The sequence below is a fragment of the Populus nigra genome, chromosome 1 (genome assembly GCF_951802175.1).
Source record: "Populus nigra chromosome 1, ddPopNigr1.1, whole genome shotgun sequence".
Lineage (NCBI taxonomy): Eukaryota > Viridiplantae > Streptophyta > Magnoliopsida > Malpighiales > Salicaceae > Populus > Populus nigra.
Genome location: NC_084852.1, coordinates 46,231,423 through 46,332,819, shown reverse-complemented (window position 1 = coordinate 46,332,819; position 101,397 = coordinate 46,231,423). Strand labels below are relative to the sequence as shown.

At 36.8% G+C, this 101,397-nt stretch overlaps 9 protein-coding genes and 1 pseudogene across 31 annotated transcripts; 2 read left to right on the top strand and 8 right to left on the bottom strand.

The window, feature by feature from the left end:
- Window positions 1-33,483: 33,483 nt before the first annotated feature.
- Window positions 33,484-35,845, bottom strand: LOC133682572 (cinnamoyl-CoA reductase 1-like; annotated as a pseudogene).
- Window positions 35,846-38,323: 2,478 nt separating this feature from the next.
- Window positions 38,324-41,515, bottom strand: LOC133699332 (cinnamoyl-CoA reductase 1-like). The gene is made up of 5 exons (XM_062122559.1): window positions 41,245-41,515; window positions 40,989-41,143; window positions 40,521-40,706; window positions 39,776-40,128; window positions 38,324-38,779 (listed from the first exon to the last, which is right to left on the bottom strand). Exons 1-5 carry the CDS (start codon window positions 41,381-41,383, stop codon window positions 38,584-38,586), a joined length of 1,029 nt encoding a protein of 342 aa, XP_061978543.1. The 5' UTR covers window positions 41,384-41,515; the 3' UTR covers window positions 38,324-38,583.
- Window positions 41,516-47,044: 5,529 nt separating this feature from the next.
- LOC133680920 (sister chromatid cohesion protein PDS5 homolog D-like) lies at window positions 47,045-57,718 on the bottom strand. Of its 4 annotated transcripts, none has more exons than XM_062103967.1 (13): window positions 57,102-57,718; window positions 55,360-55,563; window positions 55,059-55,240; window positions 53,122-53,248; window positions 52,833-53,051; window positions 50,999-51,940; window positions 50,824-50,910; window positions 49,799-49,872; window positions 48,764-48,815; window positions 48,329-48,415; window positions 48,174-48,217; window positions 47,960-48,031; window positions 47,045-47,882 (listed from the first exon to the last, which is right to left on the bottom strand). In XM_062103967.1, exons 1-13 carry the CDS (start codon window positions 57,201-57,203, stop codon window positions 47,390-47,392), a joined length of 2,685 nt encoding a protein of 894 aa, XP_061959951.1. In that variant the 5' UTR covers window positions 57,204-57,718; the 3' UTR covers window positions 47,045-47,389. The 4 variants fall into 4 exon arrangements, with proteins under 4 accessions (XP_061959951.1, XP_061959953.1, XP_061959950.1 ...); XM_062103969.1 differs by having other exon boundaries at window positions 50,824-50,913; window positions 50,999-51,913; XM_062103966.1 differs by having other exon boundaries at window positions 50,824-50,913; window positions 57,102-57,717.
- Window positions 57,719-63,187: 5,469 nt separating this feature from the next.
- Window positions 63,188-65,094, bottom strand: LOC133693665 (small ribosomal subunit protein eS12-like). The gene is made up of 5 exons (XM_062114931.1): window positions 64,950-65,094; window positions 64,801-64,844; window positions 63,963-64,260; window positions 63,565-63,630; window positions 63,188-63,480 (listed from the first exon to the last, which is right to left on the bottom strand). Exons 2-5 carry the CDS (start codon window positions 64,806-64,808, stop codon window positions 63,421-63,423), a joined length of 432 nt encoding a protein of 143 aa, XP_061970915.1. The 5' UTR covers window positions 64,809-64,844; window positions 64,950-65,094; the 3' UTR covers window positions 63,188-63,420.
- A 1,765-nt stretch (window positions 65,095-66,859) lies between these two features.
- Window positions 66,860-68,264, bottom strand: LOC133694823 (probable CCR4-associated factor 1 homolog 6). Its single transcript, XM_062116528.1, has 2 exons — window positions 68,115-68,264; window positions 66,860-67,942 (listed from the first exon to the last, which is right to left on the bottom strand). Exon 2 carries the CDS (start codon window positions 67,822-67,824, stop codon window positions 67,000-67,002), a length of 825 nt encoding a protein of 274 aa, XP_061972512.1. The 5' UTR covers window positions 67,825-67,942; window positions 68,115-68,264; the 3' UTR covers window positions 66,860-66,999.
- A 5,969-nt stretch (window positions 68,265-74,233) lies between these two features.
- LOC133680915 (aquaporin NIP6-1-like) lies at window positions 74,234-77,764 on the top strand. Its single transcript, XM_062103960.1, has 6 exons — window positions 74,234-74,587; window positions 74,667-74,899; window positions 75,020-75,244; window positions 75,334-75,528; window positions 76,694-76,755; window positions 77,315-77,764. Exons 1-6 carry the CDS (start codon window positions 74,563-74,565, stop codon window positions 77,517-77,519), a joined length of 945 nt encoding a protein of 314 aa, XP_061959944.1. The 5' UTR covers window positions 74,234-74,562; the 3' UTR covers window positions 77,520-77,764.
- LOC133680917 (uncharacterized) lies at window positions 76,449-79,938 on the bottom strand. 2 transcript variants are annotated; one of them, XM_062103963.1, is made up of 2 exons: window positions 79,255-79,938; window positions 76,449-78,333 (listed from the first exon to the last, which is right to left on the bottom strand). In XM_062103963.1, exon 1 carries the CDS (start codon window positions 79,858-79,860, stop codon window positions 79,441-79,443), a length of 420 nt encoding a protein of 139 aa, XP_061959947.1. In that variant the 5' UTR covers window positions 79,861-79,938; the 3' UTR covers window positions 76,449-78,333; window positions 79,255-79,440. The 2 variants fall into 2 exon arrangements, with proteins under 2 accessions (XP_061959947.1, XP_061959946.1); XM_062103962.1 differs by having other exon boundaries at window positions 76,449-77,541.
- A 787-nt stretch (window positions 79,939-80,725) lies between these two features.
- Window positions 80,726-85,179, bottom strand: LOC133680916 (Golgi SNAP receptor complex member 1-1-like). The gene is made up of 5 exons (XM_062103961.1): window positions 84,873-85,179; window positions 83,315-83,554; window positions 82,505-82,672; window positions 81,989-82,102; window positions 80,726-81,045 (listed from the first exon to the last, which is right to left on the bottom strand). Exons 1-5 carry the CDS (start codon window positions 84,915-84,917, stop codon window positions 80,932-80,934), a joined length of 681 nt encoding a protein of 226 aa, XP_061959945.1. The 5' UTR covers window positions 84,918-85,179; the 3' UTR covers window positions 80,726-80,931.
- A 2,868-nt stretch (window positions 85,180-88,047) lies between these two features.
- LOC133680913 (pentatricopeptide repeat-containing protein At1g76280) lies at window positions 88,048-97,018 on the bottom strand. 19 transcript variants are annotated; one of them, XM_062103957.1, is made up of 17 exons: window positions 96,851-97,018; window positions 96,555-96,741; window positions 95,785-96,147; window positions 95,453-95,542; window positions 95,304-95,355; window positions 95,143-95,200; window positions 94,869-95,062; window positions 94,283-94,390; window positions 93,761-93,943; window positions 92,895-93,524; window positions 92,300-92,392; window positions 92,016-92,204; window positions 91,377-91,604; window positions 90,316-90,459; window positions 90,022-90,210; window positions 88,953-89,060; window positions 88,048-88,793 (listed from the first exon to the last, which is right to left on the bottom strand). In XM_062103957.1, the coding sequence occupies exons 4-17, from the start codon at window positions 95,482-95,484 to the stop codon at window positions 88,389-88,391; spliced, it is 2,613 nt and encodes an 870-aa protein (XP_061959941.1). In that variant the 5' UTR covers window positions 95,485-95,542; window positions 95,785-96,147; window positions 96,555-96,741; window positions 96,851-97,018; the 3' UTR covers window positions 88,048-88,388. The 19 variants fall into 19 exon arrangements, with proteins under 19 accessions (XP_061959941.1, XP_061959924.1, XP_061959942.1 ...); XM_062103940.1 differs by having other exon boundaries at window positions 88,953-89,072; window positions 96,851-97,016; XM_062103958.1 differs by having other exon boundaries at window positions 88,953-89,072; window positions 92,016-92,189; window positions 96,851-97,016.
- A 126-nt stretch (window positions 97,019-97,144) lies between these two features.
- On the top strand, window positions 97,145-100,658 carry LOC133680914 (large ribosomal subunit protein uL30z-like). Its single transcript, XM_062103959.1, has 6 exons — window positions 97,145-97,304; window positions 97,670-97,917; window positions 98,847-98,944; window positions 99,029-99,166; window positions 100,101-100,203; window positions 100,282-100,658. The coding sequence occupies exons 2-6, from the start codon at window positions 97,729-97,731 to the stop codon at window positions 100,495-100,497; spliced, it is 744 nt and encodes a 247-aa protein (XP_061959943.1). The 5' UTR covers window positions 97,145-97,304; window positions 97,670-97,728; the 3' UTR covers window positions 100,498-100,658.
- Window positions 100,659-101,397: the final 739 nt, after the last annotated feature.

Below are 101,397 nucleotides of genomic sequence, written 5' to 3'. Positions count from 1 at the left end.
GAACAAAAAAAGAAAAGAGAAGAGAAGAGAAGAAAAAAGAAATAATAATAGAAAAAGAGTAGTGTGTGTTTGTATTTTTTTTTTTTGTTATGTATGTTATTGAATAAAAAGAAAAAAAATGAATTTAATTTATATGCACAAATATCTAAAGGACAGATAAAAATCATGTTGTATTTCCCATGAAAATGTAGAACATGTATCTACATACATATTGGGAACTAATAACTGAATTATTGAAGCCTTGGAATTGGGCTAAAAATTTTATTTTTAAAAAACACATCAAGTCCACGAAGCAGCTTACCTCAGGTAGGGTGCGTTAGGGGTGCTAATACCTTCCCTAACCACAACCAGTCCCTTACTTGTGAATCTCTGACAAGACCAGTACATCAGGTTTCCTAGTAGCCCTCAATAAATTACTAGGTGGCGACTCCAACGAACCAATCAAACGAACAACGATAAAATCGCCAGCCGATGCCGCGCGGACGGATTTCTGACGTGCGACAGAATGGCGACTCCACTGGGGAAGGTATTGTTTTCAACATTATTGGACTAAGCTTCGTGTATTTGACGTGTTTATGTTTTTGCATTTTTGTTTTGTTTTATTTTTGTTTTATTCATGTATTTTGTAGAATTGTCTCATCCATCACATATTTTGATTTTTTAAAGCACACACAAGCTTCAGGTTAGGAGGGGGACTAGCAGCTTACCTTACGACTTTTAGTCAAGGTTTAAGTTTGTGTAAACCCCAACTCTTCGTTGAGTGCTTAGACTGGTAACAGTTGGTACATGTGCCATCTCATTACCTACTGAGCCCCTATATTGCCTTCAAGAGGGTGATCACTGGGACAACAAGAGACCCTTATTAGAGACCAAGTAGTAAACCTACCTTTTGTCTCACTTGAAAAGATTAGAACCTGCCGTTAGGATGTGTGCTTCGTAAATAGTTGTTTTGCATCTGAGCAAGCCCTTCTTGAAGCATCTTGAACTCAAGACTTTTGGGTGACCCAATGGCCGTCACTCAAAAAATTTTCATTGTAGAGTTTGGGGCAAGAATCAAGATTCTTGTTTCATCATACAAGAGTTACGACCATATGTCACCCCTCGAAGGGCGAGTTCATCATATAGTTTACATGTTCATACATTTATCATGCATGTACCGGGTTGAAAGATAGGTTTCCCCCACACAAGTTGTGCTACACGTGAATGAAGAAAGATGATAGAAGCAAAGAAAGTTGTCGGAGAGAGGCTCATTGTCAAAATAAAGTTGAGAGCATCAGAGGTGAAGTAGCTAGAATCAGATCTGCTTGAACAAGTGTAGAGTATCAAAGGAAAAGGGAATGTCTACACAGTCTTCTGTGGGAACACTGCTTGTCCATGTCCCATTGAAGTTACACCTCCTCTTTTCAGTCATGAATAATTGCAGCAATGCCTTTAGTCATCAGCTAATGACAACCTTTGTTCTTGTTCAGTTGCACTGATAATTATTCATCGCCTCCATATCTGCTAATGGAACCAAATAACTGCTAGCCTTCTGTGCATGTGGTGTTAGCCTTCTTTGACGTTGCCCCAACTGTTAGCTCAATTCCAGTTCAGCGGCACAAGATGTAAAAAAAAAGAAAAGAAAAAAAACCCCGAAAAAAAAAACCGAAAAAAACCATGATTCGACACTGAACTTCTACGTTGCAGAGCTCTCTCTGTAGAGATTTGTTTGGGGATCTGCTAGTGGGGCATGCAAGAGGGGATGCAGTATTTTCATATGCTATAAAACTTTGTCTCATTAGTTTCAGCACTGAAACACTGGAGTAGGCCGAAGAGTCAGACCTAGTCTGAAAACATGAGCAGTCATCGAACTTTGACGTGGTAGAGCTCTCTAAAAAACCCGTTTATGGCTCTGCAAGTGGGGAATGCAAGAGGGGATGTAGTAGCTTCAGACAATGTGAAAATTTACACCACCAGTTTCAGTACCGAAGCACTGTAGTAGGCAGAAAAGGCCAGACCTGAGCTAGAAAACAGGGGCAAACATCAAACTTCAACATAGCAGAGCTCTCTCGACAAGAATCTGTTTGTGGATCTGCAAGTGGGAAATTCAAGAAGAAATACAGTAGTTTCAGATCACCTATAAGTTTCTCCCACCACTGTCGGCATTAAAACACAAAAGTTGAGAGAATAGACAGACCTGGGCTGAAAAACAGGAAAAGACTGAAACTTCAACAGAGCAGAACTCCCTCTATAGGTGTTTGTTTGTTGCACTGTCTATGAGCTATCGAAGATGAGGCCAAGGAATTTTTTATTCATTAGTTTCTCCTCCAATTAAAACAATGCATCACTTCACACATTGACAGTGATAGCGCTACATGATTCTATGCGCTGCCAAGATTACCTAGCGGTTGAAAGGTTTCCAACAATCCTCAACCAACCACAACAACATTGGAAAATTGACATGATGTTGTGAGGATTTGCCTAAAGAATTGAGCAAGCTATGAAGATGGAAAAGATTGAAGGATCTGCCATGGATTCCAGAACTGTGAAGGGAGTTGAATCCGAAGATGACTCTCAAATTGAGAAACCGTAGTTATTTTGCCTAGTCAGGTCTTGCCATAACATCAACTGCTCAAATATCTTTGCCAAGATTGACATCCCTCTGCCACTCAAGTTTGTTTACCAGCATCTGCCAGATTCCAGACTTAGTGCCCCGGACTTCGACAAATTACATGCAACCACCGTGGTATAATTCAAACCAGATGTGAATATCATGGAGAGTTCCTGGACCATTTCAGTTGAACAGACACAAGAGTTTTAATAATCGAGCTGAGTTTGTGAAAGATGATGTCATCAACCATATTGTCACCAAAACATCCTCAGAATGACGAGTGATCGGAATTGCTAGGCAAAACACAGAGATCGCAAGAAAAGCTGATTCAAGAATGGCGATGAATTGTCAATCATATTGTTATGGAATTTTGCATTTTTGTTTTGGGATCACATTTCATCCTTTAACGCAACATGTCTTTTCTTTGTCTTTTTGTTGTTTTGAAATCAAGAGATGCTTCTTTCAAAGGGTATTTTGACAAAAATATTTTTTTGATCAAACTCCAACATACAAAATTAAAGCTAGTCAATCCTGAAGATTAAAAGTGTTTTGATTGCGGAAATGACTTGATGCTTGAAAATGACATGAGGTGACCAAACAATTTTGAACTCATACCTCCTGAAACTGAACCACACATCATATAGCTAGTTTTAGCAGTATGCATAATGACATGTAGTGGATTCAATAGTTATGGACTCGTGAATCATGATTCTTACAAGTCCAAATCATTACACTGGACGAGGTCAAAATTTATCGGTTCTAACCGACCTTGCTTGAAATGAGAAAAGGCCATCTTTGTTATCCTTTCACATTTCTTGAAATATTATCCCTTGTGGTCCCCATTTGAGCCTGGTAAAATATTTTCTTTCAAGAAACCCTGACTAGGATCACACCCCGCACTGGGGGCAAATAAGAAAAGACAAAAGTGAAAGAGAAGGCTTAGAACAAAAGTCCAACGTTTGAGAGTTAAAAGAAAGAAGACCTAGACTGGGGGCGTGTTAGAAAACTATGAGAAATGATATGTGAAAGCCATGACCTTTGGCGTCCATGATAAAGCCCTGAAGTTATCAGATGATTGAGATTGGTTATTCATCAAAGGAAAGTTGGATTTGCATTATGACCTATGTTAAGAGAATTCTGATATTTGAGATTAACAAGGTTATATATCACTTTCTCTACTATGACAACAAGAGAAAGAGAGTTGATGAATAGTTGATGTTGATCCTAGGTCTTTGAAACCCTCAAACACCTTTTGAGCTTGTGAAATCCCTTTCTTTCATAGCCATGAACCATAGCCTGCATTACGTGCTCTTAAAAGCCCTTTTTAATCAAGTAAGCAATCTGAACCGATAAATGGCGATCTCAAAACTTGAAGAGTTTTCCATATGAGTCGTGACTTCATGAATTAAGCTACTGATTATTATGCATGTTGATAAAATTGGTGCTCAAAAGAAAAGCAACCATTTCTTGATAAATCCTCAAGTTTTGACTTGAGCCTTTTGTTTCTTGAAATTCACAGCAGGTCACCTCATCGCAGACCATCAAAAGATATACCCAAGATCAAAGATTAAAACTAACACAAATAACCATGAAAAAAAGTCATTTTAATCTTACAACGGGTCATTTTTGAAATACAAGACAATCAAAGGACTGCATTGAATAGTGTGTGTTGGATCTTTGACTGAAGAAACTTGATTTTCAAAAAAAATACTTTCAAAAACTGACATCTCTCTGATTTCATTTCAACAATTAGACTTGAATAGATATGACCGTTGAAATATGAGATTTGATTCCAGAACAAGAAAGATTGTGAAATAAGAACATCAGGCGAATTTGCAAAATCCTTGACAAGAATGACATCAACATTTCTCGACATTCCTTGAAAGTTGACCACCTGGGGGCAATACAGTGGACCTTGAGAAGGAAAACAAACAGTATTCAGATCAGCTGGGGGCAAAGAAAGAATCGAACGATGAGTTGGCGAAGTCCATCAAAGTCATTCCTGGCGATCACAAAAACCATTTGGTTATAGACAGAAGAATGAGCATGTTCAGATCATATTGGGGGCAATGTTGTTCAAAGACAATCCCTGATTTAGTGAACTTCAGCAGCAATTGATGGGCAACGCTGCACTTGAAAGATATTTTCATATCTTCATCTTGGTTTATCATCCCCAACATCGCTATGACTTTTGAACGATGTTATCACATAGTCGCATTTGAATGAATGTTTGAAGGACGCACCCACTAAGGCTGACTGTGGGGCCATTTGTTTTGAAACCTAAAGATGCATTTCACCGCATGAATATGGGTGATGAACATCATTGATGATGCCAAATCATTTCTTTTTATAAGCTGATTTGACAAGCCAAGAGGAATCCATTGAGAAGAGCATCGGGAATGCAGCAAAGGGCCTTTTACGGCAAGTTATGAGAGGCATGTCTAGACGACTTGGCAGTTTCCAAGAAGGTTGATGATAACATATACTTGAAAAGTATTGTTTCAACTGGAGGAAAGTTCATGACTGATTGACAATCTTGATGGGTGTTGGCATGATGCACACAATCAATCAGAGGGTAATTCTCAGAAGAATCCAAAAGAGAAAATTCTTCATGATGAATCAATCAACACCACACTTGGGGGCATGGTCAAGCTTGATAAACAGCGAGAGCAGTAATCGTCGTGGACAGCCCAGGATGGGTACTGCACTTACAGCTGAGTGGATGGCTAGCACATGAATGAGCCAATGCATCGAAAGAACAAATAAAGCTTTGGAATGCAAACAAAGGCACCCTATGACGATGGATCATCAAAGGGGGGGACCTATATTTCACATCAGGTAAGGATGCATGCATGTCATCTAACCTCAAAGCATTGCACATACTTGTGATTTGTTACAGAAAGATCCTCAATGAAGTCCAGCAAGATTATGGACAAAGAAAGAATCATTGAGTTGATGATAACAAAGAATCGGTTTAGATCCTGGAACGAGAAGAGAATGAGATGAACCCTGCTAGTAGGAAAATCTCAAAGAAACGAGGAGATTAACCCCGTCATCAAGAGGAGTCTTCAAGTCAACCTGCAACTAGAAAGTGCCAAGTTTGTCAGCCTTATCCTGTCAGGACTTCGCCTGCCAAGTCTTTTTCCTAGGTAAGTCACATTTTTCCATCTGGGTAGGTCACCCATCATAATGAGACCATCATCTTCCATTCGGGTAGGTCACCCATAACAATGAGACCACTTCATATTTTTTCTATCTTCCATCTGGGTAGGTCACCCATTATAATGAGACCGCACCTCATATTCTTTCCATTTGGGTAGGTCACCCATCATAATGAGACCGTTTTTCATATTCTTTCCACCTGGGTAGGTCACCCATTACAATGAGACCATTTGCCACACATTTTTTAGTTCCAGTTTAATGAGGTCGCCAGATAGGATCTCATGTAGCTTTGGTTAAAGGAAATCGCCAGATGGGATTTCAGGTTGACCGAGTTACGCAACATTTTTTGGTTTTGGTTTAATGAGGTCGCCAGATGGGATCTCATGTAGCTTTGGTTAAAGGAAATCACCAGATGGGATTTCAGGTTGACCGAGTTACGCAACATTTTTTGGTTTTGGTTTAAGAGGTCGCCAGATGGGATCTCACGTAGCTTTGGTTAAAGGAAATCGCCAGATGGGATTTCAGGTTGACCGAGTTACGCACTTTTTTTGGTTTTGATTTAAAGGAGGTCGCCAGATGGGATCTCACGTAGCTTTGGTTAAAGGGAATCGCCAGTTGGGATTTCAGGTTGACCGAGCTACACACACAGGAGTTTTGGTTCTGGTTGAAGGGGATCGGCGAAGGGATCTCAGTTCAGCCTAACCACAAAGGATTTTGGTTCTGGTTAGAGGGGATCGGCGAAAGGAATCTCAGTCTATCCTAACCACAGAGGCTCTGGTTAGAGGGGATCGGCGAAGGGATCTCAGTCTAGCCTAGCCACGAAGAGACTTTGGTTATGGTTAAAGGGGATCGGCGAAGGGATCTTACTTTAACCTAACTGCAAAGGATTTTGGTTCTGGTTAGAGGGGATTGGCGAAAGGAATCTCAGTCTATCCTAACCACACAGGAGTTTTGGTTCTGGTTGAAGGGGATCGGCGAAGGGATCTCAGTTCAGCCTAACTACAAAGGATTTTGGTTCTGGTTAGAGGGGATTGGCGAAAGGAATCTCAGTCTATCCTAACCACAGAGGATTTTGGCTCTGGTTAGAGGGGATCGGCGAAGGGATCTCAGTCTAGCCTAGCCACGAAGAGACTTTGGTTATGGTTAAAGGGGATCGGCGAAGGGATCTTACTTTAACCTAACTGCAAAGGATTTTGGTTCTGGTTAGAGGGGATTGGCAAAAGGAATCTCAGTCTATCCTAACCACACAGGAGTTTTGGTTCTGGTTGAAGGGGATCGGCGAAGGGATCTCAGTTCAGCCTAACTACAAAGGATTTTGGTTCTGGTTAGAGGGGATTGGCGAAAGGAATCTCAGTCTATCCTAACCACAGAGGATTTTGGCTCTGGTTAGAGGGGATCGGCGAAGGGATCTCAGTCTAGCCTAGCCACGAAGAGACTTTGGTTATGGTTAAAGGGGATCGGCGAAGGGATCTTACTTTAACCTAACTGCAAAGGATTTTGGTTCTGGTTAGAGGGGATTGGCAAAAGGAATCTCAGTCTATCCTAACCACACAGGAGTTTTGGTTCTGGTTGAAGGGGATCGGCGAAGGGATCCCAGTTCAGCCTAACTACAAAGGATTTTGGTTCTGGTTAGAGGGGATTGGCGAAAGGAATCTCAGTCTATCCTAACCACAGAGGATTTTGGCTCTGGTTAGAGGGGATCGGCGAAGGGATCTCAGTCTAGCCTAGCCACGAAGAGACTTTGGTTATGGTTAAAGGGGATCGGCGAAGGGATCTTACTTTAACCTAACTGCAAAGGATTTTGGTTCTGGTTAGAGGGGATTGGCAAAAGGAATCTCAGTCTATCCTAACCACACAGGAGTTTTGGTTCTGGTTGAAGGGGATCGGCGAAGGGATCCCAGTTCAGCCTAACCACAAAGGATTTTGGTTCTGGTTAGAGGGGATTGGCGAAAGGAATCTCAGTCTATCCTAACCACAGAGGATTTTGGCTCTGGTTAGAGGGGATCGGCGAAGGGATCTCAGTCTAGCCTAGCCACGAAGAGATTTTAGTTATGGTTAAAGGGGATCGGCGAAGGGATCTTAGTTTAACCTAACTGCAAAGGATTTTGGTTCTGGTTAGAGGGGATTGGCGAAAGGAATCTCAGTCTATCCTAACCACACAGGAGTTTTGGTTCTGGTTGAAGGGGATCGGCGAAGGGATCTCAGTTCAGCCTAACCACAGAGGATTTTGGTTCTGGTTAGAGGGGATTGGCGAAAGGAATCTCAGTCTATCCTAACCACAGAGGATTTTGGCTCTGGGTAGAGGGGATCGGCGAAGGGATCTCAGTCTAGCCTAGCCACGAAGAGACTTTAGTTATGGTTAAAGGGGATCGGCGAAGGGATCTTAGTTTAACCTAACTGCAAAGGATTTTGGTTCTGGTTAGAGGGGATTGGCGAAAGGAATCTCAGTTTATCCTAACCGCACACAGGAGTTTTGGGTTCTGGTTGAAGGGGATCAGCGAAGGGGTCTCAGTTCAGCCCAACCACACAGAGTTTCGGTTCTGGTTAGAGGGGATTGGCGAAAGGAATCTCAGTCTATCCTAACCGCACACAAGAGTTTTGGTTCTAGTTGAAGGGGATCGGCGAAGGGGTCTCAGTTCAGCCCAACCACACAGAGTTTCGGTTCTGGTTAGAGGGGATTGGCGAAAGGAATCTCAGTCTATCCTAACCGCACACAAGAGTTTTGGTTCTAGTTGAAGGGGATCGGCGAAGGGGTCTCAGTTCAGCCCAACCACACAGATTTCGGTTCTGGTTAGAGGGGATTGGCGAAAGGAATCTCAGTCTATCCTAACCGCACACAGGAGTTTTGGTTCTGGTTAAAGGGGATCGGCAAAGGGATCTCAGTTTAGCCTAACCACGCAGAATTTAGCTTTGGTTAAAGGGAATCGCTAGATGGGATTTCAGGTTGACCGAGCTAGACACCAATTTTTGTTCTTGTTAGATCGCCAGATGGGATCCCAGATAAACCCAATCAAAAGGGCAGGTCGCCCGTGAAAATAGACCCGTGTGAGTGTGTGGGCAGGTCGCCCCTGAAAATAGACCAAAGTGAGTATGTGTGGGGAGGTCGCCCGTGAAAATAGACCAGTGTGAGTTTGAGGGCAGGTTTGCCCTTGAAAATAGACCACTTTGAGTATGTGTGGGCAGGTCGCCCGTGAAAATAGACCAGTGTGAGTGAGTAGGCTGGTCGCCCCTGAAAAGAGACCACTTTGAGTATGTGTGGGCAGGTCGCCCGTGAAAATAGACCAGTGTGAGTGTGTGGGCCGGTCGCCCCTGAAAATAGACCACTTTGAATATGTGTGGGCAGGTCGCCCCTGAAAATAGACCATTTTTCTTCAAAAGGGGCAGGTCGCCCAAGATAATGAGATCATTTTCCTTTTGTTTTCTTTACAAAGCTTACTATGCGAAACATCGAGGAGTTTTGCTTCGTAAGCATTGTAAAGAGGGGGCATCTGTTGTTACTCAATTTTTGACTCACTTTTTGATAAAATTTTCGGAAAATCCAAAAATAGCGAAAAACAACGAAAATCCAAAAAAATACGTTTTTAATATATTTGCATCGTTTTTAGCATTTTCAACGTCGTCTAAAAAAGAATTTAAGTTTTCAAAGGTTTTTTGAACGCGTTCGACTTTTCACGCGTCATTTTTAAAATCATTGATTTTCCTCATTTAAGTCGACGTTGATATTGCTCGTTTTCAAAAAATACAAAAAAATAAGAAAAATCAAAATTTACAAAAAAGAGAAAGTTGAGGGACCAATTTTGAGGCCCAAACATTATTTTGCCTATATATAGCAGCCTTCAACAAACATATATGGGGGGGTAATTTTACAATTAAGGGGAGGCAACACAAAAAATGAAAAAACCCTAAAAAAGGCTGAACTTTTCTTCTCCCTCACCCGGGAGCAGCCGCCGCTCACAGCCCCTAATCCAAACAGAAACCAGACCAGACCATCTCCTTCCCTGGTCGTCCCTATCCTCTTCACTTGGCCAAACGAGTCGCCTCCCCCTCATTTTCTTCTCCAAGCAGCCGCCGGACCCCCCAGCTTGGACCCGTTGTTTTTTTCTCTTCACCCATCTCCACCAGCCGCTGCCCACAAACCAGCCACCCGAAGACTCCACACAGCCCCTTTCCTCTGCACACAACCTCTCGGCCAGCACCATATTTTTGCCAAAGACAAACCAAACAGATCCCCCTCTTACAGTCACTTCCCCTCATCCCAAAACAAGCCAGAACCGCCGCTGGAACCTTGCCCCCTCTCGGCCGCTCACTCCCCTGCTCCCAGCACCTTCCTTCTTCTTCCGGCTCTCTCGACCGACCACCGTTTTTCCCTCTCTCGGCCGACCCAGCTCCAGCAGCGAGACCCACGAACAACAGCAGCGAAGGAAGACCATCAACGCCGGCCTCCAGCGAGCACCACAACAGCAGCAGCTCCTCCCCAAAACAGCCGGCCACGATAGCTTCTCCTCCGATCTCCATGCCCGGCCACAGATCCACTATCAGCCAGCAGCGCCGCCCGAAGCAGAGGAGAAGGAGATGAAATCCATAGCAGCAGACCCGAACGGGACAGATCCGGGAGAAGAACCCGAGAACAGATCTAAAAAAACAACAAAGAAAAACAACTAAAATCAACTGCCTATGTTGCGTTTTTGGTTGATTTTGCAGGTCACCATCGGCAGAGAAGAGAGAAGGAGAAAGCAGGGCAGATCCGCCCATTTCCGGGCACTGTCAGCGGCGGCGCGTGAAGCCACGCGCCGCCACTGTTCCAGAACTGTTCAGGCAGTTCCAGAAGTGTCTCCCTGCAATTTCTGAAGTTTAGGGACTATTTTGTAATTTTTAAATTATGTAATGTAATTTTTACGGAGTGTCTAAATTTTTTTATAATTTTGTAATGTGATGTACAAAAAGAACAAAAAAAGAAAAGAGAAGAGAAGAGAAGAAAAAAGAAATAATAATAGAAAAAGAGTAGTGTGTGTTTGTATTTTTTTTTTTGTTATGTATGTTATTGAATAAAAAGAAAAAAAATGAATTTAATTTATATGCACAAATATCTAAAGGACAGATAAAAATCATGTTGTATTTCCCATGAAAATGTAGAACATGTATCTACATACATATTGGGAACTAATAACTGAATTATTGAAGCCTTGGAATTGGGCTAAAAATTTTATTTTTAAAAAACACATCAAGTCCACGAAGCAGCTTACCTCAGGTAGGGTGCGTTAGGGGTGCTAATACCTTCCCTAACCACAACCAGTCCCTTACTTGTGAATCTCTGACAAGACCAGTACATCAGGTTTCCTAGTAGCCCTCAATAAATTACTAGGTGGCAACTCCAACGAACCAATCAAACGAACAACGATAAAATCGCCAGCCGATGCCGCGCGGACGGATTTCTGACGTGCGACAGAATGGCGACTCCACTGGGGAAGGTATTGTTTTCAACATTATTGGACTAAGCTTCGTGTATTTGACGTGTTTATGTTTTTGCATTTTTGTTTTGTTTTATTTTTGTTTTATTCATGTATTTTGTAGAATTGTCTCATCCATCACATATTTTGATTTTTTAAAGCACACACAAGCTTCAGGTTAGGAGGGGGACTAGCAGCTTACCTTACGACTTTTAGTCAAGGTTTAAGTTTGTGTAAACCCCAACTCTTCGTTGAGTGCTTAGACTGGTAACAGTTGGTACATGTGCCATCTCATTACCTACTGAGCCCCTATATTGCCTTCAAGAGGGTGATCACTGGGACAACAAGAGACCCTTATTAGAGACCAAGTAGTAAACCTACCTTTTGTCTCACTTGAAAAGATTAGAACCTGCCGTTAGGATGTGTGCTTCGTAAATAGTTGTTTTGCATCTGAGCAAGCCCTTCTTGAAGCATCTTGAACTCAAGACTTTTGGGTGACCCAATGGCCGTCACTCAAAAAATTTTCATTGTAGAGTTTGGGGCAAGAATCAAGATTCTTGTTTCATCATACAAGAGTTACGACCATATGTCACCCCTCGAAGGGCGAGTTCATCATATAGTTTACATGTTCATACATTTATCATGCATGTACCGGGTTGAAAGATAGGTTTCCCCCACACAAGTTGTGCTACACGTGAATGAAGAAAGATGATAGAAGCAAAGAAAGTTGTCGGAGAGAGGCTCATTGTCAAAATAAAGTTGAGAGCATCAGAGGTGAAGTAGCTAGAATCAGATCTGCTTGAACAAGTGTAGAGTATCAAAGGAAAAGGGAATGTCTACACAGTCTTCTGTGGGAACACTGCTTGTCCATGTCCCATTGAAGTTACACCTCCTCTTTTCAGTCATGAATAATTGCAGCAATGCCTTTAGTCATCAGCTAATGACAACCTTTGTTCTTGTTCAGTTGCACTGATAATTATTCATCGCCTCCATATCTGCTAATGGAACCAAATAACTGCTAGCCTTCTGTGCATGTGGTGTTAGCCTTCTTTGACGTTGCCCCAACTGTTAGCTCAATTCCAGTTCAGCGGCACAAGATGTAAAAAAAAAGAAAAGAAAAAAAACCCCGAAAAAAAAAAACCGAAAAAAACCATGATTCGACACTGAACTTCTACGTTGCAGAGCTCTCTCTGTAGAGATTTGTTTGGGGATCTGCTAGTGGGGCATGCAAGAGGGGATGCAGTATTTTCATATGCTATAAAACTTTGTCTCATTAGTTTCAGCACTGAAACACTGGAGTAGGCCGAAGAGTCAGACCTAGTCTGAAAACATGAGCAGTCATCGAACTTTGACGTGGTAGAGCTCTCTAAAAAACCCGTTTATGGCTCTGCAAGTGGGGAATGCAAGAGGGGATGTAGTAGCTTCAGACAATGTGAAAATTTACACCACCAGTTTCAGTACCGAAGCACTGTAGTAGGCAGAAAAGGCCAGACCTGAGCTAGAAAACAGGGGCAAACATCAAACTTCAACATAGCAGAGCTCTCTCGACAAGAATCTGTTTGTGGATCTGCAAGTGGGAAATTCAAGAAGAAATACAGTAGTTTCAGATCACCTATAAGTTTCTCCCACCACTGTCGGCATTAAAACACAAAAGTTGAGAGAATAGACAGACCTGGGCTGAAAAACAGGAAAAGACTGAAACTTCAACAGAGCAGAACTCCCTCTATAGGTGTTTGTTTGTTGCACTGTCTATGAGCTATCGAAGATGAGGCCAAGGAATTTTTTATTCATTAGTTTCTCCTCCAATTAAAACAATGCATCACTTCACACATTGACAGTGATAGCGCTACATGATTCTATGCGCTGCCAAGATTACCTAGCGGTTGAAAGGTTTCCAACAATCCTCAACCAACCACAACAACATTGGAAAATTGACATGATGTTGTGAGGATTTGCCTAAAGAATTGAGCAAGCTATGAAGATGGAAAAGATTGAAGGATCTGCCATGGATTCCAGAACTGTGAAGGGAGTTGAATCCGAAGATGACTCTCAAATTGAGAAACCGTAGTTATTTTGCCTAGTCAGGTCTTGCCATAACATCAACTGCTCAAATATCTTTGCCAAGATTGACATCCCTCTGCCACTCAAGTTTGTTTACCAGCATCTGCCAGATTCCAGACTTAGTGCCCCGGACTTCGACAAATTACATGCAACCACCGTGGTATAATTCAAACCAGATGTGAATATCATGGAGAGTTCCTGGACCATTTCAGTTGAACAGACACAAGAGTTTTAATAATCGAGCTGAGTTTGTGAAAGATGATGTCATCAACCATATTGTCACCAAAACATCCTCAGAATGACGAGTGATCGGAATTGCTAGGCAAAACACAGAGATCGCAAGAAAAGCTGATTCAAGAATGGCGATGAATTGTCAATCATATTGTTATGGAATTTTGCATTTTTGTTTTGGGATCACATTTCATCCTTTAACGCAACATGTCTTTTCTTTGTCTTTTTGTTGTTTTGAAATCAAGAGATGCTTCTTTCAAAGGGTATTTTGACAAAAATATTTTTTTGATCAAACTCCAACATACAAAATTAAAGCTAGTCAATCCTGAAGATTAAAAGTGTTTTGATTGCGGAAATGACTTGATGCTTGAAAATGACATGAGGTGACCAAACAATTTTGAACTCATACCTCCTGAAACTGAACCACACATCATATAGCTAGTTTTAGCAGTATGCATAATGACATGTAGTGGATTCAATAGTTATGGACTCGTGAATCATGATTCTTACAAGTCCAAATCATTACACTGGACGAGGTCAAAATTTATCGGTTCTAACCGACCTTGCTTGAAATGAGAAAAGGCCATCTTTGTTATCCTTTCACATTTCTTGAAATATTATCCCTTGTGGTCCCCATTTGAGCCTGGTAAAATATTTTCTTTCAAGAAACCCTGACTAGGATCACACCCCGCACTGGGGGCAAATAAGAAAAGACAAAAGTGAAAGAGAAGGCTTAGAACAAAAGTCCAACGTTTGAGAGTTAAAAGAAAGAAGACCTAGACTGGGGGCGTGTTAGAAAACTATGAGAAATGATATGTGAAAGCCATGACCTTTGGCGTCCATGATAAAGCCCTGAAGTTATCAGATGATTGAGATTGGTTATTCATCAAAGGAAAGTTGGATTTGCATTATGACCTATGTTAAGAGAATTCTGATATTTGAGATTAACAAGGTTATATATCACTTTCTCTACTATGACAACAAGAGAAAGAGAGTTGATGAATAGTTGATGTTGATCCTAGGTCTTTGAAACCCTCAAACACCTTTTGAGCTTGTGAAATCCCTTTCTTTCATAGCCATGAACCATAGCCTGCATTACGTGCTCTTAAAAGCCCTTTTTAATCAAGTAAGCAATCTGAACCGATAAATGGCGATCTCAAAACTTGAAGAGTTTTCCATATGAGTCGTGACTTCATGAATTAAGCTACTGATTATTATGCATGTTGATAAAATTGGTGCTCAAAAGAAAAGCAACCATTTCTTGATAAATCCTCAAGTTTTGACTTGAGCCTTTTGTTTCTTGAAATTCACAGCAGGTCACCTCATCGCAGACCATCAAAAGATATACCCAAGATCAAAGATTAAAACTAACACAAATAACCATGAAAAAAAGTCATTTTAATCTTACAACGGGTCATTTTTTAAATACAAGACAATCAAAGGACTGCATTGAATAGTGTGTGTTGGATCTTTGACTGAAGAAACTTGATTTTCAAAAAAAATACTTTCAAAAACTGACATCTCTCTGATTTCATTTCAACAATTAGACTTGAATAGATATGACCGTTGAAATATGAGATTTGATTCCAGAACAAGAAAGATTGTGAAATAAGAACATCAGGCGAATTTGCAAAATCCTTGACAAGAATGACATCAACATTTCTCGACATTCCTTGAAAGTTGACCACCTGGGGGCAATACAGTGGACCTTGAGAAGGAAAACAAACAGTATTCAGATCAGCTGGGGGCAAAGAAAGAATCGAACGATGAGTTGGCGAAGTCCATCAAAGTCATTCCTGGCGATCACAAAAACCATTTGGTTATAGACAGAAGAATGAGCATGTTCAGATCATATTGGGGGCAATGTTGTTCAAAGACAATCCCTGATTTAGTGAACTTCAGCAGCAATTGATGGGCAACGCTGCACTTGAAAGATATTTTCATATCTTCATCTTGGTTTATCATCCCCAACATCGCTATGACTTTTGAACGATGTTATCACATAGTCGCATTTGAATGAATGTTTGAAGGACGCACCCACTAAGGCTGACTGTGGGGCCATTTGTTTTGAAACCTAAAGATGCATTTCACCGCATGAATATGGGTGATGAACATCATTGATGATGCCAAATCATTTCTTTTTATAAGCTGATTTGACAAGCCAAGAGGAATCCATTGAGAAGAGCATCGGGAATGCAGCAAAGGGCCTTTTACGGCAAGTTATGAGAGGCATGTCTAGACGACTTGGCAGTTTCCAAGAAGGTTGATGATAACATATACTTGAAAAGTATTGTTTCAACTGGAGGAAAGTTCATGACTGATTGACAATCTTGATGGGTGTTGGCATGATGCACACAATCAATCAGAGGGTAATTCTCAGAAGAATCCAAAAGAGAAAATTCTTCATGATGAATCAATCAACACCACACTTGGGGGCATGGTCAAGCTTGATAAACAGCCAGAGCAGTAATCGTCGTGGACAGCCCAGGATGGGTACTGCACTTACAGCTGAGTGGATGGCTAGCACATGAATGAGCCAATGCATCGAAAGAACAAATAAAGCTTTGGAATGCAAACAAAGGCACCCTATGACGATGGATCATCAAAGGGGGGGACCTATATTTCACATCAGGTAAGGATGCATGCATGTCATCTAACCTCAAAGCATTGCACATACTTGTGATTTGTTACAGAAAGATCCTCAATGAAGTCCAGCAAGATTATGGACAAAGAAAGAATCATTGAGTTGATGATAACAAAGAATCGGTTTAGATCCTGGAACGAGAAGAGAATGAGATGAACCCTGCTAGTAGGAAAATCTCAAAGAAACGAGGAGATTAACCCCGTCATCAAGAGGAGTCTTCAAGTCAACCTGCAACTAGAAAGTGCCAAGTTTGTCAGCCTTATCCTGTCAGGACTTCGCCTGCCAAGTCTTTTTCCTAGGTAAGTCACATTTTTCCATCTGGGTAGGTCACCCATCATAATGAGACCATCATCTTCCATTCGGGTAGGTCACCCATAACAATGAGACCACTTCATATTTTTTCTATCTTCCATCTGGGTAGGTCACCCATTATAATGAGACCGCACCTCATATTCTTTCCATTTGGGTAGGTCACCCATCATAATGAGACCGTTTTTCATATTCTTTCCACCTGGGTAGGTCACCCATTACAATGAGACCATTTGCCACACATTTTTTAGTTCCAGTTTAATGAGGTCGCCAGATAGGATCTCATGTAGCTTTGGTTAAAGGAAATCGCCAGATGGGATTTCAGGTTGACCGAGTTACGCAACATTTTTTGGTTTTGGTTTAATGAGGTCGCCAGATGGGATCTCATGTAGCTTTGGTTAAAGGAAATCACCAGATGGGATTTCAGGTTGACCGAGTTACGCAACATTTTTTGGTTTTGGTTTAAGAGGTCGCCAGATGGGATCTCACGTAGCTTTGGTTAAAGGAAATCGCCAGATGGGATTTCAGGTTGACCGAGTTACGCACTTTTTTTGGTTTTGATTTAAAGGAGGTCGCCAGATGGGATCTCACGTAGCTTTGGTTAAAGGGAATCGCCAGTTGGGATTTCAGGTTGACCGAGCTACACACACAGGAGTTTTGGTTCTGGTTGAAGGGGATCGGCGAAGGGATCTCAGTTCAGCCTAACCACAAAGGATTTTGGTTCTGGTTAGAGGGGATCGGCGAAAGGAATCTCAGTCTATCCTAACCACAGAGGCTCTGGTTAGAGGGGATCGGCGAAGGGATCTCAGTCTAGCCTAGCCACGAAGAGACTTTGGTTATGGTTAAAGGGGATCGGCGAAGGGATCTTACTTTAACCTAACTGCAAAGGATTTTGGTTCTGGTTAGAGGGGATTGGCGAAAGGAATCTCAGTCTATCCTAACCACACAGGAGTTTTGGTTCTGGTTGAAGGGGATCGGCGAAGGGATCTCAGTTCAGCCTAACTACAAAGGATTTTGGTTCTGGTTAGAGGGGATTGGCGAAAGGAATCTCAGTCTATCCTAACCACAGAGGATTTTGGCTCTGGTTAGAGGGGATCGGCGAAGGGATCTCAGTCTAGCCTAGCCACGAAGAGACTTTGGTTATGGTTAAAGGGGATCGGCGAAGGGATCTTACTTTAACCTAACTGCAAAGGATTTTGGTTCTGGTTAGAGGGGATTGGCAAAAGGAATCTCAGTCTATCCTAACCACACAGGAGTTTTGGTTCTGGTTGAAGGGGATCGGCGAAGGGATCTCAGTTCAGCCTAACTACAAAGGATTTTGGTTCTGGTTAGAGGGGATTGGCGAAAGGAATCTCAGTCTATCCTAACCACAGAGGATTTTGGCTCTGGTTAGAGGGGATCGGCGAAGGGATCTCAGTCTAGCCTAGCCACGAAGAGACTTTGGTTATGGTTAAAGGGGATCGGCGAAGGGATCTTACTTTAACCTAACTGCAAAGGATTTTGGTTCTGGTTAGAGGGGATTGGCAAAAGGAATCTCAGTCTATCCTAACCACACAGGAGTTTTGGTTCTGGTTGAAGGGGATCGGCGAAGGGATCCCAGTTCAGCCTAACTACAAAGGATTTTGGTTCTGGTTAGAGGGGATTGGCGAAAGGAATCTCAGTCTATCCTAACCACAGAGGATTTTGGCTCTGGTTAGAGGGGATCGGCGAAGGGATCTCAGTCTAGCCTAGCCACGAAGAGACTTTGGTTATGGTTAAAGGGGATCGGCGAAGGGATCTTACTTTAACCTAACTGCAAAGGATTTTGGTTCTGGTTAGAGGGGATTGGCAAAAGGAATCTCAGTCTATCCTAACCACACAGGAGTTTTGGTTCTAGTTGAAGGGGATCGGCGAAGGGATCCCAGTTCAGCCTAACCACAAAGGATTTTGGTTCTGGTTAGAGGGGATTGGCGAAAGGAATCTCAGTCTATCCTAACCACAGAGGATTTTGGCTCTGGTTAGAGGGGATCGGCGAAGGGATCTCAGTCTAGCCTAGCCACGAAGAGATTTTAGTTATGGTTAAAGGGGATCGGCGAAGGGATCTTAGTTTAACCTAACTGCAAAGGATTTTGGTTCTGGTTAGAGGGGATTGGCGAAAGGAATCTCAGTCTATCCTAACCACACAGGAGTTTTGGTTCTGGTTGAAGGGGATCGGCGAAGGGATCTCAGTTCAGCCTAACCACAGAGGATTTTGGTTCTGGTTAGAGGGGATTGGCGAAAGGAATCTCAGTCTATCCTAACCACAGAGGATTTTGGCTCTGGGTAGAGGGGATCGGCGAAGGGATCTCAGTCTAGCCTAGCCACGAAGAGACTTTAGTTATGGTTAAAGGGGATCGGCGAAGGGATCTTAGTTTAACCTAACTGCAAAGGATTTTGGTTCTGGTTAGAGGGGATTGGCGAAAGGAATCTCAGTTTATCCTAACCGCACACAGGAGTTTTGGGTTCTGGTTGAAGGGGATCAGCGAAGGGGTCTCAGTTCAGCCCAACCACACAGAGTTTCGGTTCTGGTTAGAGGGGATTGGCGAAAGGAATCTCAGTCTATCCTAACCGCACACAAGAGTTTTGGTTCTAGTTGAAGGGGATCGGCGAAGGGGTCTCAGTTCAGCCCAACCACACAGAGTTTCGGTTCTGGTTAGAGGGGATTGGCGAAAGGAATCTCAGTCTATCCTAACCGCACACAAGAGTTTTGGTTCTAGTTGAAGGGGATCGGCGAAGGGGTCTCAGTTCAGCCCAACCACACAGATTTCGGTTCTGGTTAGAGGGGATTGGCGAAAGGAATCTCAGTCTATCCTAACCGCACACAGGAGTTTTGGTTCTGGTTAAAGGGGATCGGCAAAGGGATCTCAGTTTAGCCTAACCACGCAGAATTTAGCTTTGGTTAAAGGGAATCGCTAGATGGGATTTCAGGTTGACCGAGCTAGACACCAATTTTTGTTCTTGTTAGATCGCCAGATGGGATCCCAGATAAACCCAATCAAAAGGGCAGGTCGCCCGTGAAAATAGACCCGTGTGAGTGTGTGGGCAGGTCGCCCCTGAAAATAGACCAAAGTGAGTATGTGTGGGGAGGTCGCCCGTGAAAATAGACCAGTGTGAGTTTGAGGGCAGGTTTGCCCTTGAAAATAGACCACTTTGAGTATGTGTGGGCAGGTCGCCCGTGAAAATAGACCAGTGTGAGTGAGTAGGCTGGTCGCCCCTGAAAAGAGACCACTTTGAGTATGTGTGGGCAGGTCGCCCGTGAAAATAGACCAGTGTGAGTGTGTGGGCCGGTCGCCCCTGAAAATAGACCACTTTGAATATGTGTGGGCAGGTCGCCCCTGAAAATAGACCATTTTTCTTCAAAAGGGGCAGGTCGCCCAAGATAATGAGATCATTTTCCTTTTGTTTTCTTTACAAAGCTTACTATGCGAAACATCGAGGAGTTTTGCTTCGTAAGCATTGTAAAGAGGGGGCATCTGTTGTTACTCAATTTTTGACTCACTTTTTGATAAAATTTTCGGAAAATCCAAAAATAGCGAAAAACAACGAAAATCCAAAAAAATACGTTTTTAATATATTTGCATCGTTTTTAGCATTTTCAACGTCGTCTAAAAAAGAATTTAAGTTTTCAAAGGTTTTTTGAACGCGTTCGACTTTTCACGCGTCATTTTTAAAATCATTGATTTTCCTCATTTAAGTCGACGTTGATATTGCTCGTTTTCAAAAAATACAAAAAAATAAGAAAAATCAAAATTTACAAAAAAGAGAAAGTTGAGGGACCAATTTTGAGGCCCAAACATTATTTTGCCTATATATAGCAGCCTTCAACAAACATATATGGGGGGGTAATTTTACAATTAAGGGGAGGCAACACAAAAAATGAAAAAACCCTAAAAAAGGCTGAACTTTTCTTCTCCCTCACCCGGGAGCAGCCGCCGCTCACAGCCCCTAATCCAAACAGAAACCAGACCAGACCATCTCCTTCCCTGGTCGTCCCTATCCTCTTCACTTGGCCAAACGAGTCGCCTCCCCCTCATTTTCTTCTCCAAGCAGCCGCCGGACCCCCCAGCTTGGACCCGTTGTTTTTTTCTCTTCACCCATCTCCACCAGCCGCTGCCCACAAACCAGCCACCCGAAGACTCCACACAGCCCCTTTCCTCTGCACACAACCTCTCGGCCAGCACCATATTTTTGCCAAAGACAAACCAAACAGATCCCCCTCTTACAGTCACTTCCCCTCATCCCAAAACAAGCCAGAACCGCCGCTGGAACCTTGCCCCCTCTCGGCCGCTCACTCCCCTGCTCCCAGCACCTTCCTTCTTCTTCCGGCTCTCTCGACCGACCACCGTTTTTCCCTCTCTCGGCCGACCCAGCTCCAGCAGCGAGACCCACGAACAACAGCAGCGAAGGAAGACCATCAACGCCGGCCTCCAGCGAGCACCACAACAGCAGCAGCTCCTCCCCAAAACAGCCGGCCACGATAGCTTCTCCTCCGATCTCCATGCCCGGCCACAGATCCACTATCAGCCAGCAGCGCCGCCCGAAGCAGAGGAGAAGGAGATGAAATCCATAGCAGCAGACCCGAACGGGACAGATCCGGGAGAAGAACCCGAGAACAGATCTAAAAAAACAACAAAGAAAAACAACTAAAATCAACTGCCTATGTTGCGTTTTTGGTTGATTTTGCAGGTCACCATCGGCAGAGAAGAGAGAAGGAGAAAGCAGGGCAGATCCGCCCATTTCCGGGCACTGTCAGCGGCGGCGCGTGAAGCCACGCGCCGCCACTGTTCCAGAACTGTTCAGGCAGTTCCAGAAGTGTCTCCCTGCAATTTCTGAAGTTTAGGGACTATTTTGTAATTTTTAAATTATGTAATGTAATTTTTACGGAGTGTCTAAATTTTTTTATAATTTTGTAATGTGATGTACAAAAAGAACAAAAAAAGAAAAGAGAAGAGAAGAGAAGAAAAAAGAAATAATAATAGAAAAAGAGTAGTGTGTGTTTGTATTTTTTTTTTTTGTTATGTATGTTATTGAATAAAAAGAAAAAAAATGAATTTAATTTATATGCACAAATATCTAAAGGACAGATAAAAATCATGTTGTATTTCCCATGAAAATGTAGAACATGTATCTACATACATATTGGGAACTAATAACTGAATTATTGAAGCCTTGGAATTGGGCTAAAAATTTTATTTTTAAAAAACACATCAAGTCCACGAAGCAGCTTACCTCAGGTAGGGTGCGTTAGGGGTGCTAATACCTTCCCTAACCACAACCAGTCCCTTACTTGTGAATCTCTGACAAGACCAGTACATCAGGTTTCCTAGTAGCCCTCAATAAATTACTAGGTGGCAACTCCAACGAACCAATCAAACGAACAACGATAAAATCGCCAGCCGATGCCGCGCGGACGGATTTCTGACGTGCGACAGAATGGCGACTCCACTGGGGAAGGTATTGTTTTCAACATTATTGGACTAAGCTTCGTGTATTTGACGTGTTTATGTTTTTGCATTTTTGTTTTGTTTTATTTTTGTTTTATTCATGTATTTTGTAGAATTGTCTCATCCATCACATATTTTGATTTTTTAAAGCACACACAAGCTTCAGGTTAGGAGGGGGACTAGCAGCTTACCTTACGACTTTTAGTCAAGGTTTAAGTTTGTGTAAACCCCAACTCTTCGTTGAGTGCTTAGACTGGTAACAGTTGGTACATGTGCCATCTCATTACCTACTGAGCCCCTATATTGCCTTCAAGAGGGTGATCACTGGGACAACAAGAGACCCTTATTAGAGACCAAGTAGTAAACCTACCTTTTGTCTCACTTGAAAAGATTAGAACCTGCCGTTAGGATGTGTGCTTCGTAAATAGTTGTTTTGCATCTGAGCAAGCCCTTCTTGAAGCATCTTGAACTCAAGACTTTTGGGTGACCCAATGGCCGTCACTCAAAAAATTTTCATTGTAGAGTTTGGGGCAAGAATCAAGATTCTTGTTTCATCATACAAGAGTTACGACCATATGTCACCCCTCGAAGGGCGAGTTCATCATATAGTTTACATGTTCATACATTTATCATGCATGTACCGGGTTGAAAGATAGGTTTCCCCCACACAAGTTGTGCTACACGTGAATGAAGAAAGATGATAGAAGCAAAGAAAGTTGTCGGAGAGAGGCTCATTGTCAAAATAAAGTTGAGAGCATCAGAGGTGAAGTAGCTAGAATCAGATCTGCTTGAACAAGTGTAGAGTATCAAAGGAAAAGGGAATGTCTACACAGTCTTCTGTGGGAACACTGCTTGTCCATGTCCCATTGAAGTTACACCTCCTCTTTTCAGTCATGAATAATTGCAGCAATGCCTTTAGTCATCAGCTAATGACAACCTTTGTTCTTGTTCAGTTGCACTGATAATTATTCATCGCCTCCATATCTGCTAATGGAACCAAATAACTGCTAGCCTTCTGTGCATGTGGTGTTAGCCTTCTTTGACGTTGCCCCAACTGTTAGCTCAATTCCAGTTCAGCGGCACAAGATGTAAAAAAAAAGAAAAGAAAAAAAACCCCGAAAAAAAAAAACCGAAAAAAACCATGATTCGACACTGAACTTCTACGTTGCAGAGCTCTCTCTGTAGAGATTTGTTTGGGGATCTGCTAGTGGGGCATGCAAGAGGGGATGCAGTATTTTCATATGCTATAAAACTTTGTCTCATTAGTTTCAGCACTGAAACACTGGAGTAGGCCGAAGAGTCAGACCTAGTCTGAAAACATGAGCAGTCATCGAACTTTGACGTGGTAGAGCTCTCTAAAAAACCCGTTTATGGCTCTGCAAGTGGGGAATGCAAGAGGGGATGTAGTAGCTTCAGACAATGTGAAAATTTACACCACCAGTTTCAGTACCGAAGCACTGTAGTAGGCAGAAAAGGCCAGACCTGAGCTAGAAAACAGGGGCAAACATCAAACTTCAACATAGCAGAGCTCTCTCGACAAGAATCTGTTTGTGGATCTGCAAGTGGGAAATTCAAGAAGAAATACAGTAGTTTCAGATCACCTATAAGTTTCTCCCACCACTGTCGGCATTAAAACACAAAAGTTGAGAGAATAGACAGACCTGGGCTGAAAAACAGGAAAAGACTGAAACTTCAACAGAGCAGAACTCCCTCTATAGGTGTTTGTTTGTTGCACTGTCTATGAGCTATCGAAGATGAGGCCAAGGAATTTTTTATTCATTAGTTTCTCCTCCAATTAAAACAATGCATCACTTCACACATTGACAGTGATAGCGCTACATGATTCTATGCGCTGCCAAGATTACCTAGCGGTTGAAAGGTTTCCAACAATCCTCAACCAACCACAACAACATTGGAAAATTGACATGATGTTGTGAGGATTTGCCTAAAGAATTGAGCAAGCTATGAAGATGGAAAAGATTGAAGGATCTGCCATGGATTCCAGAACTGTGAAGGGAGTTGAATCCGAAGATGACTCTCAAATTGAGAAACCGTAGTTATTTTGCCTAGTCAGGTCTTGCCATAACATCAACTGCTCAAATATCTTTGCCAAGATTGACATCCCTCTGCCACTCAAGTTTGTTTACCAGCATCTGCCAGATTCCAGACTTAGTGCCCCGGACTTCGACAAATTACATGCAACCACCGTGGTATAATTCAAACCAGATGTGAATATCATGGAGAGTTCCTGGACCATTTCAGTTGAACAGACACAAGAGTTTTAATAATCGAGCTGAGTTTGTGAAAGATGATGTCATCAACCATATTGTCACCAAAACATCCTCAGAATGACGAGTGATCGGAATTGCTAGGCAAAACACAGAGATCGCAAGAAAAGCTGATTCAAGAATGGCGATGAATTGTCAATCATATTGTTATGGAATTTTGCATTTTTGTTTTGGGATCACATTTCATCCTTTAACGCAACATGTCTTTTCTTTGTCTTTTTGTTGTTTTGAAATCAAGAGATGCTTCTTTCAAAGGGTATTTTGACAAAAATATTTTTTTGATCAAACTCCAACATACAAAATTAAAGCTAGTCAATCCTGAAGATTAAAAGTGTTTTGATTGCGGAAATGACTTGATGCTTGAAAATGACATGAGGTGACCAAACAATTTTGAACTCATACCTCCTGAAACTGAACCACACATCATATAGCTAGTTTTAGCAGTATGCATAATGACATGTAGTGGATTCAATAGTTATGGACTCGTGAATCATGATTCTTACAAGTCCAAATCATTACACTGGACGAGGTCAAAATTTATCGGTTCTAACCGACCTTGCTTGAAATGAGAAAAGGCCATCTTTGTTATCCTTTCACATTTCTTGAAATATTATCCCTTGTGGTCCCCATTTGAGCCTGGTAAAATATTTTCTTTCAAGAAACCCTGACTAGGATCACACCCCGCACTGGGGGCAAATAAGAAAAGACAAAAGTGAAAGAGAAGGCTTAGAACAAAAGTCCAACGTTTGAGAGTTAAAAGAAAGAAGACCTAGACTGGGGGCGTGTTAGAAAACTATGAGAAATGATATGTGAAAGCCATGACCTTTGGCGTCCATGATAAAGCCCTGAAGTTATCAGATGATTGAGATTGGTTATTCATCAAAGGAAAGTTGGATTTGCATTATGACCTATGTTAAGAGAATTCTGATATTTGAGATTAACAAGGTTATATATCACTTTCTCTACTATGACAACAAGAGAAAGAGAGTTGATGAATAGTTGATGTTGATCCTAGGTCTTTGAAACCCTCAAACACCTTTTGAGCTTGTGAAATCCCTTTCTTTCATAGCCATGAACCATAGCCTGCATTACGTGCTCTTAAAAGCCCTTTTTAATCAAGTAAGCAATCTGAACCGATAAATGGCGATCTCAAAACTTGAAGAGTTTTCCATATGAGTCGTGACTTCATGAATTAAGCTACTGATTATTATGCATGTTGATAAAATTGGTGCTCAAAAGAAAAGCAACCATTTCTTGATAAATCCTCAAGTTTTGACTTGAGCCTTTTGTTTCTTGAAATTCACAGCAGGTCACCTCATCGCAGACCATCAAAAGATATACCCAAGATCAAAGATTAAAACTAACACAAATAACCATGAAAAAAAGTCATTTTAATCTTACAACGGGTCATTTTTTAAATACAAGACAATCAAAGGACTGCATTGAATAGTGTGTGTTGGATCTTTGACTGAAGAAACTTGATTTTCAAAAAAAATACTTTCAAAAACTGACATCTCTCTGATTTCATTTCAACAATTAGACTTGAATAGATATGACCGTTGAAATATGAGATTTGATTCCAGAACAAGAAAGATTGTGAAATAAGAACATCAGGCGAATTTGCAAAATCCTTGACAAGAATGACATCAACATTTCTCGACATTCCTTGAAAGTTGACCACCTGGGGGCAATACAGTGGACCTTGAGAAGGAAAACAAACAGTATTCAGATCAGCTGGGGGCAAAGAAAGAATCGAACGATGAGTTGGCGAAGTCCATCAAAGTCATTCCTGGCGATCACAAAAACCATTTGGTTATAGACAGAAGAATGAGCATGTTCAGATCATATTGGGGGCAATGTTGTTCAAAGACAATCCCTGATTTAGTGAACTTCAGCAGCAATTGATGGGCAACGCTGCACTTGAAAGATATTTTCATATCTTCATCTTGGTTTATCATCCCCAACATCGCTATGACTTTTGAACGATGTTATCACATAGTCGCATTTGAATGAATGTTTGAAGGACGCACCCACTAAGGCTGACTGTGGGGCCATTTGTTTTGAAACCTAAAGATGCATTTCACCGCATGAATATGGGTGATGAACATCATTGATGATGCCAAATCATTTCTTTTTATAAGCTGATTTGACAAGCCAAGAGGAATCCATTGAGAAGAGCATCGGGAATGCAGCAAAGGGCCTTTTACGGCAAGTTATGAGAGGCATGTCTAGACGACTTGGCAGTTTCCAAGAAGGTTGATGATAACATATACTTGAAAAGTATTGTTTCAACTGGAGGAAAGTTCATGACTGATTGACAATCTTGATGGGTGTTGGCATGATGCACACAATCAATCAGAGGGTAATTCTCAGAAGAATCCAAAAGAGAAAATTCTTCATGATGAATCAATCAACACCACACTTGGGGGCATGGTCAAGCTTGATAAACAGCGAGAGCAGTAATCGTCGTGGACAGCCCAGGATGGGTACTGCACTTACAGCTGAGTGGATGGCTAGCACATGAATGAGCCAATGCATCGAAAGAACAAATAAAGCTTTGGAATGCAAACAAAGGCACCCTATGACGATGGATCATCAAAGGGGGGGACCTATATTTCACATCAGGTAAGGATGCATGCATGTCATCTAACCTCAAAGCATTGCACATACTTGTGATTTGTTACAGAAAGATCCTCAATGAAGTCCAGCAAGATTATGGACAAAGAAAGAATCATTGAGTTGATGATAACAAAGAATCGGTTTAGATCCTGGAACGAGAAGAGAATGAGATGAACCCTGCTAGTAGGAAAATCTCAAAGAAACGAGGAGATTAACCCCGTCATCAAGAGGAGTCTTCAAGTCAACCTGCAACTAGAAAGTGCCAAGTTTGTCAGCCTTATCCTGTCAGGACTTCGCCTGCCAAGTCTTTTTCCTAGGTAAGTCACATTTTTCCATCTGGGTAGGTCACCCATCATAATGAGACCATCATCTTCCATTCGGGTAGGTCACCCATAACAATGAGACCACTTCATATTTTTTCTATCTTCCATCTGGGTAGGTCACCCATTATAATGAGACCGCACCTCATATTCTTTCCATTTGGGTAGGTCACCCATCATAATGAGACCGTTTTTCATATTCTTTCCACCTGGGTAGGTCACCCATTACAATGAGACCATTTGCCACACATTTTTTAGTTCCAGTTTAATGAGGTCGCCAGATAGGATCTCATGTAGCTTTGGTTAAAGGAAATCGCCAGATGGGATTTCAGGTTGACCGAGTTACGCAACATTTTTTGGTTTTGGTTTAATGAGGTCGCCAGATGGGATCTCATGTAGCTTTGGTTAAAGGAAATCACCAGATGGGATTTCAGGTTGACCGAGTTACGCAACATTTTTTGGTTTTGGTTTAAGAGGTCGCCAGATGGGATCTCACGTAGCTTTGGTTAAAGAAAATCGCCAGATGGGATTTCAGGTTGACCGAGTTACGCACTTTTTTTGGTTTTGATTTAAAGGAGGTCGCCAGATGGGATCTCACGTAGCTTTGGTTAAAGGGAATCGCCAGTTGGGATTTCAGGTTGACCGAGCTACACACACAGGAGTTTTGGTTCTGGTTGAAGGGGATCGGCGAAGGGATCTCAGTTCAGCCTAACCACAAAGGATTTTGGTTCTGGTTAGAGGGGATCGGCGAAAGGAATCTCAGTCTATCCTAACCACAGAGGCTCTGGTTAGAGGGGATCGGCGAAGGGATCTCAGTCTAGCCTAGCCACGAAGAGACTTTGGTTATGGTTAAAGGGGATCGGCGAAGGGATCTTACTTTAACCTAACTGCAAAGGATTTTGGTTCTGGTTAGAGGGGATTGGCGAAAGGAATCTCAGTCTATCCTAACCACACAGGAGTTTTGGTTCTGGTTGAAGGGGATCGGCGAAGGGATCTCAGTTCAGCCTAACTACAAAGGATTTTGGTTCTGGTTAGAGGGGATTGGCGAAAGGAATCTCAGTCTATCCTAACCACAGAGGATTTTGGCTCTGGTTAGAGGGGATCGGCGAAGGGATCTCAGTCTAGCCTAGCCACGAAGAGACTTTGGTTATGGTTAAAGGGGATCGGCGAAGGGATCTTACTTTAACCTAACTGCAAAGGATTTTGGTTCTGGTTAGAGGGGATTGGCAAAAGGAATCTCAGTCTATCCTAACCACACAGGAGTTTTGGTTCTGGTTGAAGGGGATCGGCGAAGGGATCTCAGTTCAGCCTAACTACAAAGGATTTTGGTTCTGGTTAGAGGGGATTGGCGAAAGGAATCTCAGTCTATCCTAACCACAGAGGATTTTGGCTCTGGTTAGAGGGGATCGGCGAAGGGATCTCAGTCTAGCCTAGCCACGAAGAGACTTTGGTTATGGTTAAAGGGGATCGGCGAAGGGATCTTACTTTAACCTAACTGCAAAGGATTTTGGTTCTGGTTAGAGGGGATTGGCAAAAGGAATCTCAGTCTATCCTAACCACACAGGAGTTTTGGTTCTGGTTGAAGGGGATCGGCGAAGGGATCCCAGTTCAGCCTAACTACAAAGGATTTTGGTTCTGGTTAGAGGGGATTGGCGAAAGGAATCTCAGTCTATCCTAACCACAGAGGATTTTGGCTCTGGTTAGAGGGGATCGGCGAAGGGATCTCAGTCTAGCCTAGCCACGAAGAGACTTTGGTTATGGTTAAAGGGGATCGGCGAAGGGATCTTACTTTAACCTAACTGCAAAGGATTTTGGTTCTGGTTAGAGGGGATTGGCAAAAGGAATCTCAGTCTATCCTAACCACACAGGAGTTTTGGTTCTAGTTGAAGGGGATCGGCGAAGGGATCCCAGTTCAGCCTAACCACAAAGGATTTTGGTTCTGGTTAGAGGGGATTGGCGAAAGGAATCTCAGTCTATCCTAACCACAGAGGATTTTGGCTCTGGTTAGAGGGGATCGGCGAAGGGATCTCAGTCTAGCCTAGCCACGAAGAGATTTTAGTTATGGTTAAAGGGGATCGGCGAAGGGATCTTAGTTTAACCTAACTGCAAAGGATTTTGGTTCTGGTTAGAGGGGATTGGCGAAAGGAATCTCAGTCTATCCTAACCACACAGGAGTTTTGGTTCTGGTTGAAGGGGATCGGCGAAGGGATCTCAGTTCAGCCTAACCACAGAGGATTTTGGTTCTGGTTAGAGGGGATTGGCGAAAGGAATCTCAGTCTATCCTAACCACAGAGGATTTTGGCTCTGGGTAGAGGGGATCGGCGAAGGGATCTCAGTCTAGCCTAGCCACGAAGAGACTTTAGTTATGGTTAAAGGGGATCGGCGAAGGGATCTTAGTTTAACCTAACTGCAAAGGATTTTGGTTCTGGTTAGAGGGGATTGGCGAAAGGAATCTCAGTTTATCCTAACCGCACACAGGAGTTTTGGGTTCTGGTTGAAGGGGATCAGCGAAGGGGTCTCAGTTCAGCCCAACCACACAGAGTTTCGGTTCTGGTTAGAGGGGATTGGCGAAAGGAATCTCAGTCTATCCTAACCGCACACAAGAGTTTTGGTTCTAGTTGAAGGGGATCGGCGAAGGGGTCTCAGTTCAGCCCAACCACACAGAGTTTCGGTTCTGGTTAGAGGGGATTGGCGAAAGGAATCTCAGTCTATCCTAACCGCACACAAGAGTTTTGGTTCTAGTTGAAGGGGATCGGCGAAGGGGTCTCAGTTCAGCCCAACCACACAGATTTCGGTTCTGGTTAGAGGGGATTGGCGAAAGGAATCTCAGTCTATCCTAACCGCACACAGGAGTTTTGGTTCTGGTTAAAGGGGATCGGCAAAGGGATCTCAGTTTAGCCTAACCACGCAGAATTTAGCTTTGGTTAAAGGGAATCGCTAGATGGGATTTCAGGTTGACCGAGCTAGACACCAATTTTTGTTCTTGTTAGATCGCCAGATGGGATCCCAGATAAACCCAATCAAAAGGGCAGGTCGCCCGTGAAAATAGACCCGTGTGAGTGTGTGGGCAGGTCGCCCCTGAAAATAGACCAAAGTGAGTATGTGTGGGGAGGTCGCCCGTGAAAATAGACCAGTGTGAGTTTGAGGGCAGGTTTGCCCTTGAAAATAGACCACTTTGAGTATGTGTGGGCAGGTCGCCCGTGAAAATAGACCAGTGTGAGTGAGTAGGCTGGTCGCCCCTGAAAAGAGACCACTTTGAGTATGTGTGGGCAGGTCGCCCGTGAAAATAGACCAGTGTGAGTGTGTGGGCCGGTCGCCCCTGAAAATAGACCACTTTGAATATGTGTGGGCAGGTCGCCCCTGAAAATAGACCATTTTTCTTCAAAAGGGGCAGGTCGCCCAAGATAATGAGATCATTTTCCTTTTGTTTTCTTTACAAAGCTTACTATGCGAAACATCGAGGAGTTTTGCTTCGTAAGCATTGTAAAGAGGGGGCATCTGTTGTTACTCAATTTTTGACTCACTTTTTGATAAAATTTTCGGAAAATCCAAAAATAGCGAAAAACAACGAAAATCCAAAAAAATACGTTTTTAATATATTTGCATCGTTTTTAGCATTTTCAACGTCGTCTAAAAAAGAATTTAAGTTTTCAAAGGTTTTTTGAACGCGTTCGACTTTTCACGCGTCATTTTTAAAATCATTGATTTTCCTCATTTAAGTCGACGTTGATATTGCTCGTTTTCAAAAAATACAAAAAAATAAGAAAAATCAAAATTTACAAAAAAGAGAAAGTTGAGGGACCAATTTTGAGGCCCAAACATTATTTTGCCTATATATAGCAGCCTTCAACAAACATATATGGGGGGGTAATTTTACAATTAAGGGGAGGCAACACAAAAAATGAAAAAACCCTAAAAAAGGCTGAACTTTTCTTCTCCCTCACCCGGGAGCAGCCGCCGCTCACAGCCCCTAATCCAAACAGAAACCAGACCAGACCATCTCCTTCCCTGGTCGTCCCTATCCTCTTCACTTGGCCAAACGAGTCGCCTCCCCCTCATTTTCTTCTCCAAGCAGCCGCCGGACCCCCCAGCTTGGACCCGTTGTTTTTTTCTCTTCACCCATCTCCACCAGCCGCTGCCCACAAACCAGCCACCCGAAGACTCCACACAGCCCCTTTCCTCTGCACACAACCTCTCGGCCAGCACCATATTTTTGCCAAAGACAAACCAAACAGATCCCCCTCTTACAGTCACTTCCCCTCATCCCAAAACAAGCCAGAACCGCCGCTGGAACCTTGCCCCCTCTCGGCCGCTCACTCCCCTGCTCCCAGCACCTTCCTTCTTCTTCCGGCTCTCTCGACCGACCACCGTTTTTCCCTCTCTCGGCCGACCCAGCTCCAGCAGCGAGACCCACGAACAACAGCAGCGAAGGAAGACCATCAACGCCGGCCTCCAGCGAGCACCACAACAGCAGCAGCTCCTCCCCAAAACAGCCGGCCACGATAGCTTCTCCTCCGATCTCCATGCCCGGCCACAGATCCACTATCAGCCAGCAGCGCCGCCCGAAGCAGAGGAGAAGGAGATGAAATCCATAGCAGCAGACCCGAACGGGACAGATCCGGGAGAAGAACCCGAGAACAGATCTAAAAAAACAACAAAGAAAAACAACTAAAATCAACTGCCTATGTTGCGTTTTTGGTTGATTTTGCAGGTCACCATCGGCAGAGAAGAGAGAAGGAGAAAGCAGGGCAGATCCGCCCATTTCCGGGCACTGTCAGCGGCGGCGCGTGAAGCCACGCGCCGCCACTGTTCCAGAACTGTTCAGGCAGTTCCAGAAGTGTCTCCCTGCAATTTCTGAAGTTTAGGGACTATTTTGTAATTTTTAAATTATGTAATGTAATTTTTACGGAGTGTCTAAATTTTTTTATAATTTTGTAATGTGATGTACAAAAAGAACAAAAAAAGAAAAGAGAAGAGAAGAGAAGAAAAAAGAAATAATAATAGAAAAAGAGTAGTGTGTGTTTGTATTTTTTTTTTTGTTATGTATGTTATTGAATAAAAAGAAAAAAAATGAATTTAATTTATATGCACAAATATCTAAAGGACAGATAAAAATCATGTTGTATTTCCCATGAAAATGTAGAACATGTATCTACATACATATTGGGAACTAATAACTGAATTATTGAAGCCTTGGAATTGGGCTAAAAATTTTATTTTTAAAAAACACATCAAGTCCACGAAGCAGCTTACCTCAGGTAGGGTGCGTTAGGGGTGCTAATACCTTCCCTAACCACAACCAGTCCCTTACTCGTGAATCTCTGACAAGACCAGTACATCAGGTTTCCTAGTAGCCCTCAATAAATTACTAGGTGGCGACTCCAACGAACCAATCAAACGAACAACGATAAAATCGCCAGCCGATGCCGCGCGGACGGATTTCTGACGTGCGACATAAATCATGTTGCACCCTAATTGATAATACCTCCTCTACGAATGACAGAGTTTTCGAAGCCAATGTTTAGATTAAAGGGGCCCCTCCGAAAGTTCAGATGTTTCTCTGGTTAGTAGTACAAGACAAAGTTAGTACAAGAGCTTTTCTCCATCAACGGACTGTTTTGTCTGCCACACAAGCTCCATGTGTCTTTTGCAGCTCAGATTTGGAAACCTCAGAGCATCTTTTTATACATTGTAACTTTTTTAGGAGTGTTTGGATGAAAGTTTTGGATTGGTGGGGTATCCAATGTTGTTTACCGAGAACACTTGACTCGTTGCTTCTGCAGTGGCCCGAAATGGTACATGGCAAATTCCAAAGATCACCTTGGAGACTAATTTCAAGTAGTACTATTTAGGGTATTTAGTTGTTAAGGAACAAAATTGTTTTTGAGGAAGGAACTATAAACTTGTCTAATTGTTTCTCCACCATTCTTTATCGGGTTGCTATTTGATTGCATACTCAGGATTCAAACTTCACTTATACAGGAAATGACCTCTTAAGATCTTCTGATGGCATCAAATTGTGGTGTAATAAGAAATCTTAGGTAGTCTTTTTGTTGTTTCTTGTAATAAATTAGTTTTTTTCTTTTCTCATATCCCTTGTATTTATCTTTGGCTATTAGCTTTATGGCTTTTTCAATATACTCTCGATGATTATAAAAAAAAATACTATTAATCTTCATGATTTCTCTTAGTTTTAAGAGAAATTATGTTAATTTGCTTGAATTGAAGGGATAGTCATTTCATTTCTATGATCAACCTGTTTATAGAAATGGATGTATAACCCTTTGAAGTGAGATAACAAAATAGTAATTACCTTGTAAGTTTTTCAAATTTCATTACTTTTCTGATCTCTGTTTTATTCATACTCTCTTGTCTTCTTTTAATTTCAGTGCTTCAGAGGCTTAGCTAAAATTTCTCTTGGATTCCACCTGGTATTCACCATTATACTATTAGATATTGTTTACGTGATAGTGAAAATCAGAATTAATATTTGAAGATTCTAACAACCGACCCGTCTTTAGTATGTTTTGGGATTGCAAAGTGACCCTTTTCCTGCAAGCTCTTAACAGTTTCATACAGACACTGTTTCACTGGGGTGAATTCGATGCCCAGATCCTTGATCTTCTGGTTTGTGAACTTGTAGGGTTGTTTTCTTGGGTTCTTCTCATCTGAACACCTGCAAATGCATTGCAATACAAAATATTAATATTCAAGATGAATAAAAAACACAACACAATTAATTCTTTCTACAAACTTGGTAGGTTTTTTTCTACAAAATATTAATATTCACTAGCTCATTAAGCACTATAATTAGACAAACAAATACTGTAGCATATAATTGCATGAGTTTAGGATTTAGGACCCAATAATCCTCTTCCTAACTCTCCATGACAAAATTTGAAAATATATAACAAAGCAAGATTTAACTTGTGATCCAATAACTTTGTGCAGTACTAATCGTGGAGAACCCATTTTGGTCCCAATATGACAAAGACGATGGGGTTGGTGAGGACCCTTTTGCTGCACCAGCATATTGTCAAATCATTTGGCTTTCTTTGTTGATGATTCAAAAAATAATGCCACTGGGGATTCGATTTTTCATGATTTTTGGTTAAGATTATCATACAAGTCAAAATTCTTTTCAAAATTATACAAATTCATAAGAACTTACTTGGTGGGGATGGGATACTCCGGGAAGAACTTTGCAAGGATTTCCACAACCTCTCCACGGTGGAGCCTTCTCACAGCGCAAATATAACGGCGGAGGCGGAAGGTGCCTCGAAGACTAAAATGTGCGCTAGTGCCACATCCCTCGCATGCACATAAGCTTGAACAGAGTTAGCATACGTCTTGGCTGAGCCGGTTAGGTACTTGAGGACGTGACCGATGCTAGCATTGACAGTGGGTTGCAACAATGGTCCAAGCACCAGCACTGGGTTCACCACCACTAGGTCAACTCCTTTCTTCTTAGCCACGTCCCATGCATCCTGTTCTGCCACAGTCTTTCCATAGCAATACCAATTCTGCAATTCCAAGATGAACATACATCAAGATGTGAAGGATAGGCAATTAGGATTTCGAGATGCAGTAAGCCCTATGACGCAAGGAATAATGAACTTACATCACCATATCTTAGAGATATTCTTATTTACACCTACTCTGTATGCTTTGAGTGCTCTAATTAGGAGCTATATAATTATGTTAATCATCACATGTTATTAATTAAATACCTTGGTGTTCTTGCAATACTCAAGATCACTCCAGCAAGATTCATCAACGACAACATCAGGGCTCCTATTGGGGTCCATGTACACAGTACCAATTGAAGACGTGAAAACCACTCGTCGGACTTTGGCCTCAGCAGCTGCCATGATCACATTCTTGGTTCCATTCACTGCTGGCTCCATCACCTTTTCCTTCAAGTATTGTAACACAAAATCATCAAAACCAAATTTGAAGAAAACATACTTTGCATCATGAATTACGGAAAAAAAATGTATAAAATCTTTTACTAACATTTGTCGGTGACATCCGTACTTAAATTTACCGGCAACCTAAAATTTGTCCTTGGAAGTCCAAGTGTTGTTTTTATGTTCTTTTCTTAAAATTCTCAGCATCCAAACAAATTTTTTACTACCAATGTACGTACCGAAAAGAAAAGAAAAAAAGGAAACATACTGGATCGTCTGTGAGAGGACAAGCAGTATGGAAAACTCCATCACACCCTTGAATAGCCTCTTTAAGAGACTCATAATCAAAAATATCAGCCTTGCATAATGTTAATCTTTCTTGAGCTCCTTCAAGCTCCCTCAAGTGGGAATTCTTGGGATCAGCTGTGTATAGCAACTCAAATACAAAGCTTTAAATTAACACAATCTTAAGAACAGAAAAAGAAATGTGAAAGAAACCAAGGGCTTTATTATTATAAACTAACCTGGGTTCCTCACAGTTCCTTTAACAGAGTAACCTTTCTTTAGAAGAAGTTTAACAATCCATGAAGCAATGAAGCCACCAGCCCCGGTGACACAGACAGTTTGGCCTTGGCATGGAAGTGATGAAGTATCGACAGGCATGTTGTCTTGATATATGTATTATTATGTGTACGTGTTTGGTGGTAGAACGAAGGAAGAGAGACAGAGAGAAGGAGATGTTTTCCTTTTCTCTTGATTTATATTTGTTTTATATAAGACCAAAGTCTGAAGATGCAAGGGAATTCATTTTGAGTCCGAAGAATTTTCTAATTTATAAAATAAGATAATACGAGGGATTCATATAAGAGGTGCATGTTAATACTTCCATATTATGTAATGAAATATATACAACAGTTGTCGGTGAATATTGTAATATGACAGAAGAACATAAAATTCAATGTAGTTCGACATTGTGTCAACATTCACAGAAATGAGGAGTTTTTATTTTCACTCTTTATTGAATAAGGTTAATAATATATATTTATAATAGACTCTAAACTGTTTTATGGATATTAGATAATTTTTTAATAATACTTATTCATCGTACCCTTGAGGCATTGCCTCTACACCATCAACCTATTAATGGCTCCTGGCAAAAAAACAAAAAACAAATCTCACATAGACAAATTTTATCATTTCGCATCGCTCCACTTCGATATCTTCTTATGTGCCATAAACTACAATAATATATATATATATATACACACACACACCGGATTAATCCAAATTAATATGTTTATAGTTTTATCTTTTTACACATTTGAACAAAACAAATGGAGAATGTACTTCACTTAAATGCACTTATTGATTATATTCGTTTTTTTAGTGTTTGTGGGTTTGTGATGTTTTTCTAATTTATGATTGTATTTAATTTCATTTATTCTTTTAATTATAGTATGTTTTTTTTATTATAATCCGTATATATGCATGATATGATACCATTTGTATAGTTATCAAAGAGTTTAATTGAGCTAATCTACGGATTCACTTATAACCTAAGCATATTTGAAAACTAGATTATTTTATATATATATATATATAAAAAAAAAAACTTGAGATTCATGATACAACCATATTATCCGTGTTATAGAATAATATAAATCATATCTTGAGATCTCATCTAATAGCTTAAATTTTTAGGTTGAGATAATTCTTTGACATAATATCAAAGCTTAACATAACCTCTGTTTTTCGATCTACCAATATGGCCTCATCTCCTTCAAACTCGGTTACTCCTGTCAACATCCATAGCCTTGTCACAATTAAAATTACCAAGTATACTTACCAGTATTTTTTGTTGATTGAAAGGATACAAAAACCTTTGGATTTCAAAAATAAAACTATGAGATTTATTTTATTTTTTCTTTTCAGTTTATATGATGAGTATGAATGTTTTCCTATTCCTATTTCCTATAATTGTTTAGTTTAATTGTTAAAGCGAACTTTAAATTATTATTCTAAACCAATCTATAGCTAAGTTTGCTATCAAAACTGAAGTTGTGATATTTGAACTTGTGAAGCGACTAAGTTTAATAATTATGATGGATCTATGTTATTAATCTTAAGGGAAACATTCAACTAAATCGATAATATATTGCGGACAATTATGTTGTCTAAGATTTATCAACCTATCTAGCTTTTAAGGCTACCATTGATTTAAATTACTAGTGTGGATACTTTGGTTGTTTAATTGTTAGGATTAGTTACATTATGGATCGATTAAGTGACTAATGTTAAAAAAAGATAGATATTCATAATATAAATTGACGTATTATTTCAATGATCAATTTTGATTTTCGTAGATGGACGTTTACTTGAGACCAAAGTTTTTATTTTAATAAAATTTGGATTTATTTAATTTAGCTTGATTAATTTGTTTTGTTTACCATAGTATAGCCTAGATAACCTCAAAACCCTCTTAACTTTGAATCATCTAGTATAAAGACTTGAATTAGATCTTTCTCGTGGAATCGACCTCTTATTTGCTCTTTATTATCTTGTTTGTTTAAGTTAGAGTAATTAACTTGTGTAACTGTGACATTGCAACAATTCACCTGGTCAAGTCTCACCTGGTTTGACCGAATCAACTAGATCACCTGACAAATCATCTAAGTTTGATGGATCAACTTTGCTAAACAAGTAAAAAAACCAACTTCACTTGGAGCTCAAATTTGATAGGTTGTTAGGTCGAGTTTTAATTATAAACTCTACCGAAATTGCTAGTAGACAGATGGGGCCTAAAGTTCTGCAGCTGGATTTGGTTGCACACAACTCAACTAAAGTCTAGGTTTAGGCTTGTAAATATTGTCAAAAAACCATATCAACCCAATAACTTAAACTATTAGGTGAGGTTCCAAGAAATGATTTATATTATTTTCTAACACATTCCCTCAAGTGAAACCCCTTTGGGCTTGAAACTTGCACAGACCCACATTACATTGTACTTAATTTTTATTAAATAAATAAGAATGGTGAGATTCAAGCTCATGACCGCTTGGTCATCAAGGCTCTGATACCATATCAAAGAACAATCTCAACTCAATAGCTTAAGCTATTAAATGAGGTCCCAAGATATGATTCATATTATTCTCTAACATATATTTTTATTGCTTATGCAGTCCTTTTTTTTTTCCTACCTCTTGGAAAATACTCCTATTGCTTATTTCCGTGCTCACATCGACTCTAAAATAGATCTTTGGGTGAAATTGAACACCTCAAATTTCCCTAAAAATGATTCCATATTGAAATTGAATTAAACTTAGACAACAACAACAACAACAACAAAGTGGAACACTCGAAAGTTACATCCAATAATTGATTAATTAGAAGATTAAAACATTGATTAAACTAAGCGAAAAGACAATTAGAGGTCTTAGTAACACTTGCACTCTACATTCTTCTTTAGTATATTCTTTTCCCTAGTATGTATTTTGCAAACAACTACAACCACACATGGGGTGTGGACATGTACGTCCCCTCCTAATAAATGAGTCCTTGTTGAATTTTCACAGAGTCTTCAGCTTGTTTTGGGATTGGAAGGTGACCCTTTTCCTGCAAGCTCTTAACAGATTCATACAGGCACTGTTTCACTGGGGTGAATTCGATGCCCAGATCCTTGATCTTCTGGTTTGTGAACTTGTAGGGTTGTTTTCTTGGGTTCTTCTCATCTGAACACCTGCAAATGCATTGCAATACAAAATATTAATATTCAAGATGAATAAAAAACACAGCACAATTAATTCTTTCTACAAACTTGGTAGGTTTTTTTCTACAAAATATTAATATTCACTAGCTCATTAAGCACTACAATTAGACAAACAAGTACTGTAGCATATAATTGTTTGAGATTAGGATTTAGGACCCAATAATCCTCTTCCTAACTCTCCATGACTAAATTTGAAAATATATAACAAAGCAAGATTTAACTTGTGATCCAATAACTTTGTGCAGTACCAATCGTACGTAGAGAACCCATTTTGGTCCAAATATGACAAAGACGATGGGGTTGGTGAGGACCCTTTTGCTGCACCAGCATATTGTCAAATCATTTGGCTTTCTTTGTTGATGATTCAAAAAATTAGGCCACGGGGGATTCGAATTTTGGTTAAGATTATCATACAAGTCAAAATTGGGACACCAATTGCCCCACGATACCATTAAGAAACCAAAAAAATAAAAATAAAATAAGGCAGCGATCTGCAATGTTTTTTTTACTATATTTATAATAAGGACAAAAAACCCTTTTCTTCATTTATTTTCTTATTTTGGGAATGAATAGGGATGAAGTATCAGAGAACTGTCATGCAACAGGAAGTGAGGATTTTATTCTTTAATTTAATTATTGTACAAAATCTTCCAACACTCATTGCCCTAAGTTGCTTTATATATATATATATATATATATATATATATATATATATATATATATATATATATATATATATATCAAATGTCAACAAGTAAAATTAAAATATACAAGCCTTAAATTGACTGTCTTGTGCAAATATATTGTTTCTTAAAATCATAATATAATTTTGCTAATGAAGATTTCAAGAAAAATCGGGAAAGGACCATGAAAGAAAAATAGGTTAGTAATCACTTAAAAATATGTGGGTTTGTTTTTGCGTTCAAAAAATTCTTTTCAAAATTGTTCAAAATCATAAGAACTTACTTGGTGGGGATGGGATACTCCGGGAAGAACTTTGCAAGGATTTCCACCACCTCTCCACGGTGGAGCATTCTCTCAGCGCAAATGTAACGGCCAGAGGCGGAAGGTGTCTCGAAGACTAAAATGTGGGCTAGTGCCACATCCTTAACATGCACATAAGCTTGAACAGAGTTAGCATATGTCTTGGCTGAGCCGGTTAGGTACTTGAGGATGTGAACGATGCTAGCATTGACAGTGGGTTGCAACAATGGTCCAAGCACCAGCACTGGGTTCACCACCACTAGGTCAACTCCATTCTTCTTAGCCACATCCCATGCATCCTGTTCCGCCACAGTCTTTCCATAGCAATACCAATTCTGCAATTCCAAGATGAACTTACATCAAGATGTGAAGGATAGGCAATTAGGATTTCAAGATGCAGTAAGCCCTATGACGCAAGGAATAATGAACTTAGATCAAGATGCAGTAAGCCCTATGACGCAAGGAATAATGAACTTAGATCAAGATGTGAAGGATAGGCAATTAGGATAGAGATATTTTTATTTACACCTACTCTGTACGCTTTTAGTAACACAAGTGTATGTGGGCACAATAATATTTATGTTAATCAATCATCATGACATGTGATTAATTAGCATATATTTCATATCATGTTGATTTAATCATCAAGTAATAGCCGATTCGTGCTCTAATTAGGAGCTATTTAATTATGTTAATCAATCATCATCACATGTTATTAATTAAATACCTTGGTGTTCTTGCAGAACTCAAGATCACTCCAGCAAGATTCATCAACGACAACATCAGGGCTCCTATTGGGGTCCATGTACACAGTACCAATTGAAGACGTGAAAACCACTCGTCGGGCTTTGGCCTCAGCTGCTGCCATGATCACATTCTTGGTTCCATTCACTGCTGGCTCCAGCATTTGCTCCTTCAAGTATTGGAACACAAAATCATCCCATCATCAAAACCAAATTAATTTGAAGAAAACATACTTTGCATCGTGAAATTACGAAAAAAAACTAAAAAAATAAATGTACAAATCTTTTACTAACATTTGTCGGTGACATCCGCACTTAAATTACCGGCAAGCCTAAAATTTGTCCTTGGAAGTCCAAGTGATGTTTTCATTTTCTTTTCTTAAAATTCTCAGCATCCAAACAAGATTTTTACTACCAATGAACCGAAAAGAAAAGAAAAAAAGGAAACATACTGGATCGTCTGTGACAGGAGAAGCAGTATGGAAAACTCCATCACACCCTTGAATAGCCTCTTTAAGAGACTCATAATCAAGGAGATCAGCCTTGCATAAAGTTAATCTTTCTTGAGCTCCTTCAAGCTCCCTCAAATGGGAATTCTTGGGATCAGCTGTGTATACCAACACAAATACAGAGCATTAAATTAACACAATCTTAAGAACAGAAAAAGAAAAGGGAAAGAAACCAAGTGCTTAATTATTATAAACTAACCTGGGTTCCTCACAGTTCCTTTAACAGAGTAACCTTTCTCTAGAAGAAGTTTAACAATCCATGAAGCAATGAAGCCACCAGCCCCGGTGACACAGACAGTTTGGCCTTGGCATGGAAGTGATGAAGTATCGACAGGCATGTTGTCTTGATATATGTATTATTATGTGTACGTGTTTGGTGGTAGGACGAAGGAATAGAGACAGAGAGAGGGAGGTGTTTTGCTTTTCTCTTGATTTAGGAGGTGGATGCTACAAGGAAAGAAGTGGTGGAGTGGATGTATTTATAATTAAGGTTTAGAGTTACCTTCCTCACCCACTACCGGTAAATACTTACCAAAGAGAGTTTCTCTCTCTCTCTCTCTCTCTCTCTCTATATATATATATATATATATATATATATATATATATATATAGAGAGAGAGAGAGAGAGAGAGAGAGAGAGAGAGAGAGAGAGAGTTTATAATCTATATATCCACATGTTTCTTGTTTCTTGCTTGTAATTCCAAACACTGCATAATGGATTGATTCCGATATCATGTTCATGTAAGCTTACTTTTCTCCGACCCCATGTGAATTGGATTGAATAATATCTCTTAAGAAAGTTGACCAGTAAATGAATGTCCACTGATTAATTAATACACATAAACCAGCAAAGAATCTGGTGGGGAAAAAATGTAATAAATCTTACATGGAAACCTTATTGTTTTATGTATGTATTTTTTGGACCAAAAGTGCATGTTGTTTTTGACCATTCTCCGGTTCTCTTGTTCTTCTTTGGCATTTACATCAAACTTAACTTTTTAAGAAGATGGTATTATTCAAAACATATATTTGTAATTTCCGAACAACCAATTTTTGTTCTATTAATAGATGAATGTATCGAGATAATGAAGTCTCCAAGGATATTACTATATTTGTCTTTACCTTACCTTTATTATTATTATTATTATTATTTGGATTCGATAAAAAAAAATGGCCATAAATATCATAGTTTTTCTCGGATTATGGAAATGCATAGTTGAATCTATATATCATATATGCACAAGAATAAGTAAATCACCATCCATGTTTTTTTTCGTATTCTTTTTTTTTTTTTAATTTCCCTATTCGACAATGCTCATGACAGACGACGTTTACCTTTCGGTCAAATCATATAGATATATATAATCTATCCACATGCATGTTTCTTGTTTCTTGCATGTATAAAGAAAGACCCAATCACATCAATTTTTGGTTGATCCTGAGAGTCCTTATTCCCTTCCTAGTAACTTCAAAAATATGAATCTTTTACTATTATTATTATTATTATTATTATTCGACAATGCATGTTTCTTGTCTCTTTTTCTTTTTCTTTTTCTTTTTCTTTTTCTTTTTTATTGAACGTTTGTTTTTTATTTAGACCAGCATTTCCATCAAAGGACATGATCTTTTACACGGTTACACCAACCATAGTTGTTCGACGTTATGGTCTCATCTATTTTTTGAATTAGGTTTTTCTTGGAAGAAACTTTAAATTTATATTTTTTTATAATTTTAATATATTAATATTAAAAATAAAAAAAATCTAAAAAAATATTTTTTTATGCCTTATTAAAAAAAAACACCTTACACCGCCGCATTACAAACACTATCAAAAATTTTGACCCGTAGTGTTTTGATCGTTGAATGCTCGTAGTCCATTCCAAGCACTCAAACTCCCGAATTTAAGACGATGTTAGATCAACGAGTACAAGATCAAACGACCCATCTTAATAAAAAATATGAATGACTCATTACGAATTATAAAAAACTCCGATGAGTGGTAATGAAAATGAGATCACATATGAGTGGTCCATGTGATCTTTCTTATTAATTGATCTCACGGTCCTAACAATGACCAGCCTCCTCCTCCACCTCTAGTGTTGTTTCTGTTTTAGATTTATTATATTTGAATGTATTAATGTTTAAATTTGTAATAAATATTTAATTTTTATATTATTTTAATTTCTTTTTATTTATTTGATTTTAATTTATTTTAATTATTTTTCTACTTTTGTTCAATATATTTTTTAAATATATATATTTTAAAATATTACTGACAGGGTTACCAATGGACTACATCCGTCTGTATATTTCAAAGAGTTGGAAAAGAATTTCTGTAAATATCACTTCTATTGTTAACTCTTCAACAAAATTACAGATGATATTTTATCGGTGATATATTATATTTATCAATGGATATACCAATAGACAAATAAAAACACTTATGGAATTGCATATGATATTATGTCAGTTATATGACAAACTTCCCAAGAAAAATATTAACAAAATGAAGTAGGTAATTTTATTTTTTTGCATGCTTTTTCTGTCTTTTAATCCATTGGTAAATGTATTAACGACGAACTCATTGATAGATCAGAAATTACTGACGAGAGTTTTTTTTACGGACTGTTTCTGTCTATGAACATATCGGTAAAATAATTCCTAAAAGACTATGAGTATAAATACTAATAAAAATTTGTGTAGATAAAACTTTTAAATCTGGTTGTGAAAAATCTAGTAAAAGTCAAAGTCACAACAGCAAAAGAATCAATACATTGTCACTTTCTTTTTTCTTTTTGATGTTCAACTGGCAGTTTGTTGCCAGCCGGCCAGTAAACCGATTGAGAAACAAAAGAACATGACAAAGCTGGCCGTTGTCTGAGTCATTGTTTTGCCTCATGGCCGGGAGCTAATTTATAGCATTGCCGGATTAAGGAAACATTTTGTTCTTGTCTTGGGTGCCATTTACTTAGAGCATATGTAATACCCTAAAGGATTTGCTCCTTTTCTTTCTCAGGAAATCATATCTTGCTCGATCGTCCTACACTATTGATAATTGAATTTCAGTTCTATCAGCTTTTGCCATGTGTGCATATCATATTGGTTAATGGCAAGTCCATTGACAAATTAGTGATATCAAACCAAGGAGCTCTATCATTGAATTAAAGTAGAAGAGTTTATATGAATTAAAATTGAATAAAGGATTTGATATAACTGAAATACAATAATGCATGCAAGGATTATTTGGTTTTGAGCTATTTAATATAAATAATCTATGGCTCTCTTTTGTTTGAAAAGGATATTTGTAAATGTGATAGCGATTGCTTTTTAAAATGTTTTTTCTTATAAATACATCAAAATAATATATTTTTTAATTTTAAAAAATTATTTTTAACATCGACATATTAAAATGATTCAAAAACATAAAAAAAAATAATTTTAATAAAAAATAAATCAAATTCTTGAGAAACTCAAGTTTTAAACATGTTTTCAAATTGGTGAAATCACAAGGTAATGAGTGCTTTATCTTTACTTTATAAGATAAACTTGTTGCACTTACTCACTTAAACTCAATTATATAAATAGTAAGAGGCTAAAGAGTCGGTTTGATATTGTATATCAATTTATATTTGGATGTATTTTTAAAATGTTTTTGCGATGAAAAAATATTAAATTTATATATTTTTTAGTGTATTATAATAATTTTAATAGGTCTGTCTTAAAAATAAAAAATAATCTAAAAAAATGTTTTAATATATTTCCTCCAAACTAATCTATCATAAAGTCTTGTTTATAAATCTGCAAAGACTACGGTTGTTTTCTGTCACATTAATACTTGACAGCTTTCGACAGTGACTATTTGTTACAAACTAATCTATCGTAAAGTTATTTAATTACTTCTTAATTATAGCTCTTGACGAAGAGTGTTTCTTCGCCGACTAAACTTGAAAAAAAAAAAAAAGTTTTTGGTTCAAAAACTGCCTCATTGCATAAGCTAACTGTGACTCTGTATGAACGCTTCTTAATTGGAGAATCTTTGTGCATGGTTAGTATTTAAGGATAGAAATTATATATATGAAATAAACAAAAACGTGTTTGGATTAAAAAATAAAAATAAAGATATAAAATAAGCCTGTTTTCGAAAAATAGAAAGCATATGAAATATATTATCTTTATATATTTTCTGTCTTTTTTTATTATTATTGCAGGATAATAACTAATAATTTTCATTCTATATTTTACTATTTTGATACCAGAAACTATAGCATCAGATTTCCAAATCAGAAGTAGTTTTAACGGGGAATGGAATTTCCACAATGTTCCCCCCTGTTTCGAAATCGGTACACTTCATGTGGCTGGCCGGCTGTCTCCATCTCACCAACCTAGCTAGCCATGCATCTCCGGCGTCTTCAATCCAGAACTTCCCGAGCACTCTCACCCCTTGACCTAGGGCGGCGTACACCACCTAATGCCAGAAAAACACAAAAGAAGACACCATTGATTGGAAAGTCAAATGCACTAACTACTAGTAGATTTCCATCACTTTATGCGATTATAATAATCCATCCTCTCTTAGATCGACGTTGACTCACATGATAAATGAATTTGTTCAAAGTCCAACTAAATTAAGTTGCAAGATTGTTTTTTAGGTGACCTAACAAGGTCATAATAAAAAATAAAGAGTCTCCATAGGTATACTAAGCTAGATTGATCGGGGAATATCTTTATGTTATCACTACTAATACTTATAAAATAAAAATAAAATATAAAGATTAGAGAGAAAATAACATCACAACCCACAAAAAAAAGTGATAAAAATTCTCCCAAATACTTCAAAAAATCTTTTTTTGTGTGTGGGTGTTTGATTTTCTAATGTTCAGAAAATTCCTCTTCCTTTTTTTTTTTTACCACCACATTCCCTTCGGTGGTTGGGACTGCGAGGTTGACCATTTTTTGTATTCCGTGTACGCGTTTAATCTGAATCGCGCGGAGATTTCAAGAAAATTGTTTTTTGTTGAAAAAGGAAAGATGTGAAAGCAGCCTTGTACGAAAAAATTCTGTCTTAATCCTATCCTCGTATTAGCGTTGGCATAAATTTCTTCACATGATTGATTTCAGGGAAGAAAATTTCTGAAGCCCTCAAAGTTTCGTGGGTAGGTAGGTAGATGACTGGTTTCTAAGGTTTTGAAAAACATGCCCTCACTGATTTTATTGCAAGTCTTTAACATTTGAAAAAAAAAAAAAGTAAACTATGTATATACACGATCAACAACCTCCACATATGAAGACTTTTGAAAACTTCCACGAAGAAACAGTTGGAGGAGCTTCAAGGAAAGCACACCAAAGACAATTGAACCCAAATCCTTTCAATGAGAAACGTCACCATTACCAAATTTTGAGCGAATAATTCTAATAAATTACCCATTTTTTGTACAAATAGACGCAGTAATGACTGCTTATCTTTGTGTTTTGATCAATCATTAACTGTTCACTCTTCATCAGCTGTCACATCAATTTGTATTGAATTTAGCATGACTTGTTTGCGAATGATTTTCTAAGCATGACTTCACTCAATTAGGATCAAGGAGGGAGATTTCAAAGATAAGTCCTATAATTCAATAATTTGGTATGTAATATAATATGGAGGGGGAGAAAATGTAAGCATATGTTAGTTCATTTTGGCAACCCTATATTCTTGTTTGTCGGCTTAGCAGGTGAACATTTAAATATGAAGGCCTACTAGTAGGACTCCCTTCGTCGTCCATTAACAAACTGGTTCGTGCTTGTCAGCTTTCAAGTTTCAACAAATTTGATGTCCTGCACATCGAGGTTTTTGGTTAATTTTTGGGGTGGTTCCTATGATTTAAGAAGAGCAAGTTAAAATCTAAGATAAGGAGAAGAGTTTCTCAAGATTAGTTGGGTTGACAAGAGATTAATAAATCTTGTAGAATAGTGAAAATCGAGGTATGAAATCCTGGCCATGTCATGACACCGTTGCAGGCCAAAACATCCTCCTTTTCATAAATGCATACGTTATAACATCCAGGGTCTTTAAAATAATGTGGCGGAGGTTGTTTCATAAACACCCTTAAGATTGCAATCAAATTGAGGTCTAAACACTTCATGGGCTGAGGGATCCATTACAATACAAGCCCTATCAAAACCATTGTTCCTGTCTAAGCCGAAGGATTGCTTGCATGTACTCCACTAGGGTCGCAAAATATATCCTTCAGTTGCCTAAAACAGAGGCGCTAAAACTAACACTAGTTCTAAACGAAACCAAACTCACAACGTTTCCCTGTGCCTCTCCGTCCGCTGTGTCTGTACACGAGGTTTACCAGTTCCTACTCAGTTTCAGGTGAAAAGTTAGAGCTCACTTCCCCTTGTTGTTCCCTATTAGATCCATCCGAGCCGTGAGATTCATCATCCCCTTCGGAACTTTCATCTTTGGATGGTGTCACACCGACTGAAGTTGTCTGCTCAGAGTTGAAGCTACAATACTCGGTACCAGCTTTGGGACTTCCATTGTCAGATGGATTTACAGTCTCTGGCATTGCTTGCTTGGACTTGATATCAGTCAATGGATTGTCGATCTTCAACTTGACAGTAGAATTTTCACCATCATCTTGTGAACCGCTATCTGGCCCTGAAGTGTTTTTACCATCATCTTCTGAACCGCTATCTTGCCCTAGTGTCTTTTTCCCATCATCTTCTGAACCACTATCTGACCCAGATGTGTCATGATCCGCAGGTTTGTTGACAATAATTGGTTCGTTAGGCACAGCACCATATGCAGATCTTCTAGCTCTAGTTTTGGAAATGTTGGCAGCTCTGCTCCTGGCAAACCATCATACATTTCAGTCAGTAGCTGACCACGTGAAAAACACAACTCAAACGAAAGAATGCAAGCCAACCTTTTCGAGGATGAAACAGCCTTTGATCTCTTCCTTGACTCTGACTTAGTCTCGCATTTGGCCTTTTGCAGTCTGGTAACACATTGTAAAAGCAAAGCCCAGATAAGACCTAACATTAAGGAATCAGAAAAGAACCTATCTACAAAGTATGGGAAAACCAAGTTATTATAGTCTTATTTATAAAACTTTGAAGAAAAATGATAACTAAACTTACACGTCAGATGAAGTAGCAGCTTTTGGAACATCAATCCCTTGCTCCTGCAAACATTATTAGCACAATTGCAAGCCGGATAAATTACTTCTTTGGAACAGTTCTAGAACATACAAGAAGAGGAAAATATGAAGCACAGAAGGGGGCAAGAGACCCACTTGAACTGGAAAACTATCATCTTTAATTAGTTCCCACCGCTGCCTTTTGAGATTAAGCTTCTCTTCATCCCCATCAGCATACAAGACCTGAACAAGTCATCAACAGAAGTATTTTAGAGCTATGATAGGAAGAAATGAAGATAGATAGCTCCATTGATGATGGAAGTTGTGTGAGAAGATTTGGACTCTATCATCCACAATGAACCAATTACTCCATCAAAGGATTAATTTGGATCCATTGATCTTACAAGAAAAGCTATAGAGACAAACAAAAGGAGTCATTGCTTTAAGACAATTTCTCATGATTTATCATAAACTTTGGCCCCAGGTACAGTCACAATTGCTATATAAAGACTGAAATAGTAGAAGACAGGTTCATTCCCCCTCCTTCCTTTTTTTTCCAAGATAAGTAGGGATCGCTCAGAGTCATCTCACCCTGTGCTTCTTTTTGATGGGGTCGTAGGAATCAACAACTCCTTCATAGAACCTGCAGAACAAGGAATCACGCTTAGAAACTTCATGACAGATGTTCTTCAGGAAAGATTAAGAAATAAAGGTGGTTATAAGCTGAGCATTAATTCAAATTTCTGAAACCAGATTCTCAGCCAAAGATGTCTAGTCCATCTCAAAACCCATGATCTGCGTTCACTAAAAAAAAAAAGCAAGTGGCAAGTGGAATTCTTTTACAAATTGATGGTTTCTTCTTTTTCCTTCTGTGCTGAGCTGACATCAGGCAATAGCTCCGCACCCACAAAAAGCATTTTCAGAAGCTCAAAATACAGTAAACAAAAACATCAACTTTCTCTGTCAAAGGAAAACTTAGATACACCATATAAGATCAATAAAGAAAATTACAGCATGTCATATGTAAAGACGTTCAAATGAAAGATCCTCTCTAGTAGAATATGACATCTACTATGACACCCTGCCTAACCCTTTTAATCACCCTCAGTAAGATTTTGTAATGTTCAAAGATCAACATAAAACAAACCAAAAGAACCACCTTGTCCATGTTATGACTGTAATCGTTAGAACCCTGGTGTAAGACAAAGACATCAAATTGACAACATGATCTCTCTTCAGTTAATTTGTTAAACAGTTATTTCCAAGACTAGTCATCAAAGATGCATGCAGTCATCAAAGATTGCATTATCATTTCAAGTCTGCGCTTTTGGGAGAAAAACAAACAAGATAATGATGAATAAATTGCTCTCATCCCACTTCAAAAGCCTATTCAGTGACCTTATACTCAGCATATATAACTTCAGTCTCCAATATGAACATAGAACATGTAGAAGTCCATCTAACAGATCATACTGCAAAAAGTTATCAAGTCCTACAAGCATTGGTGATTGAAGACGGGTACAACACAACAACAAGCAAGACATGACAGGAAATGCAAGAGAAATTCTGACCATCTGACATCCTTTTCAGAAAATTGAAACTAGAAGTCACATGTTCAAGTCTCACCTCTTATCCATTGGCCACCAAACCTTTATTTTGCTACCAACCAATTGCTCACTGAGATCAGGAGTTTCAGAAGACTGAATTTAAGAAAATAGTAATTTCAATAAATTGAAAACGAACAAAGATTACAGAAGATAAGAACAAGAAAAAAATCTCTATCTAGAAGCATGACGTATAAGCATGCTTAAATGAAATAATTGTGCCTTTGTGTGACTACACTTTTTCCCTTAGGTGAAAGAATTATTGTCAATGAAACATTCTGATTGCCATATCAGAATGTACACCATATCTAGAAGCACAAACATTCCCTTTCATATGTCAGCACCATATGTTAGGCACAGTACACTTTTTCCCTTTGTACACCATATCTAGAAGCACAAACATTCTGATTGCCAAAGTACATAATTGTGCCTTTGTGTGACTACACTTTTTCCCTTTCAGTTCTGTTGGTTATAGCCTTATTTTCAATCAGTTAAGTCAATATGGAAAACTAGTCGGGGGTTTATCTCCCTTCACAATGGTTAAGAATAAGCTCGCCTCCCGGTCCCAAAGCAGTTCTGAGATTGTGACATCTCACTGGACTTTTGAGTTGCAAATCATTGGGTAGAACAGCTAGATATTGCAGCAGCACAGCTTTTCAAACTCAAGACAGCATAAAGGGCAGGCAATTGAGCTAATAGAAGAAAAAAAATTCAACTGCTGTACCCAATCTCTGTGGAAAGTGGTCTACCGGCAGAAATAAATAGCATATTGTCAACCCGATATACTCCTCTCTAGACACTTCAAAATTAGGTAATTTGGCAAAGACCACTATGATTCATCTTTTCAGCTTTATTTTATGGAACATTGTTCAGCAATTTTGATAGTATGTCCAAATTTCAAACAGAGATAAACTAATTTATAGGAATACCAATTGAGATAAATGTTACAAAGTGGAAAACTAGAAATGAAAATTAAGGACGAGAAAAGATGGAAAGTTCCATTGACTAGAAACAAGTTACTCAGTAACAAGAAATAAGGATCATTACCACTTCCTTCCTCGGAGTACGCTTCCTCTTGAGTTTTGTTTTCGGGGTTTCTTCCAGGTAACTTCCTTCCCCATGTAATGATTTAACCTTCTGTACAACTGGCAACCATCAAGATAATAGAAAAGCTTATGCACAACAAACATAAATATTAGTCAGGTTCTTATTCATTTAATACCTTATCTCTAAATGCTTCCTTAACATCCTCATCTGATGTACCATCCAACGACCTTCTCTTTTTCGTGTCTGTTGGGACTGACGAGCTGTGCTTATTAAATCTCCTGACCGCAATCACAATTGACTGAGGGTGAGGCTTTTTCTCAGGTTCACTTAGGACAACTGATTTCTTTGCAGATACTACATGTCCAGAAGACAGAGATATCTTCTTAGTAATCTTTGAGCCAAGTCCAACTTGTCTTAAGTGCTTTTGTTTCTTTGCTTCTGAGTCACTTGTTTCTTTAGAACGCTTTCTCCAAATAATATCATCAGGTTCTGGAGCTTTCTCTTCAACCTGAGCACTCAAGCTTTCACTCTTTGACAATGATAAAGGACTTGGATCAGCATCTTCATTCATGCTGATTCCCTTTTTCTTTGGTCGGCTGCTTTTAGGATGACTTCCAGCAGATATCCGTTGCTGTGGGGATAGGGAAGAAGACCCTGAGATTTGACCAGTTTTGGGGGTAACTCCTGTTGGTTTTGTCACACTCAAATGTTTTAATGACAAAGCTACCTTCTTGGAAACTGGAGTTTCTGAGGGTAAAACATCAGTGCCTTTATCATGACGTTTTTCACGGGGAAGTTTAGTAGTTTTTCTTCCTGTATTAAACCAAGGATCGTAGCCTTCTTCTGGATTCATCAAAGAATTAGGTTTCCAGCCCCTTTTACTTGGAACGGTCTTTGGCTCCTTTTCTAACCTGACTTTAGGTTTAGCTTTGTCCTGTGCATCAGTGCTTTTAGAATGCTCGGTAAGAGAGCAAGGGTCTAGCATTTTTGAAGCATTATCCTTTTTGACAGTCCTGGCATTTCTAGTTGAAGCGGTTCCTTTGCTTGCTTTTGACTTCAGAATCACATCCTTGCCTTCAAAAATCTCTCCCTGGCAAGCAGCATTTGGTGATAATCCCTTGGACATTTGGCCAACAGAAAAAAATAATTTTACAGGGATGAGCATGAAATTTTATTAAAATGGACACCTAGTTTAAACACAAGAAATAATCCAAGATTACAGAAAAAAGAGCTTTAGCCACAAATGCTACCCACCTTTCACCTTACAAGTCGCAACCACTTCTATGAAGAATAATAAAAAGGCTACTCATCCTAGACTTTGTGGTGTGCCTCGAATACATGAGGTAAATATACACTCCCTCTCTAAATAGCTTTTGCAACAGTCATGAGTTTTCTTTTTTCTCTTTATTTTATTTTGCATTAAGGTATATTAGTCATGGATTGATAATTGATAATTGATAACTGAAATGTGACTAGCAGAACTACAATCTCATGTGGTCCCTCTGCTTTGCACATTCGGTCAAATCAACCATGTCCCATAAGTTGGACCAAATCAACTCCACTTCCAATTTGAGATTCTCCATTTGATTACATCATAACATGGCATTTAGCTGGCCATTTAATTAGTAATGGAATTAGAGGAAGGGGCTGAAATCACCTTTACTTAGAAGCAAAGGGGTATATTTGTTCTAATTTGAAATAAAAGGCTTCATTTAACGAAATGAAGAAAATAGAAAACCATGCGTGAATTTTAGCGAATCACTAGTAGTATAAGACGGTAAAATAGGCCTCATCTTGCATCAGAAAATTATAAGGGTTTTAGGCTCTACAAAAAAGATAAGAGAGAACAAAACTTGTCTTTGACAATGAAGTCAGGATTTATATTTAACAAGAGACAAGTGCACTAGAACAGTTTTCCATCTGAGGAAAAAATTTTACAATTGCAAGACAACATCATGAAAAACTCCACTCAGATTTCATGCAGTTATAGACAGGGAGAAGAAACATACCAAATGTTCCCCAGAACGATTGCTATAATCACCTTCGAGTGTGCAAGAGTCATCTTGGAATATAGAAGCAACTACTGGAGCATATTCATCCAAAAGTATGCCTGTAGACTGCACTGCTTCCTTGAGATAGGGCTTAAGTTTAGCAGCACTATTAGTGATAACTCTTTCCCCAAGCTCCCATGCTATAGGAGAAACACTCTGGAACCATAGTGTAAGATACTGTAGAGTAAATCCCACTGAACCTATCAAGATCATGATGCAAAGGAGAAACATTCAATGAAAGACACACCTGGTTTTGCTTTTTTACACTCGCTAAAAGTAGAGTGAGAAGCTCTGCTGAGATTTCTTCACTTTCATCAATGACCAGGGTCATAATTGTTTCCATGGCTAAGATTACAGTTTTTGGATGGTTGGACCTAAAAGTTGAGTAAAAAAACCCATCAATTGTTGAAGAGAGACAATAAATATAGGCATTTAAATGAAAGTAGACAGGAGAGGAAAAAAAGGAAAAGAAAAGAAAAGCAAACAACAAGTCCCAAGCTACCACTGCTTCTTCTATAACAACAAGACAACAAACAAACCTCATTGCCAGACAACAAACAAACCTCAGTGCCAAACTAGTTCAGGTCAACTATATGGATCCTTTTGCGCCTTTCTGGCGATAATATACTACCACTGCTTCTTCTGATAACAAAAATAAAAATAATGCTCCCACAGCTTCATTAAGAGAACTGAAACAACAGCAACCATAAATGCAGCATCCTTAGCAAAATGGATCTGTTGATGTTATCAAGAAACTAGTTTTAAAAAAATTCTGGACCTTGCCACCCTAGCACAAGAATGCGTCTCACACATTTTACATAGACTATTGCAGTGTCAATTTTTAGTAATAAGGTTACCATTTGACACAAAGATGATCTGACACCATGAAATAAAATATACCCTACAGCACTCTAAAACCTGTTCTCTGACAAATATATAGCTGTTATTGTCTTTTGTTAAGTATATTTCCACTTGTTTGTATAACTGAAATTTCTGTTCATCATTTATCTGTTCCATTCATGCCATGATCAATGAAGATAGAAGCAAAGAACAGTGTTAGTAGAAACCAAGGCCCTGATGACCTTTGTCCTTCTTTCCAGTTTTTATGGTGACTTGGGTAACAACTCACCAATGGTACCCCAAACATTAACCAAAGAGTCCATCATCCAAGATCCCACCAAATTTTCCAGATTTTTTGGAGCACCAAATAAGAACAGAATCAAAACATTAGATATGTAGTCATGTAATGGACTCTTTGAGGGCGCACTGATCATAAAGCAATAGCCAATTTAGGGATCTTAATATCTCCAAACCTCCATTTGAAGTTCACAGGAGTTTCCCATGAGGTGAAATCCAAAGAACTATCATGAAACTGAGTAAGTGAATCCTCTCCCTCTCAGTGACCACCACTTTTTTAAGGACACAAGCAAACCCAAGAAGCACAATGCCACCCATGAAACGCACACATCATGTGGGCTGTCTTAATCACTCCATATTAAGGATGCCAAATGATGCTATGTCCAATCTTTAGGTGGGTAAGGTGCTTTGCCACATACAAAAAACTCTTGGGTTGCTTCTCATCCGTAATAATCCTCATCCTCTTTTCCATAATCATAGACAGTAGACCTTTGCAATCCAATCTAGACTAAGAATCAATTTTCCAAAAGGTTTATATAGAAATGCATTTTAAGTGTAAGAAAACTCCTTCTGATGCATAAAAAGGAACCTACAACTGCATACGGAACTTCTGAGAATTTCTAAAAGATTGCTGAATCAAGAATACAATTGGAAAAAAAATAAGTCTACTCCTGGCATGCTCTTAACATAAACTTCTGAAAATGAAATTCCAATATAATTAACAAAATAATTATTCAAACCCTTATTCTCTTTAATTTTAGCAGCTCCAAAAACTTAGTTTTTAGAGGTATGACAATGTTACTCTTTAACAAAAAGTCAAGTTATGGAATCTAATGAGCAGAAATTACTCACCAACTTAGAATGAACACAAATTAGTTATGGAACTATGCTATTGAAGATGGTACCACAGTCTGTTGGATTGTAAATGGGAGATAGAACAATACATGGAATAAGCAGTGGCTCCTATATCTTTCAGAAAATGACATACAAACATGAGAAGTTTGTGAAGCAAAAGCTAATGCCATTGACAAGGCTCTTAACTCGTACCTGATGAATTTCAGAAAGTGTTGGAACATCTCTATAATTAGTTCATCCAACTCCAGGTCCAGCATCACCAAGCATGACCTCACCCTTGCTACATTCTCAAGAATTGAAACTGCCTTTGTATAACAATGACCGGATGTTTGGGATAATTTTTCAAAAGATGCTACTGTCAATTGAAAAATTTCCTGTTCATCATTGGAAAAGCAGACAGCATAAGAGCCCGGAAAAATGTAGGAACATGTATGAAGAAATCTTGTTCTGATCACCCACACACGTGAAAATTGATTTTATCAGCTATGAGTACCTTCATTTGGTCATCATTGTAAGGAGCATCTGGTGCTGTTATTCTTGTAATCTCACTCGTGCAAGATGCAACTGCAAACCTTACATCTTCGTCTGAGTGCCTTAAAAGGGCACTAGAGATTAATGCCTTCATTGTAGGCAAAAGAGCATCTTGCATTGATCTTGGTGGTGCTTGCTCCACATTTGCAAGGAAACGCTCAAGTTTCTATAAGAAAAAATGAAACTCAACAACAGATCAATTCAATTTCTGTCAATGACCAAAGCAATTAAAAAATAGTAAAGAAACAATATGATGATTCTAAAAGTGTGAAAGAAGCAGTACAGAAGTTATCTCAAATAACCAAGAAAAATGACATAACAGAACAAAAACACTGTTACAGGCAATAAAGCTCAAATTACATGAAAGCCACGTAAGTGTCACAGCAAAGACCCATTGAAAAAACCCCATTAATAAAAAGCACCCTACAAGACAGTTTAAAGTGCATCATCCAAAACAAGCAACAGAAAAGACATCTATATTTCAAAATCCATTAAGGTAAGCTGGAATCTTTGTATAACTCATCACCAGACACACATCATGCCACAATCCTCATCAACCAGATGGCAACGTCTTTGTAGGATGACCATTTTGATTTGAATAACTCAAATAAGATTGTGCCACCATTAACACATACACATCAACAAGAGCAGACCTTACTAACTTTTATTTACTAATAGCAACACGTCAAGCAAGACAAAGAGTTCAATTCCAACGGTTATTTTCCAATCATACCAATAGAAGATGCCAACACCAATAGCTGCAAAATTATATATAAACATAGCGTGCCAATTGCATTCTGACGTAATGCCACAGATCTGATTATTAAAAGTTTCACATGTAGCAAAATATCTGAGAGAAAATAAGAATAGCTAGGTGCAGGGTCTAGGAGAGATATAGGCATCCAAAACCCAAATGTATGTCGATGGTTTTGGATCCTGCCAGGAGTGATTGCCTGCAAGTCCATTTGCTCCTAACTCATCCTAAAAGGCATCAGCCATCCCTTAGGCAAGAGTATAAATGCATAGCCCCTCTACATTATGCACCCCTGTCATAACATTACACATTAACACAACACACCCTTGTAATTTTTTATGAAGAAATGGAATTGAAAATGCAAGATCCCTCCCAACCCATTGATCAGGAAATGATTATCAACCATAAATCCATCCCTCCCTGGGGAACAATCCTAACAATAGAATACATAAGCAACAAAGCCAAAAAGATAAATTAATCTCTATAGAGGTCATATTAGGCTAAGTAAAAATCAGAAATGAAATCCAAAAAACAGCCAACATTCAACAATCATTAACACTACATTGAATGATTTCAAATTCAACACTCCAATTAGCAGGCATGCAAACAACAAAATCCCGGGGAAAAAACTTTCACAAACATCAATATCTAGTGAGTTTTTATACATAATTATAGAGGAATTAAAAATGAAGGCCGTATACGATAACAACAACATTTTTTCGCAAAATTGCCAAACAAACAATCATTAATCCATGCCAGTCGTCACCAAAAATACCAAAACGTCTATATCCCTGCACCAACTAATTAAGCCCAAAAAAAATATTCAACAAGTAATCAATTCAACATTCTAATACAATGTCAAAGACCATTAAAAAAAAAAGGCAAGCACACAGAGCAAATAAAAATACATATGTATATATAAAGAGATGAAGAGGTTGACGAGACATTACATCTAGCAAGTCAAGAAGGTCATCAACAGATGATGGAGGGTTTAAGAGACTTTTTCCAGCCTCCTTGAGACGTTCTTGAAGCTCAGTCTCACTGTAAGGCATTTTAACACTCTTTCAACCACGAAAACCAAAACCCCAGAAACCAAAATCACAAAAGACTCTCACTTTCTCTGTAAATTCAGAGACTTTTCACTCAAACCCACACCAGAATCAAAAGAGCAACATGGTATTTATTAAACCCGCGAAGGATTTGTTTTGCTGACAACTCCACCACAGCTAAGTTTTAGCAAAGTGTTGTGCATGCAAGCAGAGGTTACCAAAGAAGCAGGTTATTTTGCTTGGATTCAACCCATTAATTCAATTGGGTTAAAAGAATGGGGTTTTGGACATTTTTTTGGTTTTGGCTTTTGGGAATTCTCGATTTCTCTCCCTTTTTTATTTATTTATGGTCTTTTTCACTCCTTTTATGTGCATTACAGCAAATAGTGTTTGGGGATCGTTGAGGATTTTCATTTTTTTTCTTTTTTAAGGATAGTGCAGGCAAAGGTTGTGTAACCTTCTCGCTAGTTTTACACCAAATCAGAGGTTGTATGTTACAGGAGATTTGTTTTCTTTCTTGACTTTCTAAATTTAAATTTTAAGATTAATATTCAAAAAATATTCTCTCTTTAAAAGAAAAGGTGATACAAAGAAGAAGGGTTTTAGTTTAATTGACAAACAAGTTATATTTAGGGATTTATTTTTTATTATTTTTTGTTAGTATTTAGAATATAAGAAAAATTGTCACTGTCATTGCTTTTTTAGAAGAAAAGATGATACAAAGAAGAAGGGTTTTTGTTTAATTGACAAACAAGTTAGATTTAGGATTTTTTTTTTCCTTTTCTTTTTTAGTATTTAGAATATAAGAAAAATAGTGACTTGTCCGAGCACATCATTGCTTTAGAATAGTTTAAACTACATAATTCACCTGTGCGAGTCAAATTAAAAAAAAATTAACATAAAAAAAGTATTTAAATATTATTAATGTTTTTTTCTAATGAAAAAAATTAAATTGTGTGATGGTTTACTATGTAACCTGATTATCTTTATTGGATCAAAAAAAACTCGTACAATTCTTGAAAACAATATTTAACTAAACAAAATTTCAAGATAATATCTTTTTTTATATTAAAACAACAACATATTGGATTGACCTTAAACAATCCGGGTTAACGTGTCAAATTTGTGACTTGAGTTATGAGATTATGATAACCCTATAGAAAGCAAATCAAGATGATTTATAAAAGCCTAATTCTCAATCAATCTAATATTGAAGAATAAAATTGAAAAAAAATCAATTAAAAAAGAATCTAAAAAAACAACCTAAGTTAATATGTCAAACTTGCAATCCGAGTCATAAGACCGAGATAACCCCATAAAAAATAAATCGAAACAAATTACAAATTTCAATATCTAAGTAGTTCAATATTGAAAGATGAGATTATAAAAGAAATCAATTAAAAAAAGAATATAAAAAACAAACTGAGTCAATCCATCAAACTTATGAACCGGGTCATCAGACTAAGATAACCTTATAAAAAAAATTAAAAAAAATGATCTTATTTAACTTAGGTTAACCTGTCAAATTCACGACTTTGATATTGAGATTGAAAGAACTTATAGAGAGAAAGTCAAAATAAATTATAAAGCTCAATTCTCAATCGCTCTTCTTGGACCTAATGTTGAACAATGAAGTTTGTAAAAATCTTAATTAAAAAAATGACATAAAAAATAAATCGAGTTGAGTCGAGTTAACCGTTAAGCACTACTATCGGATCATGAGACTAGGATAACCTAATAAAAAAAACCAAAATAAATCACTAAGCGTAATTCTCAATCAAACATAATATTAATTGATGAAATTGAAAAAAAAAGTCAATTAAAAAAATGAGTCAATTGGATTAATTTGCTAAACCCGCTATCCAGGTTATGAGACGGGAAAAAACAAATAAAAAACAAGTTCAATGTTGAACATGAAATTTGTAAAATTCTTAATTAAAAAAATAACATAAAAAATAAGTCAAGTCAACATGAGTTAACCATTAAGTACTATTATCGGGTAATGAGACTAGAATAGTCTAATGAAAAAATAAATAAAATAAATCATCAAGCTTAATTACCAATCAAATACAATATTAATTGATGAAATTGGAAAAAAAATCCATTAAAAAAAGAGAGAGAAAAAAGTCAATTAGATTAACTTGTTAAGCCCGCAGTCCAAGTCATGAGACAGGGACAACCTAATAAAAAGTAAGTTTAATATTGAAGGACTAGTGATCTAGGTTATGAAACCAATATAATCTCTTGAAAAGAAAAAAAAAATGATTTAACCAGGGTTAAAATATCAAAATCCATGATTTTAATCTCCAAACTAAAATATTCTCATAAAAAATAAAACAAAATAAATTATAAATCTCAATTCTCTAATAACTATAATAACTACAAAGGCTGGTAGTAAATTAGGGACTTGTTGTCCTAGCTATTGCTATAGCTATAGCTGGTGTTATGCTGATTTATTGTGCCGATGTATTACTCATAGATTAAAATAAAATATTTTTTAATTAAAAATATATTTAAATAATATATATATATATTTATTTTATACTAATATATTAAAATGATTAAAAAACATCTAAAAAAATTATTTTAATATATTTTTAAATAAAAAATAGATTATAATACCATAAAAAGAGCCGGGCATAGTTCTGCATTCACTCAAAGAAAAAAAGAATTTTTCTCACAAGTTGTGTTTGGTTTTATATAAAAAAAGGTAAAGAGATTAACATCTTACCCATTCTAGTCATGTTTAATGCTTTAACAGTAATAATAATAATAAAAGTTATAGAGTGAACATTAAGAATATATTTGGGAATATGATACAAATTGCGTTTCTAAAAAATTTAATTTTTTTTTGTTTTTTTGTTAAAATTTAATATAGTTTGTATGTTTTGGATCGTTTTGATGTGCTGATATCAAAAATGATTTTTTTTAAAAAAAAAAATCATCATTGGCATGTATTTCGGCACAAAAAGTTATTTGAAAAGCAATCACTATCACACTACCAAACACATTTTTAACCCTCTAAAAGGGATCGAGTTAGCCAGAGATAGGGTAAGAAATTGGTAATTTAATCTATAATTTTTAACCTTAAACCAATCATAACTTTAACTTTTTTTTTAGACAAGAACCGAATTAGTGGTAACTTGAGAAACACGTTTACAAAGATTAAACTCAAACCATAGAATATGAAAATTATCATATTTAGTGATATAATAATAATTATAAAATTTATTCACATTATTTAGTAAAACAAACTTAGTAAAAACTAAAGTATCTTATGGGAAAATATGTTTCTGGTGCATGAACTTTATTTCTCTTTTTTTTCAGTCAAGCACTCCCAATTTGTTTTCCTCACAGAGTATCTCAACTCTTCATCTGTCATCAATTAGGTATCCTAAGTTTTTTTTTTTCAATTAAATCCTTTATATTTATTAAAATTTAGTCAATTTTTTTACTAGTGTAGGTCTAATTTACATATTTTATACACTAAAATGGTGTTGATTTTTAGAAATTTTGATAAAAAGTTGATGAGCATAAGCATTTCCAATTTATCATAATTAAAACACCATAATCTTTAATGCATGGCATCGCACAAGCACCATCAATTTATCAAAGCAAGTCATCACATTCAAGTGGTTTAAAATCTACATTGATAGTTTGATTTACGTACAGGTCAATAATTAATTAATTATACTGGAATGATTCATAAATTAATAAAGATATATATATATATATATAAATGCATATCACACGTAGCAAAAATACTTCTTGTATGTTAACTCTCTTGAATTAATAGTAAAGTACTAGAACAAGAGAATATAAAGGATTTAAGACAAAATAAATATTAATGTAATTGAGTAATATTAAAGGTGAAAGGAGGATTCTTTTTTCTTCTTTTTTTTTCACATTTTCTTACCCTAATTAGTCATCACTTTTAACTCAACTTCACCCAATTTTAATGAAACTCATCTCTTCCTACAGCATTTATATTTCAAAATTGCTTGAAATCAATGAACAAATACGGAAGAAAAAATAATTATGACTTAATTTATAGTAGAATTAAAAGAGTTTTATAGGAGAATAAAAGTGATAAAACATTTGATATCGTTACGGTGAAGAAATTTATTAACGTATTTATTCGCTCCAATAAATTTTCTGGAAAATAATGTAAAAGCATTTGTTAACACATGAAATGAGATATTTACAATAAATTCAAATCAAACTGATTATCTGTATAGCTATTAAAAAAAACCCTATGAACAAATTAAGAATCAATGGATGCAAACTAGGGTTCTCGATGAAATTAACTTAAAAGAGAGAAAGAATGAAAACTCAAGAAATAAATAATGATCTTAAAAAGAGCTAAATCGCTTCGATCCACGCCGTCGGTGAAAAACAATAACACCTGAAGAATTCCTCCCATGCATCCAGCGATCTTCACTGTCAATTAAAGCTATAGAAATTCTTTTTTTCTTAATCAAAGATGAAATCCTTAAAATATCAAATAAGAAAAAAGAAAAAGAAAAAATCAAACTAATAATAATAAATAAAAAAAAAACCCTCTTGGTAAACGAGCATAGAATTCAATGCATGTTGCCTCGACGCTCTCGTTTTATGGGCTGTTGATGAGATGATCTTGTCGTGAGGACAGATAGTAACATCTGTGTATAACGCATGGAATTCAATGCACACGCACCCATCGAGTGTATCGAAATGAACACGTTTTGATGAGTGGCTCTCGAGGAGGAAGAAGAAGAAGGAAGAGTGGCTCTCCATAGATGCTCGAAGTTGCTTGTCCATTGATCAATGCCCTCTTTGATGAGTTGTTAGATTAATGGGGATGATACTCGTTTCTTGGCTAACAATTTGTCCAAGATATTGGTCACTAGAGTCTTTTTTGTTCTAAAACTTTGAATAAAGAGTGTTTGTCATTTACCTTCCTTGACATCTTTTCCTTCTCACCAACTCGATCTGTAGCATGCTGACACTTGAAGACCTCTTTTTTTTCAAGAGTTGCAACTTAAAACATGGATGAAGTATCTGTTTTGCAGCGTGATGGAGTATAGTTAAAATTATAGTTTGTTTTAATCATAGTTTTGAGGGTGTTTTTGTTAATTAATATAAACTATAGTCTTACCCGGGCCCACTTAAAGCTCTCCCTTGAAACTTTAGTTACAAAAAACTTATAGTTTATAGTTTTTTTAAAACTTATTTTTTAAAACTATTAATGTTAATCAGTTACTAAAAAGGTATTTGGAAGCATAGTGTTTGCTATTTTTCAGAGTGTTTTTTACTATAAAATATATTAAAATAATATTTTTTTTATTTTTTAAAAATTATTTTTAATACTAATACAATTAAAAAAATAAAATAAATTAATTTTAAGTATGTGTTTTCAAGATTTCCAAACTGCCCCAACTATGTTGTGGCAATAATATAATTTTGCCTTAGCTAGGTTAGGGATGTCAAAGTTTGATTTTTTTTCAAAAAAAAAAAAAATTCCCAGGATGAATGTTTTTCCTCATACAACATTACTATATTTTATTTTTGAAATTATAATAATAGTGGCAATTCAAAATACCTTTCATTTAAAAGTTTTTTTTTTTTAAATCATTCAGCACATTAAATGAAACCATATTTTTAATATTCAAAATTAAAAAAAAAACACAATTTACACCGGTTTCCAAATGCACCATAACTCAGGCATAGTCAGCTTGCACGACAAACCAACTGCTTTAATGTTTGGCATGTGAATACAGGATGCCCGTCACAGGGACTTAATTGAATTAAATGCTAAAATCTCAGAAACTTAATTCTAAAGATCAATTTCAAATCAATAACTTCTTGTAGGACTCTTGGATAATTGAAGCAAGAAATTAAGAAAAGCTTCCAAAATCACGTGTGATTTCAGCAGCAATATTAAACTAGTCACTGGCACGTTCAAGAGAGAGCTTAGCCTAATGAGCTAATTCTGCGCATCATCTATATATTAATCAAGGCCTTAAAGCGGTGCTAATTCTGCATTTCATGTATCAAGAAAGATTTTCACCACAACATGAACCAACTTGATTAAAAGTCACAGGAAGCGAAGACTCAAAATTCCCAGGGCGGAAAAATGGAGACTAGAAAACACTAAAAAATCCCATAGAATTGTGGGTCCATGAAAACATGGAGTAAAGGTCTCTACATATGAAATTCAACTCATTAGATCCATTGTAACTCAGTGAGACTTGACGTGCTCCTGAACAACGTTATAGCCTTCACTTGTCTCGCCATAATCCTGCAAACCAGTAAAACAAAACAAAAATGTTAACCCTAAGATGACAAGGCAGTACAAACATGATATACCTAAAAGGATTGGTACCTTCACAACAACGCAGGAGCAGCCAACAACCTTCCTGGCATTGCCCTCAGAATCAATCTTGCATAACTGCACGTAGGGACGCAAAAAACAACAATGCCATTACATAAATGTTAAGGTTAAGCAAACAATTAAAGCTCTTAATGGAATGAAACATGCAAGTTTTGGCAGAGAAAAAAGAAAAGAACATGATCTGTAATAACTATTACTCCTGCAATGGGAACATAACTTTTTCTAGTTCAGGCTAGATAACAACAACTCAATCATCGGAAAGAATAACATGATGTGGATTTCAGAAAATAGATGGAAAAAAAAGCACAAAGCAATTTACAAATAAGCTATAAATAGACTGAAAATTTTAATGGTTAAGATGAAAAAGCTAGTAGAAAAACTAAACTTACCCCAGCCCACTCGCCAAGAGTCTTAGCACTGGGAACTGTCAATAAGCCTACACCATGGTCAGCACAGAGTGCTTTGACGAGTTTGATATAGTCTGGCTGGTTGCAGTCCTCTGCCAATACACAGAGCTGGGCGGCATGCTTCTCAATCACTTTGGCACCTTCATGGAGGCCCCGGGCAAGCCCACCATGAGCAAGGGACTTTTTCAGAACAAGCTGCAATGCTGTCATCAAGTCCATGGCCTCAAGAGGCTGAGCGGGAGTCTCAGCAGGAGCAGGAGCAGGAGCAGGAGTCTCTTCACTGCAGAAGCAAGAAAATCCAGATACATCAAAATAAATAAAATACACAATGCACCACCATTATGTTGGCTATAAGGAAATAACCAATACATTTACAGTGATGTATCTAAATTCGTGTAATTTTTTTTAACACACTGTCCTTTCTATCACTTTTTCTATATAAAAAAAAAGAGGGCCTCTGGCAAAAGCAAAATAATTCAAAGAAACGCTAAAAAAACTTTAAATAATATACTGGAAGCTAAGAAATTGAAAGAGATCAAAATCCACTTGTAAGATAATCAGTTGAAATGTGACTAATCTCTACAGCATAGAAACCATCCGCAGCTCTTAAGAATAAATCAATCCACCATTTAGACAATTACCACAAGCAATAGCAAAAAACAGCATATCAAATGTGCAACAGCATTATCACCAATACGAAAAACCCAAAAATAAAGAATTACAAGTTAACCTCTAACAACTATAACTATAAAAGCTACTAAAACAGGAAAACACAAGCAAAATTGAGTTAAAATTATCATTTATTCAAACAGTTACATACCTTGACATCTTTCGGGTTTTGTTGGTGATTTTAAAATCTCCTCACTGCAAAACCACAAAAATCCAAACAAAAAAAAAATCAGATCTCAAACAAGATAAAACAAGTTCAAGAATTGAACGAAATTTGATTTAGAGAAAGGGGACAGTGACCTTTGCAAGTGAAGATGGACCGGCTGCTTGTGTGTCTGCGAAGCAAGTAGAAGGGTGGTGACGGGAGACGATAATATAACTAGGGCAGAAACCTATTAAACCCTAATTCTTAACTGACCTTCTTGTCCTTCAATTCTTTACTTGGGTTTCTTACGTGAAACTGGTCAGGGCCTTAAAACGGGCCCAAGCTCGAGCCGAGAGGAGCCTCAATAAATTGGAAATCAAGACAGAGCTTGGTCCAATAAAATATAACTATATATATAAGAAAAGGAATTAATAAATAAAGATTAATTCGTTTTCTACTCAATTTGCTATTAATTAAATAAATAATCACAATCAGATATATTGGCACCGTTGATTTACAACCTGCCTCGGATTTCATGTTGAAATTGAATTTTATCTATCGTTTAATTGAAAAAAAAACTCTAAACATATTATTTTGATATAAAAATTGAGTTAATACACCAACTCATAAATTAATTCGATCACTCACATCAAGACTTAATCTGATCACTCACATCAAAACTTATAACTAAGACTCATAACTATGTTCAAAAGATCTAAATTTTTTTTTTGAAAATAATAAATAGGATTTAATTTTTTTTTTTACTGTTTTAAAACTAGATTTGACTGGAAAACCGCAAACCTGAAATCTAGATCAAGGCGGACTTCAACCAAAAAAAATAAAAAATTAACCTGGTATAACCAATCTAAAACCTGAATTGATCAACGGAAAAAAACAGACAAAACCCATTAACCATTTTTTCTTAACTTTTTTCCCTTATTATTTTTTTTATAAATAAAAAAAATTAAATTAACTAAGTTAATCCATCTACCCCATCTAACGACTTATCCCAGATTGGTTTAAAAACCATGATTTTTTTCCCCTTGGGAAACTGATCACTTTGTGGCTTGTCGTTGGTTGTTTCCTTACCTTTGTAAAAGGTTGTTGCTGAAACATGTTGCCTTCTTGCAATACAACATTATATAAGTTAAAACCTGTTCCTTTTACAAAACCAAATCCATCTAACATGCAGGCATTTTTCCGAATCAAAGCAATTCAACGCTCTCTATCAACTCGGCGTATAAATAGAAGCAGATATCCAACCTCTGACAGCTAGAGAAATACAGCTTAAGTTGCTAACTAGCTGATGGAAAACAAGAGGATGCCCAGAGGTTGTCCAAAAAGACCCCTGCACAGCTGTGAAATACCTACAACGCACATTGTCTTAGAAGTACAACATCATGATCCCGGAGCTCAATAAAGCACCATCACTATGCAAATCAATTGCAACATTAAAAGGTTATCAATACTATCTTCGATTCATTTCCTGAAAAATTGCTGTGTCAACCTGCAATCTGCAAAATAAAATTGAATGCTTGTTGCATCTCAAACACCATGAGAAATTGGTACACGAGGAAAGATGAAAGGAAAGGAATATAACCAACCACTTAGCTATACGAGACATTCATGGAACCAACCATTCAATCATAGTTGGCTACTTATGCAAGCCATCATGAATTAAAATCATCTTCAGAATGTGCTTGAAGAATGAACTCTAATAAACTCAAAAGTAAGAAAGATTTCAAAGCCACAAAGCCAGTTTGCTACTAAATCTGATTGTTGCAGGAGGTGCCGGGAGGGAGGGAGACCAATGAAGTGAAAAAAGAAGAAAACAATTCATGTATCAAGGAAGCAGAGAGATAAGGAAAATGAGAAACAATCCAACAATCACTGAGATGATGAACAGCAAAAATAAGCACGTCCCTAGAGCAGAATTTAGTAGCCTGGAAAGCTGCACTAGCTGGCAATGGATAAAGATAAGGTGCAGTATTATAATTGTAAAGAGATCAATAGATGTTGTATCTTCATTTAACAAAATGTTTTATGTTCACCATACTTCAGAAACTAAAGCAAGTAGATGGAGATTATATTCATAGATTAAGAAACCTGTTGTACAAGAGTGTACAAGAAATTCTGGTGCCAGGCACCGACATCAAGTTGAAAGGATCTTTCTAAGCTTTCTTTTTTTTCTTCTTTTTTTCATGATCAATGGGTATTTTGTCCATTCTCAACACCTAAACCATACAACACACCAGCATACTTTTCCAAGGAGCCGCTAAAGAAATTCTCTTTCAACTTCCTGAATGTACAAGCTGTAAGCAAACTATCTGAACCTGCTTGATGGCATATCCCAACTCTTTCAACTTCTAACAACTCTGCAAGCTTGTTCAACCCTCCATGAAGACTATTGCAAAACTTCATCAAATGCTTGATATCATAAAGAGTTGGAAAGTACATGTTGATCAAATTAAAGAACCCTGCTTGTGTATCCGGTAAATTCTGGCAAGTCAACAGCTTAAGCAAGTACCCAAAATCATAACCACTATGAAATGTCACCCAGTACACGTTATCATTCAACACAATCCCAGACGACATCAAGAGCTCACCAAATCTGACAGCATCAATACCGTTTTCATTGTTCTTCTTAAAGTCAATCCCGCTCTGCCGCAAAAGTTCAATCGAATCATTTGCAAAAACATCCTCGTTCACGTTGAACTCACGGAAATTAAACTGCCAAATGCAATACTTATCCGTGCCACAAGTTGGTAAATTCCCTTGTTCATCTGAGAAGGTAAGACCCAATTGAATCAACTTCAACATATCCACATTATCCTTCAAAGTCTGGTAATGATAGTCATTACTATTCTTAAAATTACCCACCGGACGCAACACAATGCCCGGAAACTCCGTGTCCATGGCAATATAAGGGAAATCATCAACTATTTCACGGATATGCGCGAATTCTTCTTCGAGATTGTCATTCCACACCTCACGAATTAGAATAGAATCACCTTTTAGCAACAACGACATCACAAAATCAAACCCACAACAAAATTGCTTAATCCCAAATGCCTAATCAAACTAAACAATCAAAAACAGCACCGAACCCTAACAAAACCTATCAATCACCCAGCACATAAAACCAAATCTGCAACAAATTTAAAAAACAACAAACCCATATCAGCTTCGAACCCTAGATGCCCATGAACAACAAAATAACAAGTAAAGAAAGCATATATAGAGATATAAACAAATCAATGAATAGTAAAAAGAAGAAGCAGAAAATGGAGAGAGAGAGAGACAGGGAGATGGAATCCGACCTGGAATAAAATAGATTTGAAGGATCTGATAAGAGATCTTCTAGAGAGAGAGAAACAAACATTAAGAGAGAGAAGAACATGAGCAAACAAAGAAAAAGTTGTTATTATAAAGCAGAAAGAAGAAGATAGGGAAAGAGATATTTTTCAATACAGTAATTTTGTCTTTTGTCTGTTTGTTTTTTCTTATTTTCTTGTCTTCGATTTTTTTTTTCTGAGTTGGAGCCCGTATTTATTAATATTCCATTTTCATTGCTATTTTAGTGTTTTTTTAGAATTAATTTTATTTTTTTCATAAAATACAACAATAAAAAATAAGCTTCTGTCGTCTTAGTTAATTCCTCATTGTTTTTTCTTTCATTATAAACAAAGTGTGTTTTTTAAATTTGGAGATTAATTAAAAAGAAAAAAAGAAAAAAATAAAGAAACCACGAAAAGTTTCAATTTCAAGAGATTCTGTTGGAGCAGGAAAAAGGTTTTCCCGCAAAAAGTTCACGATTGTTCAAGAACATGAGTCCGATGTTAACAGTTTTGTCAGTACCATCAATGTCGCTTCTGTTCATCAGGAAAGGCCTGATTTGAAATCCTAAACAACTCAGTTATAAAAATTAGAAATATGCTCAAAACTGAAAATTCCTCAAACAACAACAATAATTATCTTATAACTACGCTCAACCATTCACCTATAAACATCTTGTTTGGAATTCTACCGCTCCGACATGAATATGAAAATTTATAATATGCTCAAGAATATTAATATCTTAACCTAACAATGCTAAAACAATTATAACAAAATAATAAAATACAGACTACAACATAATATGATATCTACTTACAAATGAGCTCATCCTTAGCCGTGACATATCGCCTCTCCAAACACATCAAGATTGTGTTTAGTATCGTGGTAAGTTTTATGGTTGTGATTTTTTTTAAAAATATTTTATAAAAAGTATTTTTGGTTGAGGTTTGTTTGGTATTTATATATATTTGGTTAAAATTATGGTTGAAATTAAGATTGAACAAAAAATAGTTTAATGTATTTGGTTAAGAATATTTTTCAAATTAAGGTTATAAAATAATTAAAAAAGATATATATTAATATTAATGGTTTTTAATTTAAATATTATAGATTTAACTACTGTTATTACATCATGAAATAAATAATACTTTATATAAAATATTTTTTTGTTCCATTAAACTATCTGCAATTCCATCACGTATGGAATCCATCAAATAAGGACTACAGTTTCCATAATTTTCTAAGTATGCAACAAAATCAGGTAAAATATCACTAGGAATAAAATTAGAATTGCGATCAAATTTTGTAAATACTATGTTATCATGTAATCTTCTTCTAATTTAATTATGTAGTGCCATTAAATAATGTTAAACACTAGTTTTTTGAATAACATAATAAAAAATAAAAAAATAAATTTTTTTTTATTTTACTAAGTCGGACCCGGTTCAATACATTTACATTTGAACCGGAACCATAAATAGTGGAGACACTCTCCACTGTTTAAGGAGAGTCGACAGAAAAAAAAAAAAAAGAAGAAGCAACTTCAACTTGTTTTCTATAACCCTATATTTTAATCGTGAATCCTACTAGATTCCACAAATACTAAATTTAATGCGTTTATAAAGAACACAAACACCGCCTCGAATACAATACAAACGGGCTACAAGAGTAGAGCTGAAAGCGTTAGCCAATGACCATGACATGCACATGGTTGTGATCGGTGGCCTCATGAACAGTCGCAGTCATGAACAGTCGCAGTGGCTGTTTATGACAATATCCCAACCTAATATTTACTTGACAAATATCAATCCAATCCGATCCGATCCATAAATAAAACTCGTCGTTTATCGTATAATGATTTTAAAAACTCATATTAATCTGTAATGAATGTGGCCCATAGATACTCCATGTCTACGGGTGGACGTTTAGGAGTATAATTTGAGGCTAGTGTGATGAATCAATGCGCCAAAATTAACATGCTATGTTTTTTGAAAAGTCAATCCAATTAATTATGCTTGGTTTGGCTACGCATTTAAAATCCCATTTTAATGGAATGAAAAACATTAACCTGATATATATGTTTTTCAATTGTTTATCCAAACAACCCACTAACAGAATACTCTTGGTGTTTTTCTTTCTTCCTTTTTATGATTTACAATATATAGTGGAGTCAGGTTCTATACATTAAGATGAACTTGTTTCTGGATCTAGTTCCAAACACCAATTATTGTCATAGCACAATCGAAACCTAAATACCAGCCAGACAAAATGGGAATCGAAACTGAGTCCAATTACGTTGGAAAAAACAAAAAAGCAAGCCTGCTTACCAACTCCAACGTGCCCCATTGCCGCCACTAAGAAATATTGCTTCAGCTGGCTCATTACTTTACTCCCTGAATTCCTCCAGAGAAGGTAGGGGTTCTCTCGATTGATCCTTCAATTCAAAGATCAATTAACTCGAGAAAAAGAGGACAAAATATGTTGACTTGATGATTTATTTTCAGTGCATGCACATATACATAGAGTGTAGGACAGAATGATACACAGAATTGACCTTATATTTGATCCCACCAATATAGCTATTATTTGATAAAAGAAAAGGATAGATGGAGTGCTCTTTGTACCCCAGAAACATCTCCGGTTGATGCATTCATTTAGCTACGCACTCGGAGAGATTTGTGCACCAGCCTAGTCTATTGGTCTACAAAAGCTTTAAATGATACAAGTTTGAACCATTTAGGTTGAACTATTATTTCCCAATACAGAAGGCACTGTAAAAGGCGTTTGTCCCTTCTGCACTTGTGTATGGGTCAAGAATCAGCAATGGAAGATGAAGCAGTAAAACGCAAGAACCTGTGTTTTGAAAAACATCGGTATCATTCTCGGAATGTCGTATAATTATTCAAAACATTATAGAAAGTGTGCGAGATTTCTATAAATCACATTAAAAAAAGGCATTCTGAGATTAAAAATTGCCAGTCATCATCATCTGTCACCTCAGAATAAGCTATTAATTCATAGATTACATGTACAATGAATGCATGCATGTATATGGAACTGTAATTATCAAATTGACGACACAAGGAACAAGGCAAAATATAACTCTTAAAGATTGTGTTTACTTGTTCTATAGCTTTTTTCTATAGAAGTTTGTTGTATAAATGCTTGATTTGTATATGTTAAAGTTTGTTTAAAGATTTTGTAAAATTATATTTATTTATAAATTGATGAAATTCATTTTAAATTTGTGACTTAAATGTTTTGTGATGAAATAAATAATGACTTATTTAATGGGTCCATTTTATATTTTGTCAATTTTATTATTGAGTTGAAATTTTCGGTAAATGTATAAAAATATAAATTTATGTAGATAATTGATAATGAATTAAAATAAATTGAATAAATTTGAGTTAAGCTAATGTTTGCAAATTTATTTAGTCTGGTAATTAATTAATACATATTATCATCAATATTCTATATAGGTTTGATACAAGTAATGGATGATCGTTCATGGATGTATTGAGATTTACTCAAACGGTTGCGCAGGATAGATTATTGTAATGATGTTTTGAGAATCAGCCGACATACACAAGTCGATGAAGATGATAGCGACAAAATCAACGTAGAATATTGTGATGAAGATGACAATGATGAAATTGAAGAAGAAGAAGACAATTCTGATTAATTTTCACAACACGAATGCATGATGTTATAAACTATAATGTAATATTTCAGAAAGAATTAACTTTAATGTAATGACAATAACATTAATTTATTATTAAATTACAAGGAAACATTTATTTTATGTGATTTTATTATTATACACAGAATTGATGTTACTGTGTTGTGTGTGCTGCTATGATCTTAAGAATATGAAAGATGAATAGATAAGAAATACAAATACAATATGGCAACATAAACTATTTTACATTGATGAAAATATGTCCGTCGGTATATTCCAGAGAGTATTGAAATCGTTCCCTTCTCATTGGCACTGTTTACTGTGTTAATTATAGAGGGTATCATTGACTGATCAATTCCGTCGATATATTTCAAAGCTCTTATTTTTCAATTGCATTGTTTATGTTGTCAATTACATACGGGATCACTGATGAAATTAATTCCATCGATATTGCCTCAAGAGCTCAGGATTTGTTCACTTCTCAATTGCACTTTTAATTATTGTTTTTTGCATACGGAATCATGGACGCATTGAAAAGTCGTCGGTGATATTTAAGGGGTTTTTGAAATTTTTTTATTAAATTAAATATTACAGACGAAATTAGTGATGAACTGAAAAGTCATTGGTGATATTTGGGGGTTTTTGAAAATTTTTGATTAAATTAAAATTTTGAATAAAATATTACAGATGGAATCACCGATGGACTGAAAAGTCATTGATGATATTTGAGGGGTTTCTAAAATTTTTTGATTAAATTAGAAATTTAAATAAAATATTACTGATAAAATTACCAACAGAATAATTAAAAATATTAATATTTAATTACTAGAATACTAGAATGCCCCAATTTAAATATTAGAATCTCTTATTTCATAACAAACGTGCCTCTTCTTCTTCTTCTTCTTCTTCTTCTTCTTCTTCTTCTTCTTCTTCTTCTTCTTCTTCTTCTGTAAAAATACCAACATCCTTTTTTTTTTTCTCTTCTCTCCTCAACTCCTTCTCTTCTCTTTTATACACATGCATGTCTTTTCCTTTCTTCTTCTTTTCTCTTCTTATTTTTTTTAATTAACATACTTTATGAATTTGTTTTTTCTTTTCTCTTCTCAGCTTTTCTCGCAATTAAATTAAGGTAAGATTTTTCTTTTTTCTTCTTTTTTTTGTTTTTTTTTCATTATATTTATTTTTTATTTTATTTTTAAAATTTTCTATTCTAAATAATTGTATGAATGTTGTTGTAGGATTTGTTTTTCATATGAGATCAATTTTGTAGGAATTTTTTTTTAATTTTGTTGTTTAATTTCAATTAAATTAATTTATTTGTTGTTGGATGATGGGTTCTAGAATAGGTTTTCTAGGTTAGGTGGAAAATATTTTTAGTTGATTCATTTATTTGTTGATGTTGTTTATTTTTTGTGTTATTTATTTGTTGCAAACTTATTTGAGTTGATTTTTTTCTTATTTTTTCCAAGCAACTCAGTTTCTGAGTATTATTGAGTGTTGATTTATATTAATTTAATTTATTTTTTACATCTGTTAAATAGATTTTTTAAAAATATTTTTAAATAATTACTAACGAATTAAGTCCGTATGTATATTTCAGAAAGTTGAAAAAGAATTACTGTAAATATTATTGTGCCACTATTTAATCACCGACAGAATTGCATATGGTATTTCTGTCGGTTATATGACAAAATTTTCAAGGAAAATAATGACGGAATGAAGCTAGTGAAAAAAAATTTGATGTGCTTTTGCGGTCAATAAATCAATTGGTAATTTTATTACTGACGGATTCACCGACAGACAAAAATTTATCGACAAAAGTTTTATTGACGAAACATTTTTGTCTATAAACCTGTTAGTAAATTTGTTGTCGATGGAATAAGAGCATAAATACCAATAAAAATTTTTATGAGGAAATCTAAAAATTCGGGTAGTGTAATAAAACTAAGAACGCATATCTTGGTTTAAATTCAGAAATAAGAAATAATCGTTTACTGGTATAATGAATATATTAGTGACTTAAGTGAATTTTTAATTGTTCATTGATTGTCATTATCGAAGATTCCAGAGCATCACTTGATTCACTTCTTAATTAATTAGTCAACAACTAGTTGCACGTTCATTAACACATAGCCAACCAATTAAGCATTATTTTGCTTTGTTTTTTACTCTCCAGTACTGCTAGCAGCAACAGGAAGTATGTCGCTTAAATTTATTCATCGAAGAAATATACTGATGCATAGAAAATTCAGAATATTAAACAAATCTACTGGAGGGAAACATTTTTTTGTCTTTTATAAGCTACTTAACTGGTAGATTCAGAAGAGATTAAGATATTGGAGTCATGCCAACTGTTGTTGACGAATGTTAGATTGGTTGGCTAATTAATCTATATATAGATCAGATCTGTAACAATTTCAAGGCAGGCACAGAGTCTAACAAGAAGCTCACAGAGTGCTCTAATCTTCTCAATAATTGAGTGAAGACATTGAGTATAAAAAATCCAAGTGGTAAAGACAGGAAATCAGTGATTCATGTTTCATGATAAAGGCCTCTTTTTCTAAGTTTCTCCGCACAGGACTTCTTGCAATGTCCCACCGTCCACTTCCAAAGGCCACAAACCTCCCATCTCCAGCAGTTCCAACCACTAGCTTCATCTCTCTCTCTCTCCATTTCTAGGGATTCTCCAAGTCAACTTCTTTTCTCTATTTCTGTTCTAGATATACCAGTTATCCCACTTCCTTCAAAGCATGGAGAAGCAATCGCAAATTCCGAGTATTTAGCCTCTAATTAGTTTGCACTTACTATATAGTATAATATTTATATAGCCTTTTGACTGTTTTTGCTAATTTAGCTAGATTTATGGACACTGAAGAGGTTCCATCAGCTCCTTCAACCCCAGCAACACCAGGGACTCCTGGTGCTCCTCTCTTTGGTGGGTTTAAGGGGGAGAGAGGCGTTCACGGTAGAAAATCTCTTTTGAGAAGTTGCAAGTGTTTCGGTGTTGAAGAATGGGCTATGGAAGAAGGAAGATTACCTCCTGTCTCTTGCTCATTGCCCCCTCCTCCTGTCTCACTTGCTAGAAAGGTGAGAATGTGTGTAGATGACTCTCCATGATAGTTCCAATATTAATCAAGAAAAATGTAATTGAACCGATGTTCCATTTAGTGTTAATTATCCATATGATACTGATGCAAGAACATGCAGTTGGGAGCTGAATTCATGGGCACTCTTATACTGATCTTCGCTGGGACGGCCACAGCCATTGTTAACCAAAAAACACAAGGTTCAGAGACTCTCATCGGCCTTGCTGCCTCTACTGGATTAGCTGTGATGATCGTTATATTATCAACCGGCCACATCTCTGGAGCTCATCTCAACCCATCCATCACCATTGCATTTGCTGCCTTGAAACACTTTCCATGGAAACATGTACAAGAAAACACACTCTTGACTTGATGTTTTACGTCCTTAATTCAGCAGATTTTGGATTAATATTAACGTGGCTTTCTTTTGAACAGGTGCCGGTGTATATTGGGGCACAAGTATTGGCATCACTGTGTGCTGCATTTGCTTTGAAGGTGATATTTCACCCTATGATGGGAGGGGGAGTCACGGTTCCTTCCGGGGGACATGGTCAAGCTTTTGCTTTGGAGTTCATTATTAGCTTTATCCTCATGTTTGTTGTCACTGCTGTGGCCACCGACACAAGAGCTGTAAGTACTTGCTAACTCATCTCGAGTTTGCAAACCCTTTTCCACTAGACATTTCAAACGACACAATAAAGGAGCATTTTTCAGATTGATGAATTCTTTTCTTACCATGAAAGACTATCTGACTATAGATTGTTTTAAGTATAATTATTAAACTCAGTAGGGGGTTGACCTGTTAAAAAAATTGACTCTCGCGAGTCTGGGTTAATCTAGATTAACCCAAGAAAATTAAAAAATATATATTTAAAATTTTAATATTTTATATAAAAAAGTTATATATATATCCCACCCACATTAAAAAGTTAACAATTAATGTGGACATGGATGTAAATGATAAAAAAATAAAATCTAAATATTCATAAATTAATTTTATATTTTTTAATTTGATGAAAAAAAAATATAAAAAAAATAATTAAATCTCATCAAAATCACATCAGGTCATTCGAGTTTCGAATTTCATGATAGGTCGCCTAAGTTTAGTTGGATTAATTGCAAACTTAAGTTTTGCCTATTAAAACTCGGCCAAAACTTCAAGTAGCCCGAGTTTTAGATCAACTTGCCGGTAGAGCTGGGTTTTGTAATTATAAAGGTGGGTAGAAATAGTTTATCAGAAGCATTAAATATCCCCTCTCTACCTCTCTCTCTCTCTCTCTCTCTCTCTCCCTTCAAAATCACTTCCTAGTAAATTTTCGAAGAAGTCAATAAAAATATCTCCTTCGCAAATAGAAAGACAAGAGTCAAATAAGATGGTTGGCACCCTGCAACCCCTCATCTTCCCATGAATAAATAATACCAATAGTAACATTGATTAATAGAACCAATAGCCCTAGAATGGATCAAGATCAATTTTATATTTATCTACAGGAATAAAATATGCACTGATTTATCACTTTCCTTCTCTCCCTGTCTCCCACATAAATGTGTATCTTAAATTGTTCTCTCTTTCCTGTCAAATATTGTATATCATACAAAAAGCACAGCACTAATACAATGGTAATGTGGGATGGATCAAGCATACATAAAATATCCTATCCATATTAGTTCACAGGAAGAATAGCAACCCCACTTCCCCAAGGTTTTATATAATCACAATTGCACACAACACATTGAAATAGATACATAAATTGATGAGCTTGGCAGGGGTGACAAGATTTATGGCCATGTGCAGGTGGGGGAGCTGGCGGGAATCGCGGTAGGGGCTACCGTCATGCTCAACATACTCATAGCCGGGTATGTCTCTACTAAACTCTTCAGTTATTTTTGTACTATTGATCTGATTTGGGAATTGGGGGAGTCCAAAAACTAACAGTGAGAAAAAAGCAGTGAGGTCAAAACACTGCAAAGATGAATATTTAAGCACTGTAGTTAGGCAACAACTTGAAGATTTATGAAATAGAACGAATCCAAGAAAGCTATTGAGTCAAAAACTATTCCAGTTCAGGTATAGACAAACCCTTCCATGTAAGCTGATGCGAGAGACATGACAATTAGCATAATTTTTTGTGGTTCAGAACCTCTGAAGATCGTTCCCATTTGTCAAAATTGAAAATGATCTATGATTCAGGCCATTCTTCTCCATGTTTATGACAGTTTGTGTCAAATAAAATATTAAAAATATAAAGATAGCAAAAGAAAAAAGATTCTCTGTTTTCCTGTGCATAAAGTGGTTAATAGTAAATGGAGCATTTCTTTTATTCATTTAAATTTTATGCCAAAGGCAAAAATACTACATAAATCAAAACATCTAAACATCATTAGCATATTGGACTGTCTTCTTTTACTCGTGCAGGGAAACAACAGGGGCATCAATGAACCCAGTCAGAACATTAGGGCCAGCCATAGCTGCAAATAACTATAAAGCCATATGGGTTTACCTCACTGCCCCGATCCTCGGGGCATTGTGTGGAGCAGGAACTTACTCTGCTGTCAAGCTGCCTGAGGAAGATGGTGATACTAATGAAAAAACATCAGCTACAAGGAGCTTCGGGAGGTGATTATTCAACATGATCAACAAACCTGCACAAATAATCCCAAAATGCTGTTAGATGAAGTGCAGATGAAGAAAACGAGATGAAGCTACTGCACATTGCATTCTAGTGGGTCTAACAAAAAATTAAGATGAAATGTGAATATGTTGGCTTTTACCAATGTATATGAAGAAATTACTTTGCGGTGCTAGCTATCTCAGATGGAAGTGATATAACGTTGTCTTGAAATACATGAGACTAAATTGGGCGCACACTTGAGATGGAGAGGTTAAATGAGAGGGAGGGTTATTGCCATTATTTAACCTAGACAAAAAGAAAGAGTTTGCCCTTTGCCTACAAGTATGACAACAAATTCTGTAATAAAATGGGCTAAGAAACACAACTTGAGAGCTTCCAGACAAGTCATTCCATTTTCTCTCCTTTCTGATTTTCCTTTTCCATACCAGTTATCCAATGCCCATATCATATCGCTACCTAGCCACTCTTCTTTGTTATATCTCTACCACCCTCCTTAGGCCTCCAAATAGTGTCTTCCAACAGAAAACGTTAGGAAGGTGCTTTCTAAAACAACTCCTTTTCCTCTCTTCCTTACTAAAACCACCTTCTGCCTCCTTAACTTCTAATGACACAATTTCTTGAATATTGGTTTTTAATCTTTATACCCCAAGAGACTTCTTATCTAAAAATACTTATCAACAACAAAACAATGCTCCTTGAAGCTCCCATGAACAGAACTGAAAGAAGTGGCACACTGCTAGGGATAGAAAATTTTGCCTCCAAAGCACTTAGATTTACTGCATCATGGAACTCCACCCTAATGCTTAACCAAACAACATACATTCATTAATATAACCAGTTATAATTTCTTTCAGCTATAATCAAGTTTCTAAACATAGAGAGCCTTGCGAAAGAAAACTTAACTCCATATTACCAGCCATGATTAAGTGACACAGTGGAAACCCTACAGCACTGTCCATTTTATAATGTGACATTTCTTTTGTAGTGACCAATATAATTTCTTTATTTGGAAGTCGAAACATAAAAATTCATCACACACAGACAAGAAATTTTGCGTGGGAGGCATGCATTTAAATTGAACACCATCAGACCCTTGTGCCACAAACCCTGAAGCTCACAATCTACATTTATCACACAGACAGCAACTTGTCTGCTGTTCAAGTATTTCATTAGGTCACAAAAATTATGAAAGATGTACAGTACCAGATACATGCAAGCCAATTAAGACAACTCTATTCAATCAGGCAACTAGCCACACTAATATCTCGAAGGATCATATCTCAATCCATATGTAACAAGGCTAACAATTTTCTGTCTTTCCACAAACATGAGAATCATTAACCATAATACACAGTGATTCTGCATTCCTCTTTCCCTCTTTTTATTTTTATTTTTATGAATCCTCTTTTCCAGTAGAAGTAGATATACACAAAAAGTTGAAAAAACAATTTAACTCTCGATTTGACGCCAGAAGATTAAAAAGGACAATACTTTATTCAAGAGAGACACTTTTGCTTCTCAGAACTTGCCAGTAATCACAATCAAATAGAGTTCACCAAGATAGCAGTAAACCCAATATAAAAGCATAAAAGAAAGGTGCTAATGCTAGCTTCTATTTATGTCAACGTGGAATATAGCAATACATTCGTGAATCCTAATGTCATAAAAAAAAAAAAAAAACTAAAAGATTTAAACTTTTGAGGAACAAGATAGGAAAACTGACCTCAAGCAATCCTCTTGTCTTCTCCCTAAAACAAATAATAATTCAAAACCCAAATCTTTGCTTTCTTTTTCTTCACTTTCTCAGCAACCAAACATACTTTCCTTTCCCCCTTCCAAATCTAACCCAACAAAACCAATTTTCTACCCAAAGAAAAAACCCCATAAACAATTCAGCCGCATTTGGCCATCAAATGGGCAAAACCCTCCGGGTCTGACCCGACCCCGAATCGGATCCATCGGAGTGTTTACTTTTAAGGATGGAGAGAGCTGCCGCAGCAATCAATACGCCAATGATATCGGCTACAGCGTCCTTTGCAGAGGCTCCAGCGGAGGGAAAGAGGCCAATTTGGTCGGCTGCCTCCTTGGCGGCGCCGGCGAAGAGGGAGAGAATAGCACCGACCCGAATAGAGTGGCGCTTGAGAAATGGATAGCGGGTGAGGGAGGCTAGCTTGGAGAAAAGGAGGGTTAGAGAGAGACAAAAAAGGACATGGTATAGCTTATCTGGGGCTAGCCATGGGTCTTCATTGTTGTCGCTCATTTTGTAAGTTTTCGGGTTAGCTTTGAAAGAACGGGGAAGAAATGGTGATATATTTGAACCTCTTCTCATTTTATAGCCATGAGCGACTTTAATTTTCTCACATCATTATTTTTTCTTACCAATTAGTAATTTCAATTTCTCAAAATTGGTTGGTTGTAATTATTCTGAATACTTAATTGATACTTGTTAAATATAAAAATAATTGTATCTATCATGAAATGTTAAAACCATATTTTACCTTATTTATAATGTATTATATTCTTTTTTTTTTTTTAATAATGTATTATTTTACTTGTGTGGGTGTTCATATGATTTAGATTGAGTTCTTAAATAGATTTTAAATATTGTTGAACCATTGATATTTTTGACGAGTAACTTTAGTGTTCACTGTTGAACCATTGATATTAAAAGCACTGTTCACCAAAAAATAACAGCCTATATATTTAAAAGCACTGTTCACCATGACGATGCTGCAGCACATTTAAAGTAAAAGGACACGAGATGAGGATTGCGCTAATGGCAGCAACACGTAGAACTTGTTAAGATTAGAACCGAACATTTGCCTCATGGCTACAGAAAAGTCACGGCACCAAAGCTCGAGGCCTGCATGTAAAACAGAACTAAATTTGTGTACTCCACCTACACTGCTTGCATGCTTAAAATTCTCTCTATCCATCCACAAACACGATATTACACGCACTATTTCTTCTCTGCCCTAGACTAGATCAAGCTATTTTCTTTTCTTTTCTGAGTTGGATGCTCAAATGCAGATTCAAATGATTTCACAAGGTAAGCTCAACCATCATCTTCATGAATAACAGACAAAATGAACCACGGCTTATCTGGTAACCCTAGTTGATCCAAGGCTGTGTACCAGGTCTGTGAAAGTAAATGTCAATATAATTTCTCAGTTTCAGACAGATCATTCTCATCATTTTCGTCTATAAGAACTTTGTACTGACCATAAAAGGCATATCATTAATGCTACAGGGTGATAATATAAAGCATTAACCACTAGGGATGTCAATATAGACTTGGACAAAAAATACAACCTTCCTTGATCCAATTTAGAGCAAAAAAAATAAAAAAATAGGGTTGTCTCCCCACAAGCAACTTCCAAGCATGTACACGATGAAATTCTTACTTGGTCACCCAGTAAATAAAAATAAGAAAAGTGCATACGGAAGCAACCAGGGAAAGTATGATGGAATCCATGGACTTTCTCCTCTTTATTGCTGACAGAATTTGATTTACCTGCAAAGTTAAGTTGAAGCTTGTCAATCATTGCAAGTACATACATGGAAGTGTATATGAAAGTTGAAGTAATGGAAAATAGATCATTTGATTGGGCGGGGGGAGGGGAAACAATAGTAAACAGAAATTATAGCAGAACAATGGCTAAGAAACTAGAAGGGAGTTGAAGTTGGAACAAGATTATTGGCTTTAGAGTTCATAAGAAACCTCTAAAACCTGAACAGATTGAAAAAAAAACAAAGAAAGTCCTTTCAAATAAACCAAGCAGCCTATTTATACTTGGTTAAAATCATAACCTCTAACGATATGTCACATGGCAGCTACGAGTCTTAAATTAAATGAGAAAACCAAAAGTACAAGGAAATTACTAAAAAGTTCCTGCATCAGTTAAGCAATCGCCTTAAAGTGATGCCATCTTGTTTATTCTAGCATGCTAATGGAGATACCTGTCCGTTACAAAAGATGCCATCAAAAGACATTTTTTTAACAGTTGCTTATTTGGCAGCTTTATTCAGCAATAGTAAAGGGATGTTAGAAAAAATTATTAATACTTCTTGGATGGTTAGGATTCCTTGGGCGACTAGGTTTTCTTGGGCGGTTTAGGATCTACTATAAATACACACTATTCAACTCTATTTCAACATAGTGAAAAATAAAAGCTTCTCGCTCTTATGGACATAGACACATTGCTGAACCAAGTTAAATCTTGTGCTCTTTCTGGTTTCTCTCCTATTACAATATTCATCGCTAATTGCTGCAGGTTTTTCACAACACAACCTATTATCAAGCGTCTCAACTTGTTTTATACCATTTATGGGCTATAGAATGCAAAAAAGAAACAAGTCTGTTTTAGGTTTCCTTTAAGAGATTCAAGACATAGCTTCACTCAGTGATCAAGAAATATTTTAAAGATTATCAGTCACTTGAGCTAAATTTTGCATACCGTTGGGAGGCGGCTGCTAACATTACTCAGCTTTGAATTAATTCCTCCAAAAGTTGAACGTTGAAGAACAAGTGAACCAAGAGTTGCTTGAGCTTGTGAAATCACATTATCCATCTGCAGCACGAGAGCATCAAGAACAAGGAACTTTAACCAAAAAGCACAAGTTGCAAATAGCAGTCATGGTTGAAATTTCCTGCTTCAGATTTTATTTTATTTTTTTGCATAAAAACACTGTAGATTGCATGTGCATGTTGGCATGGAGCATGAAAATTAGAGAAATTGTATAGCAAGCACTTAAAGTGCTTGCGACGGCATGAGAGGGAAACCATACAACAGCTCCAAACATAGTCTGAATGTTTCAATGTTTCTATGATTTTAAATGTATTATGCCAAGTGTTTCATTGCAATGGAAAAGGAGATGTATAATAGATTGAGGATGTGGAAGTCCACACACCCATATAAATTTGTGATAACACAAACACATTACCACAAAAAGAAAAGCCCATTGGCATGTACCTGACCGGTATTTCGGCTAATGGATGCATGCTCTCTAAGGAGAGCTTGGTCTGCAGAACCAACACCGTCTTCCAAATCTAATCTTGTTCGATCAAACTCTCTAAAATCCTCCAGAAGCAGAGCATGTTCTTGCTTAGCCCTCATGCCAGAACGGAGACGATGAAACTCCTGCACTTAATCATGTGTAATTCCAAGTTAGTTAAAATGAATATAATTCACTGCTGTGCAAAAGATTACACATTTCCCTGTTGTGTGTCTTGGGAATTAAGAAAGAAGATTGCCATTATCATCGATTTTTTTTAGCTTTTCATCCATCAATTTCAACTCCAAAGCAAGAAAAGCATAATAACAAAGGCAAAGGTGAAATGGACTCCGATTGTTCAATTGAAAACCAAATAATTCATCAGCTTATTAACAGGTTTGTGCATGTGAACATGAGAGCAATAGCCGAAACAATAAATCCATCATTGGTGCCCAAATTCAAAACTATTTGTCAAACATGTCAGCTTATTAACATTGCCATGTGAAAACCAGAAAAATTCCAAGTTATCTCCATCAGTAACAAACTAACATCATACCTCCTTTTGCAGGTATTCTTGGTTTTCCAATGATAACGAGCTATAAAGCCTGATTGTTTCATTTTTAGTGAAATTAAACAATAAAGAGAAAACCCATCATAAGAAAAAAGAAGCAATAGAATTGGTCTCAGCTTCAAGAGATGTTTGTCTCTTGCAGGGTCAACTTAAATAAACTCAAGATATTTGAGGACCATAAGCAAAAGCTCACAGATTGACTGCAAGGACACTGTACCTGAGTAAGATCTTGAAGAATTTCCTGATGCCGAGTCAAGGTGTGAGAAACCATTTCTGATCCTCCAGATGATACCCATGCTTGCATCTGTGAATTTACTTGTTGGAGCTGTTTTAATAGTCGGTCTATCCCAGATTCAGGATCATTCTCTGCAGAATCAACTTTTGTAGAACCCTTTGAGGATGCCAGTTTACGATATGAGTTCATCTGCTCATCTAACTGAGCTTCGAGTTTCCTCGCCTGCAATAATATCTCAGAATATCATTTACAAAGAGATCCAAAACTTTAGCAAGCAAGAATTAATATCAAGCAGAAAGTATAAGAAAAGAACATGGATTAATAACAAACGAACTTGTAAAGCAACCATGATAACTCCCTGTATGATGACATGAAAGGATGTCAGGAAAGATAACTAGGGCTCCTTAAGTTTTTAGTTCAGTTATACTTTGAGCTCTCTAACAACTTTGTTCCTGAGGTTTAAGTACTGTTGTGGTTTGACCGTCAGGAATGTTGTTAAATGCAGACATGATCATTTCTAGTTTAAGAAGTAATGCTATAGATTTAAAACTACCCTTATGAAGAAGTCATACATATATGTTATTCAGCACTGGACCTGAGAGGTTTAACTAATCTATTTTGATCCCTGAAAAAAAAAATCATTTGAATAAAACTAATCTCATTATTGAACCATCTCTTGACATTGAATAGATAAATTCATAGATTTCTTGATGTTCTCAACCATCCAAACAGAGAAACTCAAATCTCCAAAACCCATGGCATGATATGAGCATCACCAATGACAAAGTTCAAGCTATCCATGGCAGGGTCTTCAAGACTTCAGGAAACTCAAGACAAACAGCCTCAATGCATCATCACCCCTAAAGCAATATCCCTAGTTCCCTAGAAGTAATTCCCTCCATCATTCAAGACGATGAGCATCCATTTCAGTACATGAATTTAGCATCATTTGAAGACGTCTAAATATAATTGAAACCAACCAATCCTCTCGACAACAGATCAACGTGTTCCAGAACCTATCCAGTTGGCCTTATTCATTCACATATATTCCGGCCCCGCATTACCCTTCTCCCAAAACAAAATCAACTCCATGGTATAATTTCTCATTCAAAACCAGTTGGTTTCAATCAGCTCGAAAATACTTTCATTCCATTCAATTGTAGATCCAAACTAGACGATTTCTAAGAAAATCAATGTGAAATCAAATCCTTTACTCTTCATCTACGCAAGATCACATGGTACCCCTCTATAGCGTTTTAGCATATGCATCCTGTCAACATTCTCTCATTTTCATTTTTTTCGGCCCCTTCTACAGCAAGACCATAATGACCTTGCTGAATTTCTTCTGGCGTATAGTATAACTTAAAAAGCAAGCAAATTCTACACATATATATAATAATTCTCAAGCGAAAGTATGAAAATAGCGCAACTAAAACAAAAAAAATCGAAACTTTCGATTCAAATCTCTTAAACAGAAAAAAGAAATCAGGAACCCAAACAGAAGAAGCAATCAGAAAGGAGAAAGAAATGATGAAGCAACCTGTTTGCGTAAAGCGTCCCATGAAGAAGTAGTAGTCACTTCCATTGCAGATCTCTCTCAAAATTCGTTTCAATTTCCTTCTCTGTTATTTAATGATGATCGTAAATAATGATTTTGAGAAAGGAATTTGTGGAATTAATGATTGGTAGTAAGGATTTGGGTTCGCTCGATCGATCGATCGATCGATTAGAAATAATAAGAAGATGAGATTGGGGTTTGTTTGGAGACAAAGACAGGTCGTCTACCGCTCGCTCGCTGTGTCTCAACGGCCATTTCGTGTGAGACTTCTATTTTTTTATGGAGTGTTTCGAAGTCTGATCATTCCGTGTTTTAAAAAAATATTAATTTTTTTTGTTAAATATATTATTTTAACTTTGGTGGCATTTAGAATTATTTTCACCTCTTGAATTATTTTAGAAAATCATCTTACAAACTTCTTAAAATTCCATATTCCATGAGCCTTACAACAAAAACATTTATAAATGTTCAAGTTATTAATTAATGATGTTAGTTAATATTTTATTATTTTTAAATACCAAGTTTATATTAAAATCCTCCAGCATATTTGATAGAATCTTATAAATTATTTTGAGACAATCATCTTACAAACCTCCTAATCAAATAATTTTTCATTTAAAATTATAATCAACAATTAATAATATCCATTATTGTTTTATTATCTTCTAAAACCAAGTCTTTATCGATATTCCTCCAGCATGATTGGTGTAATTTTAAAATTATTTTCACCTCAAAAATTATTTTAAGTAATCATCTTGTAAACCTCTTAAATTTTCATCGTGGGATGAACCTTACAACAAAAACATTTGTAAATATTTAAGCTGTTAATCAATAATATTCATTATTATTTTATTGTTTTTAAATACAGAGCTCATGTTAGAATCCTCCAGCTTGGTGGGATCTTAAAATTATTTTTTTTATCTCAGGAATTATTTTGGGGAATTTATCTTGCTAACCTCCCAAAATTCCATAGTCCTACAATTTTTATTGTAAAATTATTTGTGAGTGTCAAAACTATTGATTAACAGCAGGTTAAGCATTAATTTTAAAAGGTGACGATACGAGGAAAGATAAACAAGAGAATTACAAGAATTAAATAAATAAACACATGGCAATACCAATAGATAATATGCCATGCCGCGGAATGAGAAAATGAATGTTGATGGATTAATAAAATTATTAGGACACGTATTAAATAAAAAAGAAAATAAAATTGAATAAAAAAAATAGAATGCTAGGTTAGAAGTTATGGTTAGGAAAAATTATTTAATTTGTATCATAATTATGCTTGTAGTCCATGCCTTTGCTTATATATAGTTGATGAGGCAAAATATATAATTAAGATTTTTATAAATAAAAAATATAAATTAGATACAATAGGCTTGACAAACATGTTAAATCTAGAAAATTTAAACTTGATATTTAGCTAAACTCAAAGTAGAATGCATCTGTCAAATAAACTAGTTTTAAAGGACTTGGGCTTGATATTTAATCAAGTCCAAGATCTCAAGTCCAATATATCGTGAATATGAAAAACATGTTAAATTCAAAAAACATGGACTCGGCATGAGTCTGACAAACATGTCAGACCTAAAAGCACTCAAGCTTCGCAAAGTAGCTAAGCTTAAGTTAGCTTAAGTCTGTAAACATGCCAGACCCAAAAGAATTTGAGCTTCGCAGTCAACCAAGCTCAAAGAAATGTGAGTCTGACAAGTATGTCAAACTCAAAACATTTGGATTCAAACATTACCAAGTTCTAAAGCTACATGTCTGGTCCTAGATGACCCCTTAAAATAAAAGTATTGAAGATATGATAAACCATCATGACTCTTCATTTAGAATATGTTTGACAGTGTGGTAACGGTTGCTTTTCAAATAACTTTTTTCGTGCCGAAATGCATGCCAGTGATGTTTTTTTATTTTTAAAAAATTATTTTTGATATCAGCACATCAAAACGATTCAAAACATACAAATCATATTAAATTTTAGCAAAAAAAATTTTTTAATTTTTTGGGAACCGCGTTCCCAAACGGTCTCTAAGAATAATTGTTCATATTGATGTAATGATCTTTCTATACTTATAGGTGTATACAAGGTCTCTTAAAAGACTTCTAATATTTATTGTCTCATTAATATATGTAAAGAATATTTGTTTCTCATTAATGTCACCGAAAGCAGAGAACTTTCTAATTCTTTTTTTCTCTAAAAACAATAAGGTTTAGGAGGCTAAACTTTTCAGACAAGGGTTTAAAAGTTTTTATCTCCTAAGATAAACTCATAAAGGTTACAAAGTATTAACCAACTTAAAAATCAAGAATAAACATGTTTGTTCTTTAAATTTAATACTCTTTTAAATTATTTATTGTCTTTTTTATATATAATGATTTATTATTGGAAGATTGTTAAGTTCTTCTAATCAGAATTGTCCTTGTAGTAGTCAAATTTTTATCATAAATCTAGAATTCTTAAAACTAAAAAGATAAAATCCAAGTATTTAAATATATTAATTAATCACTATCAAAATAACATATTATTTATATATTTTAAAATTTGAAATATCATTACTAATAGTAATGAGAATGACAATGGACATTAACATTACATAAAGAAAATAATTAAAACGCCAAGGAAATTTTAAAGTTCAGACCCGAGGCTTAAAATCTGCTCGTTGACGTTGAAATCGGCCTTGAGAAAACATATATATCCCTTCCTTTCCTTTGATAACCTGTGATATTTTTTGAACTCAATCATCCTAGGAGCTTCTCTCGTTTTCTTGAATGCCGAATCCCAGCCCTCTCCTTATTTTTATTTTTTTTCTTAACCTGCCAGCATTCTCTGTTTATCTCCTGCTTACCAATCCCCCACCAGTAGAGCAACCCTTAATCATGTGCGCTGCCCAGCCATTGGTAAGCTGGGCGGCATACATGATTATTTTGGGCAGTGCCGCTTGAAAATTTCATTTTTTTTTAATAAAAAGAGAACAAGCGCCGCCCAATTGGTTGTTTTGGGCGGCACAAACTGGTTCTTCCGTGAAACAAGAACCAGTTTGCGGCTAGCTTAATTTTTTTTTTTTGAGAAATTAATCCACACTTTTAGGGAATGTCACGTGTGCATTTTATCAATGGGGTTGTTTAAAGCCATAGATTTAGACAAATATTAGACAAATGGGTATAATCTTGACTTTTTTTCTTGGACTAAATTGGGTATCAATACGGGGGGCTGTACAAAATCAACAGATCAACTTATCTTCTGAATTAACTGGCAAAATTTGGAGCACAACTGCTATGCAGAACCTGTCGGATGTTACAACGGTAGCCAAGAAGTTGGAGGGAAACCCAGCTGGCCCACTATAGAACAGCTCTCCACCAAGAGCTTCAACTGCACGAAGTCAGTGGCTGTTAAAATGGCATAGCTATAGCTTCTGAGATAAAATTGCTGCCTTAATTTGGTGTAACTGACTCATTATCCAATCTAAAACACATCTGCGGTTGCAAGTGTCAGTGGACTTTCTTTCTGCTATCATAGTTAGCTGAAAGTCTTCTTGCCCACGCGCTCTTATTTGGTGACCAAGAAATTGGAAACCCAAGAATGGCACAATTTCTTAAATTCAAAAGGGCAACAGCAATATTCTCCTCAAAATCTTTAAAATGCTCAAGTATTCGTGACTCGGCTTCCTTGTCTTCAGAAAGGATCAAATCCTCAAGTCCTGCCTTCTTTTCTTCCAGAACACAGTCTTCTTGGCTAATCATCCGCATGCTCAGAACTTGCAATGCTTCCATGGCCATATTATGAAAACCACAATACACATAGGCGGAGAACACATTGTGGCAGGTTGTAGTATCAGGCTGGATTTTCTCCCGGTGCATCTGCTCAACAATAAGCTCTATAATATCGATCCTTCCCTAAATATTTAAGGAAAAAACAATACTTAGTTGCTTGGCATAAGGATTTTTTTTGCGAAAAAAACTGAATGCAAGGCAAGACATAGACATCATGCCAGTGTCATAGTACATTCTAGTTATCAATTTTTTTGTCTGAGTTTGGTGTGTGTGATAATATACCTTATCTTTTGCTACATGAAGAACAGGATTATATAACAGTACATCAAGTTTAATCTCTTCAGAGTGCCCTTGATCCAAAAGATTCAACGCTTCATCAAAATTTTCATCCTGCAACAAAATCTGAAAGAAAATAAGATAACAGTCAGATTATTGACTAGCACGAAGCCAGTTATAGGTTAGCACTTGGCAGCACTATACTCTAAAAAAAAAAAACATAAGAAAAAGTCAGCAGTGCCAAAACCAAACTTTCATAATTTACAACCCAAGGTAACCCATGGCACATGCAGTCATGAACTAGTAAATACCAAGTATCATCTCTTCTTAATGTTCTCAAATCCTTGGACCAAATAAGATATAGGGCAGGAAATCAGCACATGTACCATTTTTATGGATAATCATTTGCTATCATGTTCTATAACCCTTGGAGACTTAGCTCTGGCGGTAAGTGGGTTTAATCCCCATTTTATCATCATGGATTCAAATTCTGAAGGAGATTGCAAGAAAGTAATTTCATGCGGATGCACGGGCCGGTATGGATGGTTTGTTTAATACCCAACCAGAGACTGGGAGGGACCTGGTCCCGGTGCATGGATTCATGGAAGCTATCTCGAGAATATCCTAACTGTTAAAACCCAAAAAATAGCGAGCTGTAAAGGCATGACAAGAGCTAGAGGCAGGACCTCCTGGAAGCAATGCTTGATAAAAGAAATAGTCATATCTCATAAGCCAAGCATGATTAATGCATGATTGTAGCCATGAAGGAACAAGAAACAAGAAAATAAAGGTGCAGTACCTTACATTTATGTGCAAGATTTCTGCATTATATTTTCTGCATAAATGATGCATTGATGCTAACAAGCAACTAAGTGCAGAGAAAGATGGTAGGCCAACTACTTGAACTTGGAAATTTGGAACTTTTGTAAAGCATGTTTATGGATAAGTTTCAGGCATATTAGAAGCAGAAACTTGGTGATATGCACATTTCTGTGTTTATTAAATCTTTAAGGCAGCAGCATTTTGTGGAATATTAATTAAGATGACACATGAGCAGAGAGGCAAGTGCATATACCTTTATGAGAGCAGTGTACCCCACCGTCTGTAGATAAAACCCAGAACGCAACATCATGGAAACCAATGCACAGGCAGATTTATAACATCTTATAGTGCGACAACAATCAATCATTATACAATAAGTTGCAGCATTTGGCTCGAAACCACTTGCTTTCATATGTTTGAAAAGTGCAATTGCCATTCGACACTGCATGTTAACCAGAAACATAATTTGTAGCATAAGGCAGGAGAATGGATCCACAGGTCATCAACTAGCAGTGGAAATTCATAACTCACAAGCAGAACCACTTACTTCCTCAGCCTCAACGAGTGAATGCAGCACTGTGTTATAAATAGGTATTCCCAGATGCGTGTTACTATGATAGAAAAGATCTTCTGCCACACATAAATATTGCATTAGCTCTCTCATCATCCCTTCTTTTCCAAGAGCTTTCAACTGGAGACATCCAAAGAGGAATCAATGTTATAGACTATATTTTAAGCCACAAAACTTAAAACTTTTAACCAGGACAGTTTCAGTTCAAAATGCAAGGGCAAGCAGAGGTGCACTGCATGGATAAATGGAAGTTAATGCCAGAACAATTCAAGAGCCAGAGATCAACATTTTTCATTGCCAGGAAAAACGTGCTGGAATAAGATCATGTTAATTTTGACAAATGGATAGGTGGACAATCCAGATATAATAAAATCAAAAGCAATTGAAAGAGGAATCCTATAACACAGAACAATAATTCCAAGCAGCATTATCCCAACCACCGGATTTGATGTGCTAGTTCATTAGGAAGTCTGTGTATATACCTATAGCCTTAAAGCATCCAAATCTTGCCGCCATACCATGTCATGGAAACAGAGTACATGCAATTGCAACAGTCAATGTGTTTCATCAATTGCATCAGTGCAGGTCCCTCTTAAAGCAGCATCAATGGATTCACCACATTAAGAAGGTACCAAGCAGGGAACCATGCTTTCTAATAAAAAAATTAATCTTTCCAAATGTATGCCAAAAAGCTAAAATAAAAATGTAGCATTAGTTCTTCTGCTTTCCTACTATACCATTCATTACAACTGAATTGAACTTTCACTAAAAACATATATAGAAAGGTATCTTTTGAGACGTTGAAAAACAGATAGGGATGCACAACATTTATTAACCATTCTCAATTTTTGAGCATGGTTAAAGACACCCTTTGTGAAACTGAGGGCAAAACTAGTGATCGATAATTTTTCATGCTTTCAAAGTGGGTGGAGTTTTCAAGGTGATCAAGAAAAAAAGTCATATTCAAAGCAATTATTTATTGATATCTAAATGCCCACGTAAAAGGTTAAAAAAACAAGTGTGCAGCACGGAATTACCAAGTTCTTCATTGATTCCCGACTATGCTGGACACCATTTTTCGCCATATCCTTCTCTATAGCCTTTATCCGTTTAGCAGAGTCTACACGTGACAACATATCACCATCCTCATATGGAGCATTTGTATTACCAACTAATGAAAACAGTTGCTGATATGTCCTGATATCTGGCTGAATCTTTAATTTTTTCATTTTAGCCAACATCCGCACAGCACGCTCAGGTTGATCCTGCAAAATTAACAGACTGAAATTTTCTACTGACAATGAGATCATTCAAATGTAGTATTTGAATTCATCGATTAAGTGATTCAACAAGATAAGTTTTGTCAAGAAAATTACAAGTTTTCAAAAACCACTAACAATAACACGGTACTGTCACTCGCTAATACACAATTTCATTGATATTCTCTAGAACATAACAAGTAAAGATGATTTGTAATCACCAATCAATAATTCTTCAATTCAACATTCACAATTTCAACTTATCAAAGAGGAATGCGAGGGCACTCTCTATCTTTGTTATAAAAAGAAATCAATTTCCACATATTCATGCAAAATTTCTCACTAGAGAGAGAGAGAGAGAGAGAGAGAGCACAAGTCCAGTGTGAAGTATCAGATTGGAGCAGGTGTTTAACTCACCATTGCATCGCAAGCTTCAAGAAATGAATTATAAGGATATGGATATGGACAGTTGGTAATTTGATCCAACAGAACCTCTGCCAAATCCAGTTCCAAAGCTTTGCTACATGCCACTGAAATGGTTGCAAGCGTTGGATCACATGGCTTCAAATTCTTCTGTTGCATTGTTTTTAACTGCAGGTAACAAAACTAGTTTATCCATTCATGAAAAGATAGTCCATGTATCATGAGAGAAAAGTGTTCTGAATTTAGTTATATAAATCACCAAAGAGTAAAAGCATTACCACTTCCATGCCTTTCCTGAAATGTCTCTTAGAAACAGCTCTAGCAAATCCATTATACGTATGGCTTGAAGGTAGCAAGCCAATATTTTCCATCTACACAGAAATGAGAAAAGTAATTTGAGCACAAGAAAAGAATGCTATCGGTAAGGTAATAAAGTACTGAAGTGCAGTCAAAACTGCACAAGCAATCTTAAAAAGAAAAACAAATATAAGAGAAACAAGTAACAAAAACAAATAATATCAATATTAATGAACAGAGAAGATAACAGCCTCCTTGTAATAGAGATGCCTAAACCACATTGCAGTTTTCAGATATTGTGATAAATTATTTTTAAAGTGCATCAATAGATGATTTCCAAGAGAATTTGATCTAACCGTACAAAAATCCATGATAGTTATAGTATTCAACTGCTGTCACTGTGATGAAGGTTGCACGAGAATATTCCAGAGTAAAAGAATCATTATTCAGTGGCCATGTTCTTCCCATTTTAATGTATAAGAATAACTAGAAGTAAGCACAGGGAATGCTAAAGTACAAGGGACATCATATGACAACCACATTCAACAACCAGAATCTTAAGAAAAAATGCAAGACCTGTAACATTAACTGCTTTGCTAATCCAGGTTTTTTAGCTTGCGCACATGCATGTATCACATCATTGAAAGACCACCTCAGGATCCTGGAAAAAGGCATGATTTTATGTTTATCCAGTCCAACTTGTCCAGCACTTTCAACTTCTTTATTTCCCATGTCCAAAGTAACACACTCTTGTATGTTACAAGCAGGAGCATTTGCTGTCGAAGGAACAGACTGTTCATTATCGCACTCTTGTACGTTACAAGCAGGAGCATTTGCTGTCGAAGGAACAGACTGTTCATTATCGCACTCTTGTATGTTACAAGCAGGAGCATTTGCTGATAAGGGAACAGACTGTTCATTATCCTTTAAATCAAATTTCTGCAAGCCTAATTCATAGTTTGGATGTATAGGAATGTTCAATCTTGATGGATAGAGCTGTCCTCTAGAAGAGGTCTGTACAAAAGTATTTCCTCGGATGGCTAAAACCACCATATGTTGCAATTTTTCATATGCAGACTTTAAATCTCTTAACCTTGTAAAGGACCAAATAAACTTTTGCAAGGTAAGAATACTTGGACTGAAGTGTTTGATGTAGTCTTTCCAGATTTCATAGACTGCAGAGAGGTTCTGTTGGGAAACTGCCAGCTGAAAGCAAAAAAGGAAAAAATTAGGACAATAAACTTCTAATGTAAGTAACTTATAATAAATTCAGTTTCCAGCTTTAAAACCTCATAGAACATGAGCCAGGTAGGAAAAAAATGGAAAACCAGTCACTCAGCTGCAAATTTTCTTTGTTTAGCGGGATTGTGAACCAAAATGCTTTAACCACTAATGCCTTTCACAGGAAAGACCATCAAATGAGACCGAGACTCTTTACACACCTTGAGAAGCATTATGTAAGTAACTTCATCCTTCCCCATCATTCTGCGCTCCATCAATTGCAAACATTGATCGGCATAATCTGCCCTGCTCGTATCTGAGCATGCTCCCAAGAAAGTGTTATACACCGGCAGGGTAGGATAGATACCATGCCTTTCTCCAATAAAATCAATCATATTAGATGCCTGCATGAAGCATAAGTGGTTGGCATGGGAATACTTAGAACCAACATCCCAAAAAAGAATGAACTAGTTTCTTGCACAATTTTTTAACAGTAAGTCTGGCAAAACAGCATTTATCATTATGAACAACATCCATATCCATCCCTTAAGAAACAGTATCTCGCTAAAGAAATGTAGTAATCTCACTAAGATTGATCAGTCAACAACGCAAAACATGTTGAAATAACCACATTTTGAACATTTATTACTAATGCTGAAAAGTTAAAATGAAACTACTTCCAACACATCATCACAATAACGACATGAAAAATACTCTCACTGAACACAACAATATGCATATACCTCCTCCAAGTAACCCCCTTTACAAAGTGCTCGGATCATAAGCAGGTAACATTTGCTATCCAGGCCGACCTTTTTTTCCTCCATTATTTGCCAAGTCTCCAAGACAAGCTGCAGCCAAAAGGGAACAACTTTCTGTAAATCTTGCAGCCAGGATCCCCAATATTTGGAACAAGACTAAATAACAACTGCACTAACACAGTTCAAGAACTAGGAGCATCTTTGACTTCCCAATATTGCACAATCAGTGTACGTAATAAAATACTGCTGCTGAGTGTGTTTAATAGACACAAGTGGATTACAGACCAAGCTGGAAGTCCAGAAGTGTTAAATGATAATTTTGGTGTGCAACTTTTTGAATTTTTCTATTTGAGTGTACAACTTTCATTTTTGTTATTCCAGTGGCAAACTTTAACCTTTTTTTTTTCTTATTATGTGTTTTTGTTAGATTCTGTCATGTGCTTGATGACATGTATGCCAAGCGTGCACAAACTAAAACTATCATTAACTCCATCCAGAAAATTAAAAATTAAAATGCACAAACATGCATATACAATTAGATATCGAATTCTCTCATCAATTAGCTTACCAATGGATCAGGTGATCTAGCACAATATTGAAGTATAGGAACAAAATTGTGAGGCTTTAATGACTTTTTTTCTTGGCCAAGTTCTAAAAGCAGAGCAGATGCTCTGCTTCTCTCGCCCATGTGAAGTGCACTAACAATTTGCTTCAGAATTGAATCTGTAGTTGATTCTGGACAATGCTTTGAAACATTATTACCTGCATTGAAGATTTGCACTCTTAAATTTGATTCACATGCCACTTGATATAATTTGAATTCGAAGATTGTGTAAAAATACCAATTAAAGCGGTGAAATTCTGAGAGAACCAAAATTCATCAGTGACATTTCTTTGTCCCTGTCAAATAAAGTTAAACATTAAAAGAATTCAACTTATTTATAAATATTTTCACTTACAAGGAGACATCTATTAAATAGTAATAAGAATCACCAATACATACTTGTTTGTGAGATTTAAATTTTTCTGCTATTGAGCAAAATGAAACTCTCCCTCTGTTAAAGGTGAAAAAAAAAACATGAAGGAAACCCTATATTAGAGCGCAGTAAATGGTGACTTTCAATTTACTCACTCATTCATGTATGTACTTACAGAGGTCTATGCATTCTTTGGCAAACTAGCATAGTAGATCTTTGAAACAGCACTTTATAGATGATACCTTCTTTGTCAACCAAATGGCATCTGATAGATGAAGAGCAGAACCCATTTGTTCTATTAGGCAAATAAACAAACACTTTGCACACGACCGAACAGCAACACAGAATTTAAAAATAACATTGGACCCACTATTCTCAGTTCCAATACGAAAGCAAAATGAACAAGAAATTAAAAAAAAAAGTAAATAAAAAATATTCCCTTGCTCAGACAAAATGAATAAATGCTTGTTAAGTTACTCCACTAGTATTTTTCTACAGATCAAATACCTTTATGTACCTGTTTCCGGTGAATTAACAGCGGGGCCACCTGCATGTTGTAACCGGTGAGTAACGAAGCAGAACTAATGTTGACTTTGAGGAAGATGTAGAAAACAAGGAACCGTTGTTATGATGCTGTAAACTGGCAGCTTCGAAAGTTCAAAAGAATAGTAGACAGAGCACACCAAATATTCTAAATATGAGAATTCCCCTTGGATTCGAGAAGAAGGAAATGAAGAACAGGAACAAAACGAAATAAGGCGTTTCTAGCTCTAGTTTCCGGTGAGCTCCTCCGAATTTTGTCTGGTAATCAACTACAAATTCAATTCTGAAGCAAATTGTACGTTGGATCTCTGCAATAAATCCATTGACCTATGAATCAAATTTTAGAACAAAACAAATTAAGAGATCGAGCTTGTTTAATGGTCATTTTTTAATTTTTATAATTAAAAGAAGAAGAAGGTCTACTTTGCTTATAACTTTAGCCAAATCAGGTTAAAACGTAAGTGTGGACTAAGGCATTCTCGGCTAAAAAATAACAAAAACGTAAAACTTGATCCCATATCATCCCAAATCAGATTAAAACGCAAATGTGGACTCTGTTTCTACTTTCTATTTATATTCATCAAAATATGCAAGCAAACAAACAAGCTAACAAATGGGCAAGAAAAAAAATCTCTTCATTTTTCTGACTTGAAAGCATTAATATCAACAAATTATCCATTTTCAATCAAAAATGAAAACCCATCCGTTGAGAAACATATGTCAAAGAAACTTACTTTATCATCAATTTCATGTACAAATACTCCAACATGCAAGATTTTCTCCTTTTCTTTTTCAAAGAAAAAAAAACAGAGATCGACAGAGAGAAATCTTATTACAAAGAAGTGAACTTTGCAGAGGAGATACGAGAGAAATGTGCTTAGATGGACTGCTGCTAGGGCCTGGGGGTGCTGCAAAATCTACCTGTACAACATACGATCAGAAGTTAAGGATGATGTACCGACAGACGCAATGCACAGAAGCGATAGAAAAAAGAAATAAGAGAAGGAAAACAGGAATCGAAAGCACAGACCGAAAGCACACACTTTGCTTAGTTCTCGGTTTAATAAGCTCTCTGGTGTGGGAGAGGGAGGCGGCTGGTTTGCTAACTGTGGAGATGAAGATTGAAAGGTTGGGTGTGAGAGCCTGGGAGGGAGGGGGCGGTTGGTTTGCTAGGGAACTAGAAACTCAGAAAGCAAATTTTCTTAGCAAACCAGACCGGTCCGGGTATTTTAATTCCAACCCTATAAAATCAAAACCGAGTTGAACCGAATATAGTTTTAAATTTTCTAAATAATATTTTTTTTTTCTCACGCTTCGGTTTTTTAAACTATTTTTTTATTTATTTTCTTTTCTGCCTTTCCTTTTAGCCTTTTTGTTATGTTATATGGTAGCAAGGGGTTTTCACTGTGAAGCCAACATCCTAAACCCTAAAACTCGCCGCCAGAACTCCTTGTTCTCCAACTCACCTCTCTTTCAGTTCTCAGGTAATAATTCATTAATCTCCATAATCCCTCTTTCATCGTCAGTTTACCCGTCTCCTAGACGATTACATATTTCTGGTTTTTCATGTTTTTTTTTCTCCGAGACCAAACAGAGACTAAGTAACGGTGTTGTCGAGATTGGTATAGTTTTTCTTTGATTTTACCTTTTGGAAACATTAAGGTGTTGTTTTTCTATCTGAGTTTCTGCTCGCTCGCTAAGAAATACAGTTTTTAAGTAATGAAAATTAAAAATTCAGAATCCACATGTGTATTAGTAGTCAGAGTTTCACTTGTTTGAATTTCAATTTGTCTTCGCGATATCTCAGCAAGAAAGGAGATGCTAACTTCATTGTTTTATGTGATTTTAGGTGGAGCGGAGTGTATTTTTTTGGTTGGATAAGGAGGGTAGAATATCATAATAATAGTAATGGCAGAAGCGGAGCCGCAGGCATTGACGTATATACCGGAGGTGATATTGAAGAAAAGGAAGCATAAGGAAGAATCAATTGCTCTTACGAGGAAAACCCAGTTGGAGTTGGGGCAAAATGGAGGGAAGAAGAGGAGAATGGACGATATCAAAAGGCCCGAACAGTTTGTCAGGGAGTTTAGGGACAAGGTAAAATAGTTTACTTGCTGTGGGTGTTTTTTTAAAGGTTTTTTTCTTTAATGTGCGCTGGTTGCATGTTTGAGTACCCGTGTTGCATAATACAAGCGAAACTTGAAATGTCGACACATTTTGATAAATTTGATCCTATCATCCTAGACAAGCAGAATGGTTCAACTTTAGGTCAATTGTTGTATGCTCTAGTTATTTTCAAATGAAATTTTTACTTTCGGCTCGATTCCATTTACTTAGTGCATGTGCTAATGTGCCTGTTGATCCCTTTTTTCATTTGTTATCATTTTGCTATAGTATTTCCATCTTGAAACCAGTAAAATCATTAGGGTAACCATTAAATGACAAAAAGTTCAGTCTCTCATGCTCTATATGATGATCTTCTTGTTTTTCATTAAAGTCTTAAAATAAAATGTGACACCAGTAATTCTTGGATTATAAGAAGTGAAGTGTGTTTTGACCGCTTGTCCAAGTGTCGTCCTTTTCTAGATCTTGTATTGTGTATGTGCTGTTTTCTGGTAACATAGAAGTTAGGACCAAGACTTTTTGTACCTGCTTCTTAACTACTTGACCAGAGTACCTTAGGGGCATGTTTGTTGTGGTTCGTATATGTTTTGTCCCGTGTTTGGAAGAACTATTTTATGTTTCGGGGCATTCCATATAACCATATATCATTAAAGATTTCATGTGTGCAAGTCTTCAAAAACTAGCCTGCCAAAATAATTCCGTTAGTTCAGCCTCCCCAATGTGATGTTCGTCTAATTGAAGACCTTTTCTGGCTTCTCATATTTGTAAAAATACTTGACATGTAGCTGAAAATACTATAACGCAGCCCCTTCTCTTCTGTGCATTTCCCAAGATATTCTTTAGTCTGTAAAACCTGAGAGTATTATTTTGTAATAATTTTAAACTTGGTGCTTTCCATGCAGGAATTGGATCTCATCCGTATGAAACAGAGGACCAAGAGAGCAAAATCAGCATTATCTATACCAAATTCGAAGCTCCTATTTGTCATTCGCATACATGGGTAGGTTACTGGTGCTCTGCAATGATTCCATTCAATTTTTCTGCAATTTATTCATCCAGTTCTGACATGTTCATGTGTTTTCAGAAAAAATGACATGCATCCAAAAACTAGGAACATCTTATACAAACTGAGATTGACAAGAATCTTTCACGGTGTCTTCTTGAAGGCCACCCCAGGGGTATTAGAATTGCTGCAAAAGGTGGAGCCATATGTTACATACGGGTAGGATGCTCAAATCCTCTTTAATTTATTGTGCCTAAGTATAGCCTTAAATATTGGCAGGGGAATGGTTTAATATTTAATTAATTATAGCAATCTTGAGTGATTTATTATGAGAGCTGGTATAGTTACTCTGAGTATGCCAAATAGATATGTCCAGTATGTTAGATTTAATGCCAAGGAAATTCAGTTGTTTCTCTTCTCCTGAAGTGAGCTGCACCACTAGCTCTGGGTCATTTGTGGTTCATGCCAATTTCCTTATTGCCTTGTTGCAATTGAGTTATGAACAAATGTGCTTGTTCTTTATGTGCAAGTAGATATATATATGTATATGTATAGATAATTTTCCTGGCTTCCCCAAACCAACCTTTTTGAACCAGTGACCTACTGAATACTTTAGGTATTTGTATATTAGTTATCTAGCAGCTTCTTTTTGAGTTTCAATTGGCATCATTAATTCCACGTGATCTTTATTTTGAGTACTTCTGCAGGATATAGAGCTAAGCTCTTTAAGACACCCTTCCTATATTTTACTTGGAGCCTAAATTACTATTGAAAGGATGTGAGGTCAGGTTGGAGATTGTCCATGAACATATTTTGGCTTTGATTTCTGACTTAAATGAACACCTGAATGCAAATATGGCTCCCTCAAGCAACTCCTTAATAAACATATAGTGAGCAGTTGAATTCTAATAGCATGATTTCTTTTAGTAGCAAGGAATTGCCTGGCTGACTGTTTTATACACCACAAACTTTTCTCTTGTTTTGAACTGGATCCTAAACATTCCATTTTCTAGTCTTTAGGCTGAAATGTTTTTAGCAATAGGTGGTGGTAGTTTGGTGATGATTATTCCAATTAATTTTACGTGGTTGGTTGCTGTGTCATTTTAACTATTTCTGATTAATAAGTCCTAACATGCTTTTGTTGTTTTTGAAGATATCCAAATTTTAAGAATGTGAGTGATCTGATTTACAAGAAGGGCTATGGAAAGATAGACAACAAAAGAGTTCCTTTAATTGATAATAATATTATTGAACAGGTAATGAATCTTGTTACAGCTGTGTTTGGTTTTGTAGTGCCTATGGCATTTCCTCTCATTTTTTTTTCATTTTGGCAGGCATTAGGGAAGCATGGCATTGTATGTCTAGAAGATATTGTACATGAAGTTGCCAATGCTGGTCCACATTTCAAGGAGATCATTAGTTTTTTGGGGTCATTTTCACTCAACAAGCCGAAAGAAGGATTGCTGGGGAAGAAGGCATTATACATAGATGGGGGAGACACTGGGAATCGTGAGAATCAGATTAATGACTTAATCAATAAGATGAACTAACATCAAGAAAACAGATCTTATGATGAAGTGTAACTCACCCAACTTTTTCCTTTTAAGATGATTCTGAGCCATGTACCGCAGTTATTATTTCCTTCTAGTTGGATTTTGGATTTTGAAACTGCCATAATTTATTTCTCTGCTGGTTTTTCTTTTTTCTTTTATCTTTTTGTCAGCAATACCTCTTGTAACATTGTCTTCAATTTTTTGTTGCTGCATTCATATTATGTTTGTTTGCGAAAGAAAGAGGGATGAACGAACAGGAGAGATGGAGGGGGTGGAATAGGTGTTTGCATCGTTTCATTGGGTATATACATACATATATTCAAGCAAGTATTGGATCCATCCTCTTTTTGTGTAGTCATTTGGATAAGGATCTTGCAGGAAAAACATGAAGTGACGCATTTCAAAACTTTTACCATTTATCTAAATTGTCTGTCGCCATGTCTTACTTTCGCCGAATCAAAGGTCATCTCTTTTTTTTTTTCTTTTATTTGTGATTGCAAACCGAGCTATTGATTTCGCTGAATAGAAGCAGGAACAAATATGACATGGCTCTCAACAGTTTATTTTTCTTCCATCCTATTGTGGTTGTTTCTCTTGTAAACTTCTCAGGGATTTATGATGCACATGATTTCTACTTTTGCTTTAACCCATTGATATTAATCTCTTATAATTTGATACCATCCGATTTGTTTGTCATGTGCATGTGCATCTGCATCATGGACAGAATGTTTAGACTAATAAATGGTTTAATGAGATCTAAATTTATATTTTGATGGGAGAGTTGCATTTAAAAATGAAGAGCTTATAGGTGCAAATCCAACTACAGTCAATTTTCTTCCTTTTACTCGTTGAGATGTTGGTTTAGGTTGTTTAGAGAGTTTATTTTCCATGTCATTT

Excerpts from the sequence above, each read along its gene's own strand:
- LOC133693665 (XM_062114931.1), bottom strand. Across the intron at positions 63,631-63,962 it reads CTCTTGGCGAGTGGGCTGGG|TTATGCAAGATTGATTCTGA; the intron begins GTAAGTTTAGTT and ends CCCTACGTGCAG. Across the intron at positions 63,481-63,564 it reads GCTCCTGCGTTGTTGTGAAG|GATTATGGCGAGACAAGTGA; the intron begins GTACCAATCCTT and ends ACTGGTTTGCAG.
- LOC133680920 (XM_062103966.1), bottom strand. The coding sequence starts at position 57,203 with ATGCCTTACAGTGAGACTGAGCTTCAAGAACGTCTCAAGGAGGCTGGA. Across the intron at positions 48,816-49,798 it reads TGGTGGCCAATGGATAAGAG|GTTCTATGAAGGAGTTGTTG; the intron begins GTGAGACTTGAA and ends CTTGTTCTGCAG. Across the intron at positions 48,416-48,763 it reads CCATCAAAAAGAAGCACAGG|GTCTTGTATGCTGATGGGGA; the intron begins GTGAGATGACTC and ends TGACTTGTTCAG.
- LOC133680913 (XM_062103940.1), bottom strand. The coding sequence starts at position 95,484 with ATGCTAGTTTGCCAAAGAATGCATAGACCTCT. Across the intron at positions 90,460-91,376 it reads GGGAATCAATGAAGAACTTG|TTGAAAGCTCTTGGAAAAGA; the intron begins GTAATTCCGTGC and ends GGATGTCTCCAG. Across the intron at positions 88,794-88,952 it reads TTCATGTAGCAAAAGATAAG|GGAAGGATCGATATTATAGA; the intron begins GTATATTATCAC and ends TTAAATATTTAG.
- LOC133680917 (XM_062103963.1), bottom strand. The coding sequence starts at position 79,860 with ATGAGAAGAGGTTCAAATATATCACCATTTCTTCCCCGTTCTTTCAAA.
- LOC133699332 (XM_062122559.1), bottom strand. The coding sequence starts at position 41,383 with ATGCCTGTCGATACTTCATCACTTCCATGCCAAGGCCAAACTGTCTGT. Across the intron at positions 41,144-41,244 it reads AGGAACTGTGAGGAACCCAG|CTGATCCCAAGAATTCCCAT; the intron begins GTTAGTTTATAA and ends TGGTATACACAG. Across the intron at positions 40,129-40,520 it reads AGTTCTGCAAGAACACCAAG|AATTGGTATTGCTATGGAAA; the intron begins GTATTTAATTAA and ends TTGGAATTGCAG.
- LOC133694823 (XM_062116528.1), bottom strand. The coding sequence starts at position 67,824 with ATGTCGTTGTTGCTAAAAGGTGATTCTATTCTAATTCGTGAGGTGTGG.
- LOC133680915 (XM_062103960.1), top strand. The coding sequence starts at position 74,563 with ATGGAGAAGCAATCGCAAATTCCGA. Across the intron at positions 74,900-75,019 it reads CTGTCTCACTTGCTAGAAAG|TTGGGAGCTGAATTCATGGG; the intron begins GTGAGAATGTGT and ends AAGAACATGCAG. Across the intron at positions 75,529-76,693 it reads TGGCCACCGACACAAGAGCT|GTGGGGGAGCTGGCGGGAAT; the intron begins GTAAGTACTTGC and ends GGCCATGTGCAG.
- LOC133680916 (XM_062103961.1), bottom strand. The coding sequence starts at position 84,917 with ATGGAAGTGACTACTACTTCTTCATGGGACGCTTTACGCAAACAG. Across the intron at positions 83,555-84,872 it reads GGGACGCTTTACGCAAACAG|GCGAGGAAACTCGAAGCTCA; the intron begins GTTGCTTCATCA and ends ATATTATTGCAG. Across the intron at positions 82,673-83,314 it reads TTCTTCAAGATCTTACTCAG|GAGTTTCATCGTCTCCGTTC; the intron begins GTACAGTGTCCT and ends GATTAAGTGCAG.
- LOC133680914 (XM_062103959.1), top strand. The coding sequence starts at position 97,729 with ATGGCAGAAGCGGAGCCGCAGGCATTGACGTATATACCGGAGGTGATA. Across the intron at positions 97,918-98,846 it reads TCAGGGAGTTTAGGGACAAG|GAATTGGATCTCATCCGTAT; the intron begins GTAAAATAGTTT and ends CTTTCCATGCAG. Across the intron at positions 99,167-100,100 it reads GAGCCATATGTTACATACGG|ATATCCAAATTTTAAGAATG; the intron begins GTAGGATGCTCA and ends TTGTTTTTGAAG.